This window comes from Epinephelus lanceolatus, chromosome 19, assembly GCF_041903045.1.
Source record: "Epinephelus lanceolatus isolate andai-2023 chromosome 19, ASM4190304v1, whole genome shotgun sequence".
NCBI classification, from domain to species: Eukaryota; Metazoa; Chordata; class Actinopteri; order Perciformes; family Serranidae; genus Epinephelus; species Epinephelus lanceolatus.
The window spans coordinates 16,147,678-16,283,838 of NC_135752.1; the positions used below are offsets into that span (position 1 = coordinate 16,147,678).

At 40.9% G+C, this 136,161-nt stretch overlaps 1 protein-coding gene across 2 annotated transcripts; it reads right to left on the reverse strand.

The window, feature by feature from the left end:
• Positions 1–5,651: 5,651 nt before the first annotated feature.
• On the reverse strand, positions 5,652–63,590 carry znf462 (zinc finger protein 462). 2 transcript variants are annotated; one of them, XM_033647716.2, is made up of 13 exons: positions 63,170–63,590; positions 35,468–35,718; positions 30,001–35,234; positions 29,182–29,316; positions 25,615–26,069; positions 23,409–23,527; positions 20,763–20,960; positions 16,028–16,283; positions 15,735–15,874; positions 14,304–14,527; positions 10,282–10,630; positions 6,689–6,830; positions 5,652–6,302 (listed from the first exon to the last, which is right to left on the reverse strand). In XM_033647716.2, exons 2-13 carry the CDS (start codon positions 35,676–35,678, stop codon positions 6,083–6,085), a joined length of 7,683 nt encoding a protein of 2,560 aa, XP_033503607.2. In that variant the 5' UTR covers positions 35,679–35,718; positions 63,170–63,590; the 3' UTR covers positions 5,652–6,082. The 2 variants fall into 2 exon arrangements, with proteins under 2 accessions (XP_033503607.2, XP_033503609.2); XM_033647718.2 differs by lacking the exon at positions 63,170–63,590 and adding an exon at positions 62,065–62,117.
• Positions 63,591–136,161: the final 72,571 nt, after the last annotated feature.

The window sequence follows — 136,161 nt, forward strand, 5'->3', positions numbered from 1 at the left end:
GAGAGTTTTGTTTCAGAAGGCGAACCTTTTTTGTGGCTGAATTTCTTTGCCAGGCCTGGGATAGAAGGCAGAGTACTCTGTTTCTGGACTGAGTAGTTAAATATCATGTATTTTTTTAATTGCTGCAACGTCATTGTAATGGTGTCTTGTAAACCCATGAGGTTCGGGCACAAGTGTGCATGACACAAATAAAAATCAATCAATCAATCAATATTGTCTGGAGCCACAAAACATATTTGAATAACGGTAACAGCCTATTAACTCTAAATTAGCCCATCAAAATTACAAATAGGTCTAAATGAGCATTCATTAATGTGATTTACTACGAGGTGGCTACTCTGCAATAGGCTATTTATAATTATTTTGTATTTAAACTTTGCAGCCTTGGTGGTGAAAGCAAGTGAATCTGTCCACACACTATTGAATCCTTCATTTTCCTCCAAGACTTTTCTTTTTTTGGATTTGAACTCCACAGATAGCCTCCAGGCTAGCCACCGCTACTAAGTTCAGCGGAATGTTGTAGGCGTATGATGCACATTTCAGGTGATGAAACATTAAAAGATTTTTAAATTTGATGTAAAGGCTGCAAATTTTTACAGTTGTAGAATGCAATAATCACTTCAGGCCTACAACAATGACAAATGAAAATCTGAATGGTACATATAATTTTATGTCAAATGGAGCCAGTGGAGAGGGTCTAAAAAGCCACATGCAACCCTGGAGCTGCAGGTTGCCCACCCCTGGGAAAGACAGACAAACAACCTGACAACATAATGCCTCTGGCCACGGCTGTCACCTGCAAGGAGGCATAATTAGACTGATAGTGTACAGTCATGCTACTCTCTCTCTGGGAAGTTGTACTTAGGCAGAGGCGATATGAGCTAAATGCTAACGTCAGCATACTCAAAACAACAATGTAAACATGCTGTTGTTAAGTAGGTGTAATTTTAACCATGCTCACCATCTTAGTTTGGCATGTCTGACATTTGCCAATTAGCACTGAACACAAAGTACAGCTGAGGCTGATGGCAGTGACATCAGGTATTCCATCATACACCAAAATATTTGACCTGATGATGGTGCTAGATGAAAAAGCCAGGGGGATCACCATATCACTAAATTCATCCTGACAGAACATGAATGTCTACCAAATTTCATGTTAATCTCCCTACATGAATGGTTTCCAACATTACCTACAAGTAATGACAAGTGCTTGCTATTTGATCTGATGTGATAGTGATTATTTCTTAAGAAAGAAGGTATTAAAGGTGCTCTGATGAAAAGAATAACACTTGTCCGATGGTACTTGTATTTTCCTGACTAGTTCCTTTGGCATCACTTCACCCTTGACGGTGAAGCACTTCACTTACACTTAATTCTCAAGTTGCTATTCAGGAAGCTTGCTTTTCAGGGAATTTAAACAGTTTGACATGTGCGCTGATGTGCATAATTCACTGATTTAGAGGGCAGCGGATGAAATATATCAGGCATGAGGAATTGATATGCATGATCTCGAGTTTATCAAGTTTGCAACAAATATAAAAGAGTTATTTACGAGGTAAAAGTGCGGCTTGGTCTCACAATTCTATATTTGAGTGATCGCATAGTTCGGACTTAACATATCAGTGTCAAAGGTTCCATTTTAAAGGCCTGGTTGAATATATATGATGAATCTGTACAAAGAGGAGGTAAACACAATAAACCGTTATCTGATAACTTTATTATCAAGTTAAAAAAAGACAATGAATTACAATATTTACAGAATATCCAGAGATAAATGGAATAAAATTGTAAACAATCATTCTAGGCAACATCACAACCCACCATCAGGTAATCAGATTTATATGGGAAGAAAGGCAAGAAGGAGAGATTCTAGTGTCAAACTATGGAGACAACAGTCCGAAAAGAGAAATGCATCGGAAACAAACTAAACATATATACAAGTATCCAGTGTGTTGTCAGCAGGGGCTTAACTTTGGGTAAACTGGGAATATCACAGTCCAGGGACTGCACACAGTGAGGGATTCATAGTCATTTTCTATTAAAATGATCACAGAACAACAAACAATTTTGGGTTGACAGCTTCATTACCCAGATTGTCCCAATTCATCGTGTGGTTTACACTGGGCTTTCTAGCTGGGCAACGAGCTGCCTTACAAAGCTTATTTCTACAACAACAGCTTTCAAACAGTTTTACTTTCAAAAAGCTACAAGCTGGTCCTGAAGAACAGAAAAAGGGCTTCGAGATTCAGCACCAACTCAACCGATTTCTCAAGGTATTACAAGGACTGAGGAGCATCGTGGGGCTGCTACATTCCCACCTCTTGTTGACTGGGTAGACTATGGGCAGCTGATGCCCTTACTGGTCATGGATAGAAAATACTGGAGTGTCAGGTGTTGGATTGGACATGAGTGAGCTAGATCTCAGAGGGATCTATAGGTCGGTGGCCAAGCCCAAAAAAGGACCAAGCAGTTTAGGTAAATGCCCCCAAAGGAACAATTTTCTGTCTTTGCCATGTTTTTCTTCTTCACAATAAAAGCCCTGGCCATTAATTAGTAGAGAACTGCGTCATTTTCCTTCACGTGTTAAAATATTGTACAACCACACTGCTCTTCCTATCTGCTCATTCCCATTACAGTACAAAAAAGGAAATATTTTTCATTGTAACCAGACATTGTACAACAGCGTAATAATGTTGGATTGGGGACTCAAAAAGCCCCTAAGGGTTAGCTATCATCTTTAGATTTTTTTTTTTCGTCTTTTTTTAAAATGAGAACACCTAAAGGAAAAAAGGGTTAAAGTATCCTTTCTGAAACACCACGGGTCAAACACTTAACGAGTAGTTTTTGTTTTCTATACATGGCTGCAAACATGTGGTTCACCTGGGTTCTGAACCCAAATTTTCCCATTTCCATCAATGGTTCAATGCTCAGGAAGGACAATCACAGCAGCAAACACAGCGGGCTGGGTAAATATTTTGGTACCAAGAACACAATTACATGAATTGTGCTCCTCTACAAATTGCAGTAATCAGCCATTTTATCTCAGATTGTTTAACGTTGCTTATTGGTCTTATAGGAATTGGGACATAAATTTGATTTAATTGCTATTTCATTATCTTATAAGGCTTTCGGGCATTCAAGCAGCAACTTCCAACAAATACAATCTCTGCCTTTTGTCAGTATCAACAATAACATCACAGCATTGTCTAAAAAGAAGCACACATATGCAGGCTATGACAGGTGTGTCAGTACGGAATTTAAAGGGGTTTACGTTCGGGAATTTGACACCCTTAAAAAGTCAATCTTCTACATACAGTCCCAGTGGCAAATATACTCTGATTACGTGGAAACAAATGGTTTTAGGGCTTTCCGACTTGGTTACACTTGTCTTTTCAGTATATCCCATCACGTCAAAACTGGACCACAAACTGTAGGAAAACATGTCTGTGGCATCAGCCATAAGTTTCTGAAGGGACGTCTCGAAGCCAAGGTTTGAGTTTAATGCTTCATGCCAGCCTGTCAGTCATTTGGAGCCTAAAAATCCAAATTTGGCCGATGTGGAGAGACCTGGATGAAGTTGAGGTAATCACTAGGGCTGACTGTGAAAGGCAGAGACATCTGTCAATCAAGCAAACATGGCTCCACTTATATGCAGCTTAGCATGGAATTTCATCTGTGGTGGTCACAGCCTTAAAAAAAACACACTTAGCAGCATTTCTTTCCATAAAGAGCATCACCCTTTCACTCCAGATAACATAGAGCACTCAGCAAACACAGTTTTCATAGAGACTATTATCTGGTTGATAGAGGTCCAAATGAAAACTGCTCATTTTTCTTAAAATGCTGTGAGAAGAACCGATTAAATTCCACCCGCTTCTATTGGATCAGCAGAAATCTCCGAAACAGATATCTATAAACCTTGGCAAATAAACCAAAGATATCTACAAGGCTAAACACCACCAGAGGTTGATGAGAATGTATTTATATACCTTTTAAAATCTAGTTGAAATACAGTCCAATTACAGGAATAAAATTTTGGCGTTGTACTTTTCTGCAAACCATGGATATGACACGTTGGTATGTTTTATACATGTGTCGTAGATCAGTTTACATGTATATGAGCTAAGAGCAGCAGATATCAGCAGACTACTGTTCAAGACCTACAAAAGCAAGTGTTTGTTGATGAGAGTGACCATGTCGGGTATTTTACGACAAAAAGAAAGGATGTTTTCCTCGCCCTAACCAAGTGGTTTTTGGGCCTAAACTTACAGGTAACCACGTGTACCAGCGTTGTCACAACATAAAACTGAAAACTGAAATGGAAAGAAATGAAAAGTTTCAACATTTCTGCTACATATTAAAGATATAAATTTAGCATAATCTTGGTTTGCGGAAATGTACAACGTCAACATTTATGTTGGTGACTGGGTTGTGGACTGACGGCTCTATTAATGACATTTGGAACAACTAAATGTTGCACTAGAGAAAAAGCACCTCAGACCACAACAAATGGGCGCATCGGCCACACCTCCTGTGCCTTTGCGTACGGTCTCATGAACACCTGCGAATGCCTTTATGTTCACAGCAAGGTGTTGTGAAACACCTGAACACACAATGAGATAAGTAACGGAATAAACTTTATATTTCAAGAGAGAGATTGGGGATGATTTCCAAGTTACTTCAAATCAGCTGATGTTTTTCTTTCAAAGCAATTAAAGCCATCTAGTGGCCATTAGAGGAACTGCATTTTTTAAAGTTTTTTTTTTTTTTTTTTTGGGGGGGGGGGGCATTTCTGCTTTATTTGATAAAATAGGCAGGGGAAAGAGGGGATGACATGCACACTGCCGTAAGGACTCAGCCTTAATGGTACGTGCTCTACCCAGTAAGCTACAGGGGCGCCCAAGAGGAACTGCATTTTAAGGCACTTACGCACTAGCTGCAACACTCATCCATGTGGGTCAGCCTCCTCCAAACTTTGCATTTAATTGTTATTTGTGGACGCACATACGGTGTTGAAAAAAGCCGGATTCTGGCACGTCTCATTAATAGTTTTGCACTGAAAAGACAAGTGTAATCTCCTTCTTTTGGTGATGACAAATATTACGCCACTGTTGTTAAATCCTGTAGTTGCGTTCTTGCTGTGCTCAGCTTAACGGATACCTATATCACATGGATACAGTCATGACACTTCGAACATATCTCATTGTTATATTGATCTGCTGAGTGCACAGGTTAACTGTGATATAGTTTAACCTGGACTACAAACATGATATCTTACAGGGGGGGCGGGAGATTTAAACCAATCCCATTATTTCCATGGTTTCATCAGTGAAATTACTGGACAATAAAATAGTACAGTCAGAATGCAAAGGGTGCCACAGGCTGAAGGCTTATACGTAGTATAATATTATTAAAGGACCTAAAATATAGCAATTTGCTACAAACATCGGGGGAAATTTTCAGTATTTCTATGAATGAAGAAAACATGATTTGTGGTTTTACTAAAATAGATAAGGTGCGACTCTTCTGAAGGAATACTTCTACACATTTAACACAAGGCTAAGATGAAAAAAGTCTCAAATTTCAACAAGAAACGAGAAAATGTAGCTCTACAGTGGGCCACGGTTTTTAAATGCTTTCATATCCTATTTGTTCTTTTGGGTAAATTCACAGTACCCCTGTTTTGGGGGGAGTGTAAAAGGTGCTTCAAATAATAAAATACTAATTTAGTTATTCATTTTGGACATTATTCTTTATAAATAGCTTCGTTTCATCTAGGTGGGATCTTTCACGGTAGATTTGACCAGAATGTCAGCAATAAAGAGTTCTGTTCACTATTGGTTACCAATATATTAAGATCTGTCCTAGGGGACTGCCCATTTAGAGAGCTCAGCCGTTTTATGCAGCACAATCTAATACTTAAATATGTAACACCTAATATCTAGTAATGCGCCAACTCATAAGAAGTCACTTTTTTTCAGTTTCTTTTTGTTTTCTTTGACGTCCTATTTAAACTCAGTGCTGATCCTACCCAATGTTAACAGTTTCTGGCACAACATCTCAAGAGGCCACAATCAGTTCAGCCAAACTGTTGATCCTTTTTGGTGTCGAGCATTTCTTTGTCTTCCACATACTGGCTGGGACTTCTCAGTGATAGATCAGCGGGGTTCCCCTCCTCGTTGCTGTGGCTGGACAGGTCCAATCCTGTGTCCATCAAGACAGAGGAGCCAGTGGAAGATGAAGCTGAGGCCTCTATTGCGGAGGTGGTGCTGGTGTCCATTCGGCTGTTGTTAACCATCCTAATAACGAAGGAGGAGGCAGAAATAAGTGCTTATAATGTGGAAAAATGTGAACAAACATGAGACTAAAGGGCAGAGGGGGCAAGATTTTAAATCTGTAGGGATACACTAAAAGTCTACACCCATGCCTTATGGCTGTGAAGCTGCACATAGGCACAGCTGTGCTCTGAGCTAAATGCTAACTCACAATGACAGTGTTTACATGCTGGTGTTTACAGGTATGTTTACCATGTTCACCTTCTATGTTTAGCATGCTGATGTTTGCTAATTAGCACTAAACACAAAGTAAAGCTGGGAAGACAAACAGGACCGTGGTGGCTTATGTGATAAGGCAAGTATAAAAGTGCACACACAAAATTAGAGGAGAAATAGGAAGAAATACTGACATGCCATGTCGAAGAACATGACGTTCCCACTCGAGGCTGTTGGTGAAGCAGCGGCCGCAGAACTCACAGGGAAGACGCTTCTCTGTACCGCTCGGCGCAGAGCTGCTGCTGTTGCTGCTGCAGATGGGAGATGCAAGGACCTCTGGGAAATAGAGTTCAAATGATTGGTGAGCCTCAGAGTACAGTAATTACACAAGTGTTCATTTTCTATTTGCCACATTATTTGAAAACATTAAATATTTATTGCTATGGTTTATTTATTGTCAGGCAATCAGTATTCAACACAAAATTACTCAGGGTGTCGACAGGTGTCAGGCAATTAAATGTAATACTTTTTTAAAACCTTTTAAAGAAAAACTTTAACCAGTTTTGTCTTTTATTTACTTTGAGCTACTCAAGCAGTGTATGTACGTGTAAAGTAAGTATAGAAATATACAGCTGCATGTACAAGTTTGGGTATCCCTGTATAAAACCTTTCCGGCTGCAAAGGAAAATTGCCTTGAGGCAAAAGTTTCAGCACCCTGCACGGTCAGTCGTTAGTAGCACCCCCTTTGGCAAGTATCACAGCTTCTAAACACTTTGTGTAACCAGTCTTTCAGTTTTTGTTTGGGGGATGTTCACCCACGCTTCCTGCAAAAGGCTTGCACTGCTCTTTTGAGGTCTATCCACAGATTGTCAATGATGTTTAGGTCAGGGGACTGCGAAGGCCATGGCAAAACCTTCAACCTTCAACGTCTCTTGATGTGGTCCGTTGTGGATTTTAAGGTGCGTTTAGGATCATTGTCTTGTTGTAGAAGCCATCCTCTCTTTATCTTCAGCTTTTTTTTTACAGATGGTGTGATGTTTGCCTCCAGAATTTGCTGGAATTTAACTGAATTCATTCTTCCCTCCACCTGTGAAATTTTCCCTGTGCTACTGGCTGCAACACAAGCCAAAAGCATGATCGATCCACCCCCGTGTTTAACAGTTGGACAGGTGTTCCTTTCGTGAAATTCTGCACCTTTTTTTTCAAACATGGTTTTGCTCAATGCATCCAATCAGTCCACTTGGACTTACAAAAAGCATCCAGCTTTTTTTAACATTGCTTTGCAAACGTCTGGTGGAGACACAGGAAAGATTCTCTTCTGATGAAGGTCATATTTGTGCAGGTGTTGCTGCACAGTAGAACATCTGCAAAATCTTCCTGCAGGTCTTTTGCAGTCAAATGATGTTTTTTATTGGCCTTTCTAACAATCCTATGAGCAGCTCTCTCAGAAAGTTTTCTTGGTCTTCCAGACCTCAGCTTGACCTCCATAGTCCCTGTTAACTGCCATTTCTTAATTACATTATGAACTGAGGAAACAGCGACCTGAAAACACTTTGCTATCTTCTTACAGGCTTCTCCTGCTTTGTGGGCATCAGTTAATTTTATTTTCAGAGGGCTAGGCAACTGTTTAGAGGAGCCCATGGCTGCTGATTGTTTGGACAAGGTTTCAGGAGTCAGAATATTTATAAAGCTTTGAAATTTGCATCACCTGGCCTTTCCTTACGATGACTGTGAAGCCAGAGCCCTAACAAGCTAATCATGGTCTGAGACCCTGTTTAAAGTTGTCTGAGAGCTCAAATGTCTTGGGGTGCCCAAACTTTTGCATGGTGCGCCTTTCCTTTTTACACTTTAAAATTGTACAAAACATAAATAATACACTAATCTTGCTTAAAATGTTAAAAAGCACATTTCATCTTTAACGTCATGCCTTTTGGAAATCAGTTCATCTTCTACTCACTTAACTATTTGCAGTAAATTTTGACCAGCCGTGCTCAAACTCTTGCATGTCACTGTAAATGTTGTCGGTAGATTTTATGTACAGTAGGAATATAGTTATTAGAGCGAGTTAGGTTAACAGGTAAGTGCAATTAATAAAAAAAGACAGTTTTAGTTCAGTGGTAGGTTGAAATATTTGTAACATCAGAAATTTGGACTACAGAGAAGAGCTTGACTCATTTTGACAACAAAAAAAGAAAAGAAATTAAAAGATGGAACAGTGAAATTAGATATAAATGTGTGTTGGTAATTATCCCTGTGAAACCTGAGCATATTGACTTGTTTCTTTTAAAAACGTGGGAAGATGGCAATGACAGAAGAAATGAGCCAATTTTTTTTAAGAAATTAGTGAAAAGAGAAAATTGAAAACAAGGAAATTAGTAAAAAAAAAAAAAAAAGAAATAAATAAATAACGTTAAAAAAACAACAACAACACACAAACAAGAAAATAACCTGGCAAAAGTGCTTAAAAATCATAATAATTTGGTAAAATAATTTTAAAATCTAATAATAATTATAAATATAGTTTTCCCTGGCATTTTTCTCTTTTCCCTATTTTTTAAAAATAATTTTCTCAATCTATTTTTTTTTTTTTTTTTTTTTTTTTTTTTTTGCAATTTGTGGGACATTTCTTACCAAGTTGCTTTATGCCTTTTTTCCCATGACTTGAAAGAAATCGCACCAATTTGCTCAGAGTTCAATGGGTTAAAACCTCACTGATTTAAATTTTTATTTTATTTTATGACTTTTAAATGTCCAGTGTGTAAGATTTAGGGGAAATATATAGGCAGAAATTAAATGTAATATAATCAGTGAGCTGTTTATATCTACACACACAGCAGGCCCTCTTTCATGGAGGCCGCCATGTTGTTCTACAGTAGCTCAGAATGGACAAATCAAACCCTGACTCCAAATAGGGCTATTTGCATTCGTGTCAGCCATCGTATTTCGTCCACATGCTTAACACATGGGAGAAGTTTCAGTTGATTGCAATCTGCAATCTCACTACTAGATGCCACTTAATTCTTCACACTAGACCTTTAAGACCTAATATTTATGATATTAAAGACATTTTAAAACTTTTTATAAAGACCTGCAGACATCCTGATAACACATCTGTCACAAAGTAAAAATGTTTAATGTGTTAGAAATGAACAGCTCCTCTGTGGACCAGGGATGATCAGTATATATTTTGGTAGAAAACCTACTTTTTTGTTCTGTGAGCAGCCAATACCAGTCAAGTACACTCAGTGAATAATACGCTAGAAGAATGAAGTGCAAAAATCAATTGAGAATTACAAGACTGTGGCTATTTTGGAAGAAATACACTGCTCATGAAGAATAGCTAAAACACATTATAAAAGCTTATGTATGCTATGGGACTTCCAATACTGTGGCAGTATGATTGTTTTCTTACTTATGGGCCCATTTGTTTGGCTTAAAAGGAGACACGGGAGATTTTTTACACATATCACAATTTGATATAAAATTACTGCGAGTGCGACAGAAAATGGCTTTTCAGCAGACACTCATTTATAGTGTAATCCCAAAAGGTTTTGTAAAGAAATTTGTTGTGCAATAGGCTCATATGCAGCAGTTAAAGAGTATTCAGTGGAGTTGAGGTGGTGTGTGAGGTATATATTTGTTCTTTCAGCAAACATCAGTGGTTGTTTTCGACAGTGTGAAGCAAACCTTTTGAACATGGACGCTGTCTGTCAGCAGAGCGAGGATGAATACGAGACGATCATATGTAACACAGGAGAGCAAGAGAGATTAAGTCATCTGTATTTACCTTGTAGGACAGGCTTCTCCTCCTCCACCGCCCTGACTACCTCTTCATCCTCTTCCTCCTCCTCCTCGTCCTCCTCCTCCTCCTCCTCTTTGATGTTGTCCTCTATCTCTTCATCATCCATCTCCCTCTGCTCCTCCACCATGTTCTCCATAATCTCCATTCCTTCATCTTCATCCTCCTCTTCCCCCTCCTCCTCCTCCTCCTCCTCCTCGTCTGCAGCTACTTTTCCATCTACAACCATCTCCATGAGTTGTCTTTCTTCGTCCTCGTCTGCGCTGCTCTCATGTTCCTTTATCATCTCCAGCTGGTCCAGGTTGACGCGGCCCATCAGCTCGAAGTTCCGGATAACCTGATTGCAAACAAGAGGTTTTAATCAGTTTGGTATAGTGTGCTCTGAGCTGTAATTATCTCCCTTTTTAATGTTGGTCTTTTCTTGTTTTACCACAATTTGTTAAAGCTTGCAAAATTAGCAGTAAGCAGCATCACATTTAGGTGTGTTTAAGTGTTAATTTTTCCTTTTTTTATTAAGTGAATTGAAACTAGAAAGTTATTACATGAGTTTTAGGCTGACTGTTCTTATTTGCAATTTTTATATTTAACATTAATCGGAAAGCTCAAGAATCTCGCTTATTAAAACAGTATTATAAATTCTGAAACCTCTTAATGCAGATTTTACAGTAGAGCTGATGTTGGGTTTTTTGGTACACCTAACTCCAGATTAATTTATTGTTACACAAATCCACAGCCTGCCTATACACAAAATCTAAACCTTAGTAAAAATTAGACTTTTAGCAGTTTTGAGGATGGCTGAAATGTACTAGTAACCCAAAGTACAAGTTTAAAAGTGGAGAGCCTGTAGTGAGATCGTAAATATAAAACTGAACTTCTCTCGAGTCAGAGGTGTACTTGTACACTGTACAATGATATAAGATGGAAAGATTTTGATGACAGAACCATCTCTTCCTTGCTTGTTTTGTTGCAAATGATGTCACTCTTTTGGAGCTATTCCCTCCTCCCATGCTCCCCGAGGACTCAGCTGTAGCCCTGCAACATCCTTCCCACGAGACAACGTCTGTTCTTCCACTCCTCCTACAATGAAGAAGCTTTAGCTCTGAGCCCTGCTCACTCAATCTTCCTTTCAGCTGTCAACAATGGACATTCAAGTTTTTTGCAAGACTACGCATATATTTGCACAACCCTGAAGACAAATATATATATTTTTGCATAGCCTTCATTGCTTCCTGCACCTTTTTTGTCCTTCAGCTACACGTGAATGATTAAAAAACTCCTGTATGCTGCCAATCTATCATTCTCACTTCAATATCACCACCAAGGATTTTTTTTCAGTTTGTTTGTTTGTTTGCTTGCAGGATAACGAAAAAACGACCAGCCTGATTTTCATGTAACTTGGTGGAAGGGTGTAGCATGAGCAAAGAAAGAACCCATTGCATTTTGGAGTGGATCTGAATCACAGGGTGGATACACAAATTATTTTTAATTTCCGTTGACATTGCGGGAGAGAGCATTTGGCCTTGGTGGAGGTCTGCGCTTTCAGAGTGCCCTTCTAGTCTATGAAGTGTTGTTCCGCAGACCTTCATCAAATGCATTTCACATAGACAAACAGCACCAGTACCATATACAGGTATGTAAACACAGCCAAGGAAAGAGGGTGCCAGCATGGTTCACATGAGCTGTCTGTCTATATGAATTTAACCTGATGAGGGTCTGATGGATTTGCTACCTTTGACATTTTCTCTATATATAGGAACAAATTATCTTTATTATCTGTATATGTACTATGTTAATTATCTATTCATCCATTATTCATACCTGCTTATTCCTATTTTAGGAAACAGGAGGGCTGGACCTTATCCCAGCATGCATTAGGTGAAATCAGGGATCTATGTAAAGAATTGAAAAACAATAACCGGTTGCCCTTTTAAGTTTAATGTACTCTAAACTTCTAAAATGCCACCTGCCGTCTCACGTTATCTCATGAATTATCCTCATTAAGACTCAGAGATGAAACCTTTTCTCTCCTGGATGGGGTGAGAACGCACTGAAGCTCTAGAAATCTAATATGTGTGGTCATATTATTCCACTGAGTGGTCATTTCACTAATATCTTATCTCCTTATCATCTGCAGCACAGAGTTTAATTTTGGCTTCATAAGCTTATGTAGCAATGTTATGTTATTGTTTTAATAAATCACCTCCGTATGTTAATATTCACTTTTAAAGACTCTAAAACTTTGAATGGGATAAAAAAGACAAGGAAGAACAGAGGTGTTTTGTGGGCCAGTTTACATACTTTCATACTCCTGATTGACTTTACGACCCGCTGTAATTGGAATCCTCTAATAATTTCTCATCTAATAAAGTTTTATTGCGCATGTTCACAAAATTACACCACACACAAAATAAATGATAGCGAAGGAATCATTAAGCGGGTTTCCCTGCCTAAGTTTAAAGTGGGCTGGAGTGTAGCTTATTTACATTTTAACTAATGTTGGTTAAGATGCTCTTAAAAACACTTTTGGCTCCTTCTTGTCATTTGATCTGTAGACAAGCTAGACAAAGACTTTCCAACATTTACTCAAGTTTAGGTGGGCCTAAAATCACCAAGTAAACAAATCCTTTTCATTTGCTGTTGCTACACTTTAAATCAGTGGTTCCCAACAGGTGGGTTGTGGTCCAAAAGTGGGTCACGGATCCATTCTGAATGGACCGCAATTGACTCACAGTGTTAGTTCAGGCAGGACACGATGTCACGCTCAGTTCACATCCCAGCTACATCAGTTGATCTCAAACAGCCCAATCAACTGATGGAGCAGCTGACTGATGGAAGGGAGTCAGCTGATAGATCACATGATTCCTTTCTATGCAACCAATTGGCGAATCTCATTCAGGGTGCCCTATTTAAAGTGCTCTGGTCTGCCTACTGTTGCTGCTTCCTCTGCAAGTCGCTTTGTAACCCACCTCCACCTCCACCCCAGCTCCTCCTTTTCATGCTGTATCTGACTTATCAATGTCATTTCTGTTTGTCATTGATGCTGCTCTGTTCTGTTCCTGGGGGGTCTTTGCTACTGCTCTCCCTGCCTTAGGCTTTCCATGTAGACGCATGGAAGGGCGGGGAGGTGTGCCCTCTCTGCCTTAGGCTTTCCACGTAGGCATGCAGAAGCACGGAGAGGTGTGCTCTTTCTCCACATAGGCGCAATATAATACTGCGCCAAATATAATACTGCAAATGAAAATAAAGTTTTCTGTGACAAAAGTGTTCCTGACTGAAACACACTTTATTTTTAAGTACAGGGAATTTCCGGTAGAGAGCTTTTATTTTGAAGTGCTGTTTCCTGATGTAGAGTGAGTGACTAATGGACAACTGCCAGACAGAGACAGCAAACTAACTCGACGACATGGCCAAACACAAGTATGACGCTGAATGTATTAAACTGTGGGACCTTGAACTAATGACAAAGGAGAAATCTGGAGCCCGTGGCTGATCCAGTTGGGAACCACTGCTTGAGTGGGTATCAATTGTTGCTGTTTACTTGCCTGATTATAGAGATAATTTATTTTAAAAACTGCATTCGCTTTTCTTAAATGTTCTGGGTATCTGGGACTCCAATAATTTCAGGATATGAGCTCTGCTTTTCTCACTCCTTCAGCAGCTGACTGCTGAGGATATGTTCAATTTGGGAGTTGTAAATTGAATTTGGCACAATATCTTGACTCTGTGGGAATATAGACGGTTGATTGGCAGCGGCCTCACGATTACCTCCCATAAAACAGGCAGAGGCCATAAATGAACAGTTTGTGTTGAGTGTTTAAGCTGTAAACGCCTCATGTTACAGCCATTAAACGGACTGATTATTAAAACATGTTCTTAAGCCATGTTCAATAAGACTCTCCATCAGAGATAAGCAAGAAAGTCTCTAATTTTATTGTAGAAATGAATTAATGTAAGATATATCAATTCAAATTTTGTTACACAAACGTCATGATATACGGAGTCCCACTGACCTTGTGCTCAATGCGTAGATGCTCCTCTAGCTGGCTCCGCTGACTGCTGTCGTAATAGCAGAGCTGGCACTGGTAGGGTTTGATCTCAGCGTGCTTCTGCAGGTGCAGCTGCAGAGCCTGGTCACTGGAGCATGTGAAGGTGCACTTGTGGCAACGGAACACAAGGCCCTGCAGGTGGCGTGACAGCTTGGAGCGGCTGACCTCCAGTGGAGCCACGCGCTCCTCTGGTGGAGGAAGAGGAGAGAAGTGGAAGTGGATTATTAGGTTGGAGGAAGAGAGAGAAGAGCAGCGAGAGGTGACGACAGAAGGGAAGAGGAGATGCGGGGGCGCAGGAGAGATATCAAATTTGTCACTTACACACCAGTGATCCCAGTGGCTGTTACTGTTTGGTGGTTTTGTCAATTTCAACATAAACAGCTCCTCCAGATAGTCTAATATAAAACTATCTACATGCCCCCCAAAAAGTTTTATCAACTTCAGTTTCATCACTCCGTGCTTGCATCTAAATCTTATTTTGTTTCAGTTCTCATGAATGTTCTCTATGCAATGCCTTAATTATTCCATTAACTAACAGCTCCAACTCACAGTTTATATGACTCGTTTACTGTGTTTGAATTATGTTTACATTTCTTATAATGGATTACAAGGTGTATATGAATGTCTCTGCTGCTTGTGGTGCTCAAAGTGCCAACAAACATACATTTGAAAAACTCAAAAGCAATGTCTCCTTCCAGAAATCGTGGCCTGGTTACACAAGATAATCCACAGACCTTGAAGTTGAGCAGTATCTTTCTACCAAACTACACCCGCCAATCAAATCATGAACAGAAGGAAGTGTGCATCTACTCATGGACAGGCTCACGTTCGTGACAGTGTAAGATGTCAACATTACTGGAGTTCTCCTAAGCTGAGCTGTAACTTTAGGTAGCTCAGAGGTGCTAGGTGAGCTAGCAGTAGACCCAAACTTCCTTCTGTACAGTGATACAGTTGGCAGGTGTAGTTTGGTAGAAAGAAAATAGTTCTTACATGAAACTGCTCACAACAAGGTCTGTGGATTATCTTGAGTAACTGTGTCTTGATTTCTGGAAAGAGACATTGCTGTTGAGTTTTTTAAGTGTATTTTTTGCTGCCTTGAGCACCACAAGCTGAGTGCCATCTTGTTCTATTATATATGAGAGAAGGCAGACATCTCTACTTCTGAAATCTCCAAAACTCTGCAACTCACACCAAAACTATCTAGATCGATGATTAGCACTACAGGTAAGAGGAAAAATATGTATTTTGGATATGGTGGTGAACTGACTTGAAGCTGAGCTCAATCTCTTCATCTAACTCTTGGCAAGAAAGCAAATTAGCACATTATCTTCCAAAATGTTGAACTGTTTCTTTAAAAATAAACTTTAATATGGTTGCATTTAGCATGATGTGTACCTCTGTGCAGGACAATGTGGTCAATCATATTGCTCTTGTGTTTGGTGTGGTAGAGACAGAGAGGGCAGCGCAGGTCTTTCGGGACGTCATCAGGTACGTTGTTGTTGTGACCGGCCTCCACATGCATGGTGAAGGTATTCCTGAGACAGATTCAGAGGGAGAGAGAAGGTTCATTAAATCACTGGGGGGATTTATCCAGCGGTTGTCTCTCTGGTATCAGTACAGTTGGATACTCCTTGAAATATATGTTACTCATAGTCATTGTCCTAGTTTTCTCTGCTGTCTGTCCTTACTTGTAGCAGGTGAAAAAGGAACAGTCTTTGCACTTGAAGAGCTTCTTGCCACCGTGGCGGTCCCTGTAGTGTCGACGCAGGCTCTGCATGTATCCAGAGCTGAACTCACAGAACTCACAAGTGAGGATGCTGTCTGGTCGATTATCAGCCACTGTTGAGCCGCCAGGTGTTGAGCCGGAAGACATTTGACTGCGGGAGGCCAGCTGGTAATGACTGAGCTGCTGACGAACATCCGCTGGCTCCAGGTATGAAGGATCTTAGAGAGGGGCAGAGAATTTGCTCTTTATTATACTGTAACATACACTTCGGATTCAAGTGAAAATGGATTCGCTTATAAAATACTTCACATTTAAAGACTGTCCAACTTTTTTGGCTCGTGGCCTCCGACATTAACGCAGAGTATTTGGGGCTCCTATTTTTGCCTGGATGTGTGCACCTTGTCTGTAGTCGGGGCTCCTTGCCACATCTCAGATGTTTATAAATTGTTAGCAGTTCCCCCAAAGAGACATTTCCCCTCTAAACCTCTCAGATGGTTTCATTTAAATAACTGTTCGAGGCCAGAAGAGGTAAAGTCTCCAATATATCACAAAAAAGCAAGGATTAGAGAAAAATCCAAAAAGTTAATGCAGATTTATGGAGCAGAACTTTCTTCTTTCTTCTTATGTTATCCATTAATCATATCATGACCCCTCAGATTTATCTTGTCATCCATTGGAGGGGGCCCAACCCCTGTGTTGAGAAGCACTGGACTAAACTACCTAACTGTACATTAAGTAGTAAAACCAGCTCCACTTCTGCCAGCTACAACAGTGAATACTACTTTCACATAGACGTATCAGTATCAACAAACTAATAACGTCATATATAATAATATATACCAGTCGCAGAGGCATCTTCCAGCAGAAAGAGTACTCTTGATACTTTAATTATATTTAATTGACAAACCTTTGCACTTGTACTTAAGTCCTTTTTCAATTTCCTTGTTATGGAGTATTTGGTAGTTTTATTTAAAGGTCCAGTGTGTAGGGTTTATGGGGCTGTACTGGCAGACATGGAATATAATAGGTATATTTTTTTTAGTATATGACCAAATGTACATAGGAATTGTGTGTTTGTTAAAATGAGCTGTTTATATTTACACAGGGAGTGGGTCCTCGTCAATAGAGTCTGCCATGTTTCTACAGTAGCCCAGGGTGGACATACCAAACACTGGCTCTAAATAGGGTGATTCATGTTTTTGCATGGACGACTCTAATTAGCAGCTCCTCTATGACAAGAGCAGGTTTAAATCACCGGGTGCGTTTGTCTGTTTGAGAGGAAGACACCTCTGCAAATAATTCGGCTCCTGGTAAAAACCTCTTGAATGTCTGCATCTTAAGTTATCAGAGTATCAGTCATAGTATAAGGTGAGCGCACATTTGCAGGTGCTGGACTAGCAGCCAGCCTTGGAGAAACTGCTTTATTCACTGCTTTACCAGTTCTAATAACCTGGTCCTTTTGTTTTGGAGAGGAAGATATATCTGTGCCCTGTTTCAGAAAGCTGGTTTAGTGTAAACTCTGAGTAGGTTAACCCTGAGATGAGGGAAAGTCTGGGTTTTCCCTTTCGGAAAGAAGGGTCACTTAAACTCTGAGTTAGTTTTCTTCAACAAATCCTGAGTTTCTCTCTGTCTCCTCCCTCTGCAGAGCCAGGCATGCTGTTTCATGTCCTCACTGGTTCAGTCCGTATCAAAGTGAGTACTGAAGTGCATTAATTAGCTGAGGTTTACTGTCTGTCAGAATCAAACCCCTGTTTGGACGTTAGTTTGATACTCAGGACAATATAAAGTTACTGCTTTTATATGCAGTTGTTTCTTCAAAGAGTGGTTTTTGCCCTCACATTGAAATATCACACAGCATGAAGTCAGCCCTAATCTCTATACACAGATATCTGCATATGTATCGCTGTCAGATGACAGACGATGGGTTCCGAGATTGAGTCACCACAGCTGGGAGTCAAACCTCTGCATAGCTGTCTTATTGCGAGTGGAAGTTCTTTTCTTTTCTTTTTTAGATAAATGTGCGCAGTCTCTACATACATGCATCAAAACCTCTGCATCCACTGGATTAAAATGGAGGCTTTTTATTTACCAGTTGCCATGGTGAATTGCAGTATCTGAGCTCCATTGATGATCAGATTGACTAAACTGGTTCTGATCAGCTGTTGCGAAACTGAAAAAACTTAAAGTTATCCATCTCAGGTTTCGTCAACTCAGAGTTCAGGGTTAGACTCAGAGGCCCCTGTAGATTATTTGGCTCCTGATAAAAAAAAAAAACCTGAACAATGAACACTGAAGGAATTCAAACCGGGAGAAGTTTCAGATAGCTGTAACCTGCAGCTCTCACCACTAGATGCCACTATTCACCCTAAATCTTACACACTGCTCCTTAAAGTATGATATCCGCGTATGTTATCTGGCTCTAGTCTGGAGATATTTTTGGAGAAGAAATGTTTTAGCATAGCACAAGATATGTGTACAGGCTACCAGCATATTCCTCTTTCAAGATTATTTTCTGACATGGACAGGAAGTAACCACTCTGACAAGAACACATCATCAAAATCTCTGCTGCTTTCAAGAGGATTTGGGCACCAGTTTCCAACCCACATGAGTCACTGTACATCTAAGACTCATGTTATTCCAATGGACATTTTTGCACAGCAGGATGGAGTTTAACCTACTTTACTTACCGTCTCTTTCATCTGCCTCTTCTAATCTATTTATGAGGGATGTCTGATTATTTCTTCAAAAAGAAAATGCATATACTATTATTTAATAAAAGGCAATCAGCAGACGGCAGTTGATCTTTTTCCTCTCTAACAGAGATGGGACTATCTGGAATTTAGCTGTGCTCTCACCAAATGCCCCCCACTCTCAGATACAGAAGTATAACTATGACTGTCATCATTTGTCCCCTACCTCTTTCCCTCCTCATTCCCTTTCTCAAGAGTCTATAATATCAGCGAGCAAGCTCATCTTCTCGCCCTACTTTGAGCCTCCAACACATCAATAAATAAACCACAGTGACACTAATAGAATATCTATCCGTGTGAAAAATGCTTCATTCAGCACTCAGAGTATGAAGAAGCATGGAAGAAAAAAAAAAACTTTTCTTTTTAAACTTTTGCTTTATAAAATGCTTGAGATCCAATTTCTCACTTCTGCCGAAGAGGCAGAGGAATTCACACGAATCAAACAATGCCACAGTTGATTCATGCTTTTAATATCCTCTCTGTATTGTGGAGATGTATGAAGATGAGATAGCAGATGGAGAGCAAATTCTGTTGTGAGGTGGTGATGTGTCTTTTTGAATAGATTAAGGGCCAAAACTGTCTATTACATTTTATAAATGAGAGGTGGAATACTTCTGTGAGGAGTTGGAGAAGACAGGGGAGGAGGAGAACACCTCAAATATATATTAAGGGTGACCTTAAAGCAGCCAGGACAGGGCTGGAGTTCAAAGAAGTTGGATCTTATTCATAGTTTCACAGCCAATCAAATCTTAATCTTTTCAAAACAAACCCTCTTTTGCACTTCAAATATCAGAATTCAAGACATTCGACTGAAGGTAGCTCGTTTGACACGGCGGAGAGACATTCAATATGTCAGCTCTGCTCTCTCTCAATGCTTCACTTGTCTTGGTAGGGCACAGCTGACGGTGGTGGTTGGTGCAATGAGGAATGCTGCCCTGCTTCAGCTCCAGGAAAGATTCCACAGCTCCAGCAGCAAGGTGACAGCTGCTGCCAAGAACAGTCTGCGAGCTACAGCAGCGGCTGCACAGCCACTAAAACACCTAAAACTTGGCATCACATCTAGGAGATCGCTGCTGCACCAACCTACGGCGCAGGTGCCTCTTTGATAAGGAATATTCTGAAAAGAAAGGTGCCATCATCGACATTAAAGGAGGTTTGGGTCGTCAAACCTTAGCAGTCAAACTCATATGACACAGAACTGGTCATGCTAACCGCTAATTTTCCGTATTTTTCCGTATTCAAATGTGTTGCATAAACAATATATAAAAAATAAAACCACCTTAGATAAAAAGCCCACTTGAACATGTATATTTAGTAATAATTTTACTTTTGAGCTTTAGATTGTGAATGAATTAGCTCTTAAGTTTTATTTGATTACATTTCTAATGCTACTTTATTTTATTTCCAAGGGCAGGATTTATATTATATAGATTATACAGTCATTAAACAGGCAATGAATCTATAACTATTCAGATGATGGACAAAAATGTTGAACATTTAATGGCTCCAGCTTCTCACATGTGAGGATTTGATGCCTTCTTTTGTCATATAATGATAGATAATTGAATCTCTGGGTTTTAAACAGTTGGACAATTTAAACAAATATTTGAATGCATCTCCTCTGTTGTGGGAAACTATTTTCTATTCTTAAAATATATATTTAAAATTCTTCTTTAATATCACTATTGTCAAATATTTCATAAATCAGTCGGTTTTATAGATTGAAAGAAAATCATGTTCATAATAATCACAAAATAAAATAAAATAAAATAAAATAAAATAAAATAAAACAGCTCCAACACTAAAAAAACCCTCAGTTTTAAGGAATTCAGCATAGCAGTAGATTGTGCTTTGATGCTCAATTGAGATTTTCCAAATCCAGCCTGACAGGCCTATCATATCATCCTATGTCTATTGAAATAAATAAATTATGCAGGATCTCATACCATCCGGGGCCAAGGGAGTCTGCTCTGTGTTACTGGCCAGCCGTGAGGGCCTGAGGGCGCCATGAGCAGCCTGGGTAGCAGCCCGGAGTTTGGGGAGGGTCAGTGCCTCACCGTGGTCTCTCAGAGAGTGCTCCTTCAGCTGGCTGATGGTCATGGAGGAGAAGGGGCACGACAAGCATTTGTATGTGTGCTGCTCACCTGGAGGACAATCAAGAGATTTGAGTCAAAACTTGGACTGTTGTATGGAGTTTACTGTATAAAGGCAGCATTTGATGAGGATTTGCAGTGCATGGCATACGATTCAGAGTAATAATAAACACATCCTCCACCACAAACAAAGCTATTCTCCTCCAATCTGGAACAAACATGTCACTTTGTGCTCCTCTCGGACTAATTAGTCTAATTTTGATAGAAAAAAATGTTGAGCTGCAGTGTTTATTAGAAATGTCTTCATGCATCACAAATAAACATGACAACTAACTCCTCAACATACACTTTTCTTGTAGGCAATTTGGAAGTTACAACTTTGATTTTGTATTAATTCTACAAAGATACAACGGCTCTAATTGTAAACATGGATGTACCGCAGTCTCACACTGACAGAGGGAGGCAATTCTGAAGGGAAGGCAAAATGTTACTGAGGATTTTTTTCCATACTTAGCTTGAAGCTTGTTGCCTTAAAGGGACAGTTCACCCCAAAATCAGATATACAGATTTTCCCCTCTTACCTGTAGTGCTGTTAGTCAGTCTAGAAAGTTTTGTTGGAGACATTGGCCGTAGAGATGTCTGTCTTCTCTCCAAAATAATGGAACAAGACAGCACTCAGCTTGTGGTGCTCAAAGTGCCAAAAAATACATTTGAAAAAGCAGTGTCTCTTTCCAGAAATCATGACCTGGTTACTCAAGATAATCCACAGACTTTGTTGTGAGCAGTTTCACATAGGAACTATTTTCTTTCTACCACCCTACAACCGCCCAACTGTATCAGCGCACAGAAGAAAGCACACATCTACTGCTAACTCACCTAGCAGCACCGAGCTAGCTAACGTTACAGCTCAGCCGAGGAGGACACCATTAATGTTTACATCTTGTTCTGTCGTGAGCACGAGCCTCTCATCCGTGAGTAGAGCCAAGCTTCCGTCTGTGGAGTGATACAGTTGGTGGGTGTAGAACGAAAATAGTTCCTACATGAAGCTGCTCACAACGAGGTCTGTGGATTATCTTGAGTGACCGGGCCATGATTTCTGGAAAGAGACATTGCTGTTGAGTTTTTCATATGTATTTTTTTTGGCACTTCGAGCACCACAGTCCCATCTAGTTCCATTATATTTGAGAGAAAGCAGACATCTCTACAGCCGATATCTCCAACACTCTGAAACTCAAACTTAAACAATCTAGACTGATGAATAGCACTATAGGTAAGAGGAAAAATATGTATATTTACTTTGGGGGTGAACTGTCCCTTTAAATGAAGTTTTGTAGCGGTATCTGAGCCATTCACAAAAGGACAGCATCTCATATACTGCCCACAGCTACTCTCTTACTCACGAATTAGAGTCATATATACTGACCAATTTATTTGATTTATACTGCCACAGTATACGACTGTGCTGGTGCTGCTTTAGCTACTGTGTGTGTTTCTGGCAGCAATGGTGGAGTTTCGAATGTACCCATGGGGGGATTTATAGCCTCTTGCTTCCTGTAGCTGTTGAATATATTTGCTTAACAACCCTAATGCAAGCAGCATCCTGAGGAGTGGTGCCATTAGAGCCAAATCTGATCTGACAGTAACATATTCTTACCAGAAGTGGTTTTAATAAGGAAACAACTTCCTGATTGTGCTATTTCGGGAGAGAACATGTTAGCTCCTGAATGTGGATGCATCAATCCAAAATATCTCGTTGGACAGAAAGCGAGGACACGGAGGAGAAGAACTGAGCCGCAGTGATGAAGATTTAACGCTGATTGTTTTCACAAAGTCTGCAAAATCACCAAACTCCACTTTTTGAATGTAACTGCAACTCAAAATTGCTTTGTGTCAATTATCCACAGCAGCTGTTAACTCTTGGTGCTGTTTCTTGGTCTCTCCAATCAGACAGTTGAGAGCACTCAAATGCCTTTTGAAAATTGGCCTTTCTGGTTTGCTAGTTTTAAGATTGTTTCTTTTGCTCATGTATTGATCTCTCAGGTGGAGCGTTTTTTTTTTGTTTTTTTTTTTACATTGGCTTGAATGTCTGTGTCTTTGTCTGCCGTCTGGCTCACTCAGCAACAAAGAAACGATTACAGGAGATGAATCACGTCTAACTGAAGACACCTGTCGGCATTCACCTTTGAAACATGCTGAGGATTTCATCCACATATTCCCAAATAAACATAATTCACAATAAATTCATTGGGGCTATTTGTGCTAAAATCATGATTCTTTTGGATGTGCTTAATGAGGTGTATCTAATGTACTCAGTGGATGGCGGAGCTGCTCCTCCAGCTAATCCACTGGTTACTCCGTGCAGGATCAGCTAAATCAAGCACAGCACTTTTATGTGGATGATGCTAAACAGGAGGCTGCTATGCTGGCCCGGGAATACCTTGTTTGTCATGGATACAGCTGTGAGATGTGATTTAATGTATGCATTGTGTCTGCTTTTACCTGTGTGTGCCTTGTGCAGGTGGCTCTTCAAGCGGCTCACGTAGGCAGATTTAAAGGGGCAGAGTTTGCACTTGAAGGGCTTGTGGTGCCCATGGTGAGACTGCACATGTCTGTCCAGACTGGCGATGACACAAAATATAAAAATAAAAAAACACAGAAGGGAGGATATGAGATAAGAGGATAAAAGACAGAGTAAAAAAATAGATGGAATGAGGACAAAAGGATAGCAGATAAAGAGAGAAAGTGACAAGAATAGAGTACAGGAAAGCAAGAGACAGAGAGAGAGCTCTACTCAACAGCATCCACTTTGATGATTTCAACAGCGGGGTTTTTTTCTGCAGCATCTAAAGCGCTCGATTCTGTTTACCTCACAAACAAGAGCCGCACATTGCCAATGACTACAGAACAAGGAGCCGTGGGGTGAACTCATCTACCCACAATCCCTCGGTGGGAGTGAGCATGTGAGCGCCTGTGGGGACGGTGGCTGTGTTTTTAATGCCAGCCTCCTAGGTGGCATGGGAATGCGGCTTCTTTCTGGGTCAGGGCACATACAGTACAGAGGGATTACACCTGGGAGCTCAGAGGAGATGAGGACTCTCTCTTCCTCTCTCGCTCTGTGTCTCTGTGATGGATAAAACAAATCACACTACCAAAATGTCTGTCTCGCTGTAATGTTTGTCTTACTCTCCTAGGAGGCGGGAAATCTTACAGAAGATTGAGGATTCAAAGGGATTGTGATAGGGTAAACAGAATAGGGTGTAAAATTGGGTTCTGTACAAAGTGAGTTTAACATCCAGTTGATTTGCACAACAGTTGGTGTAAGACTGGTGAAGAATGTACGGGTGGGAGCTTAAAATATACTGCTACCAGGGCTGTACTATTGAATGTACAGCTGCAGGTTTATACTCTAAGACTGAGGAATCAAACGAATTGGTTTCTAACAACTATGAAAATGATATATCCCAGATAAAATAATTATAATGCCACATTCCATTTCACAATGACGCTCTTGCTTTGTCTTTTGTCATTAATCCAGTCACCCATTTCCTTTACAGCGGTGCACTCAGTGTTGCCAATTTGGCAATTTTCTTGCTAGATTTAGCAACTTTTCAGACCCTTTTAGTGACTTTCTTTCTAAAAAAGTGACTAGCGACAAATTTAGTGACTTAATCAGACCATTACAGAAAAAGTGGAAGTATATTTAAATCTAATATACTGTAATTTATTCCCATGCATGCTGCTCAGAGTAACTGCGGCATACATCTCTTATGCCAAGAGTGCAGGGTCTCTCACTCTCCTCTTGGTTTATATTCATAGATTTTATTTAATTTCTGTTATTTATTTTGTTTTGTTTTTTAGTTTAAATATACTTTAAAGTCAAGAAAATACACTGTTAAAAATACAAAATTTAAAATAAATCAATAAATGCATGTTTCCAAAGTCAATGAGTAATAATGTTAAAAAACTGTGATCTTATATTGACCATAGTTATCATGATTATGATTTTTGCCATAATCTAGCAGCCCTTATATAACTGCCTCAAACTAAAGTTGTTTGTGGCGGAGTCCGCCATCACTGCACTGGATTTAAATTGCCTTGGAAATGATTCGTGCATGTAATCCAGAGTCATTGTTTGTTATTTTATCTCATTAATATCAGCCTTACTGTTTCCTGTTCCTTTTTCCAAAGCCATATTACAGCTATGTTAAGCTACTGCTGATGCACACTAAGTATTTCCTACTGATGCTGTTTCACATTAAAAGCAGTCAACTGGCAAACCATGGGGTGGCTTTTATTGTGAAGGTGATACAGGACCAAGGTTAGAGATTATTCATAAAATTTGAATCTAGAGAACAAATTTTTCCAGAATTCTTGGTCAGCAGATCACCCTCTATGTGTTTGCTGTAGTGTTCAACTGTACTTGCTGTTACCATCGGTAACCAAGGGTTTCATCAGATCAATCAAGACTGAACTAACTTCACTGAAAAACATGAATGAAAGAAGAAGACGACAGTCAGAATAGAACAATGTTCAACAGAGGATCAACACATCAACACATTAATACTGGTAAAAATCTAACATTCAGGTAAATATGTGTTTACCTTGGACAAAGTTGCCCACTTTACTATTATTTACTCCTTATGAAGTACCATCCTATTCACAGTGTTAGAGGAGTCAGTCACAGATTCGGCTCCTTCCTACTTACTTGTGTCTGAAAGGTGAGACGAACTGGCAGTACTGGCAGCTGTATTTGTCTTCTCTGCTGAACAGCGCCATGGCTGAGTGGCTCCTCTCATGGGACCTCAGTCCCTGCATGGACATGAAGACTCGGTCGCACTGAGCGCACGGGTGACCCCCTGCAGCTAATCTCTGCTTCAGTTCGCCCTCTGACACCGCGGCCCTCGCTGCAGCCACGAGAGCCGCTGCCCTTCCTTCAACGGCATGTGTTTCTGGTTCCAGTGTCTCCGTGGCAACGGCAACACCACCACCACCACCACCACCTCCACCTCCACCACCAGACACTGTGGAAACCAAGGGTGGACCCATCATTGTAGCTGCGGGTCTCTCGAGGCTGTCACCTTCAGCTGCTTCATCCCCCTCGAGGTCGCCATTAGTCAGGCTCTCTGAAGGCAGGGTCAGGGGGATGTCGCTGACTTCCTGCTGCAAAACAAAGAGGAGAAGTCTCAGATGTTTCAGCAACCTTTCTGTTGATTCTGTCTGTCACAGCCATTTTTTATGCAGATGCACAGAGCTGCAATAAAGGGAGAGAGATTAAGGGTGACAATTTATTTGGATGGTCCAATGTTGACACTCAATCAGCTACCGGATGACAAAAATAGCTGTTCACTGAAGTATCACTTAGAGTCTGGCACCTCTAAACGTTTTTCCTAAATCAGGCAAATCATGTTAACAGCACATAAGCAACAGTTAAGCATCTGTCTAACACCTCTGGTTCTGTCTGTGCTGTATCGGCGCAATCAGTGTTAGTTACAGCTCTCTCACTCACCCTCTGTTTTGTCAATTGGATACATTTGTGCTGGAGATCAACATGTAGGTGTGTCATTGACCTGACAGCCTTTCTATGCAAGACATTTTCCTGAAACAGCCAAAGCACCTGAGCAAAATACTTCAAGCTGCAGTGTGAGCCTGTGAATGAAATGTTTCTGCACCAACAACAAATGACTGAAAAACATGACTGGGTCAAGTCCTGCAGAGCCAATCCTCATCAGTAACCTTAGACCAACTCCAGCCCTGACCTGAAACTCTGTAGTGTGCTGGTATTTACTGACGCACCATACTTAGTTGAAATTGAGTTGATTGCACTATCCAAATGGAATGTCACATGAAAATTCGAGTCAAACCCTCGACTCTGTCCAGCAGCTTTGTTACATATAATTCCCTTCTCTTAACCATGTAACTATAGAATAAGAGTAAAAAATCTCCTTCACAAAGTCAATCAAAATATCCACCCAGTCCTATTCATGGCCCCACTACCTCTCTGACACAGGAGCAAGACACACAGGACACAAGACTTGATGGTGGTTATGCATCTTTCCGTAGTCATTATGCATCTTGTAATGGTTTTTTGTGTCTTTAAGGTCATTTTCTACCTTACTGAAGTCATTTTGTGTCTTTCTGTAGTCATTTTGTGTCTCCTTGTGGTTGTTTTTTATCTATCTGTAGTGGCTTTGTGCCGTGTTCTGGTTGTTCTCCCTGTTTTTATCGTTATTTTGTGTCTCTTTGCAGTTTCTTTGCATCCCTTTGTGGTCTTTTTGTGTCTCTTTGTGGTCACTTTGAGTCTCCTCCTGTCCCGTACGTGTTTGTTTGAGTGACAATTTGCAGGTGAAGGCCAGGGGGGCCCTGACACTTTTGGCCCTGGGGCTGTGCCCAGTAGGCCCGTTCAGTGATCCATCCACGGTTCCATCTTTATATCAAACCATAAATAAACTTCATTACTAGCTGCTGCTGATGCTAAATCACTCAGGAGAGAAACAGAAGGATACAAAACTAGTCACGCAACAGAACAGATAAGAAGAAGACCTTGCACATTCGGACATCTCCCAACAACAACACACACAAAAAAAAACTCTGTCTATTTTCTCTTGCTTCATCTGCTGGAGTGCAGTCTGGTTTCTGTAGTCGTCACAAGTGGACAGACAATCACCATGACTTTTTTAATGCCCCGAGGAAGCTCATTCTTTCTGTGGAAGGACCTGACCCTGCACTTCATGCAGCCATAAATAAGATGTGGCATCCACAGGCCCAACCTTGCCATCGAGTCTGCCCTGACTGCACCGTCAGCCTGTTCCTCATCCAACTGGATCAGAAACCATTGCAGTTCTAGAGTTGGGACTGTATTCATGATACTATAGAGAAGCATCTTTCATTTATACCTTCTGCAATGTGTAAAACATGCAGTATATTCCATCTGGTAGGGATGCTGTGGGAAATGAATGCACGCAGTTAACCCATAACCCTGGCACGTGCCATCAGCTTCACAGGCTAACATTTTCTGCCAACGCAAGACACACTCATTTTTTTGCAGTAGACCTTATTTGCCAAAGTGAATATAGTAAATCTTAAATACATACAAGACAGACTGGGTGTCTGACAGAAGAACCAGGCCTCCTTATGGGTAAGGCGTTGGATCCTTAGGCCTGTTCCCCTTACTGGCAGCCTCAGTGGAATACTAATGTTCGAATGGTTACCCACCGCTGCCCTAAAAGTTATGGCTCACCACTCTGTCCTCTGCTTCCCCCCCTCCACTGCAATGGGACAGCGTTGCTTGTTTTCTCTAGGGGAAGCTGACAGACTGTCTACCCAGAAGCCACCGTCAGTAATAAACAAAATGGGAAACAGAACCCAAGTCCAGTAAAACAGATCACTGCAGAGCCAGGAGGACGAGGAGTTTACGAGACAGAAACACCGGGGACAGCCAAAGTTAGTCTCTCACGTATATGGTTAAACAAAATATAATGCGGATATCAACTAACAATGCATATTATACATTTGCGTGATCTCGGAAGTCGTAGCTGCACAATTTGTTGACATTTTGGGGAACATGTTTATTCGTCTTTATGCCGAGATTGACACCACTTTTAAATCTGTACACCTGATATGAAGCTACGGCTAGCGTAGCATAGGGCAAAACAGTTAGTTTGGCTCTAAAGATTACTAGTTTTCCCATGTTTTCAGTCTTAATGCTAAGCTAAGCTAACAGCCTGCTGGCTGTGGCTTTATATTTATGAGATGAATCAAACCCCTGGTAAGAAAGTACATATCCCAAAATACCAAGTTTTAACATTGACATGTGTGTATTTAATATGAAAATAGTTCAGACTTAAAGATATACTATGCAGGATTGTTTTTGCAAATATAATTGCCAGTGAAAGTTTAAGTAAAAGCCAACTCCAGAATCACTCTCATTCTGCGTTTTGCCTGCTGCTTATGCTCTGACACCTGGTGGCTACCTTTTTATAAAGCCCCGACCTTACTTGGGTACTGTGGGGCTACACACTCACAAACATCCCGAGCATAGAAAAAGAGTCGGAATTAAGGAAATACAGGCAAAGAGCAGAGTCTCTGCGGAAAAATACACTGCCACACACCTCTAGTGCATCACAAGTGATGACTGAGGGGGAATACTTCTGTATGAGTTCTGGTTTTTCGAAAAATCCTGCACAGTACATCTTTAATGTAACAAATCAGAGGTAAAATAAGACAAATGTAACAGCATTAAAAAGATTTTGGAAATAAATCCAACTCCATTTACCTTGACGTGTCCCTCTTTGACCTCTCCATACTGGACGTGCTTCCTAAGGTGGTTGCAGATGGCTCGGAGGGTGGGGTGCATTTCTATGCAGAAGTTACACCTGAATCCTATGGGAGCTTTATTTACAGGACTTTCCTGTTCACAGAGCAAAAAAAGGAAAAAAACTATTTATTTACTGTTATTGGTTTTTTTAAATGCATTTGGAAAATATTTGTGATAACACATTTATTATAAATTATATTATTTTAACTTTTCAAGGACAATAGGAGTGTGTAATCTAAACCAGCTGATGTATGTGCTGTGAGATGATACTCCTACATCTTCTCTTTGAGATTTACCTTTTTCCCATGAAGTTAAAGACTCCACTGTTCTCAAACATACATTTAATGAGATCAATTGTATTTTTAATGAACTTATTATGGAACTAATTATCACACCTCATTATCACTGTTATATATTCCTGGTGACAGTAAAGGGGCAATTTAAGACACATAATTATCTCTTTAATGCCGTTTTGGCAGAATATGACTACTTTGGGTACAACTGCAATGATTGTGGGTTTATAAAGTCATGTTATGATAAATTAACAATACGCTCAGTGATAAATTATATCTCTATAAGCTGTTTTCCAAAACCATGAGAGTCCATGACTCCAAGGAGTATAGAAACAGCTGTAGTATGATATGATGATAGTAGTAGCTTACAGCATCAGAAGATTTATTGTATGCTCTCAGATATTAATGGTAAGAGGAAAATTAAATTATGCAGGTTTTATTCTTTCATTTACAAGCTTTAAGGGAGACTCGTATCTCCGCTCACCTTCTCAGGTTTGGTCTCAGGTAGTTCTGAGGCTTTCTGTTTGCTGAGCAGCTGCCTCCTCCTCTCCTGCCTCATGGCCCTCTTCTGGAACTCCTCATTGTGGTTGAATAGATGTTTCGCCAGAACTGGGAGAGCAAGGAACTTCAGCTCACAGTGAGAACACTGGTACATCTCGGACTCCTCATCCCCGGGACCGGGCGACACCACAAAGTCCCTCTTCAAGTCATTGCTGTGGTGGTCGTTGTAGTGCATAGAGAGCAGCGCGCCTGTGCTGAAGGACAACCGGAAGCATTTCAGACACTTGAACGGCAGCCACTCAACCTCTCTGTCCTCCTCGGATTCAAGCTGAACCTCCAGTACATCCTTGTCATCCTCTGCCAGTGCGCTGACTGCTATCTTCTCGGGTTCTTTGGCATAGATAACGGTAAAGTAGCGACCAAGCTTGCTAGCGTGCTGCTTCTTGGGGAAGACACCTGGGTGGCGTTTAATGTAGTGTGAGACAATGCTCTTCCTGCTGAAGGCCTGGAAGGCGCAAAGAGAGCACCTTCGTCTCTCCACTGCCAAGCGCAAGTCTTCGCTCATTTCTGAACTGTCCCCTTCTGACGGCGGTTGTGCTATCACTTTGCTAGGCTTTTCGGTCATTGTCTTGGAAGCAGCCAGACAATGGGTGTAATAGGCGTCAATATCATGCCGCTTCTGGTAATGTGCTGCCAGACCTTTGCGTATAGGGTTCGTGTATGAACACAGAGCACACTTGAAGACATTGTTTTTACCCTCTGGCTGAGCACGGACGTTGTTGTGCTTGATACGGTAGTGACGAGCGATGCCTTTCCTTGTGGAGCAGAAGTATTTGCAGAGCTGACACTTGAATATAGCATGTTTCTCTGCCTTATTGATGGGTAACTGTGAGAGGGCAAGGTCCAATTCACTGACCTCCTGGACTTTTGCTGCACTTGATATATTACCAGCGCTGCATTCGGCTACTGGCTCTGTGTCTTTAGCGGGAGAGAAGTGTGTCAGAGAGGGGGCGAACATGTCAGAGGCCGACTGATTGTGATACTTCTCATAATGGATTTTGAGTTTCTCCAGTGTCCCGTGCGTGTACGGGCACATTTTACATCTGTATGCGCCATAGCCTTGCCTTTGAGTTTTGCACTTGTCGTCTGTTTCGTTTATGTCGGTGATATGCTCTATATCATCTGCAAAGTCTTCTGCAGTGACTTTCACTAATGGGTGTCTCTTCTGATAGTGAGTCAGGACGCCGTGGATTCGGGAGTTTACATATGGACAGTGACGACATTTATACACAGAACTGGGGTTGATGTCTGCCTCCTGTGCAAAATCTGCAGCTTTTACTTTCATGCCCGGGTGTTTCTTTCCATAGTGAGTGAGGAGGCCATGGAGGCTGTTGTACTCCGACAGACATACAGTGCACTGATAAGGGTTGTTAGAGATGGAAAGACGTGGGTGGGTAGGATGGGGATTGCTCTCTTGAGGTGGGGTGACAATGACCAGCGCTCCATCATCTTCGACAGACTGGCAATTCAAAGACACGTGTTCTTTGGCAACCTGCTGTTGGATCTTTTCAGCTGAGCCATTTCCTTTGATTATATCCAAAAGCACAGATTCATCCCCTTTAATGGCCCAAGGGTGGACTGCCTGATAGTGACTAGTGATGTCCCATATTGTGCAGGCCTCAAAGGCACAGTCTCTGCATTTGTAATGTTTCGTTTCCATATTGCCCCCTTGTTGGGTGGTCTCTGGACCAGCCCACAGTTTGCTGGCCATGTATGTGTAATCCACATTGTGCTCAGGATGGCGTCTTTGGTAATGGAGCAGCAGGCCCTGGGGTTCAGCGTGGGAGTAAATGCACCACTCACAGTGGTAGCCAGCCTCCAAAATGCCATCTTGGTAAGCCCAGTGTAAAATGGTCATGGCTGTGGCTTTCACAGTTGGGTGCTCTTTCTTCAAATGCTTCTTTAGGGCATAGACGTAGGGGGATGTGTAGGAACAGTGTTTGCACTTCAGGGAGCGCAGGGGTGTAGTGTTTTCAGGGTCTGGAGGGGCCGGGGTCAAGGCAGAAGAGACGCTACTCAACTGAACCATCTGTGCACGCTCACGCTGGCTCCGGACAACTGCAGTGTGACGGCGCACAAGGTCAGCGTTGGCCTTGGTTTCCCTGTGCTTCTTCTGGTAATGAATGAGCACTCCTTTTACAGTGCGGTTGCCATAATCACAGTGCTGACAGAAGAACAGCTCATCCTCACCTTTCTCACCACTGCCTGGTTTAGGGCTCGTGCTGTTAGATCCATCGTGACCGTTATTTTGAAACTGCTTCAAGAACTGTTTCGGAGCTGCAATTTGTAATTCATCCATTAATTTCATCAAACCAGGGGTGGGGGCACCATGTTTGATATATTTTGCTGTCACTTTTACCTCTGGGTGTCTCTTTTGATAATGGACCAACACACCAACAACAGATCTGTTGCTGTACACACAATGTTTACAGTAGTACATTTCTTCATCTGATCCATACAGTGCCGCGCTTGGTTGTTTTGGAGGAGTTGCCATGCTAAGGTTGAATGAGGAGTTTGCAACAGGCTGCGACTGATCCATAGAGATGACCTTCATGGTTTTCTGTATACGGAAATAAGACGCCTTTTGCTCTGGGTGTTTCTTCTGATAGTGGACCAAAACAGAGTGCATGTTGGGACTAGCAAAAGAACACACATCACAATCATAGACGACAACATTGCCACCCATGGATTCTTTGAGAGAGTCTGTCTCAGAGCTGGCTTCAGGGGTCTTGGAGACCGGTTTCAGCACTGGGCTGGAGGAGGACCTGGGGGTTGATGTGGCTGAGTTCAAATTCTTGGGGCCAGAGTTTAATATTTCCCTCAGGGTCTGCGACTCCCCCGATTTGTGGGACTGCTCAACCACATAGCTGGAGAAGATCATCGCATTGTTGATTTTCACTGTAGGATGCATTCTCTGGTAATGGGGCATCAGGCTCCTGACGTTGGGGCTCGTGTACGAACAAAAGCGGCACATGTAAACCAGATTCGGTTGGTTAAAGTTGAGCACATTGCTTGCTTCAGGGTGATGATCCATGTAGTGTTGGTGTAGATCATTATAATTTGTGTATTCGATGTAGCACTCTAAGCAGCGGAAGACTGCACTCTGGTCCTCTGGGTCCAGGATGTACTTAAAGCTGAACTTGATGTAAGGGTGCATCCTCTGGTAATGGGTGCTGACGCTACGAGCTGACTTGTTGTGGTAATCACAGTGTTTACAGTAAAAACGTGTAGTTCCTGGCTCCTCTGAATAATCTGCGTTCTCTTGGACAGCATTATCACTGGGGTCAGCAGAGATGTTTTCACTGTCATCTGAGAGAGTCAGGGATATAGGAATGTTTCTAGGTTTTGACTTAGGGTTGCTTTTTCTTTTCCCTATTCTGCCTCCCTCGTGAGAGATCACTGATTCTCTCGCATGAAGCTGTTGTGTATTATAAGTAAAGACAGGGTTTTTATTGTCATGGTTTCTACCCTCTGTATCAGCACTGGCATGATTTTCTCCTGCATCTTCATCATCCATGTCATCTAGGTTTATGATCATATCCTGTTGGCTTTGGCTTATCTTACTTTGAAGGTTACTGGCAATTTCATCAATTCTAGTTCTCTTCTTAACCGAGGACAAATCCAAAGGTAAGTCGTTAATGGACTTCCTGGCTCTTTTCCCTGTTACTGAGGGCTTTTTGGTGGCAAGTCCTAAAATGGAGGTCTGGGTTTTTTGTAGAAAGATTGGAGAAGTGTCCACTTCAGAATCCGGCTGGTCAGTCAGCTGGCTTTCAAAGACAGTGGGATCTAGGTCATCACAGTAGGAATGCTTATGCTGCTGGTGAACCCTCAGACCTTTCAGAGTGGTGGTAGAGAAGCTGCAGAGCGTGCAGCGATGAGGGTTCTGCTGGTCGTTCGGTGTGCTGGTTGTCTTTTTTCCATTGACTTTGGAACTTACACTACCCCCATTCACTGGCTCTGCAGCATTGTCACTGTGAGGATCTGGACTATCGCTTGTTAGGTCCAGGGTGTCTAAATCTGAGGATATGTGGCTCTGTTTGTGCGTGCCTAGTTTAAGAGGGCTGGTGCAAATAAATGGGCATTCATCACATTTATACACTGTGGTTTTACCAGAGAGGTGAATGTTTTCAATGTGGCGGGAGATGCTCCGCCTGTGCATGGTGAGAAAGGAGCAGAACGGGCACTGAAAACGGTTCATGTACTTTCTGAACGGTATTCCTTTAGTCTCCAGTAATTTATTATCCTCATCAGTTAAAAGCTGCTTTGCATCTGCTGACAGTGTCCCAGTATAGCTGGGATCATCTATATCGCCCAACTCTTCTTCATCATCATCCTCTAAGCTGCTCCTAGAGTCCTCCTCATTGAGTAGCTTGGCGTCCATATCTACGACGCTCTTGGAGACGTCAGATGAAGTGAACCTCTTGGACAAAATGGAGGTACCTGTGCTGTTGGGTGTGACTGCACTCATCTGTGCATACTGAAAGGATGAGAGCTCTGGGATTGACTTCTCCGACGTGTTTTCTGCTGTTTTTCCTACTGGCTCTTCCTTCCCTTGAACCTCAGTGAAAGTCGTCTTTGATCTAGTTGGGCTTTGGGAGGCGGAGGGAGAATCTATATTGGGTGAGCTTGCACTTGCCTCCCCTTCCAGCTCTGCAATGCAGGAAACTATCTTGACCTTGTCACTGTGTTCCTTCACCACGTGATTAGTCCAGCTGTCCTTCTGGTCAGTCTGATAGTCACACCACTCGCAGGCAAATGTTCCCTTCATGAGTCCACTGGCTGAGCCCGATTGCTCTCCGGTCTCTGCGTATTCTGAAGGATCTCCAGTGCCGTCTGAGGGACCCTTGTTATGATACATTAGTTGGTGTTTCATTATCCTTGCTTTGCGTGGAGACTTGTATGTGCAATACTGACAGGAGTAGACTTTTGAATGGTCATTGTGCATTATAACGGTGTAGCTGGGCTGCTTCGCTGTCTGCGAGGAGATGCTTGCATCTGAATCTTCCTCAATGACGTTATGCACTTTTTTGGTGTGGTTTCTCAAGAATGACTTCGATCTGAAGTAACGGACACAGAACTTGCACTGGTAAAACGGCAGGTGGGTTTCATCTGTCTGCTTTTGTGGTGTTTGGCTGGAATTGTCAGCAGAGTTGGGGCCTAAAAAAAAACAAGAAAGCATGTGAGCTGGAAGACAGTAAATGTGTAACATTTTGCAAGTATTAAAACTTTTTTTTTTCAGTCAATAAAACCAGCACCAACTCATAAATGTTATGTTCCCCAATAAAATGTATAATCATCCTACTATGAAGAGTTATTTGAAACAAAAAAAGAAGTGTTTCCTGATCCTCAACAAATTAACTGTAACATCTGATTTATTTTGGTCGACATACTCATTCCAGCTTTAGGAGGCGTGTAATCCTTGTCATCCTTGTCGTCATATTCCTCCTCCTCCTCCTCATCCTCATCCTCCTCCTTCAGAGAGTCAGACTCATCTGCATCTGCAGGCTGCAGGAAAGCTGTGTGCACTTCCTGAATGTGGGTCTTCAAGTCATCATATGACTCGGCACGGAAGTCACAGCCGTCACACTGCAATACCTCCATCACTGAAAAGAGGGAGCACTCCCTGGAAAATCAGGGAAACCTGCAAAGAAAAAGAAAGAGAAAAAAAACACATGAGGACATGCAGCATTTTCCCAATGAGTCCACGTCGGAACACGTGTCTAATTAAGTGAGTGTGATTGAAAATAAAAGTGATTTATGAGAATCATGTTTAAATATTCATAGGAGCCATTCACAGAACAAGTTAAGGGGTATTTACTATAGCATGGAGACTCGTATGTACAGAGCTATTACAGAGCGTGAATAACATTATCCTGTAATGCTTCAATATTCAATGTAGTGAGCATGCCCTTCAATAAGAATGAGCTTGGTGATGATCTACCATGATTACCAATGTCAATTCCTGCTGTGAACCAAGAATAATCAAATGCAGGATGGATGACGCACGGTTTCTACGGAACAAATAAGACAATAGACAGCAAAAGATATAACGCTTTAAAATGATCATGATTATGTGTTAAGATATCCTTTGTCAGAAGAGTCTCATCTGCTAGCATTATAGAGCCTCTTAAAGTTGCATTTGCAGGAATTTGCAACAGAATGAAGCATGCTGAAAATTTGACACTGGAGGGAAACATGATGTTTGGACTGAAAACTAATGTGAATTAATACAAATTAAGGCACAACATATTGTGTGTTTATGTTGCTATGATTGCTTTGATGTTGAACAATATGTGGGAGTGATGAATAAAATAAAAGCCTAAGTTTGCCAACATTTTAATAAAATCAAAAATCCATTTTGAGATCACGTCACTGAAATACATCCCAAACAAACAAATCAAGCAAAATTAAAACGACGAGAGATTTGTAAATGCAAAAAGTAATATATTCAAAGAAGGCACGTTTGTTTATTTATGCAAAACTAACACAAATTCCTGTTGTCTTATTATGAAGACAAAACCACACACATAAAGCGCACCAAATTCATATAAAAGGGATTATTTTCAATCTCTATAACGACTGCAGCTGTCCACAAACTCTGATGGAAAGCCTAACCAAACATGACAAAGAGCAGAATTCAGCAGATGCTGATGTTACTCAGAATACTAAGAAGGTCCCATTTTTTAGCATAGCATCATTCTAAGAACAATGGAGGGACTGAGGAGGGATTATGGGCTGATTTGTCCCATTTTTATTACCTTGGGATAAGCAACAGCTGGAGAGCAGCTCCACAGCTCAGTATTTAGAGCAGACTATTCCATCAGATTGTATCAACTGCTCTGAAATAAGATTGAATGAATCAACGGAGAGATGAAGGCTTTATGTCTTTGGGGTTCTCTGCAGTTTGGACTTGGCCAGAGAAATGGAAGCTGATGATGTGGCCATCATTTCACAGCTCTTTCATCATTGCTTTCTAATCAATTGTCATTTGGCCTCGCAAAACCGCATAATATATCACACATAGCATTTGTAGCTCACACTGGATCTGAGGTGGGTAGTTAAAGAGCAGAGTTTACAACCTTGGCTCTCAAATGAAAACCTAATCAATAGAGGATTTTCTCACACTTAAAAAGCACAAAGTTACTAATTTCTGTGAGACATGCACATGTTTGAAAAAAGGTTCATACTGTGGTGCACGCCATTATTTTGGAAGACAAAAATCAAACATGTTGTATTAGAGATGGGTTTTTTTAGACAGTGACCCCAACACCGCATGAGTTTAACTTGTAAATGCAGTAATAATATTGTGAGTGAATCGTATTACTGTTGCATTTCTGCTGTAAATGTATGTGTCAAGAAATCAAAAAAGGCACTATATGTGACATTCAGAACATATCTATAATTCAGAGTCTGAGCCAGGATTGTCTGCATATGGCTCTCAACATGGAGGTGGCTAATTCAGCAGTAAGCAGCAAACGGTGCTAACTGCACAGTGCTAACAACGCTGACAGTGCTGACACAGCTAAACGTGGTATTGTGGGGGGAGGACCTGAGGGTGGGCATTACCAGTGGACTCACAAGGACTACCACAACAAAAAACAGAGAAGCTCATATTACAACAAACACAGAGGGAGCGTGACTTCATTCTCTGCTCAGGACCATGTCTGTGTAAGGTTAACTGGATACAGCGCTGGTGGCAGTGACCCGTTCATTCCTATTAAAGTTGCTCAGTGGCACATAAAGCCAAAAAAGCTTGATTTCCGCTGTATGAAATTACCCTGAACTTCCACATCATGGGGCCCATAGAGCAAGTGCACTAGATACTTCCAGTGGCCAAGCGACCAACTTTAGGTTGATTTGAATGGGGATAAAATTTAATGATTTAATCATGCAGGTCTTCTAGACTTAAGAAATGCTATCACATAACCATAGACAATCACATTTGCTTGTCTGGAACCAGTTTTTGTCTTATAAAAGGACTAAACATGTCATAGGAGCTGGACACTGTACTGAACTTATCTGCTTTTGGATGCGCGCTCCATGCTTAAGTATTATTATGAATACTTATTTTTCAATGGACTACAATTGTAACATACAGATGAAGGGAGTGGGTTCTTGCTTCTTTTGCTTTGGCTGTGCCATTGGGACCTTTTTGTCTGTTTGTTTGTTCCCAGGCTTGATAGGTCACCTGATGACTCCTGTAAGGACTGGTGCTGTGCTGATGGACTTTTGAATCATTAATGTTCTCAACACTGCCGAGATGATGCTGTGCTTTTGTTTAGTCTGTGCTGTTTGTGTTTATGTATTTGTTTTTTTGTGTTGATGTTCTTAAAATAGAAAAACTTCAACAAAAAAAATTAAATAACAAAAAACAAATGCTTCCAGACCAAATGGATCAAATCCTGATAGTAAAATGAGTCATTTCACTGAGATTGCAACACAAAAAAAAATGTTTCCATTGACTTAGGGACATTTAACAATGTAAGTCCATGAAAGAAGTCTTTCTGGGCCCCATGGCATAATGTTAGAAGTTGTAATTCCATGTTTGGCCACTATGGACTCCATTACTCCACTAGCCTACATCTTTACATATCAAATAGTGGTTTGCTGCTATATTAATGCTCTGAACGCCATACACAGCACCTTTAAAGAACTGTAAACTTAATAGGAAGTGAATCAGCACCTCTCTGATTCACTCTGTACGAGAACTGTGCATGAGTTTACAGAGCTGATATTTATAAAAAGGCTTCCATTCATATCCAAACTGCTCATATCCACGGCCCATGCTCAAATATGCAACTAACATGAAGGACCTATAATGGTATGAGTATGGCTATGAAATGGGATTCATTAGGTCTGTTGATCGCTCTCTATAGATACATTATGGCCTACCAGCATGAGACCATTTTACAGGCCCAGGTGCACCCTGTGGTACAAATACATGTTTCCACATTTCAGGATGATTACATCCCCAAACCACTAAGTAAGTTTAATAGTGGTGTCATGGGCACTATGGACACCTCCCAGGTCTGAACATATTTGAACCTACTCTCAGCTACGCCTTCAAGATGGATAAAAGCTCTTCTGAATGCACAGGTGGCCTTTCTCCTCATTACTCTCCTTGATATATTAGTGGGTGTTTTCTATATTTTGCCCGGCCCTGCATGGCAATGTCAGACGGAGAAACTTGAAATACAAGACTAAAACAACAATGAAGTGAACACCAGGGTATCTAAACATGTGAACCGTGTACACTGCATGTCAGTTTGTAAATGTTAAAAATGACCAGGACAGAAGCCACAGCAACGACTTTTGTATGCGTTCCTCTTTTTTGACGACATAATAAACATTTTGGTATTTTAAGACATGTCTTGCCTTTACTGTACACATTATGGTCAATCATTACATCCTAGAAAGACAACTTTAATTTAAATCAAATTAAATGTAATATACCACTAAGAAATGATAAAACTGCGACAGACACTTCCAGAACTAAAGCACACATTTTGTTGAAAGCTGAGAGCCACTTTTCTATGAACTATTCATTTAAAGCAAGTATTTATTTGTATATTCTATTAGGCAAAGACAGAAATATTTTGCATGTATTCAAAGAGGATTAATGGTTCACACTGCGAACATGACCCTTTGTTGATGCATTGGTCTTAATGAAAAAACTCTACATCACAATATGATGTGGTTTGTGTGTATAATCCAACTAAATCCAATCATACTATAAGCATCAGTTCTCCTTATTTTCTTGCTGAAATGCCAGATGTTGAAGATGTTTCATCAGTGGCTGTGTAATAATATCTAAAGAAGTAAAAACTTACGAAATCAACGATCAGTGTCATTCTATAAAACTATCATAATCAACACTTACTGCTCTTACAAATAAGGGGAATAATCATATTAATTAAATTATATTCATACAACAGCAGCATTATTAAGTTGCTTCAGAGCAAGAGTAGCATAAATACAGCACCACTGTGTTTTTCACGAGGGCACTGAGCTTTAGAGATATGATGTTTAACACAGGCAACTCCTTTTTTAATTTCAGTGTTCGATATTAAGTAATTCTTTCATATCAATATATATAAAGTCAAAAAGCAGGTCAATATAGTATGCAAATATGTAAAATGTTGTGATTTAATAGGACATACAGCACACCATTTCCTTTGGCCCTATAGATTTTTTTCACCGTGTCCATGAAAGAGATTTTTTTAAAGCTAATGTGACGCTCACGCTGACACGGCCATTTCAAACTTAAGGTGGAACTGAGCTGATTTTACACATCAAAGTTTGTTTACAGGTCTTGGGGAGCACTATGTGAAAAAAATGTTGTATGAAGTCTTTTGCGGCTCCAGAGGAAGTTACACAAAGTGGGTGATGTAGGTGCGGTGCTTTGACAAGGAAGAAGAATACGTGGGGATAAAAAAGACAATGTCTCTGGTTCTGCTGCATCGATTTGGATCTTTCTGATTTTGAAATCGTTTTACAGGAGCGCAAAGCTAGATAGGTGCAGCATTCTTTTAATGTTTTCAATTGTGGCTTATGGCTCAAGAAAGGAGAGATTTAAATATTTGCCCTTGCAGTGCTCCAAGTGTTGCTGCACATGGGCTGTTTTTGAACTGGCACAGGTTCATTACTGAAGTGTACTAACTTAAAAGAGACATGAATACACCATGTTAGCTTGAAACAAAAGCGCTCCTGTATTTGACATGAAATTCCCAAATTATAGACAACTTGTTAGGACATAATTGAAAAGTAGCTCCAAATGTAAGGTGTTGACTTATTAAAATTTCAGCCATTAGTTTGAAGAGTTTAATTTTGATTTAACAAATACTGGTTTTAAAATATTAAAGGAATACTACACCCCCCAAATGATCATTTGTGTATCAACAACTCATCTCGTGTTACATTGAATTTGAAAACAAAACTTTGTCTTTCTTGCATGTCTCCATGGCGAACAGAGTCCAAAAACTCTGAAAATCTTGATGAAATTGAGCAAAAGGGGGCCGTGTTACACATCAGCAAAATTCTATCAAACTCTCACATAACTCATGCAGTATAATCTGAGTCTCATTTATCCAGCCATATGCTCCGTACTTCCCAAACAGACAGCCCTTGCCTCTTCAAAACCAGACTCCATTGACAAAATCACTAATTTTACCTCACTGAACACGGGAGCTGCTGGTCTACCACTGCCTCGATAGGTAGTCTGTCTGTGTTACTGTCTGAATCCCAACTAACCCTTTAAATCACCAAAGTCACAAAGTTGAGTTCAAAATGTTAATGGAAGCTGGCTTTGAAGAGAGCATAGGTAAGTTCCCCGGTGAAAAGGGCTGTCTGTTTGTTAAGTGCTGAGCATATGTCTAGATAACTTACACTTGGATTATACTACACGAGTACCAACATCAATTGATTGATTTTGGATTCTTCGTTCACCTGAGGCATGCAAGAAAAACAAAGTTTTCCTCATCAATTCAGCATAACAAGAGGTGAGTGTCTGATATACAAATGGTCATTTTGTGGGTGAATTATTCCTTTAAATTGAGCAAGAAAACATTTCACAGTTTCAATGTTATTTATTTTCACTAGAAAATCCAATGAAATAAATTATGCAATAGAGAAAAAAATACAAAAAATCAGCTTTGATTTTAACAGAGATATAGTGAGATACAGCTTCAGTACCAGGATCAAATTCACTCCACTGATCTGGATACTGCAAAGAAGAAAATTTCAAGTGAGATCCAGCCAGAGACAGTTGGGAATCCCGCCCTGCTTCCCACACCCAACTGGCCAGCCATTGGAGAGCTCCATGTGAGCCGGCCAAGCTGCCAGTATGTCCCTGAGCAACCAGGGGATCCATTGTTGTTCAGGGTCAGGTTACAGCCTCACCACGGGGCCCCACCCTGCTCTCTTGGCAGTTCACTGCTGTTTTGAACAAAGTTGCCTCCTAATGCCAGGTTCCTTGACATGGATATCAAGAGAATCCTTTCGGAGAGAAAGGGAGAGGAATGCCCGGGGAGGAGGAAAAAAAAAACCTCCTACACAACCACCATCTGCCTTAGAGTTGGCTGTGTCTTTTCAGCCAGTCAGTCCCTACGCCACACCAAGTTAATGGGTGAGATTGTGTAACCGCTTTCATCTAGTCAGCTGGGGCTCTAGCAGGCAGCGACTGAGCTGCTCAGATCCTCCTCTGAGCCGAGCTTCAAGGGCAGCCATTTTAGGAGCTGACTATGTGCGCTTAGGTGTTCAGCCAGCACACAACATGGACCCACAGATCTGATCCTCTTCCTCAAAGGCAGGCAGCCCGACACTGGAGAGCTGCTGACAGAAATCTATCTGCCAGATGTACGCTACTGTACCCAAGCCCTCTGCCCACACAGCTCAGCAGAAAACATCTCACACTCTTGCCAGGCTGACTTTGCCTGGTCCTTTCATATCATAGGGACATTATCTCTCACATGAAGGGATTTCCAGAGAAACGCTAGAATCCCCGCTCCAAAGAGAGACAGAATAGGTCAGAGCAAGCGGCATGCATGGACACTTTGTAGAGGGAAACTGCCAACTGCGTTCCACGAGGGGGTCTAAAAATGTGAGGCATGTCTGAACTTCTTTATCTCAGCGCTCTGAAACCCTGAGGAGAAGGGGGCAGAGAGAGGCAGAAGGAGAGAGCAGGCCTGAAGGAGAAGGGTGGGAGGAGAAGGGAGGCGGCGAGAGAGCATGACAGAGCCACCTGGAATACCTTCGGTGGTGAGCAACTGAGGACAAAGCCATCGGACTGGGCTCCCCAGATTCCAAAGTCTACTGACATTTGTTAATCACCAACCGGTCTCTCTGCATCGGCGAGCTCTGCCAGCAGTCACACCCTCTACTCAAACTGGCTGACAGCAGCTGCTCTGTCTGAAAGAGGGCCTTTGAATAAGCCAGCATTAAGCTGATTAGGAGTACAGAGGTTTTGTCCTTAACTGTTGGTTAGCGCTACCATCTCATGCCGTCAGGGAGAGAAAATATGCTGTGTATTATTATATGGCGAGCATCCTGGCTCCAGATAATTCATCTGGCAAACAAGACGGGATGTGCATCTTGTCAACCTGCGCACCCTCAATAATTAATGACCCATTGATTGAAAATGACAGTCTGCTTTTTAAAGGAAAATACAGTGGCAATAATAGCAGGTAGCCTGAGCCATGGAAATTGATTTCTTGCAGAGATGAGATGACAACATCAGAGAAAAATCAATACATTTTTAGTTTCAAGAAAGTTATTCAAAAAGAGAGAGAGAAAGGAGAACAAAGGTAAATGTAAAGTGCTTCAGATTCTGATCTTTACATCTCCACATTCTTTTCCAGGTTTAGAAGAGACAGCAGAGAAAGATCTCAGTGTCTAGCAGAGGAGCAGAGAACGTTACGTCACGTTACGTCCCAGTGAGAATTTGGCCTCTTGCACAAACAGGAGATAGGGAGCTGGAGATCAAGATGGCTACTCCCATCCTCTGATGTCATAAGCCCAGGAGAACTCAACACACCGGATCTGATAGTGTGCTTAACAGTTGCTCATACAACACACTGCCTAAAATAATACAATAAACCACAAACGAGGGCCTCAGAATGAGTTGAAACAGCACCACTCTAACAGTGAGTCTGAGTCTTGACAAAAGTAGCAGGATGTTTGCAAGGCCATTGTACTGGATTGATATTTGCTCAGGTGTTTGTCTGTCCACATGGTCCATATGGGGCAATGTGATACTAAAAGGAACACATATATGATGATCTTTCACACTCTGGCTATACCCAGTCCTACATATTTAGCCCACATGGTGATCACATTCATTTAGAATGCTGCATAAACTAAACGCAGAAAACAAAACTTCTGATTATTACTTCCACTTTGGCTCAGGAACACCTCACAAAATCATCTCTATTCAACAGACACATGTACCAAAACTAACTACAACAGTAAATGTTAAGGTAACATCCAAAGTGTCTTAAAACTTGGCTTCAAGATTACGTATAAGATCCAGAAAGCAGTGCACCTCACCTGGCACGAGTAAGACTTGCATTCAGCTTTTGCGGCTCTTTACTGTAATTTTTTATCATACATTTATAGCAGACACAAAAGACAAAAAAATATATATTCAGACAACCTCATCAATGCCAAAATCAGCGCCTTTCCTTCTTTTCCGTAATTCCCCACAGTAATAATGCACACCTGTCATTTGTGCACATTATTCCATTTTAAAGCACTTCCTGCTAATATGCCAACTTGAGACAGAATGTTGCAATAGAAGAATTTATTCAAGGATATAATACATCTGGTCAAAAGAAGAGAGCACGGCAATGAGCAATTAAATGCATAATGTATACGTTTTATATTAACAGAAACTAGCTCTTAAAGAGCTTACAGCGTCGGGTAGTGCATTTGTATCAAAATGGATGGAACTGAAAAACTTGAAATAGGTACAATAGTGGGAGCAATGAGAGGCTTTTACTGTGAAGCAGCTGCAGGCATGTCACGTACACTGAAGCAGGGCTGCAGCTAACAAGTGTTTTCTTTTTGGACCAATCTGTTGATGATTTTGTCAGTTTACTATCAGTTGGTGGGGCCATCAATTATATGTAAATTATTTTACAACTTAAAGAGACTAATCTGATGATGAAATTAGTTGCTGATAATTTCTTTGTTGATTAATTGATTAATCGTTCCTGAGCTACATTGACACATACAGTCCAATCATGTATACACGTCACCTTTGTGTCATCAGACCAAGCAGAAGCAAGGGTGTAAGCAACATCACATGATCTGTTTTATTTATCCATAGTGGGGAGGTCAGTTTTAATTAATTTGGCTTTCGACAGCTCATCACCCACTGATGCAAAATGGCGTGAAATACAAGAGGGTGCTCTGCACTGAGCACCACCTAGGTTGGGTGGGCGGAGATTACTGCTGGTCCTGCCATGGGGACAGCGTTTCTCAACGTACAGACCAGATGTCTAACTAGTCAACAATATTCTCTGCAGATAACTCATTAAGGGTTATCCACTGAAATCACTAATGCCTAGTAATATTGATCTCATGGCTCAAAAATAAATAACACCTTACCTATCGTAAAACTTCAATTAAAAGCCTTGTCCCAATTTAACGCCTGGCCTCTTTGACTGGCCCGGTGTAGCAACACATTTTGACAAATAAAGGCCTGTCTCAATTATAAGCCTGGTCTAGTTGTCAAGCAGTTCATTTTTATTTGGATGTACTAAACAGGTTGTTGACGACCTACCTGAGGTAACGTTAGTTAGTTGTTTAGATCGCACATACAAATATAAATGGTTCGACTTGCGTCACTATGGAGATGCTGCATATCGTTAACTAGGTTTATTTCATTTTACTAAAACCAGAGAAGACCAAACTTCATTAAGATTTACGGGCAGGGGGGGAAAAACAAAGGGTTACTCCCTACCGCTTTCCTAAAGTCAGACTATGTGTCCATTCCTCGATTACCTGTTAAGTTATTTATATTTCTTTAGTCCATGAGGGTTTTTCATAAAAATGACTTATGAATATTGTGTTAGCAGAATAAAGTGGTATTGTGTTGATATGCCGGGTACCGTATAACAAGTGTCATAACATAACACATAATTGATATTCAAAGTGTAATTTTTATACAATTAATATTCATACTTGTTCAAAAAACAATTTGATTGTATTTCCTATCACTGCTGAGCAACAGTTTTGTGTGAAAGGAATTAAAGGCCTGTCCCATATAGACACCTGTCCCTAATAGAGGTCTGTTGATTTGAGCGATTTAAATAATAATAGCCCGGGCTACTAACTGAAGTTTTACAGTATTTACCTTAATGTTCTAAACAACATGGAACATTCTTGAAGCTCAGGTCATTTTTTTAAGTTTTTATTTTTACTTGTTTATTGTACACCTTTGCTTTTAGTTTTAATTCTACTCTATGCTCAGAGACACACCACAACAAAGCACAATTGTAATATATTTAAAATATGAGGTAATTCAATAAGACCTTCATGAAGATGTTGTCAACAAGCACATGTGCAAAGTCTGTTGTTCAATGCAATTTAATTTGTGTAATGGTCAGTTCATCCCTTAATATCAAATTGTCAATGCACATTAATTTCACCGGATCACCTACTGAGACACTGTCTTCCTACGCTGTGTGCAGCCTGCCCACCCACCCTTGTTATCACACTTATTGTTGTGAGTTTAGTAAACATTTACTGCACAACCTGTTTTTCCCGAAAGTGCAAAAAAAAAGCCTTTGTGTCTGAATCTTCGCATTGTTCCTTTACACCAACTAATATTCAGTCAAAATAATGAGGCTCTAAAAATGTATCTGTAATTCAGACTATGAATAAAAAAACATTTTCAAATTACACTAATTTAAAATATGCTTTCCATTGTAATTTTATTATTACATTAACATTTTAGATCGCATTGTTCATTAGTAATCAAAGGTTTTTAAAGGTCAGTGATTTTCTAACCAAACTAAACAACCCTTGTGAAGACGGTAGAGGTGAACAGTGAAGCGAGTGCTTTATGAAAGGATATTTTAGTCAAACTCCTCAAATATTACAGGAATGATACATCTTCTGTTGCTTTATAAAAAGATTCCATTGCTCCTGATGCATTTACATCAAATATGACTACTCAAAGACCTCTTGTCTGTTCTTAAACAATACCTGTCTTCATCACTGTATGACAGCCTTTCAGTAGCTTTGTATCTGAAGGCTCAAATCATCATCATGAAACCCAACATCTGCTGATGCAAGTATGGGCCAAGTCAAGCAGCAGCAAGAAATATTTATTTTGGCACCAAACCTTTAATCATTCTCTTTACCAGATACAACTGAGGGACTGTGAAACCAGAAAAACTGAGGTAAAGCTTCGGTTTCAAAGTCAAAGTTTTTTTGTTTTTTTTTTTTACTCATCCGACACCTGGTGACTGCATCATTAGGTGTGAGATTCAGAGCGATGATTAGAGACTGTCGATCGGATCATTAACAACTGTGATGGCTTAAATTTAACTTGCAATATTACAGTTACAATGTTATAATATTACAGCGTTTTGTAGAGTAACAGTAATTTGGCACAAAAATAAAAAGAAATGGATACCTAATCAATGAAGTGCAGCAGTTTTCAAATCATAAAACACATTCAAATGGACAGAATTTGGTGCCTTATATGGAACAGTTTAAGATTAACAGTTTTATGAAGACCTGAATCTGGCCAGCTGATTATTCAATTAATCGACTGACAGAAAACTAATTGGCAAGTGCCATTATAAGCAAAAATACTTAACATTATCTAGTTTTAGCTTTTCAATTTTGAGAATTTTCTGCTACTTTGTCTTATGTGATGGTAGAGCTGCAACGATTAATCGTCTCATCAATTAGTCAACTATTAAACTAATTGCCAATTAATTTGATAATCAGTTTTATCGGTATTGCTAGTTTATTGAGAAAAAAAGTAAAAATTCTCTGATTCCAGCTTCTTAAATATGAATATTTTCTGGTTTTTTTACTCCTCTTTGACAGATAACCAAATATCTTTGGGTTGTGGACAAATTAAGACATTTGAGGATGTTATCTTCAACTTTGGGAAACACTGACTGACATTTTTCCAACAATTTTCTGAGATTTCATAGACCAAACAACAAATCGATTAATCTAGAAAATAATGAATAGATTAACTGACAATGAAAATAACTGTTAGTTGCAGTCATATGTGATAGCCGAATAAATATTTTGAGGTTTAGGACTGCTGGTTAAGCAAAAAAAGCAAATAGGAGACATTAACTCTGGCTTTAGAAAATTGTGATGGACATTCTTTACTATTCTGTGACATTTTATAGACCAACAATTAATCGAGAGTATAATTGTTGGTGAAAAACAGTATTGTTTGCTGCAGCTCTAGACCAAACTACTGATTTGTGTGTTCTCTGCTTGAAAACATACACAAAGGTACAACAGTACTTTAAAAGTAGTTTCTTCCATGTGCAGCACCTACAGCATCACAGAAAATACTTTTTTTTTTGTCTTTTTTAGAATTTTAGTACCATTTTCCTCTTAAGTTTTCCCTCTAACTATAAAAGATGCAGACATTATGTGCAAGCTGCATTTAAGTTTTTGAGAAAACACAATGAGTAAAATCAAGAAAATTCCACCATGCTGAAGGGAGCGCTAAGTGTATTCAAAGCGGACAATATGTGTGCTTAGACCTGACAGGGTTCTAACTATATTAACTCCTGGAAACAGCCTGAGAACAGGCTCACTCAGATGGAACCCTGAAACAGTTCAGATGTACTGAGTGCCCGAACGTCCCCGCTGTAAATACAGCCACCAGAGACACTGACTACTAGAGGGTCAGGACAACTGAGTCACTCCTTCCACATCTGTGGGAAATCTTAACACGCCATTCCTGTTTGAGCTGTAGCAAACTCACTTAACCTCAGCATCCTTTTTGACCACAAAAAAAGGTTTGATCTGCAGTGACTGCACATTCACTTTTATCACAGGTCAGTCTATAAAAAAGTTTAACGGCACTATTACTGAAGTTAAGCTGTAGGCATAAAACAACACAACACATCAATATAAAGTTGTTCCCATCTATTATTTGTTTTGTCTTTAAAATGTCAAAAAATGGTGCCTATCATAACATCCCAGAGCCCACTGGCATTTTAAAATGTGTTGTCTCATCTGACCACTGATATAAAACTCAGTTTACTATCATATATGACGAAGAAAAGCAGCTAATCCACATATTTGAAAAGCTAAAACAACAGCCAGACAAAATGTTAATAAATACATTTTTTTTAAATAAAATGACAATATTAACAGTGTGAACAGGCACATTTATGGCATAGTCTTTGGCACAATCCTGCTGTATTATTTATGGTGAACGGACATGGAGCTGCTGCAGGTGCTGAAACCACAGCCAAAGGATAACTGGGAAGCATAATTAACGTTTCGACTGCCGTACTGTCCGGCTAACATGCAACCATATGTTCATGTGCCCACATATGCACAGCATTCATAAGAGGATGCAAATACACACAAATGCAGTGAACCAGCAACATCACCACCTCAAATACACACAAAGGTCTGAATTCTAACATCACCTTGTGTTGGGTTTTTCATAGCTTTGCCTCACCTGAATGTCTCAAAACACACATTAAAGCCATGAATACGTCACAGAACATTATTTCCTGAAAAGGATCTCCCAAAATTTTCTTAATACATGCTTTGGAAGTTATTTTAGTTCAGATTAGGAACGGTGCCCTCAGATGCAAGCCAGCCAAAATAACAGCGTCTGGTTTGCAGCGATTCTTTGGCCTGCGTGCAGCTCACACTCTCGTTGGCTCACAGTTGGCTTTTATCTGTCGGCGCTGTAGCAGATAACAATACTGGTTCAAAAGAGAAAAGCTGGTCCGACCTGAATGACCTTCATATTCCAATACTGTGCCGCTGCCTAATCCCTACACAGAAGAATAACGTATTGACAGATTCAACCACAACACTGCACTGGTGTCTATTATTGTGTTAGTAAGCATGTAAAGTGGAGACACTGCAGGTAAGCGCTGTGCTTTTTGCTCATCGCTTTCGGGTTTTTACAGATTTTCATGAAAAGCAGATCGATTCAAATTCACACTTGTTTTGTCCCCCTGCACCCAAAACTGTTTGGCTTCCTGCTACAAGAAGATGCCAGAGTTTACAGTAAACAAGTCTTCATGCAGAAAGGAAAGCTCAGACAATGGAGAGAAGGGAAGAAAAATGAACAAGGGAAGAAAAACATAGGAAATGACAATGAGGTGCAGATTTTGCACAAGAGTAGGGCTGCAGCTTTTCTCTATAAACAGATATCTACATATGCATGCAGAATCTTTAGGCAACAGGACATTTTGGTATCCTAGGTGCTCTGATATTCATTTGTAGTCCATTTATTGCTTGAGAAGGATCAACTAATCACATCTGAATGGGAAGCTAACCGTCTGTTAAGATGATGGTTGCATGGGTTCCAAGATGCAATCTCGGAACCCATTGGCTATTGTCTGACGGTAATTTGGCTTTATATTATCTTATTTATTATTTATATGCAGATATCTGTTTATAGAGATTAGCTGGAATGACCGGCACACAAAAGAGGAAGTCTTGGCACAGATATCCGCTGGCTACGCCGTATCGTTGCCCCCAGAGGCCTATTGTCGTCAGACCAATAGCCAATGGGTTGCAGGATTGGGCTACAAGAGTTTCATTTTTAGTCCGTTTATTAATTCTCTAAAATGTTAAGAAAAAGGGACAAATGTAAGTGTCAGTTTCCAAAAATCCAATGTGAGGTCTTCAAATTGCATGTTTTGATCAATCTATACTCCAAAATCCAAGGATTTTATTTTCACAGCAATATAAAAAGAAAATAAGCAAATTCTAACATCTGAGGAGCTGTAACTGGCAAATATTTGGCATTTTTGCCGTAGTCTATCCATCACTTTGGTCCAGACTGCAATATCTGAACAACTATTGGGTGGGTTGCCATGAAATTTGGTGCAGATATCTATGGTACCCAGAGGATGAGCCCCAATCACTGACTTTTATCTAGCTCCATCATCAGGTCAAAATGTATTTTGGTTTTGTGCTACCTAGCAAATGCTAACATGCTAATCTAAGATGGACAACATGGTAAACACAAGCAGCAACCTTCAAGGCTAAAAAACTGCAGTTCATCAAATGGCCACTAGAGGCTGGCTCCAAAACAGAGTGGGGGGTGGGGGGTGGGGTGGTTGTTATATAACTTTTTATATAACTCGCCCGTTTCCATTTTATTAAAGCTTAAAATTATGCATATTTGTGGGCGGGGGTGTTTGAGTGACGCGCCATCTGCGAGGTGTCGCCAGTTGAACCTTTCATCGGCTCTGAGCGTCGCAACAGTCTATGAGTCAGATCCACCCTTCCCTCCTCCACAGCTTCACCCTCTCATCCAAATATGGTCACTTCTGGCTCAAAAAAAAGAAAAGAAAATGGTGACAGTCAAAATGCTGCACTCGAGACGGGAGTCCACATAACAATGGGTGACATCACGGTAGCTACATCCATTAGTTTATGCAGTCATTGAGATGACATAATACCTGCTAAATCAGCATGTCGGTATTGACACTGTGAACATGTTAGCATGCAGATTAGAGCACCACTTTACCTGTACAGCCTCACATAGCAGTGTGATTATAGACTCTTGTTGCTTGATAAGAAGTTTCTAATGAGAAATTGATTATTAAAGTAGTTGTCAGTTAATTTTCTGTCAATCAACTAATCAGTTAATCGAAAGTTTCAGCACTACAGCAATTTAAAGTAAGATAAATAATGACCATATGATTTTCAATGATTTTTCATAATCAGATTGCCACATTTTTACAATGTATTTACCGTAAGTAAACTCTAGTCTTAACCCCACCATACTTTAACTAGAAGTGTAGGCTATCAGTGAAAGCCTGCCACTCTGGCCTCTCATACCTTGATTATTGATTATTGTAAATGCAGGTAAACATGTAATAATAACCCACTTTAACGTAATGGGGTTTGACATTGGAATTAATTTACAGCATCACAATCTAACCACCTGAATGTGACAGATAGATATCTTGTTACTGTAGTCTTGATGAGCCTATCTGTTACATTACAACAGCCTTTCAGTGATAAGAACAACAGTGAGCTGGACAGTGACCTCACTCCTCTCTGCCTGTGATCAGAGCGGAGAGCTTCCTTAAATGATGTGATCACATGGCGCTGCTTATTTGAGAAAGTCGGAATACACAGAGATGAGACATCGATCCCACCTGCCCGATCAATGGAGCAGGCCTTTTCAGAGGAGATGTGAGGAATCAATAATGTTCGGTATAAACGTTTTGTCATAACATTCATCAGACATCTGCTGGAATGGAATGAAAGGGACGGGAATGGCATGAAATACAACAGAAAGAAAACAGCAGGATAAAGCTGGAAATATACCAGTAACGCCATCACGTGCCCCTGCAAACTGTTGGCATACATTTTGACTTATAATGTAGTGATTTTAAATAACATCCAAACTTCAGGCTTCTTTCCAATGCTGATGATATTTTTATAGAGTCTGTATTAGCTGTTATCCTCTGAGATCAATATTCTAAATAAAATTTTCACATTGAGCAGAAACATTAAGCTAAATCATCAGCAACAGATCTGGATCCTAAAACTGAAACCATGTTAACAATAAATCAACCAAGCATGGATGGGCCTAAAGTCACTGAGAGTAGCCAAAATCATCAACATTGTCATTCAGTTTCATCAGCCACCTGACTAAAAACACTATTGGTAATCTGACCACAAATCTGCTTCAGGAAGCATATGGCACCAAAAAAAGTAGGTCAACCATTAAACAGCTAACACGGCCTTGACCAGAAACATTCTTCTAGCTCTGCTGCTTCATCTCGAGGCCATCTGAAATGTCTGATGTTAAGCATAAGTATTTTGCATTAAAGCTCTTACTAATTTAAAGGTGGGGTCTTACTGCTGCAGCCTTTCTTGGAATGGTATGACTAGTAGCTTGTGGTGGCTAATGTTAGCTAACGTTAGCAGACAGATATTAATCTGACCTCTTCTATACTTGTGCTACTGTTAAAGGGGAACACCAGCTAAATTAAGAATCCAACATGTTTCCATGGCCGATAAGTTCAGTCAATATGTGAGAACATGAGCTCCTCTCTGTCAAAACCAGAAACCAGAGAAGTAAGTCTTAAACTTGTGATGTCATCAAGTACAAAGTCTGGAGCTGCTCTATAGCAGTAAATGGGAGCCTGATTTCGGACCATAAGAATGACATGTATGAATTTTGAAAATAGGCATAGCTGCCCTTTTCAATCATCCTGTAATTGCCATGTGTTGCAGCTGTTCAACATTGGATCGCTTTAAATGGAGCTGAAGGTCTGTCCATGATAGAGGACTGCTATGTTTGAATGCACTGGTTCCTTTTTTGAAGACAGGAAGTGGTTTCCCCCTCAAGCATTTAAGGTATTAACTCACTAAAACTAATCTTTTGTATTAAATATTTTGTTTTCATTTGATAGATTTTTTAGAAATTGTCTACGGTATATTTTTCCCAGGAGAAAATGACTTTCAGATCTGGTGTTAGAAACTTTTCGGCTGTTACATTACCTGCATATGTGGGTTTAGGATATTTCCTCTCAGCAACAATAAAATACCTTTGTTTTACAAGGGAGAACATTTCTCAGAAAAGAACCTCAGTGTCTCAAACTGTTCTCTTCCCTTCTGGCTTACACAACTGTGTGGTATTATGGGCCACCAGCTTGCGTTAAAGTAGCCACTGTTTGATCTGTACCTGATGTGCCAGTGCCATTGCTCTATATTTTGGAGGTAAGATCAAAACAGTCTACCTTGGTTTTGTCAGATCACAAGTTCCATTTCCCGTCATGGGAATGAACCACATGCTTGCAAAATTAACACGTGGTTTTTGGTGAGAAGCAGCCCTACCCCTCAGCTCAGAAGTGTTAAGAACACATGAAACTCCCGCTAACTGTGGACAGACTCTGCTATAAAGTCTTTCGGTTATTTTTAGCTTGCTGTTGGCCTCTTGGTAGTTTTTCCTTTAGAGCTTCCTCTTTACATGACCATCCATCATAGCAGCATGACCTGATCTAGATAAGGTCCTCATGGTGCCATAATTCCTCCAAGTTTGTCTTCACTATGTTCCAGAAAAAAAATTAAAGGGTCTTAAATATGATTTTATGTCTGAGTCTTTCTGCAGCAACATCTCAGAAATGTTGGCTCCTTGCTGCCCATGCTCATCTCTGAAAATCTAGTTTTATATGATCTAATTACATTCAATTAAGCACAAGTAGCTCACTTCTTAATTTCCAATACAACTAATTGACTCTTAATACAATTCTAACCTTGAGTTAATGAGGTATGTGCATACTTGCACAAAGGGACTACAAACAGTAGCATTTTGTGTTCAACTTTCTTTTACTGGATACTTCAACTGAATGAATGAGGAAAAAAAGCTGGACGTTCTTGGTGAATTTTCAGAAAAACAGCTCAGTAATCCCAGGTTGTCTCGGAGGACTGGTAAATACAGGTGCAGAGCCTTTTACACGCTGCAATGTAGTGAGCGTTGCCGATCTGTCTGCAGCCTGACCTTCACAGGTGACACACTCAGAGGGTGTTACAAAGAAACGCCTCACCACTGCAGGTCCGGGTGACCCTTGACGATTGTGTGTAAAGGAAAAGATCATGTACGCTTACCACCATCCTATAAAAGTGACTGAATGTTTAATGGAACAAAATAAAGCAGTGGATGCAGAAATTAATCCTTTGTTTTATGGGTGTTTACATAATATTACAGCCCTCAGAACTGGTTTATTTTTCAAAATTATACTCAGGACATCATCTGATTCAACACCAAAATGAAAGCATTGTGTGATGTCACCTCAGTAATAAAGGACAACGACCAGAGTCTAAAGGACTGAGGCATTTTGATCTCTGGACCTTGAAGTATTCTGCTGACTGAGGCCTTCAAGCAAGACCTCGCATCAAAAAGGCAGACACAGAGGGGCTGAAAGAGCGACAGAGGAATGCCGTAAGTATGGCTCCCAGTCTGCAACACTATGCTAATCCCAGGAAGAGATGATAGTTTTCTATTTTATGTCTGCCTCGTCCATACTGCAAGGTCAGACGGCGCATGTGTCAGCCTGTCCCTCTCTGACAGATGGTTACCTGACATCACCCACCCAGTCAGACGGCCTTTAATACTTAATATCGCTGCGCTCACTCTCCTCTTTATATCCTGTCTTTGCAAACCAAGACAGTTCCTTTCTCAATCAAAGACATCCGACTTGCTAATTTGTGACATGCCTCTCTGTAAAATTGCACCCAAAAAAAAGGGAAAAAAGAAAGAAAAAAGAAGCTGGCCATCATGGTACAAGTAACCTTGCTCCAAGGGTAGGCTTTGTGTTTAGCAGAGGGCTCAGATTGTTCCTTCTGAAAAGGGGGACGGGTACAACACAGAGCACTCAGTAGCAACATTTGCCCTCTTTTGCACAGAAGATAATGACCGAGCAGATTAAGGAGGAGACAAGAATTAATGGCCGTCTTCCTTGTGGCGACTGTCTTCACGTTGTCATGGTGAAAACTCACCTTAAAATAACAACAATTAAAAAAAACTACTACTCCATTCAAAAGGTAGCCGCTTACAGTCTTTTACATCTCCTGCATTCACGCTTTAATCACGAGCTTTCAGAGATATTTATGTGACCTTCAAGCCTGAAATTTTCACAAAGCAACAAAAACAGAGGGCTGGTAAATCCCTCTGCTAAAGCCTGCTGGGTGTGAAGGTTAGATTATGAAAACCCTTACATAGTCGCTCCCTTTATTCCTCCTAACAAAACCAAAAATTAATCTTTTCATCTAAGTTGAAATTTTTTTTTTAGCCACCACGTGTTAAATGCAAAAAAAGCACCAAAAGGGAATTTGTTTTTAGATAACAGCAGAAGTCAGAACCTGGGAAACCAAGTAGAGTTGAGTAAGGATAAGAGGTGGACGCAGGCAGACGTGCATGGTTTGAGTTCTCTGGAAGCTCAACCTTCTTTTAGTACAGTCACCTCACTTGGCTTGCTCTAACATCTCTCTGTCTCTGTGTGTCTCTCTCTCTCTCTCGGGGCTGACAGAATTATCTTCTGCATCAGAGCTGAGGCTGGGCCAACGCTCCACACAGAGGACTCCATTTCATGCAGCCAGCCCCACTGTGGCCAAGGAGACACTGCCAATCATGCTGGAGTATCAGTAGCATGGCCATCCACCATTTTGTGCTCCTCAAGGTCTTTGACTGTCCTGCTCAGCTGAGTGGAGCAGCCTCTGCTCGCTCTGCTATCTCGTTACACAGATGGAAGTGTTTAACTTTAAGAGCACAGACCTGAGCAAGCAGCAGCTTCCCCTCCTGTCTGTTCCTCTGCTGACTGTCATGGCAGTCAGCAAAAGCAGAAGTGAGATGTGTGGGGGTTTTTTTTTTGTTCGCTGCAAAAGATGGCCACCTAGAGTGCGGCTCTGCTGTTCTTCACAAGCTGAAGACAACATCCAAGAGAGATCTGAGGACAGCGCCTCTAAATATGTAGCTTTCAATCACCCTGTCACCAAAAACTTTAAGAAAATATGTGTTGTCTTCTGTAGATGACATCAAATACAGGTGACCTGACAGGTTCTGAACATGTTTCGGTGCTTCTATGAGAGAGGTGCAAATCCTTTTTTTCTAGACTGAAAAGCATAAAAGATAAAACTTGGGGCAACCCTCAGCAACATGATTAAATATTCCATCCAAAAATGATTAAGTGCACAATTTAATTAATAGCCTTAGGCGTGCTTATTTTTACAATTTTATATTGGAAGGAATAGGTAGATATATTTGGTTTTCTCAAGAGGTTTCTTCCCTCGAGCTTGAACAGAAATTCTCAGAAAACGAATTCTATCAAGTACTGTACACAAGTAGGCTATGGCAAAGGAAACTCATTTATTTGCTGCTCTGCACACAATACATATAGGCCTATGAGGCTAAAAAACTCCATTCAGACCTCTTCAAGCTGAAACACACAAAGTTCACGGACTAAATAAAACACTGCTGAAGAGTCGGACAAGTGAAGGATGTCCAAGGACAGATCTTGGAGAGAAACCAGGAAGTGTTTTTCCACAAAGACAATTACTTCAGGAAATCTTACATTCCACGCAGCCTTGAAGTCCATCTCTCCTAGGAAACCATTTCCTGACATAAATCAATCTGCTGCTGTCTCAAATAAAGTTGGTTATCATCTTAGAAAACAAGAACTCCAATCAAGTGAGGAATGTTATTTGCATGACAGTGATGAGATCACCTCTTTCTCGCTGTGAGCAAAACCATCTACCGTTTACCTCATCCCAATCACAAGTCTTAACCTTGATTTCAGTCCTGTTTTATCTATCAAAATGCCTTCAGCAGGATCCAATTCCACCAATTCACCCAAAGAAAAGAGACTACAAGAAAAGACTGTGAGATGCACTGAAGGGTTTCTTGTAAGTGGTGCTCAGTGGACAACTGCCAGAAAACACTGCAATGCTGACTTCCTTGTAAGCCTGACATGGCAGTTACTACAGTTACAGGGAGTGGGTGAGGTTACAAGCTAGTCAGGATGGAGGATTTTAGAGTGACCAAAAGAGGACACAGGAAGCAATAAAAAATGAGAAGAAACGTCAAACCCTTTGTGGTTTGTTCTCAGAAACGTTGGATGAAAGACTTTTCCTTTTTGGACAGCTTTTTCTTTTAAAGCTGCTGGTAAGTTTATCTAAGAAGAGAAGAGGTGAGGGTTCCTCTCCAGGTTCACCAAAACCGACCTCTTGAGGCAGCTCAACAAGTTTGAGAAGGGAAAGATGAGAGACCCATCAATATTAACTTACCACTGAGACCTCCTTTCCAAGCTCTTAAATATTTAATCGTCCTTGGACAGCTCTGTTGCTTCGTAGGCCGAGCCAGTGTGGATCCCTTCTACAAGACCACTCCTGTTCCTGCTCAATGAAGGCCTTGTCCGGTGGCACCACACTGCCCAAGGAACGGGCGTCTCCAAAGAATTCAGGATTTTTTTTTTTCCACCACAGGCAGCTCGAGGCTGACAGAGTTGGTTCACTGTGTCTTATAAGAGAAGGGCATAAATCCTGAATTCAGGCTGGAAACCTGAGTAAGCCGCGTAGATGGCTTAATTTATCTCAACGGACAAACTGCCTCATCAGCACGGCCACTTTATACCTGAAGTCGTCTTTTCTATGAAACTACCCCCCCCCCCCCCCCCACCCCATATAAACTAGCAAAGATAGACAGCTATACTGAGCTACAAGCTTGTTTTTTCCAGGAGGGGAAAGGTGACGTTGAACTGTTGATGTTCTGATGGAAAGCAGAGAGGAGGAACCAGTTCTGCAGCAGTGTAACGTGGCAACTGACAACAGAAACTGAATTGACACCTCAAGCAAGCCACGTCCTTGTTCCATTTAAACCCAGACATGATGTTGCTTTTTAGTGTTTCAAATAGGCCTATACCTAGTAACACAGCACTGAATTATTCAAAGGATCCTGGCTGTTTTTTTTTACTCTAACAATGCCGTGCTTTCATATCTAAACCAAATATCTAAATCATGAAAGAAATTTGTTTACGGGGTGAAAGAGGTTGGTCAAAAGCAAGCGGAAAGTAGAGAGTTTTTTTTTTTGCTGTGCTGTAATGACTATAGTGTTTTGGATCTGGGGCCTGTGTGTTTCAGCACACTTACAAGTGTAGCAGCGGGGCCCGGCTGCATCTCATGAGCCATGCATCATGTCAAGAAAGCACTCACTGGAGCATTTCAATTTGCTTTTGTGCGTCTCCCTGGCCTTCTTCACTGCCCCAGGTAGAGAAGAATGGAGGAGTGCATCACCCAATGTGAGTGAGTGAATGAGGGGAGAGGGAGGGAGGGAGGGAGGGCAGGAGGGAGGGGGGTGCATCTGTGTGTGTGTGTGTGTGTGTGTGTGTGTGTGTGTGTGTGTGTGTGTGCGCGTGTGTGCACGCAAGAGACACCGAAAGAGTATCAGAGTGAGTGATGAGCTTCACAACCACTTCCTTCCAGCGTTCAAACCATCACAGAAGTCTCTCTTGTTTAATCCTCTGTCCTCTCTGTCGAGCTTTTTAAGCGTAATCCTGAAATACCTTGCAAAAATCCAGTTATGTAATTTTTTTTTTTCTAAAAGTATCTCCCATACATAGTTCAGTTCTGCCCTGTCACCTTAAAGTTGAACTGCAGTAAAGAATAGGAATGAAACAGCTTGTGCAGAGGTAAAACTCAACCAGTCTGATTTGGGTAACCTTTGTTGCCCTCCAAATACAATACAAATACTTAGCCAGGCAAAAAGTTGGACCATAAAATTAAAATTAAAGCTCCTATACAAAGGTAAAAGTAAAAAAAAAAGACAGTATCTTATAGCATGTTGCAAGATACTATGTTAAACATATAATAAATCAAGGCTGTGTAAATATATTTCACATAGAGCATGTTTAAAGGTAGAAATCTTAAGCTACTGTTTGTACAGTCTCTGCAGATACATACACCACCACACACTTCTGGCGGGTCATGAGTGATGATTGAGGGACTAGGCCTACTTACTTTTGCGTGAGTCTATACATTTTTAGTGTAATCCTGCAGAGTATACCTTTAACAAATTACGGCACTTTACTGTAGAAATACGATGATGTTTGAGGAAGAGCTGGATAAACAACACGTTTTGCCTAAAGTTCAAGAAACCAACCTGTATTTCGACTCTGGAGAAGCGAGCTCCAGGCTGACTGTGTGTCAGTTAGTTTCAACTGATTAAACACATGTAGGGCTGACCTGAAGGCTTTGAAGCTTCTGTGGTTGCCATGGTAATTGAGGTCCAAATTGGTAGTCAAATGCTCTATTTATTTACATATAAATTACTCACCAATTCCCAAATAGCCCAGAAATGATGAAAGTATCCAACATTATTCATTATGCATCAACAACAATTATTATTAGTTATAAACTTAGCGATGGTTTTGTGACTCTGATTCGCTCTCATTTATCGTCAGTCACCAGCAGTCAAGCAACAGTTTGACTACATGTGAAAGTTGAGTGCCAGAAACGCCAAAGGACACTGGCATCACAAATCCACAACAAGTTCGGCAAATCACCATGCTATTATTTAATGTTACTGCGACCTTTGCACTATTTGGTTAAAGATATACATCATGCAAGCAGAATATCAACTAAATTTACTTTAAATTTAGTAGGGCTGCAGCTTACGTTGATTTTATCACTTATCTTTTTGTCAATTTTCCAAAGCCCATGGCCAAATATTCATATGTCTTGTTTTGTCTGATTGACAGTCTAAAATAAAAAAATATTCAATTTACCAATACATTATATAACAAAGAAAAGCAACGGTTTGTAATTATATCAGTTTACAGTTATATAAAACAAATTGTTAACTGATTATTCAACTAATGATTTCAACTATAGGGCTGGCATGGTACCAGATTTTCACTACATGATAATCAGGCCCAAAAAAATCACAATATTGATATCAATAGAGAATTTGGAGAAAAAAATAATTTTACTGAGAGTCATCTTTAACTTTGTTTATATGTTTTGTCTCATTTTTGGTAAACGAATAGCACTCAAAATATGATTGCAGGTAGTTGGGGAGGGAGACAAAGTGAAATCATTCAAGAGGCTCTGAAAAATGTACAATATATAATCATGCATGTATGATTAAAATGATATCAGTATTTTCTTTTTTAAATATCATGGTTATTGTCAAAACCAATATATCATGACATCTGTAGTTTCAACTTTACAGTATAGACAAAGGCTCGCTACAGGATGGGGCCTCAAGATGAGGTCAAAAGTCAGGAGCCACCTTGGGGCTCTGTGCTTTCCAGGTTTTAATTTACTTTAGTGGTGAGTATTACCAGAAAGAAAAAAATAATTAATCAAATGACAACAAAGTAATTGCCACAAAGAGAACCTGGGGATTTCAGGGGCCTCTGAGAACCTGGGGCCCCTGTTCACTTCCTTACTATACCCATGTCAGTAATCCAGCCTTGGTTTATTGTAACACTACAACACTATAGAAGTACCAGAAATGCCATCTCTGCTGCAGCAAAAGCAAACACCCCCGACCTTCATGACCTTAGCTGGTGAGTTGAAGTGAAAACCTGAGCACACAGATTAGCTTCCAGTGTCGCACGAATAAGCTTTACAATCGAGAAAGAGTCAAGAATGTGTTGAAGGCTTGTGAAAGTTACTACAGGAGCTCTGAGTGCGCAGAGACACAGCAGACAGACAGTATCCCAGAGAGAAACATCACAATCACATCCAGAGTTAAATCACTGGGCTCATTTGCAGAACATCCACCATCCACCAGACTACATATCCATTGCACCCGTCTGTGAGACAAATGTGTCGACCGCAGCAGATTCCTGCTCGGCCGTCCTCTGTCGGCTCCTCCTTGAGAACCTGTTTGCCCTGCCACGCCAGGGAGAAGGAGCATCGCCACCATTTTGATTGCTCTTCTCAGCCCCAGCATTGTCGCAGCACAGTGTGTCAAGCTCACAGTCTCCTTGTCAGCAAGATTTCACACAGTGGCCAGGGGAACTGCAGAGCGTAGCACAGCCACACACACACACATACACACACAGTAACTGCCACAGGAACACACTACAGCTTGCAAAACACGCCTCCTTCGCTCTCCTGACAGGCTGGTCAACAGACACCTTTAGGATATAATGTGTGAAAAGTCACCTAAGGCTGTACAGTGGACACAGGGTGCATTGCAACATGGGTCATAAATGGACCTAATCCATTTGTCTGAATAACTTTTAAAGTATTTAGGCAACCTCACAATAACAAACACACGTTTGCCAGCCAATAAACAGCAGGCTCCACTAACTCCTGTGTAAACAATTAGTTTACAAATTACGAGTAGCACCATAAACACTTTACTTTTCGATTTAAAGCCTTCAACAACAGCTGACGCACAAAAAGTCATCCAAAACACAAAAAGAGAATCATCTTGAGAACTTCCTTTAAGAAACTGCAGCCATTACTTCACTCCCTCACACACGCACACACACAGAGGAGACAGAGAGTGTGTGTGTGTGTTGAGACTACTTTGTTGAACATTAACTACCTGCATGGCCAAAACACTGCATTATTCAGCATTAAAATTCCTATCTCATCCACGTGTCCCTCGGCCATCATAATCACAAACACGTCCTGTCCAAAAGTGTCATCTGCAAGCCACACAGGGGACAAAAATATAATCCCACATATTCACAAGCCAAATTGTGTTTAATCATGCAAAAATGAAAGCAGCAAGTTAGTCCATGGAGTTAACCTTCAAAGGATCTAACCTCACTTTTCAGAGTTCTTCTGCTTCCTGTAGCAGACTCAACTTCCGAGGTGAAAAAAGCAGAAAAAAGAAGAAGAAGTAGAAGGAGGAGAAGAAGAAGAAGGTTGTGGCCGATCATTTATGAACACAACCTTTGTTCTGGCGTGAGGGATACTGCCTGTCTGACTCCAGGGCTCTCCTTGGAGACTCATCTGCTTTCCTCCATTTTATGGTGAAGCCCTACTAGTATGACATACCTGACTTGAGACCAGTGACAGCAAATAAGCATCCAAACAGTGCAGAGAGGAGAGGGGGGGACAGGGACAGGCGGGTTAACAACGTAGCCTAGCAATGAGAGCAAAAACAAAACAGTAGAATAAAATATATATAAAGCCACCACCATGAAGAGACATCTAGCTCCAACCCTGTGGACTCACAATCGCCACCAGATAAGCTTTCTTTTTTAAAAAGCTGAGAGGAGCTGCTTCCTCACACTGGACATGGCTTTCATAGTGTGTGTGTGAGTGTGTGAGTGTGTGTGACTGGACCAGCGGCTATGCCAGCTCCTCTGTGTCGCTAATGGAGGCTGGTTGGGAGAGGAGAGCAATCCGTGCAATGGCTTCTCCATGAAGCTAACGCGCAACAACACGCACGGCCGGAGAGGGGACGCACAGCCGGGGCCAACAATTCCCCTGACCAGACATGTCAGAATAACAAAACACTCCGCTCCGGTGCTGCTGAAACACGCAGGCGACCCCTCTTTACACCGCCGCGTCCATTTCCTTGTGTCACTTTGACAACAGACCGAAAGGCGACATAGCGAGGACGCGGTAGGTTGGTTAGGATATTAACTGGGAAGCGAGAAGACCCACTTGACTTTGGCTGCATGGGTGCCAGCCGGAGCGCCCACCGACTAAAATCTCGCCCCGGCTTCCTCTCCCAAGTCGGCTGGACCTGGACTAAAAGGAGAAAAGGTGGTGGAGGCGGGGGGGATCAGCTCTTTCCAGGTCATTCACGAGGCGCTCTCCAAATTATATCCCATGATCTACCATACCGACGTTCTCGCAGACCTTGAAAGCCCAGCCGAAATCTTGGCGAAACTGGAAATATAGTGCAAGAGGAAAAAACTCACTGGTACAATCTTCTCCTCAAGCGATCCTCCCAAAAGTTGTCCTCGTATTTCATGCGTGCGCCCGGTCGGTCTAATGGATGATCGCCATCTTTCCTGCTTCTCCTTTGCTGCAGCTGCAGATGACCTGAGATCCGTCTGTCTCTGAATAATGAGCAACCACACAGACAAGGAAGACAATCTGCAAAGCAGGCTACACAAAGAAGTTTGGGAGACTAGCAAGCACCAGAGGGTGCACAAGAGTTTACGATGAGACGAGGGAGCATCAGCAGGATGGACAACGTCTATGTCTGAGAAGCTCATCCTTCATCTAGACTGAAGTCAGATCGCCCTGCAAAGCCTTATCAGCGGCTCAGACCACCACCAGATACATGCGGGGCTCTGTGAATTTTATATAGGCTTTCCATAGTGTGTCTGCCACGTCATGGGGTTATCTGCAGTTCACTTTGGTGATGATGATGATGCTGCTTCACACTTCAGCCAGACAGAAAACAAGACAGACAGACAGCATGGATAGATAGATAGATAGATAGATACAGAATTTAAACCACCACAATGAATTAAAAATAAATATTTAAACACATTCATAATAAAATATAGAAATATATGTTTAAAAACACACACAGCCTCCATCTAATTATCACCACTCTCTCCCCTTTATCATCTTTATTCAAATAAAACCCCAACAATACATTTTGCATAATTAATCCTGCACCTCATTCACACATAAACATGGCCGATATGTTGCAGCATGTTGTCATTACACTGTTATTGTAAAGTGTACATGCTACTGCTGCTGCTGCAGGCTGCTGCTCTGTCCACCAGCTGCTAACAAAGAGGGAGCCCAAGACAAAAGGTGCAGGGTCCTGCTCAGATGTATGTCAGTGTAAGGGTGGGTGGATGGATGGTGGTGGGAGGGGGTTGAGCGGCAGTAAGGGGGCACACACACACACACACACACACGCACACACATGGGAGGGTGGGTAGTGAGGAGAAGAGTCTACCTTGCATGATTGAGCGACTATAATGTCATCTGAGAGCGTTTAGGTGCCTTGTTGAAAATAATTTGTGTTAATGTGCTTAATAAAATGTATTTTTTGTGTGTCACATTGCAGCACTGTAAGATATTTTTGATATTGTGGAGTTTTTTTGTATCTTAAAACTGAAGATTTGAATGTATTGCATGATGCAAATTGACCTTAGTTGATCTTTTTTGCAGCTGAAATCCACAATAAAGCTTAATTTCATTAAAGTTACACTCTGCCTCGGTTGTGTTTATTTCTCTTGCAGAATTATGGGAAAATATAATGAAACACACACTAATACACAACATTATCTAAATGCCAGTATGTTTATTTTGAATACTTGCTCATAGTAATTACTGTGATCTGTACTGTGCACGCCGCTCTCTGTCTTTTGTAGACAGTAGATGGCAATAACAACATCTGCCCTCATTATAACAGAAGCATAAGCACTGCTCTGCACACTCTTCACTCTTTTTCAATTAAACAGCAAGTTTTTATTCATTCATTAAAAAAAAGTTGTTTGAATCCCAGGAACTGTTTTATTTATTTATTTATTTTTACCCGATAATCCTATCTGTGTCACCTGAAAAACCTCCGCCACAAATCTTGCGAGCGGGCTCACCAGTGATTGTTCGCTGATTTACAGGCAGAGACACAGAGAGGAATTAAATTTGTGTAAGATACAGACGTAGTTAATCATGTTTGACAAGTGTTGGTGTTGCCTCTTGCGAGATTCGTTTATGAATTATGGATTGTGGAATACATTTTTTTTTGTGTGGAATTTAATAGAAAGCTTCAGATAAGAAATGATATTCAGTCAGTCTTTGTATCACCAACCTCCTATCTGTGTCACCAGTGCTAATGCAAGGGCGAGATTCTCCACAATGCTGTTAAACGGTGTGATACAAACAGTGTCTAAAATATGTGACACCTTGGGATGTGAATCATGTGAGGATATGAAATATATAATGTGTTGTTAAGCATAAGGTGACAGATGGGTACAGGAATGAGGCTTTTTTTAAGTGCAGGTCCATAGTGCCAGTTTTCCTGTTGCAGTGTGACGTAAATAGCCCCATGTATTTCCAAAACAGTGTGGCAAATCATCACTTGGCCCCAAAATGACTTCCTCCTCCTTCAGGGTTACCTCTGATGCCCTTTTCTTCACTCATGCATTTTTCTTTTACTCAGGGCATCCTCAAGAATAATTAAAAACAGACAAAGCCTCACGCCAATGACATGTTTGACATCTCAACAGATCTTTGAGGGAATGTCTCCAGAGGAACGATGTGTGAAATACACACACCCATGCAGACACACATACACACACTGTGTTGACAGTGCGTCCTGTGGGTGCCAGGTAGCAGCCGGGGTTTATCATGCTGCTTGGACATATGGCTGCTGCAGCAAATCTGATTAATATGGGATGGCCAGGAGTCCAGCGTACAGCAGAGGACAGACTGCACCAGGACATCCCCACTGGTCCGGCCTCCCCCGCACACCGTGCCAGGCCTCCATCCAGCATGGCTAAAAACAGACCAGTCGTCAGGGATTCAGATGGTCTGAGCGGTGGGAGAGCGCGAGGAGTGGGGGTGCTGTACAGATTTAGAAGGTGCCCACTGACTTTTTTGGGTACATTAATATTCATGTATCACCATTTCACTGGGAAAATCTTATTCTTAATTAAGCTTCAGTTAATTATTTCTTCAGTTTTTTGCAAATAAAAAATGATTAAATGAGTGCCACCTGAGAGGTGAATTAAAATTTGGACCTTCTTGTGCTGCAAACTTTCCTATCTGCACGGGTGGATTAGGAGACAATGCACAGATATGTAAAAGACCCCACCAGCTCTCCATCTTTGTAGTCGTTACCCATCTTGGTTTTGTGTAGACATTTGTGTCTCTTTGAGGTAATTTTGTGTCACTTTGAGATAATTTTGTGTCTCTTTGTGGTTGTTTTGGTTGTTTTTGTAGTCATTTTGTTTGTCTTTGAGGTGATTTTGTGTCTCTGTGGTCATTTTGTGTCTCTTTGTTGTCATTTTGTGTCTCTTTGTGGTTGTTTTGCCTCTTTTTGTAGTCATTTTGTGTTTCTTTGAGGTGAATTTGTGTCTCTTTGTGGTTATTTTGGGTCTCTGAGGTAAATTTGTGTGTCTTTGTGGTTGTTTTGCCTCTTTTTGTAGTCATTTGTGTGTCTTTGAGGTGATTTTGTGTCTCTTTGTGGTTATTTTGGGTCTCTGAGGTAAATTTGTGTCTCTTTGTGATTGTTTTGCTTGTTTTTATAGTCATTTTGTGTGTCTTTGAGGTGATTTTGTGTCTCTTTGTGGTAATTCTGTGTCACTTTGAGGTTGTTTTGCCTCTTTGTAGTCATTTGATGTGTCTTTGAGGGGATTTTGTGTCTCTTTGTGGTTATTTTGGGTCTCTGAGGTAAATTTGTGTCTCTTTGTGATTGTTTTGCTTGTTTTTGTAGTCATTTTGTGTGTCTTTGAGGTGATTTTGTGTCTCTTTGTGGTAATTCTGTGTCACTTTGAGGTTGTTTTGCCTCTTTTTGTAGTCATTTTGTGTTTCTTTGAGGTGAATTTGTGTCTCTTTGTGGTTATTTTGGGTCTCTGAGGTAAATTTATGTGTCTTTGTGGTTGTTTTGCCTCTTTTTGTAGTCATTTGTGTGTCTTTGAGGTCATTTTGTGTCTCTTTGTGATTGTTTTGCCTCTTTGTTGTCATTTGATGTGTCTTTGAGGGGATTTTGGTGTCTGTGGTAATTTTGTTTCTCTTTGTGGTCATTCTGTGTCTCTTTGTGATTGCTTTGCCTCTTTTTGTAGTCATCTTGTGTGTCTTTGAGGTGATTATGTGTCTCTTTGTGGCAATTTTGAGTCTCTTTGAGGTCATTTTGTTTCTCTTTGAGATAATTTTATGTCTCTTTATTGTAATTATGTGTCTCTGTGATTGTTTTGCCTCTTTTTGTAGTCATTTTGTGTCTCTTTGTAGTCATTTTGTGTCTCTTTGAGGTGATTTTGTGTCTCTTTGCTGTTATTTCCATCTTTCCGTCATCATTTTGAGTCTCTTCCCAGTTGGTATAAGTTAATTTGAGTGACATTTCGCAGGTGAAGGCCAGGGGGGACACTGACACTTTCGGGCCCCTGGGCCTGTACCCATTAGGCCCATTCAGCAATCCATCCATGCCTATATGCTGGTGAGAATTCAAATGCACCTCCTTGAAAAGTTCCCAAGACTGGAATTGAGACACAGCAGAGTCCTGTAGGGGTCAGCGAACATTACGAGAGGTGCGTTGTGTGCCAGCGGAGAGGGTACAGAGGAGATACAAGGAGATAAAATGATTGTTGCCCTGATAGTGTGGGTTTTCATGGACAACTATCTACAACTACAAATCCGATTGTGCTGCATGTTGTGTGTTTTTTTTCTTTGACTTTTCTCCCACATATACCACAGCAACCTCATACATACGCTATGAACACATAACCATACATATGAACTGTGTGTGTCAGTTCAATTGAAATGTCTTTTTTACACTATCAAGTAAGACAGACAGCAGCATGAAGGGATTCCTCCAATAGTTGGACAGATTTTGACATGTCTTCTTAACTGAAATGGATTTTTCTATGAGATTATGATGAAAGAAATGGCAACACATATTATTGTTTCTTTCATCAGTATCTACACCATCTCCCCAGAATTGCCTTTTCTCCAAAAATTACACAGCAGCTACTGTATGAGAGATTGCTTGAATTACAAAAGTATAACAATGTGCATAAAAATGGAAATAAAACCATCAGCTGCTGCCTGCGAGGGCTTTCGGACGGAGATGTTACATCCAGCAAATTGTCATGGCATGTGCCTAAATGGAGAAATGATCATGAATTATTAATGCTTCAATTACTATTTCATTTAGATAAGCCCTTTAACTCGTCAGAAATGCTTCATAAATGTCTTCAGGATTACCAGAAATGGTTGCTTCTGTTCTGTAGAACAAACCTGGATCTGTACTGGTGTGTGTGAAATTTGCATGTTTGCATGTTCTCTGTGTGTTCAACTGTTTTACAGCAGTTTAAAGATGCAAATCAGGTGAATTTGAGGCCTTCAGTCGCCCAAAGGTGTGTCTGTGTAACTTTTCCCCTTCAGACTGGTGACCTGTCTCGCTTGTTTCCTTGACGTCTTCACAGTTCATGCTGGGCCCAGCTCCCCACGAGTCTGAACAGGACTATGCAAATACGGACAATGAAAAGAATGAGAATCTGTAAAGATGTTCCACAAAAAGTAATGACAAGACACATTCGAGTCTGGGTTGTCTAGAAAGAAAACCCTATTCAGTCATTCAGGTGTCTCTGAGCCTTTATTTAGTTGGATGTTTGTACCTCATGTAGTGTGGCGTGAAATTTTCCTCCAAATCAAAAGAGAACAGGCAGTACAATCATTATGATGCACTTACAGTACATGTCAAAATAGCACAATGAACAATACATATAGGCTACCTGCTGTGTAATCTGAATGCGATTTTCGGCAATCTAAACTTAAAATGCTCCTTTGAATGAGAGCACTTTATATATTTTGTGGGACACAACAATTTGTGGCGGCACACAAAACAAGGGACTGAGAGTGAGCATTTCATTTTTACTTTCGAGATTTAAAAATGCTGCTGTTTGCCCTGAAAATATGAATACTCAAAATGTTCCTGCTCATCATGTTTATGGAGCATTTTTAGTTATTAAGAGCAAATTGTTAATATTGTTTCAGCAAAAGACAACTAAAAGAACATTTTATGACATTACAATGCTTTTCCGCTGACCTTCAGCAAAAAGCAGTTGACAAATATGCATTTTCACTTCCTTCAATCAGCACCTAACAAATTCAAAGCCATTCGTTCACACACACACACACCAAGGCAGATAAAAGTCATTTTCACATTTGAACCTTTGATGCGGTCTTGTAGTTTCTGAGAAATTCTCTGATGTCAAAGGAATGGCCCAATCATGAGAGAAGCAGCGTGGCTTTAGGTTGCCAGTAAACTGCTGCCCAGTGATTTGCATAGCAGTCCACAACTCATTTAGATATATTCTAATCTGTAGATGTTGTCACTAGGTGTATCACCTTTCTAAGGACTGAGGGATTGCTCTGCCACTCCTGCTTATATCTCTCATTTCCCTCATGGCTGACTGGCTGTGACTGCTGCTCTGGTGCTGATGGTACTGATGGTGTGTAGGAGCGATCTGTGCACTTTGAATGTATGCGGATAAATAGGTACGTCTGGATACGATACTTTTTATTTTTCTCAGATCATCGACAAGCCAACTCTTCATATTTCAAATTTAGGATCAAATAAAAGACAGTAATAAGAGGTAATGTTAGTGCTAACTCATTGTTCACTCTGACTCTCATAATTAAATCACTTAAGGGCATACTCTCCCACATCATGCTGAAATACCTTAATGCTCATTTTAACAAGACTAAGACTCTAAAGCCATGCTAGCGGCTCTGTGAGGCTGTACTTGAGGCTGAGTTTGAGCTGATGCTAACACCAACATGGCAACATGCCCATAATGACAATGGTAGCATGCTGATGTTTTTTAAGCTAGGTATGATATAATTTTTACCATCTTAACAATATTAGCATGCTGACATTTTCTAATCAAAATTAAACACAAGGCACATCTGAGGCTGATAGGAGTGTCATCAGTTTTGAAAGTATTCGCTCATAAACCAAAGTATTGGACAAATTCAGGACCTGGTGATTGTGCTAGACGGTAAGTTAAAGGGTAACTTCAGTATTTTTCAACATGGACTCTATTTTCACATGTTTTTTTTGTCTAAGCGACTGATGGAAATAACAGTTTTGAAACTGGTCCAGTACTGAGCTAGAGAACAGTGGCAAAACTGGCTGCAGTGTAACCACTTAGGGCATTTGTGCACTGTCAGTTTACGCCCACTAAAAGTGCTTGTTTTTGCCACTGACAGGCTCAGAATATTATTTCTAAGTGTTACAGCATTATGGAAAGGATCCACACAGAGACAAACCTTTTGTTGAAGAGAAAGATCCTTTTCTTTAACCATAAGCAGTCCTGAAAATGCTATTTCCAAACTCATTAGACTTCATTAAAAAAAAAAGAAGTAATTTTAGCATTAATATAGCCAACATATTGTCACATCTACCTGGGTGACCTAAGCTTTTAATTCAGCCAAACCAGAGTTGGTGATTTTTGGAATGATGGAAAGACAAACCAAGCCAATTCTTGCGAGTTTTATTTTGTTTCTGTTGACTTTGAATAAAGTATGTTTTCAGTGATAAAATTACTGTTTATTTAAATGTAGTCTGGTGGTTTTGGCGATAGAGATTTTGGGGCTGTTTCTGGTTCAAAAGAATCTTACTCTTGAACAAAGAGGTATATCTCTGCAGAGATCCTTTTCATTATGTTGTCGGACACAATACACAATAATCTGAAGCTTTTAGTGGCAAAAACAAAGTTAGTGGACCTATATTGACCTTGTACAATTTCCCATTAACAGTACAGTTCAGCCTGTTTAGCCAGTAGTGACCAACACATTCTTTCTCCGACCTTGTCACTGTTTGGTCATGGACTTTCCACGTTCAGATACGACGTACAAGGTACTACGGGTGTTGGTTGTTGAAGTTCTGGGACACCGTGTCAAATTCTGCCTGTCACATGCATTGTCTTCTTTCAAAATACATGTCTGTTTTCATAGGAAATTAACAGTTTACATACAGTCTCTTTCAAAATAAATGTACCGCATTGGTATAACACCATGAATTGACGTTTTTTCCTGCAACAACAAAAGCACATGGTTAAGTTTAGGAAAAAAGAACAGGGTTTGGCTTTATAATCCCACTGGACGCAAACATCGTTCTCTTGGGTGAAGGTCGGTGTTTGCTGAACCTATGCACCACCGCTCCCACCTGCCCCCCTCGGACTTTCACTGCTTTATTTTCGTTCTTGTCCCATCACGTTTCTTCCTGACGCCACCAGGCAATCGGCTGCATATCATGCCAAAATTAAAGGTTTTTTTTTTTCATCAGTGTCTGATGCCGCAAGTCACCGCCCAAGCGCCAGATTTTGACAACTTCGGAGTGAGACCGGGTTGCAACTACAGCGCTCTTGCTCAATACTGTACCAATCTCAAAATACCGAAATTACCTTTTAATGGAACACCAAAGTTATTACATTTTATCAAGAGGGAGACATGAATGTCTTATCCAAATTTCATGGCAATTTATTCAATAGTTGTCAAGATGTTAAATTCAAAAACTCAAATGTCAACCTCATGGTGGCCACATGAAATCATCAGCATTCAACGTCTGGGAATTCTGAATATCTGTTCAAAACCATGTGCCAATGCATCCTGAGATATTTCACTGGATAAGTGAAAGCTTTTACCTGTGGATGATGCTAGATAAAATATAGGACCTTATCATACAGGACAAGCATTACAAGGTGACCTCATGTGATTTAGAAATGACCACCCCCATGTCTGTGTATCATGCAGCGCATTTGCACAGGATAAGCAAAGTCTGTATTATATTTGAATTTATTGACATTATTCTTTGTATATGACTCACACAATCACTTTTACTCCATTCTACACAACACAGAAATACTACTCAGTGGTGATGTCCAGTTGTTTCCTTCTTTGTTAAAAATGTGTGTTAAACAAACGAAACCGATTCTGCCACACACTGTCACATATCATCCATCTCATCATGTTTCGAGGTTTTACCTTCCTGATGAATTTGGGCTTGCTTTTTCTGTGAATGGGTGTCCATGCTGTGTAGTGAGATGAGCCTCCTCCTGCCAAAGTGCTGTCAAAACTTTCTTTATGATTGCCAGCACAGCCTCCATAACTCAAGACTGTGAGGGAGAGAAGTGGCACAGAGAAAACAAAAAAAATTAATTTGACCCCATATCACTGAGATGCTGATTTGCATAAGACTAATATTATCACATGACCTCTGTGTTTGGTGAAATGTGGTAGGCAATATGCAGTGGAATTTCTACTTGACAATTTACGGACATTACTGACCAACGTTGCTCCAAAAGAGCCATGCTAGCAGCATAAATAAAAATGAATAGCACTGCTAGTGTTGTATTTATGTCTTTTATCTGCTGTATTCATTTTTCTGCAGTTAATAATATATGTGCAACATGTAAAGACACTGTTCACTGCAGATTTAATTCACAATAAAATGCTTTGCCATACGTTTTTTGCACAATAGAAATGACACTGTGTGCATGTGTGTGTGTATTTCTGTGTGTGCGCTGGCGGATAATTTCTCATCGTGGGGAATTTTATTGCTTTCAAGTCCTCATTCCCTGACCTCAGCGAAGTGATTGCCTCTGATAATGCCATTAACCACTGCCCTGCAATTCTCTGGGGCGCAGTAAAAAGACTGAGAATAGAAAATACTTTTATTTCTGAGAGAGGTGCGGATGTTTCTCCACCCTGATTTATCAAAGGGCAAAAACTGACCACATTTTATTTGCTTCTAACTAACTGAATCATACATCGATCGCTCCTCACCTACTAAGCCTTTCATTTGTATGCCAACAAGTGAGATAGAGAAAGATGGTCAAATGGATGGGTAGTGACAAATAGCTCTCCTTTGTTAAAAAGCTCAGGCCTTCTAGTCTATGTTTATTGTTGTAAACAGCACTGGAATAAAGCATGATAATGATCTGAGCCCTTTGTGTTTGGTGTGAAAGAAAGAAGAGATGATGTTAAGATACAAGTTTCTCAAACTGCATTTTATCATTTTATTATTTGATACTGTGTTCAGAGTTCTAACTATTTTGCCACTTATATACAAAGTGGTAATACAGTTTGTTTAGTCTGTGTGCAAACCATTTATTCAGTTTAAATGTTTTAACCCTTTTAACTATGCTCCCATCTATGGCAATGTCAGTCCACCACTTTGGTCCAGACACCACACCCACTGGATGGATTGCCATGAAATTTGGTACTGACATTCATGTTTTCCTCAGGATGAAGTACAGTAGCTTTGGTGATCCCCTGACTATCGCCACCATTAGATCAAATTTTCAAAAACTAATGACATTTCCATCAGCCTCAGCTTCACTTTTTTAGTGCCAAATAGCAAATGTGGCATGCCAAGACACAAAACTATAATGGTAAAGATTATACCAACTCAGCATCAACATGTTAGCACTATCATGGTGAACCTTTAGCATTTAGCTCAAGATACCTTTGTGCTTAAGCACAGCCTTATAATCTCACCAGCATGGCTGTAGACTCATGAGGTCCAGACACACCAAACTGACATCAAAGAACTAGTGGCGATGAAGGGTGACTGTTGCGTCACCTTATGTCACCTGTGTCTCAAGCACGGTCTCACTCTGAAAGTTGTCAAAACCCTAACCCTAACCATCCGGTAAGATTCTACAACCAGACCTGTTGTTTTTGACCACATGCTTTTGTTGCCTAAACCTAACCATGTGTGTTTGTTGCTGAAGGAAAAAAAACCACGTCAATTTGCGGTGTTGTACCAACGTAGTGCGCTTATGTTGAATGAAACTGTATATAAATGTTACATTTCCTGTGAAGACAGAAGTGTATCTTGAAAGAAGACAATGCATGTAACTGGCAGAACTTGACACAGTGTCCCAGAACGTCAACAGCCAACGCACCCAGGGTACCTCACACATCGTATGTGAACGTGGAAAGTCCATGACAAAAACATCAATAAGTGACGAGGTTGGAGTGAAAATGTGTTGGTGTCCCAGCCAAAGTGTTGCACTTGAACACACTGCAAAGACTACAGCCATAAGCTAACTAGAATGGACGTCTTGCACCCGCGAGAGAGGAAATAACTCCACACCAGCAGATGGCAGTAGTCTATATTCATCACTCAAAAATGGAAACCAGGAGACTGACAAGATGGATTCAAGATACTAGTTAACACATTAACAAGACAACCCGATGTAAAAGAACAAACGATAATCACTGTGCACTAGTGAACAAAAACACGATTACCAACCGTTTATTTCAATCTCACGCCTTCTTGAATTTAGTTGTTTGCTTTCCTCACTTTTGTTGTTTCTCTCTTACTCACTGAGACAAACTGCCAATCAGAGTGATTTCACTCACCGACGGGCCCCCGACATGGTGATTCAACATGCTGAATTGGCTGAAAAACAGCCAACAAGGGCTGACAAGGTGGAACAGTGCGGGACACACCGCAAAGACAAGAGCAACAGACGTGTCAGACATTGACCAACGGTTGACTGTTGACTTGATGGTTTTCTGCAGAGAACTTTGAGCTATATTTTATGAATAAAAGATATTAAGCATGTCAAGCTTGAATTTGTATCCCATAGTTCCTACTGACCCATCTGATTCTCCTCTTTCTCTGTTTCTCCCTCCGTTCCCTTTATCTACATTTCTGTCTACAGGCGGTGTCCAAGGTGCCCGGTCTTTATCCCCATCTATGTAACAATAAATCTGCTCTGCCACAGGAACTAAAAAGTCCCCAGGTGAGAGCTGTGCAAGGAGGCCCTCCTATCAGGGAACAGCCAAGCATACAGTGGACAGTGGCATCTCTGGGATTAAAAACTGCTGCATCCACTGTTCCCCTGGCCCATTGACGGATGGATAAAGCCTTGGACTTCACCTTATTGAAAGAAGGAGAGAGCGCCCGGGGAGCCATGAAATCCATAGACCCTTCTTTAAATGGGTTTGTAAGAGGCTTCCGCCTAGCAAACCACGGCTGAAAGAGCCCATTAAATAAAGCCCAGCATCTCAGCAAGGAGCTGGGGCAGATTCATCAGAGAAGAGAAGGCAAAGATAATGATAGCTCATGGCCAGATGTGAGACGTTGGCTCCGCTCGCATGTCATGTGGGACCATGTCAATAACAACAGGCAAACAGTCTTTTCTCACTTTCTTCTGCCATCTCTCTGTGGGGTTTGTGTCTTGCAAAAGCAACTACATATGGAGAGACACATGAACAAGTAGTGTACACACATGTCTGGGAAAGAAAACATGGCTGGATTCGCCCTCAGCATGGACTATTGTCCGACACTCTTTTATTAATTCTCTTTAGTTTATTTCAGCACAGATCTTAGGGCTAGTGAGCTAGATGTTAGTGCGGCGGAGCACCATCTGCAGTGTATGCTCTGTCATTTTTATAAGTCTAACTGTGGATTAAGAATCAGGGTGGGGACATTAGCCCACCTTCTTTCTCCCTTGGTTGTTTGGCGAGACCTTCACAGCGAGAGAAGGTGGAATGCAGCCTGGGCAGATTTGAATATCAATGTGGTCAGATAGGATGGGAAGGTGCTGGAAGGAGGGAGGAAGGAAGGCTGAGGAGGGCCTCTGGCAGGACAGTGGGCGAGATGGAGAGAGAGAGGGAGAGAGAGATTCAGGGAGGGACGGAGAGAGAGAGAGATTTGTCATTTGCTCTCCGTTCCACCTGCTCCCCTGTCATGCATCCTGCCGGGGGGGAAATACACCCTGATGTCTGAGGGAGACAGAGGGAAAAGGATGAGTGAGGTGGCAGGGTGGAGGGGTGGGGGAAAGCAAATAGAGGAGGGGAAAAGATGGACAGGATTGAGAAGGAGACAAAGGAAGGCGAGATAGGAAAAGAGAGAGCCACAGTTAAAGAAAAAAGGAAGAAAATATATGCATACCGTTGCGTATTTGAGGTGCCAAGTCCTGAAATGCAGGAGCTAACTACAGGGGCTGGCAGGTATGCAAATAGGAGGATGTACCAGTGCGCCACCAGATTACTTTTCCTGCATTTGCTATTCATATATTTGCAAGGTGACTCACTTCAGACAAAGCAGGTGATCAAGAGCTCTTTCCTTTTCCCCTCTCGCTTCTCTCCTTCTCTCTTCCTCCACATCTGAATAGCAAGGAGAAGAGGAGAGCAGGCAAGGCATGATGGATCCACAGCCTCAGCAGAAGTCATAAGCCTTGCAAATGCCGCAGCCCACAATTGCATGCCCGCAGATTTGATATGTATTCCGTCAGCAAACCCCATTTAATCCATTTTGCTGTCAGCCCCCCTTAAAAGCATCTCCACTAATACAGGAAGAGTTTGGAGTGCAGGAGAGAGACAAACAAGACACCAACATGCATAGCTAACAATCACACCTGAACCACTGAGAAACATTTTCAAATTTATGCTTTTCACTTTGCTTCTCCTGACCAATTCTCTTCAAATCGCTCTCTCTTGCTGTTTCTATCTATCAGAGATTCATGCTAAAAGGGCTGACTTTCCCTAAAGCATCTAAGTACTGACATCTCCATTGACTGATTTCACAGAGTTTGAATTCTGACTAAAATGCTTTTGGCAACCAAAGCCCAGGTTGCTAATGGATGTACTCGACTTTGGGAACATACTTGAAAATGTTGACCTACCTCCTGCTGTTCCCCTAATGAACATCTAGTGAAGCAGAGCTCAGCAGCCTCTGCATACAAATATTAGAAACCCCCAAAGATGATATTTATATTAGAAATATTATATGTCTTTCCAAAGGTTGGTTTTGTGCTAGTAGTTTGAGGGTTTTGCACTGTATTTTATCTGTTTCTAGACCTTCCCTTTTTCTTGACAGTGACTTTGAAAGTTGTTCCTTAATTCTATTGAAACCATCATCCCAACATTAAGGTCCTGGCCACAAGCACTCCCACCATCAATGGGACCACTTTGGTCTTTCCACATCGTCTCCAGTTCCTGTCTCAGCCCCTATTATTTCTCCAGCTTCTCATATGTCTTCTTCCTGATGCCACTTGGGACCACTACAAGTATTTCCACTGCTGTATTTCCTCCATGTTCATTACCGCACTGAATGGTTCTATGGCCACTACTCATTCGTCTTACCAAAGCAGGAAGTCCCAGAGGATCCAAGCTATGCTATTCTCAACCCTTTGAGGTGTCTCTCTCCTGACACCCTTTCAGATGCAGTCACAAGGGCACGCCATATTACTCTGGTTGTATAACGTGTTAGTGTTAAAAGAGGTCTGACTTCAAGTTTGTCTTCTGACACAACTGTCTATTTCTGTCGCAATGATTTTTTTCATCATGAGATGATGGTGTTCGAGCATGACAAAGTGTCTGCAAACACACTAGAGGCTCTGGAAGGCTGCACTTTGGCACAGTGGTGCTTTGAGCTAAATGCTAATGCTAACATGCTCTTAATGACTTTGCTAAAATGTTAACTATCTGCCTAATATACACCAAACGACATTAAAAAGAGAATTATAAGAGCATTAAAAGGATTTTCCAAAGACTGGGAATCCTGCAGGGCCACTATTTGCAAGACTACAACTAGATTACTTCAGAGATTATTGCCCATCCTGCTCCTTGTGGAAAATACTACACCAAACTCCCTTTAAGAAATCGGACATATTAATAATTCCTTAAGTGTTCACAAATAACTCTAAAAAAAACTCCAGAACACAAGATAAAAGGCATCATATGTCAACAGTGTTCTGTCAAGTTGACATCAATATAATCCATACAGATAAATCTTGTTTGCGTACAAACTTTACATTATTTTTGGATTTTGTCACCTCAACTCGCTACCAGCCTCTGTTGGTTGGTGGGGAAATACCACTGGAATGTGAAGCAAACCATTCCAAATTTTATTCCTCACCAAAATAAGTGCTGGTTGGTGGATTGGATACATGCTGAATTAAACACGGACCCTTGTTAACTCCACAACTCCACCAGTTTTTCCTCCTTTTCCACAGTCCAACAGACTCGTTCATGTTCTTTAGCTTCCCTCAGGTCCCCTCCAGGTTCACTTTCTACCCATTTGTTTGCTGTTTCCTGTTTTGGTGCTGTTAGTCTGACTCATGTAGACTAGACTGTGGTTATAAGCCTGAGATTGACGCACTTTTCGCTTCCCTTTCTGCTATCTGCGTGCTACCATTTTTGTAAGGGCACCGTTGCTGCATCCTGGACTTACCCAAAAAGAGTATGATTAGTTTAGAGACATTCAAACAACTAAGAGCGTACCCTCCCACCCCCCCTCATATCTGAATGATAATGGGTGCTTCCAGACCTTTCTAGAGTGCCAACACAGCACTGTGGAGATGGGTCTGGCTATGTGAGACTGGGTGTTAGAGAGAGCACTTCTATTGGTTGTTGACGATGTTCATGTCATTGAACTTCACTATTTCCATGCACAAAGACTAAAAGGTTATGCTAATATATAACATGTTCAATTTCATTGGAATGTGAAGACTTGAACTAAATTTTATGACCCGCTTACACCAAATGATCAAGATAACGGGAGCTCACCACAACTCTAGCAAAACTCTGACACTGGAAATTTGTCTGTGATAGTGAAATCACTTAAAAAGTGGTTTGGTGTGAGGCTGGCATTAGTTTTTGCATATAAGATATTTACCTAAAAACCACAAATTCCAACCTCATGATGGTGCTAGAGGGAAATTCAGGAGAATACCAAACTTATACATCTACACCAACCAACAAACCAACATACAGCAGAAATATTCAGCGCTCAAATACCAAATGTAATGGTCAGAAAAGTCAGTTGCTGATTTTTTGATGGGGGATCAGTAAAGGCACAGGCAGTCATCTCATGGGAGTTGGTCTGAAGCAGATATATGTCTCCGGGTATAGATTGATATATATATGTATATTCAGCATATTGATCAGGATGACAGGTTTACTATTCTACCAGGCTCTCGACAAGCCTCTGCGGGCTTTGTCTTGGTGAGATCTGAGATGAGCTCTTCCCTCCTGTTCTATTTGATTCAAGCTTTGTAAGCTCTCAGTAAACACAAGGGAAAGTACTGCGGGAATAACATTTCCTTTATAAACTCATAAATTCATAACATTCGAGCATCATATTAGGATGGCTACAGTACATAAACAGGATATCTGCGATGCACCCACAGCGCTACAAGGTGCCACACTCTCTCCAAGGTCACACTTCATCTCTCCACCAAGGCTGTCATGCAATCATGAGAAATAAATGAAAAGCATGCCACATCCTGAGGGGGGAAACCACAACAAACACTGGGCTTCTGTGGGCTTCTGAAATCATACAAAGGGAATTTTGAAAACCTTCCATAAGGTCTCAGAAATCATAATACTTTTTAAATTATTCTTCTATTATATATTATTTTTATTTCTTCTTCTGGCAAGAAAACTGCCAGTCATCTTTGGAAATGTCCATGCCTGTTCAATATGACAATAATATAATATGTGAATTTCATCTTGGGGTGAATTTTTCCTTGAGGTCAAATCTCAGAAATCAAATCCAGCACTGCAGGCAACACAGTGACCCATATTTCTTTGAGTGACCAGTTCTCTCACATGACTTGGTTGTTTCACTTCACCCAGTTCTGGGTAATGCTCTTTTTTCCTGGTCTCTAATGCTGTTTCGGATGTTGCAATAGGGTGAAGTCAGGTAACTTAAGACATCAGGTAAAATGGGGCATGTAAGGTTTTACATCTGGGGCTTGTTAAATGTTAGCAGCCAGATCACTGCGATACATAATACTGCATTGTTTCTGCAAATGTCCTTTACAAAGAGTAAAAAGGAGGAAAAAAGATATTGGTCCCGGAACTTGAAAGATAAGCCATATGGCATGTTTATTTTCTCTTTTTGGTGATATGACCATTGCAGCTTAATCAATGAGGGTATAATGCCAACAATGGTATGAAGGATGCACAGTGTTGTGTTTCATTAACTGTTTAATTCATAATCAGAATAGGATCTTAAATTCAATACCTTTAGACCGAGCATGAAATTCTATAAAGCAGAATCATGTTGCCATCTTATGTCTGTTGCTTCTCACAAAGACACATTATTTTAGCCAAGCAAAGGACGGTATGTTATCACTTAAAAGTACCTTTATATATAAGGTACAGAGTTTCTATTATCAGCGGTTGAGAGGTAAGGATTCCTTGCCAAGGATGAAGTTTGTTGTTAATGGGCAGGTTTTTGTTAGATATCCTTGACAAGTGAAAAGGAGAATAAACGTTTTTATATCATTTCTAAACACAGCTGTCTGTAACACTTAAAGCAGCTCTATATGATATTTAGAGTGTATCTATGATTCTGAGGTTGACTGCACACAGCTCTCAACACTGAGGTGACTGATTTGGTGGCTAGCAGATAATGGTGCTAATAGTGCAAACAGTGCTAACACAACAACAGTGCTAAAAGAGCTAATGGTGTTAACCGGGGTAACTGGAGGTTAGGCATTAGCTTTTGCAACACCTTCACTGTTTTTAGCAGTAACCACTGTGTGAGTGCAGTGATTAGCTAGCCAGTGAGATACACACACAGGACAAAGCGGGATTTATACTTTTGCACTGAAGTGACACCATATGCCGTACCCTACGCGGTAGCCTGATGTGCACCTCCCTAGAAATGTAACTACATGTTGCAGTGACACAGACCTCAAAGCTATTGGAAGGTGAAAACCATTTCCCTCAGTGGAAACAAAGCTTTATTTACTTTAATTTCCCAGACAAGAAACAATAAATTGTGAAGGCAATAAAGCCTCCACAAAAATAGCATTTTAAGTCTTGTATGTGATTTATCCTGGCTTGGTATGAGTAGAGGAAATCTCTGCTTGTCACCAGGCAAAACAATGTAAAATGCTATAGGGTTGTGCTAACAACATTAGCATGTTGTATTTGTTTGGAAAACATATTTAGTAAGACAGTTGTTTTGTCGGTGAACCTTGTGAGCTGTAATGGAACCCAATATTGTAATGTTTATCTTTGTTAAATGTTGCTGTTGGCTTGTGCTAATAATAGCATGTTGTATTTGTGGGGAAAATGTCTCCAGCAAAAGACAAGTGCTTTGTTTGTGAATCTGGCTTGTCATGATGATGCAGATTTGTGTACTTGTGTTTGAAATTGTCTCTATCAAGCCATGTTTAATGTGTGTTTTGTGTGTTTTGGATCAGCTCAACTTTACAGCACTTCACGGAAACCCCACCGCCTACCAGTGTTTTGGAGGTGTAACGGCAGAGTGACACAGACACACAACTGCACAAGCTACGGCATGAGCTCTGCGTAGAGCTGATACACAAGTATAAATCATCCATGTGTGGCTAGACTGTCTACCAGAGCAAAGAATAGAGAAGCTACATCACTCCCAGAAGGAATGTGACTTCATTTTCTGCTCAGGATGCCATTACTCCACTGTATCTTTACAAAGCAAATAGTTATTTGCAGTGATATTAATGCTCTGAATGTTGTATACACCTCCTTACTGTTTAAGGCATCCAGAATGTGTGACAGATTAAGTTTCCTCTCAAAAATGAACAGCCTTAATGGATATTTGAAAAATCCAATTTACTGTCTATTTACATCAGGATATTTAAAAGGCTCTCCACAAAAATGAGGGATAACCACCTGCAAAATCAAAGTCTGTGAAAGGACACTTTGTTGTGTTGTCTTTTTCCTTGTTTCCTTTAACCCGGCTCTAGTAAGGTCAAAGTTGTCAATAAAAAAAATGCAAGAAACAGGTATGAAATATTAAAGCCAGGGTGTGACTCCAGGAAGCACAGAAGAAGTTGTCGGCATTTAATTTCACTTCTTTGTTGAGATTTCTTCCTGAGACAGTTGGCGGCGTCAGCAGATTCTCGCCGCTGGCACAAAATTCATGGGACAAGTGTCCATGTCAGCACTTTCTCCCCCCTCAGCCGGTGTATAAAAGGACATCACACTTGTCAGCGGCGGTGAGCCCAAATTATAAGGACAAATAAAACGGTGTGTCTGTGAGTGGGGCTTTTCAAAGAGGATGTCCTTTTGGCTGAACAATATGATAACTTGTACAGGGTTCTCACATGGGATGACAGATTGTGTAGCTCCCCTCTATGTGTGTGTGTGTGTGTGTGTGTGCATGTGAGCCAGAGGGTAGATGTTTGTGTGTGCATGCTGGCCTGTGTTTGTGTCTGCTGGTTTGCGCTGGTAGCAGGCAGGAGTGTATTTGTGTGATCTCCACATGCTTGTTGAACTGAATTCAAAGTCTCCTCACTTTTTGTGTGAGGAAATATGAACCATAGTGATACTGCAGCTGTTGTGTACTCCATTTTTCATAAGAGGATAAAACTACTGTGGGACATATTTGTGGAAACAGCATCTGTAGGAGATCAACTTCTGTGCACTATCGACTGGAGCACATCACACTAAGTTCATGACATTTCAACACCTGCCAAGTCATCTTGCACACTGTATAAAAAGGAAGGGGTTCTAACCGTCTCTCTTACATGGGTCTGCTTAAAGAAACAGGCCCTGTGACCACAGAACACCGTTACACTGAGATACATAGGGGAAAGTTAGATCAATAAATTGCCAGGGCCACTATTAAACAGTATTAGCTTATTGCAGATATACTGGTATGAGTATATGTCAGTTGATAAGTAACAAGAACTGCAATGCAGAAATGCCAAACTAGGTTTGATGTCAGTTAAAGGGATAGTACACCCAAAAATGAAAATTTAGCCATTATCTACTCACCCATATGCCGAGGGAGGCTCAGGTGAAGTTTTAGAGTCCTCACAACACTTGCGGAGATCCCAGGGGAGAGGGGGTAGCAACACAACTCCACCTAATGGAGACTGATGGCGCCCCAGATTCAAACGTCCAAAAAGACATAATTGAAACCACAAAATATCTCCATACGTGTGCATGCTTGCGCGAGATCGTGATACATAGGCACCGCTTTCATGTGTGCTCACGTACTTTTGCTGGTCTTGCACGCACACGTAAGCGCGGTGCACAGAGAGGCAGTGAGAGCTGCAGGCTACAATGAGGCTAAAAACAGAGTTCAAATGATGTTTTCCAAACAACTTTTTATGTCGGGGCTTCAGGACACTTGGATCACTACGGATGAGCAGTATGGAGATATTTTGTGGTTTCAATTATGTGTTTTTGGATGTTTGAATCTGGGACGCTGTAAGCCTCCATTAGGTGAAGTTGTGCTGCTACCCACTCTCCCCTTGGATCTCCGCAAGTGATGTGAGAAATCTTAAACTCACCTGAGCCTCCCTCGGCATATGGGTGAGTAGATAATGGCTGAATTTTCCTTTTTGGGTGCACTACGCCTTTAAAATCGTGTCACCATTGAAGGGAACCTATTATGTTCTTCCTTATTTTCAGTTGATGTCGGATGTTCATGTTAAATGCCAAAGGCCAAAGGTCTCAAATAAACGTATGTAAAAGTAATCTCTGTGAGCAAACCTCAGGCTTCACACCATTCTGAATACTCTGTTTCCAACATTCTTTTTCTCCTTTCAAGGCAAACTGATGGCAGCTCGTGACAGATTTCTTTGTATGGTTATCTGCCCCAAGCACACTACTGCAAGTGTTTACATTTCATAGCCTACAGTGCTACATGTAGCTACATGCTGACATCAGGGAAACATGTAATTGTGATTGCTGATTTAATTAATTTCTCCTTAGTGTAGGATCATATTCCTGCTGGAACATGTCCGGTTGTGAAGATTTTGGTTGTGAAGCTCTTACTGATGAATTTTTATGGTAGAAAGTGCTATACTGCTATACTCTATTACAGTAATTCCCTGGCCACACGCACACTGCTACATGTAGCTACATGCTAATGTCAGGGAAACAATAAAGTGCTGTAGGGATGACATTTTTTTGTGGACCAACACTGAAGTAAGCTTCACTTTGGTTGCCTCGTCAAAAAGCCAACGGGATACTTCCACTGTTTTTTGGATTATTGCAGAAAGTAAGCTCTGTGGCAAACAGATGCTTTCAAGTTTTGCTCGGCAACATAATCCTCACAAATGAACACCCCTTTCTATGATTTTTGAAGCGTAATACAATCACCACGAGTAAAAAGCTAATGTTAGGCGATAAACAAACTACACTACAGATGCATTACTTAATGTCACCACTACAACAAGGCTGTAAATTCGTATTTAGCATCATGACGTTGTGTAGTCTCATTTAGCCACTCAATAGCAACCATCTTCTTTTATTTGCGGAAAGGCTTAAAAATTGCCAAGTGGGATATTAACTGACCTATATTATGTTGTAGAGCAAGACAGGAAAAGCTTGTGTTAACCACAGAGCTTGTTTCAGGCATCAGAGCAAAAACCCATTCACAAAACCCACTGATCTGAAACAGGGGAACTGAGAGTGCTAAAATCCTAACTCATATCCGGGTCTAGGACTCATTTCTGATGCACTTTATGACAGTGCAGAGAAGCTGAGAGCAAAGATGCAGAAGACGCTTTTTTTTTTAAAGAAACAGGCGCTAAAATGAAGTGTTTCAGACAGTGGGTGAATTCAGATGTTTCAGCATAGACGATATGAGAAGAATTAAGTGTTTTTTATTAACGTTAAAGCATGTAAACAGGTTATAATAGAAACCCATATACAAGCATGGACCTGAAAATGATTGTAACAGGTCACTAACAAGGTAACTACACTGTCAAATGTTTCATTTAGTATCTTGACTACAATAAAAAAAATCTAAGGGATCTGTACCAAGATCATTTTTATATTATGTGTTTGTATTTTAAAAAGCCAATATATCGTTATCAGCCTCAAAACCCCAGTATTGGTCAGACTACAGTTGAGAGTGCTGATATCATAAATAACAGCTCTCAACGTCGGCCCCTCAGCTAGAATTAAAGTGGTATTATGAACTCTTTAGTGCAGTATTGCACCAATCGAATTACCGCCCAACATTGTCAGTCAGTACCACAAACTCTTGCCTCCTGGAGAGCAGTAATGTGGGGGGCACTATCTCTGCTGGAAAATAATACCATTAAAACGTCTTCTTTTTGCTCATGAAAATGTTAATTAGTAAATACATAAGTAAAAACCAAGGACATAAATTATATATACAGATGTTACAGTTTGACCTTAATACCGTTCACCTTCCATGAACCAGTGTCATGCTGCCATCGACACACTCATACTGAGTGCTACTTTGTAAGTGAGTGTGAGGTGAGTCAGGTTAGGCATTAGTAGCTGGTAGGTGTGGATTAAGGTTTCTGCTCATTAGACAGAGGTAGCAGAGCTATAATCCACATCCTCCCTCACAGCGTACACACACACACACACACACACACACACACACAAGCCTATATACAGTACGCAAACAGAAACAAACACCCTGCTCAATTCATTACAAAAAAAAAGTTTACATTCATTAATTTTGCATGACCAAATGGCAGGAGCTTCTCAGCCTTTCAGGTTTTTACACATAGAGCTGCTGATGTAACTGGGTGGAAATGACAGCAGGGCTGCAGCAGGTATATAGGTTGAGATTTTATCTGAGAAAACTGTGGGAATGGCTGTAGTGTTGCAGCGCCTGAATCTGGATTATGGCTGCAGTCTTTTTCTGTGGCTTCTGAATCAGTGAGATGGAGCTGAAGCAGAGGTCTGCAAAAGTCTAATCCTCCCCAGTTCTATCAAAAATCCTCACAGGGCATCATTATGAAGTTATTGATCTGACAACCGTCCGTGCTGAATGTCACAGCAAAGATAGAGGTAATTTTCTTGGTATCTGAAGGTATCACAATTGAAAGTACTGTCGTGTTGCAGACGAAATACAGTCAGGAGGTGCGTGGTATAACGAGGTGTAATTGCCAGGAAGTGATATGACATAGGAAGTAACACTTCCTGTGAGAGGAGGTCATAGCAAGGGCAAAACTGAGATCTTTGAGCAGTCTTTGAAAGACAGTTGTTGCATCACTCTGAAAACAAGTTCTTGTTACCACAGCTGATAGATCTTATTGAGTCAGACCATAGGAATGAGGAGGCTTTTGTAGGTCACCAACAGTTTGAATGATTGTAAGAACAGTCCATACTTTACTTTAAAGCCTCACCCTTACATGAAAGACTTAATCTATAAATTTTTTTCCTGACTGGAGTCATGTAGCAATAAATGGAGTGGCCAAATAACAATATTCAAACTTTTGCTCATTCTCTTTCTATCAGTTTTGTTGTCAAGTCCACCTAAACTGTGACGAAGTCATCATGAACAAGACTGCAATGTATCACAACCGAGACAAGACCAAGACTTTAAAGGGATGAGACAAAGTCAAGACCAGACCAGTGTGACTCCTACAATGAATGACACATCTAAGATAAACTGTGAAACAATCAAACCATAGACACTTCTCAAACTGATCTAAAAAATCCACACTCTGTCTCAATAAAATAATCAAAGGGCATCACAAAGGTGAATTTTATATGTGGGAATATTTCTGTGTTTGAGCAACCAAATTCAAGCAAACACTAAGAAACTAAAATCAACTTAACTGTCTTTAACTTTACTCTCCTTTTTTGCACAGGCATTTATGCCCAATTTCCATTGCACAAAAAAAAACCCTGCCAACACCTGGCTTTTTAATATAATGGAAAAGTTTACAATTGGCATTCGCATTGATGGAAACACAACACCCAGATGAAGGTGCTAATTTTAGCCCCTTAGCCAGACAGATGCAATGACGCGCCACCACAAAATGTTGTCTGTCTCTGCTCAGGCAGTGCTCAAACACTGATCCAAATTATTAATTAATCTGTACAGAGTTTGAAAGTGAAATTGAGATTAAATAAGAAAGAAATATATGTTTTTTTATGGGCCTTCATGCTGCTATCTACTGTTTACTAACCTGTTTTCAGGCTTGCCCGTGATGGCAAATGTCACACACCAAAAAAACAAACAAAAAAAAACCAAAACAAAACAAAAAAAATGACTGGCAATAGGAAAGGAGTGTATATCCTATTTTTAGCAGGTTGACCTGTATAAATTAACCTGCATACACATGCTAATCTTGATGGGAAAACGGCGTTACTGATATCCCGTCAGTTGTGGTCTTGATTAGTCCCGAAATAAAATCCAGAGTCCTCTTTGTCTGAGACCAAGACAAAGCTGAATAAAACTTTGGCTGAGATGATACATTCATAAAGTGGTCTGGAAACCGGTCTCGAGTATGACAACACTACTTTATATTAATATATACATTTATATCTGTTTTACACTGATGTATCACAGCATGGCATATTTTTTAAGGATTATTTTTTTGGCCATTTGCATTTATTTGATAAGACAGCTTAAGAGTGACAAGAAAGGGAAAGAGAGATGAAGGATGACATGCAGCAAGGGGCCACAGGTTGGGATTGAGCCCCGTCTGCTGTGGTAGGGACACAGCCTCAGCACATGGGGCACCTACTCTACCAGGTGAGCTACTCAGTGCCCAGGCAACACTTCTTTTTTTCTTTTTTCCTTTTTTTTTTTACACTTTTCCCAAACCTTTCAGGCCCGTTCATACTCAATTTCTATTCAATTCCATAGAAAATAACTCCAGTGACATCTAATTTATGGTAAAGCTGATCCATGAATCTATCTGCAAAGCTGCATCAAACTCCTCTCCTTTCCTCCATGGTATTGGTTTATATGAAAGCCCAGCAAAGAAAATGCTATATAAATAAAATATGCTTAAAAAGGGCACATATTGTGAAATATGCTTAAAAAGGGCACATATTGTGAAGTGAATTAAAATAGAATATAAATTAATTAGTTGCTATGTCATAATGATTTCTGGACATTGTAGTTGTGCACCTAATGGTGGATGATCGTAGAAAGGAACATTGCCACAGTGAACAGCATGTTTCAGTTCCTACAAACTGTTATGAAGATAAGGTGTGATTGTATGTGTTGCAGTGTTGCTATGCTATTGATTTTAAAGGCTTGAGTGGAGACGGCCTTTATTGTAGTTCTCCTTAATGATCTGTTTCATAAAATGTGTGGAGTAAAACTTTAAACTACTTTAAATTCCTGAAAGTCAATACAATATATATTCTATCACCACTTATTCCGTAGCTGTATAGAAAATGTTGAAAGTAATAGGCGAGAAGTATTTGAAGCATACAATAATTAGCTTTTCTTTTTTTGCATGGAATAAGATGTCAACAACAGTGCAGCAGGAGTAAAAAAACATCTTAATGATCCAGTTGGTTTGTGAACTAATTGGTGTACATCAACAATGACAGCTGAAAGGTTCTGGAGCTGCGAGGTAATCATATTTGCTTTAAATAAGCAAAAACTTCAGCAGTGTAGGTGGGTACGCCTCAGTGGGAAGTGCACAGTATGTGTCTGCATTTGTTAACATTTTTATTTGTGCTGTTGATGGACATTCTTCCTACGTGTGTGTGCATTAACAGTCACGTTTCAGCCTCATGATAATTTTCATGACCAAAATGTTTTAACTGAGTGAATCTTCCAGGTTTGTCACCATGTCTGAGTTTTGCTTGTTGCTGCTCTGCTCTTCACACTCCCCTCTCCTATGCATATAATCACGTAGGAGGGCACAGCAGATCCAAAAGCCAGCACCTTTGTAAAAGAAAAAACTGCATCTGAAGGAGCTCCACCTTATCTGAGAAACACTGGAGGCAGACTTGTCAGGCTTGTGATGTTTTATATTCAGGGGTAATATCCGGATTCAGATGAACAGAGGAACCCAGGTGTATCTGGCCACTGTCTGTGCAGAATTCAATCAAACCAAGCCAGATCTGCTCCATCTCCCTCTCCTCCCTCACTATTTCTCTTAATTTCACATCAATTCACAGTGCTGTGCTGGCATGAATGATAGATGAGTGGTGTTGCCACGGCATCTGACAATAAACATTTGTCTTTTTTGACCATTTGCATCTGTGTATTCTATACATACACTATACTATATATTGATGCACTCAGCAACCGCTGCTCTTTGTGTTGCATCTCCATTTCCATCTTTATCTCCTCCCGTCAGGTAACATAACTTTTGACAGGATATCATGATTTAGTTCGCTTCCACCGCCATGCAGATAGTTTTGGTCTTGTTTGCCCCAGTTTTTCTGTTTTTGAGATTTCTGCACTGGAACAAGTTTCTGCAGAAGAATATGGAAACTGTTTACAGTGTTATTAGTAGTATATTAGGGAGAGAAGCTGACATGCTGGTTTGGGAAGACACTATGAATTTTGTGTAATGAAATACAGCAATCTAAGATGAAAGGAGCAGTGTGTAGGGTTTAGTGGCATCTAGTGGTGAGGTTGCAGATTGCAACCAACTGAATACTACAATGGGTGACAAGGGCAAATGCGCTACAGCGACCCGAAATATGTCCAATAGGAAAAATGTGCTGTTGCTTCAGAAATGATGCCAATCTAGTCATACATATGACAATGTGTCAGAAATGTGCTGCAAACGTGCTGCAGAGAGCCAAACAAAGTCTTGGTCATTCATGTTTAATCTGCTTCCTGTTTTATTTTGCAGATTCTCTCCTCATGTGTCATGTTTGGTTTGACTTCCTGTCTGTGTGTTTTCCCGCCTGTTTTCTGTCACACCTGTCTCATTAGTCCTTGCCTGTTCCCAGAGTCTTCCCTTCACATTTGTTCTGAACTAGTCTTGTTTGCTCCACCCTAATGTTCCCCACCACACCCTTGCTGTTAGCCAATCCCCTCCTTTTGCCCGTGCCTTCCTACTCCTGCTGTTTCTTGTTCTTGTGATTAGTTTTCTGTGTTTAAATACCTGTGTGTTTCCCTCTGTTCCCTGTCAGTTCGTCAGTGTTCATTCCAGTGTTCATGGTGTCGTTTCTTCCTGGTCTCCTGTGTTCCGTTTTGGATTTCTTCCCCAGTTCTTCCCTGTGTTCATCGAGCTTCCCTGGATTGTATCAGTTTAGTTTTGGTGCTCCTTTCTTATTGTGTTTTGTTGCCTGCCTGTTTCAATTTTTTTATCAGCATGAAAGCTTGCTTTTTGTTTAACCTTTGGCCTGCCTCCTGCTCTGCATTTGGGTCCTTCCTGAACTGGTTGTGACAACATGCTGCAAATACGGAAATAATACACACAAAAATAATACACAGTCAAAAACATGCACACCCCAAAAACAAATGCAACAGAAAAATGCTGCAAATCCAGTCAAAACAACGGAAGTTCTCCAGGCCTCGAGGGGAACGCTAAGTGGAACAGCTTGATTTCCGAACCCAAGAGAAGCTTGAAGCTTGGTGCTTCTCAAAGTCCAGGAAGGATCCTTAAATGGCTGAATTTAAAGGAGGCTACATCATTGAATCCCACTGAAGGACTGTTCCAGTGTCAATGATCCTTTAAAATCTAAGAGGACCAAGTCCTTCCTTCAGAGAATTTTAGGATACATGTGTTTATCTTGAGTGGGCATGAATCACCCACAATTCTTTGTGCACAATTTGCTGAAATTGAAGGTGGGGCCTCTTCAATGATGCACCCCTGGGCACTTGCTAACCTGTTCCAATGTGTGTTCACCGAGTCTTGCTTAGCCTCTGTAGGACCCAATTTGGACGGACCTGTCCTACCAAGGAACCATCCTTGACTTTGAGAAGCACCAAGTGCATTTGTTTTTGAAGCAGGAAGAAAAATGAAATAAAGAGGTGACATAAAAAGGTACATATTCTTTCAACATGGCGGTGCAACATGGAGGACCTTTTACTACCCAGTCTGTACTGGAAACCCAATCTGTTCATGCCCTATCCCCTGGCCAATTGGCTGTCCTTAACCTAACAATCTGAGATCAGTGGATAACCCCAACCATCTTTGCACATCCGCATAACAAGTCAGGTTTCCATTACAAATCAGGCACATACTCCCCATGTAGTTATATCAAGGACTAATTCTAAGCAAACAAAAACAACACTTCTTAGTTTCAGGTGATGATACTGAAAACCTCTGAATATTCTATTCTATTCCTGCCAAAAGATCACCCTTAATTTTACACACTGCTCCTTTAAAGATCTACATACTAGTTTTTCAGAGCTTTCAGGTGTATCTCATGGTTTCAATTCTGTTAGCACCAAAATAACATTTTATTTACCTCCATTTCATTGAAGTGGAGGTCGAAAACTCATCTCAGCCCTCTGCATGGTTGGATACATTGTGACAGTTACCTAGATACTGTACTTAAGTACACTTTTTAGGTAAGCTACTTGTACTTTACTCACAGGGAAATATGCCGCATTCGTTTGGCAATCCAGGCCGGTCATTCCTTGTCGGATTTATATGACCGTATGACACGTCTGATCTGAATGTGTTTCATTGCAACAGTTCGGAAAACATGGCGGCACGACATAAGTTTGTTTTTGTTTGCATGGTTGCTGAGCAACGGAGACTTTGCTGGTTCAAACGACTTTAGGCTACAACGGGCTGGCACAGACTTTTTTACCAACACAAATCAACAGTGGAAATAGAAATGCCATTGCAAAGTACTTGTATGTTTTTTTACAACACAAACGCTTAATTAAACAGCATTTATGAGGACAAATTGAGGACAAATAACTTTGTTTACCATTCACAATGTGCGCAGCCATCTTCGTCGTGACGTCAATTCTACCGGCTCGGTCTACCTGGACCTTGCCCGAGTTTGATGACGAGACCTCCGGGTAGAACGGGTGTTCTTTTGTACCTTTCCGGACCGGAAAGGTAGAATGCAGCAATACTGTACTTTTTACTCCACCACATGTAATAGCTGTGGTTGCTAGTGACTTTATACATTACAACTTAACTTAAAAAAATGCGACAGGCTTAAATAGTATAATTGACTGCTGAACATTAATCCAGTGGTTCCCAATAACTGATTGTAAACACCACCCAGGCAGCACACTGACTGACCTAAATCAAACACACCCATCAGGTGCATGCTGGATCTAGCTTAATGCTAATATGCCCATGGATCCTCCAGTGGTGCTTTCTACATTTCCCCAGGAACTTCTACCTTCAGTGAGGTGCGTGAGGCTTTTCTCCTGGTTTTGACAATAATCCCTGTGTGCAGACGCCGTGCAGGCTCTTTTTGCTGTAATGTGTGTGTGTTAGAGGGCTGTAGCTGCTGTGTGTTCTGTTGTTAATGTCTTTACATCTCTGCGGTGTCTGTCTAGGCGATGCTTTACTTAACTGTTAAAGTGGCAGGTTGTTTAATTTATGTGTCTTAATAATGCTTGTTGCAGCCGCTGAGGTGTCTGCAGCTCTTTTTATTGTTTTGTTGGTCATATTTGTAAAACTGTCTGAGTTTTGTCATCTTTCCTGGTTAATTCTAGTGAGGCTACACTTAGGAAGGAAAAGGGGATTTATTTGTGGATTGGTCATGAAGGCTCTGTTATGTTATGTCGTCCCACTAGTGTTCTCTTTTTATACTTTCAAGTGCATCCTGATGATCCCTCAGTATTTTGACATAAAGCAGGGACAGGCAGTTTTAATTGCTTCCTCTGCAAAGCAACCCAAACAAGCAAAATGGAGTCAGTATTGGCGAAGCAAGAAAACATTGCTAATAGTTTAGCTGTCTGCTAACCAGAGCATAAGACTTTATGTTCACATGTAGCTAACATTAAATAGAGCCTCAGATCACAGTGTGTCCTCTTTCCCACTTCCTGCTGCTAAAGACCAGAGTGGGTAGCATCTCCAGGGTAAAGATAAACTCTGGAGATGGACCCCCAGTCAGCAGCTGCAGCACTCATACCCAGTCAGCACACTAGGGGACCAGACAGCCCTGACTCCCATCCGGATCACCTAACAGGTTAGCTACACTGCCCACTGCCCTGCTGTGACACCTGGCACTGTGCATGTGGGCAACACATTCTCACTCCAACCTTGCCAATATATTGACATTTGGTCATGGGCTTTCCACGTCTAGATACAATGTGCTACGTACCCTGGGTGCATTGGTTGATGACGTTCTGCAAATTGATGTCTTTTTTCCTTCAACAACAAACACACATGGTTAGGTTTAGGAAAAAAGAACATGGTTTGTCTGTACAATCTTACAGGAAGCAAACACCGTCCCCCTGGGTGAAGGTCCTGGGTGAAGGTCGGTGGTTGCTGGACCCATCCACCTACCCCTCCTGCCAACCCTACACGAACTTTCACTGCCTTAACTTTCATTGTTGTTCTGCCGCGTTTCCCCCTTACGCTGCCGGGCACCATTTAACATTATCAGCGACTGGCCATGTATCATGGCAACGTGAAAGGACGTCTTTTTTTGTTGGTGTCTGACGCCGGAAGTCACTGCCCAAGCGACAGATTCCGACGACTTTGGAGTGAGTGTGTGGGTTAGTGTGGGGGGTTGTGCGGGCCAAATTTGAGCCAACACAACCCCGCCAGTTTGGCTAAAGTCCGTCTTCGGAATTGCTGCCTGCTTTTCTCCCTGCAAAGCAGTTTTCAGTAGCAAGGAGTGAGGCGGAGGGACTGTGGGGTGGCTTGCTACCTATTTCTTGTCTCATTTATGGTATAATAAACAGAGACAGAAAGAGTGGGGCAAGGAGAGGCTGAGCGCTGTGTGCAACTCTACAATAAAATAAGATAAATCAATGTATGAGAAACACTGGGTTATTGTATGAAGTGCATGCATATGCCTGTGGTTGTCTGGTGGGAAACGCTTAGGACAAAGAGGGGAGAGCTTTGTTTTTTGGGTTTGTTTTTTTTTTTTGCCTTTTCCAGATTTCTGCTCACCCTGGCTTCAGGTGGGGTTTTTCATTGTTCCAATTAAGTGATATGAATACTTCATCTACAACTGTCTAGTGAGAGGGTTTATTTTAGCAATTTGTATGAACCATTCCTCTAAGCAGCACAAGTTGCTGGGCTGAAAGAGGGGAAGCTCCTCACCCTGCCATGCTCTGTGGTGCACATTTGCTTGTGTGTGTTTGTGATCACACTTTGTTGAGAAGGGATTGGATTTTCTCTCTCCATTTGGGCCACCAGTGATTAGATGAGTCTATGTCTGAGAGTTTAATCCTTGTTGGAAGGAGCACCAAGTTGCATGTGGCACGCACACGCACATGCGCGTGCGCACACACACGCGTGCACACACACACACACACACACACACACACACACATTCACACGCCTGCACTTGTAATTTGAGATCCAGATGTATCTTCTTTTTTTTTTTTTTTTTTTTTTCAAAGTGGAACTGCATCTGCAGGGAGGCATGCGGCCCTCATGGCACAGACCCAAGCTGCTTATTGATGGGCAGATTTAGCCATTCATTTCACTCAGACATTCCTTTGTCAGACCCCTCACCCTCGCTTTCTCTCTCTCTCACAAAACACACACACACACACACACACACACAAACACACACACCATGTGTTAGATGATGCCAGCAGGGGATGGAGACTTTGTGCAACAGGCCAGAACATAAAGAAATGATAATGTCTTTTAAAAACACCCTGTAACATAATCCGGTATTTAGTTTTCTCCTGTCTGCTCTCCCCCTAATCAAGAAAATAAATAAAAGTTTATGGACTAAACTGACAGTGAACTGTACATCAGTGCATTGTGATAGTAAATCTGCCTCAGCCAGAAGGACAGGGTGGTTTTAGCATAATAATGCTGCTTCTCTACTGTACATTAATATTCATATTTACAAACTCTACTGCTGCTCTGACAACTTGGCCCCTCTTGCACCTGCCAGACATCTGTGTCACAGCAACAGCCAGACTTTGCACATCCGTTCATAAATAACAGTAACACTAACTTGTACCTTTACCTGTAACACAAATGCCCTGTGGATGAGAGCACCCCGTGTGTGACCTGAATGTTTATTTTAAGTCAGATCAGGAGGTTATGGTGAAAATAAGTGAAAACATTTCACTGGTGCTATTATACCTTTCATCCACCCACCTTCCTCCAGTCCTGGTAACATTGCCTCCATCTGTTGCCTAGACAATTTAGATCTGTGATTGATTTAATGACTCCTTAAAAAACATTTGAAGCACTTGAGAGAAAGACTTCAGAAGTGGTTTGGGGTTCTTTGCAATAAATAATTGTTCATAAAAAATGGTTAATCCCTTCTGTGTAGGAGCAGGAGACACAGACTGAAAGAGACAAATACGTCTCTGTTGATCGTCTTGCCTTTGTGATAGTTTTGTCTCTTTGTAGTTCTTTTGCATTTCTTTACAGTCAATGTGTGGTTGTTTTGTGTCTCTTGAATCCTTTTTGCATCACTTTGTTGTCATTTTTCATGTCTTTGTAGTCTTTTCCATCTCGACTGCGACTGTGAGATAGAGCGGGTCGTCCACTAATGGAAAGGTTGATGGTCTGGCTCCATAACGAAGTATCCTTGGGCAGATACTGAACCCCAAATTGCTCCCGATGGCTGTTCCATTGGCGTGTGACAGTGTGTGAATGGTTACTTACTAGCAGGTGGCACCATGGTAGCCTCAGCCACTGTGTGTGTGAAACCATGAATGTGACATGTAGTGTACGTAAAAGTGCTTTGAGTGACTGGAAGACTAGAGAAGTGCTATGCAAGTGCTGCCATGCAAGGTGCCACCTGCTAATCAGTTTTTAACTCACTCACACACCAATGGAAGCATCATTGGGAGCAATTTGGGGTTTAGTATCTTGCTCAAAGATACTTCGACATGCAGACTGGAGGAGCTTGGGACCATGTACCTTTCGAATAGTGGACAACGAGCTCTATCTCACAGTCGCCCTGAGAGATGCAGCCGCTGATCTTCCAACTGGTGGATGACCCACTCTGCCTCTGAGCCACAGCTGCCCCTTAAAGGCCATTTACCCATCTTGCAGCTCTTTCCAGTTGTTAATTTTCTTTTGATGGTGTGTAGATGAGGAACATCAGAAATGAGGAACACGTGGTTATGAGTTAAATAATTATACAAGCTAGTCAGGAGTTGAACCTAGAATCTTCTGATCCGTAGTCAGACACATTATCCATTGCGCCACTAGCCCTGCTTTGCATCTCTTCGCAGCCATCTTACATCACCTTGTGATTGTAAACTTAGAGGAATATATATGTTCAAAAAAATAAAAGCTAGGGACTAATATTAAATGTATGTCCATCTCTATAAAGGGGGTGAATTTATGGAACAATCTTGAGGATGAATTGAAATTATGTGAGACATTTCAAAGATTTAGAAGTCTCCTCAGAGGAAAGATGATTGATACATACAAGCAAAATGTTTGGGAATTAGGTATTTTAAGTGTTGTTTGTTTGTTGCTGTGGAAAATTGTTGACTGGTGATGTGTAATCGGTTGGTATTGTTGCCTTTGCATTTCAACTGGAATAGGAAATGGTGTAAATTATGAATCTTCACAAAATATATTAATAATAATTTTTTTTCTGCTAGTTGTAAGTAGGTGAGAAGGGTAGGCGTCATAAGCTCATCGCTTCAGCCTACACCTTTTTCGGTTAAAATCATAGAGATACTACGTTGTGCTGCATTGTACTTTTTGTTGAATGACCGAAATAAACATAAACATCACACTGTGGTTGTTAAGCTTAACTTGGTTATTTTGCATTACTGTGTGGTCATTTTCTCATCTTTGCAGTTGTTTTATGTCACTTTGTGGTCATTTTGTTTATTTTGTGGTTATTTTACATCTCCCTTGTGGTCATGTTCCATCACTTTGCGGTTGTTGTGCTTCACTTTGAGGTCATTTTGCATCTCTTTGTCGTCATTTTACATCACTTTGTGGTGGATGTGCCTCACTTTGTGGTTATTTTTACATTACCTTGTGGTCATTTTGCATTTCTTTATCAACATTTCACAAAACTTTGCTGTCATTTGGCATCAATTTGTGATGCATTTTGCCTCTCTTTGTGTTACTTTTTATGTGACTCATTTTGAAGTCACTTTGTGCACTTTAATAAAAATCTAGCGTACCGAAATAATAAATTAACCACCTTGTTCTAAAGCTTTTGATGTCAGGTCACCATTATTGCAGGGACTTAGAGGCCTGCAGTTAATTTCATGTGTTGACAAACCTTCTAATGGATTTTAGCACTTTTGCGACAAATCACAGTCAGTTACAGTCATTAAGTTCAGTGCAGCCTAAAACTAAAACATTAAAAATAAGTGGGCTACACTGGCACACAGCACGCATTCATTTAATTTTGTCTCTCATTGACCCATCTCATATACAATGAACGGGTCAAAAGAGTACCACATTTAAAGGTAATGTTGAAGTTTTTATTTTTATAGTAAAAAGTTGATTTTGTTTTTGAAAATTATATAATAATTAAACAGAGAGTGAGGCAGCTAAGACAGTGTTCTCTTGAGAAATGTTCTGTAATTTCTTTTCTCTGGTGAATTGAATAGAAATGCATATGTGAATTTGTTGAATGGTATATAATGAACTGTTATGTGTCCATCTTAAATATTCCTGGATTTGGATGTCGTTGTTAAGTGTATTGTAAGTCCATCTAGGCTGGGCACTATGTGATGCAAGATGCTAAAATCAACCAGTCAAATAAGAGAAATATAGCAGCATGTTGATATGAGGAAATGATCCATGGCAAGTGTATTTAAAAAAAGGAGAAAGCATTTTTTTTAGTGGCCTGGGTTTTACTTTTTGAGGTTTCTTTGTATGCAAGTCTGTGATCGTGCCACAGCAGCTGCCATTTCCTCTGTCCTCCAGTGCGACTCATGCATCCTCTGGCTCCAACACACATCATCATGTTACTCATACCATCCTAAACCACACACACAAACACAGACACACAGCATCTTACTCATTTCATCCTAAATACAAGGCCTGCTCAGACCATATTTCATCACACACACGCCATCTATGAAATGGGCAACAAAACAAGGTTACTGAAGCTTTTCATTTCTTTTTTTTTTTTTTTTTTTTACATTTCTGTGAGCGTCCCATTCTCCTTGAGAATTCCCCCCATGCATATAATGAAAAGGCCTGTAGATGTAATACAGACATGAGATGCAGCCTCTCCATCTCTGCAGAGGTCTTATCGATAACACAGAATCTGTTTTGTGCATTCTAATGTGATTTTGTCTCAGTTATTTTAAATGTCTGCACCTCTACCAAATCCTTTTATTTAAGTGGTAAAACTGTGCATGTGTGTGCTAGAGAGACATCTGGTACCTGGGTGAGCCCCTCTCCCCACAACAGTAATGTTTTTACATGTCACTCCGGCATTTCATTATTTGTGATCATCTTTTCTCTCAGGCAGGAAATAACATATCTTACTGCTCGACAACAGGAGCGTGAAGGTTGAGAGATGCATCAGAGGAATCTGATATCTTTCAGGGGAGAAAACAAGAGGCTTGTTTTTGTCATTTAATTGAGAGACAAAAGCAAAGGTGATTGAGGTGGAATTAGAATTGGGAAGGGGGAGAAGCAGCAGTTGGGGTGCAGGATATCACTCATGGCCGAGAGGAACAAAAAGTGGGTTTGCAGATGAAGACAGCTCATGTTTATATTGCCATGTAGATTTTTTGTCCCCAAACAATCGCATTTTGTTCGTGTTTTGATCTACAGCAGTTCTCCACGGATGACGCTGAATCTTAGGTATTCGGCAACCTGTCTTGGGTGACACTTTTTATTGCGACACAGACAGTGAAAAATAGTTGGTTCCTTGCACAGACATCTGGCTTGTTCTCTGAGGTGAGCACCTCGCAATTAGTATGCAACAAAGACACCTCAATGTGGCCGCAATCTGAATAGAGAAAATGAAAGTTGTGGAAAATATGATGTGTTTTCAGAGCCTTGGGAGAAAGGAGCTAATATGCATGTCAGTCAAGCCCACTGGCGGCAGATAAAGCCGAGCGACCGTTTTATGCCTGAGAGTGACTAAGATATTGGTGTGAACTAACTGACCGGATGCTGTTTTCAGAGTCAGTGACCTCCAAACAGAGATTTATGCAGAGCAGGGGAGTGAGGGAGAAGGGAACAGTGATTCTCATTTGTCCGAGACGTCATTCAAATCGGGAATGGAGTGACACTTCAATTAACTCCCCGTCCTCAACAAAGTTTACCTTGGTCTTCAGAAAGGCGCAGTATTTCATTTCATCCTGCAGGATTAGCCAATCATATTTCCAATCTCAGACCTGTCACCATGGTGTCGCTGTGCGGCAGCTGGTAGTCATAATGACAATCTATTCTTCTGGAAGTGAAGAGCTGTTTTTTCCCTCAATTTTCCCAACCAAAGGGGGACATTGTGTTTTTACTCCTTCATAGCTCCCTCTCGTATTTTCTTCATTATGATAAACACCGTTTTTGTCAGTCTTTCCTCTGTTTATCCATCTGTCTGTCTGTCTACCTACCTTGACTTGTTGCATGTCTGTTTATCTGTCCATCTGTCCCTCCATATGTCCGTTATTCATTCTTTCTGTCTGGCTTTTTCTCAGTTTGGAAATTTAAACAGGTTATTTTTACATGTTTCCTGAGATGATACATTTTCCCCAGACTCTAAATACAGAAGAGAATTGGTCAATTAGAAAAACAGAAAAGGTCATTTACTCTTTTCCAGCATTCCACCTCTGGGCTGGGTCACACCAGAGGTCTGTGTACATCACAGACAATGTTGGCCCTGGTCAGCAAGCAGCAGAAATACCCCTGGCTCAAGTCCAAAGCTTTGTGTCCACGAGCCCTCCTCCACAGCTTGGAGAAGTTTTCTGAAGTCCAACACCTTTCACTCTCACAGAGAAGAAAACTCCATCATAGCGTTAAAGAATCAGGAATAGGTCTGAAGAAACAAGCCGGGGAATCTCAGTGAAGGATTTCAGTGAAGCAGCAGATACGGACCTGACATTGTTCCAGATGTTGTAGCAGGACGGCTCTGGCCAGCGTCACCTCCCTCTGCTTCTTGGAATAAAGCACCGAGAGACAACTGAGGAATGCGAGCAGATGTTTAGCATTACTGTACGTAGGCCCGCTTTGGCTTGCCTGTCCCATTATGGATGTCATGATGGCTGAAAAAGAGTGACACTGCCTCTGCTGCAACCCAAGGCCGTCTGCTGTGATGCAGTGCATTCTCTGCTGCTGTAAAAAAGACATACATCACAAAAACCCTACTGCTGCCAGAACATTACTATAAAGTACAGCAGAGATCAGGATAAGTAGGCCATCATGCGACCTTTAGCAGATGATTCTGGAAGAGGTTTACGTTTCTTAAAGGGGCACTACACCAGTTTTATATGTTTAAGTCAATTCATCAGTACTATACTGCTCAGCCTGTGAGTAATACCCTGAGCTTTGTCAATACTGAAAAGGTGACGACTACACACTTTAGAGAAAGCCTGCATTAAAACCTGGGGTCATAAAGTGTTTACTAGGTTGGGAGAGTCTTACTAAAAGATGCTTGACTGAATTGTTGTATGGGAAGTGCAGGATGCAATATTCTTTGGAATTTGAACCATACAACAGACCCATAAAGTAGGCTAAATGTTGGATGTGAACATGGGAGATCACTATTCGTTTCCTCTCTCCATCCAGCAGTATGTGCATTCCTAGCCACCTGTTTTTAGATGTGTTTTCAATTTGCCCATAAATAGACTGAGTAGAAATGCTGGAAATTTGGAGAAAGTCCAAAAATGGAAAAAATGTTTTAATGCTTGGATGAGGTGGAAAATGTGGTGTCGATAAAAACAAATGTGTTAAAGTGCAATAGAAACAGACTTCATGAATCAATCATGACGGGCATAAATCATCTTACTTGAATGCCAGAGACAAACATTGTGGACGACAAAGAGACTGTGGCGTTCCTCAGATTATCCAGTGATATAAATAAAATACTCCCTTTATGTTTTCCACATGGTTTTTGTTCATTTGAGGCTTGCCGCTCTGTTAATGATGTCATCTTGTGCCCTGTTGTTCTGCAGTTGTTTAGTGGCACCTGACCGGAGAATTAGCACCTGCGACTGCTAGCATTAGCCTAATGTGACCAATATTCATGTAACTAATAAGCATGTAATGGTAGTGGATAGAAATTCGCATTAATTATTTTGCATTGTTAATTTCCCAGAAATTTTGTTAAAATTTACATTACATTTGGATGGAAACTTGTCTTGACTTGACTAAGTTCTTTTAAGCATGACAGTGAGCCTGTTTTCACCTAGCATTAGTGGACGGCTGAGACACATCGCTGTTCACATCTGTATCTATCATGCATCTCCAGCTGACCACTGCTCAGTTTTGTTACTGCCTTCATCACTTACGCTAGAAGGTCAAAGCATGCTCGCTAACGTGCTTGCTAGTCATGTTAGCAGTTGTAAATCCAACACATCTCCTTCCATAGGGACAGACAATGGACTATTATGAAACATTTCAGCCAACTTGTCATAAAATGACAAAAAGTTGTAGAGCGTGAGTGCGCTGTCACTGAAACAACCACCATGTCTTGCATTGAGGACGGGTTTAAGTAGGGCTGCCACCTACCAGTCAACCATACGTTAACTGACCAGTAAGGTCATTAGTTGGCAAGATTTCATTGGTCACTTAGTCACAGCCATTAGGAGTCATAATTAATCAAAACCTATATGACTGGACCATGTGGGAATTTAATTTGAAAGGACAGACACAGGAAGTGGCCACGCTCAGCAGTCAGACAGGCATCACGTTAATTTACAGGGCTGGTACCTGTGATTATTACACAGGCTGGTTAATAGCATGTCGGGCAGGAAATCCAAAGTGTGGGATCATTTTGAGAAGGTGAAGGACGAACCCAAGGTGATATGTAAACTCGTCTTTATTGGTTGACTGCAAACATGACGTATCATCTGAAACATGGAAGTAGCTACATGCCCATTAGCTGACAGCATCATTAACAGGCAGCTCGCTCAGTGTGTGACATGCACTTGTAGCACAGTGTTAACAATGTTACTGATATTATTCTTTCTCACACCTTGAACTCAAACCATTGTGTTGCCCCGCCCAAAATATATAATTTAATACTTAAATTAATATCATAAGCATGCAGTGACTAGTCGACTAATGGCCCTAAATGACGACTATTGGTCGACTAGGAAAATTCTTAGTCGGTGCCAAGCCTAGGTTTAAGTGATCGGATCACAACATGTCTTGGTAGTTTACACTTCTGTTAAGAGCTGTCCACAGCGTGGTTGTTGTTACAACCATGACAACGAAGGCCTAACCTAAATGAAGTAATTATTTTAACCATGATCTTTACTTAAATCTAACCAAATGTTTTTTTGTGTCTAAACCTAACCAATCCCTAACCACAGCGTGGCCACATTATCCAACACATTTATTCTTCAGCAGTGGTTTGTAATGTATATTGTCATTTAATGAGGACGACCTGTTGGCTTGAGCTGGTGGTGGAAAAGGAAAGGAAATCTAAATAAGTAGGTTAGAGTATGCCTGAACACAGTCAATTAGCTTCATCACATGAAACATTATTTGCAGTCATTATACAGCATTCAGAAGTGGTTGTTCAAGGTTAAAATGTTGATTCGCTCATTTCTTAGAAAATGCCCTCACCCTCTACACTGTGAGTATCACCGCAGAGAACAGATGTATGTTGACAATGGCTTTTCTTTCCCACCACCATCAGCTATTTGTCCCTCATTTCTGCAAAAATTAGAATGACTGCTGTGTTATTATCTCATTTGTACCCTCTCTGTTGGTGGTATCTTTTCATTGCTCTAAAACATATGACCCCTTTTATTTTCTTTTTGTACATTCAGATTGGTGACTGCACAATGAGGCTTTTAGTGTGAGAACTTAATGTTGCGTTGTAATGACTTGCATTTTGTATACTGAATGACAAAACATGAGATCAAGAGTCAGCTAAAGTCTAAAGCTTTTGATGTTTTGCTCATGCAACCAGTGTTGGTATAGTGGCAATTGTGTGAAAAATGTAATATTCAAGATGTAACGTCAGAGTCAGTTGAGCAGAGAATTACTTGTATTCCCTGATTTAATAACTGGCTGTCATAAACAAGACAAACTTGAAGTCTTACATTTCCTCATGTCTCATCTTCTCCCCCCTTTGTCTTCTCTCCTCTATTCAGTCGCATTGTGATCCTTCCTCTCAGCTAACAAGTGGCGCTAATTGAAGTCACACATAGCATTATATAAACATAATAGTGTATACTCATTACTCCAAGATCCTGCTGCAACAGGTTTTGTTCTCCTTCAACCGCTTCACCTTCAACATCCAGTATTCATCACTGAACATCTATCCTACATAAGATCTGCGTCACCAGATGATCAAAAAACACCGTGAGTCACACACAAATCCAATATTTTTTTTCCTGCATCCGAGTCAAGGTGTCATCCTGAACGCGCAACACAGGCTCATTCCAGCTGATGCAAACATAACAAATATTATTCCGTCCGTCGACTCGTGTGGTAGGACATGGCTCCTCTATCATTACACACCTTAGAATGTGCATCTGTGGTCATGAATATAAATTCGATGCTCCATAAAGAAATGGGTCTCAACAACAGCATCTAATAAGAATATTCATACTGTACGGCGAGATGTGCATGAGTAAATATAATTGAGCGGCGTGGTGCAAAAGAGAGGAAATGACAGACAGGATGAATACTGTAAGGAGACGGAGAGATGGAGGCGTCAAGAACTGTGAGCTGAATACTGAGCTTGATGGCTGAAAAGGAAAGAAAGAAGAAAGTATATCATACAACAGTTGTTTTCTGTTGCAGTGCATGACCCTGAGACGTATACCTTAAAGATTTCTACAGTATAAATCTTTTCTTTTCCATACCTACTTTTTTTCGTTGTGTTGTCTTTAACTGTCAGTGTGGCAACTTGCATCAAAATAACTTTTTATAATTGGTTAACTGTCACAGCACAGATAGAAATGTTTAAATTATTCACCTTTAGTTGTAGAAGATTTCTGGAACAGTGACTAACAGTCAGCCAGTTTTAGTTAATTTAGGTTCAAGGGTGGCTCCATAGTATGTCTCCAAGTGGGGGGTCATGATACAATTGTGGAACCCCTACTGGCCCCCCTCGGCAAAACTAATTGGAGGCCAATATTACTGTCTTTAAGATGCTTTGGCATGTGTTTTAAGCTAGTGCAAAGATTGTGGTATCTCATGAAACTAGACAACCAAAGGCATCCATTGGTACCAACCATGTCAGCATAGCTTGTTGGCAAAGAGGCTAAATAATGCTCCAAATTTATGCTAAATTTTGGCAAGGGAGCAACTGGCATGGCCATTCAAAAGGTGTCCCTTTAATGCCAGGTTCACACTACATGGCATTTTTGTCCATTCTGACCATCACCATGTCAGATTAGGCGATTGTGGAGTCAAAAAATCTTGCTGTGACTTGGCCGACAGGCATGACAGCCTACACACCGGTCCATGACCAATCATCACTGGTTGCCTTTCACAATGTGCATGACGTCATTGAGTTATTCTTGTCCTATTTTTATTATTATTACTATTATTTCAGTCACTATGGCTGTTAATGTGGCAGCTGAAACGTTATTGTAGTAACATAAGAAGTGCCACCGGATGGTTTAAACAGCTACAGGAATTGTTGAGTTAAAACGATGGATTATCGTGCACAACACAGCACGACAACATGACACAGTATGACGCTGCAATGGGCTATAATCGGGTTGATATTGTGTAGTATGAACCCAGCATAACTCTCACCTCAACCTATCGGAATAAAATGTCAATTCATCTGAATTAAAGTGTCAAAGTGCTATTTTCTCAAGTCCTTCAAAAAGTGTTTCCCACGTGACCTGACATAAGTGTCCCCATGATGATTATAAACTGCAGAGCCTGCCTTTAATGTGCCTCTTCCTTGCTGAGCCAAGCCGTCTTTGAGAGCTGAGTTATTAATCTTCTACATCCCAAACTCTGATCTCCCAGTGTCATGGATGCTAGGCAGTGTATTGCTGTGGATGCTACGTTAGTTTGGATCCAAAAGTCACACAATGAATCAAACAAACCAACCGATCAAGGCGGCGATAGATTAACAACTCCTATGTTCTGTGAGGTACAATCACTGTTTCTGTTGAAGGAGTCTGTTGGCTTTGGATATGTGATATAACTGCTTTAGTTACCTTTTGGAAAGAGCTGTTAGACGATAAGGTAAATTGTAATAATATAACACTGAGAATGAATGAGTACCTAATGCAACCCCACCTTAAGATATCCAAACTAACCCTTTCAGTTATTGTTATTCTTATTGACGACTGAAACTAAACCAAAATAAGTTATTGTCAATCAAGGTCATATTATATATTAGGTAAGACCTGCCTTTTTGAAAATTGACATCCAATCAAAAGATTGACATCCAATCAAAATTAGCAGTGTGTGACGACCTGTGGCCATGACACACAACAAAAGTAGGTTAATTACTGGATGCATTAATTTCCTTACAGTTCAGCTGCATCATTGGTGACTGCTATAAACAACTCCAAAGCCTCCACATCCACACTTTAAAACAAATTCTGTATTTAACATGTGTAGAAATACAAAATAAGGCATTATAGTTAAACCCAGTCCACATTTGGGGGTATTTACTGACCATCAGCATCTATTGTAACTTTAGCCCCATTTGTTACCTCAGCACGTCTTAACTTTGGGAAAAACTTTCTCATTTTTTTCATCTGTTATTCAACAAGAGTTTGTGTCCTAAAAGTTTTTTATGATCTTACAGATGTATGCTGTCTTGTCAGAATGGTATAACATTTGCACAGGGTGAAACCAACATTTAAAATCCAATATCTCCATGGACTGTACTGCAATGTCTTTTTCTTCACAGACACCGCCTGTTAAATCTGCCAGCGCAGTCGGTAGAAGTACTGGATTCAACTTTTGGTTTCCCCTCGGTCAAACATTTTATCCTTTCAGGCAAACAGAAGACATCTGAGGTTTTCGAAAAATCCTTTGAAGATATGAAGAACATATATAAAAAAAGACTTTTCCCTGTAAAGTTTGTATGGGGAACGCTACGTGACTGAATCACGGTGAATCACCCAGATGACTGCTGAGTGACGGTTTACCAGTGGTTAACGTCAGCAAGCCAGCTAAGATGACTTGAAGTTACAAGGAATTATTTTTCTTTTGTTTTTGTTAACTGCCTTCCCTCATCACTGGCGCCGAACATGACCCAGACTAGGCCAAAGTGATATCTGCCTCCACCAAACTGCTGTTAAGACTGCACAAGCCAACCCCCAAGTTGTTAATGTAACAAAGCATTTCCAGGATTAGTAACCCTAATTACTGAATTTTTAAACCCTTACACTACTTGTGACTGAAAAAAGTTCACATTACTATAACACACTACTGAGTAATTCGTCCAACACTGACAGTGCCACTCATGTGCCAAATGATGCCACCACTGAGTAGAATAACCTGTTCTCTAAATAACATCTGGCACGCTTGGCTGGGACATGTAGTGACACAAGCCTTGACATAAAGCAAGAAGTAAAACAGCCTCAAGGAGTCAACAAATAGTCTTGGCTCATGGTTAAATTCTAATGAATAAATAAAACCTCAAATCTCGTTTTGTTTTATTGTTTATCTTTATTGCAGGAGTTGATAACAAAGTTATAGTGGTTTCATAAAGTTTTTTCTTCACACAGACAAGCCTGCTTCTCTCACACATGTTTACAGATGTAGACAAATTCACATTTTGACACAGTTTGATTTATCGCATTTTCACACGTTGGCTGCCTGCACTATTTCCTTTCCAGCTAATCTTGAGATATGAAACATAGATTCACAGTTGTGTTTCCTGGAAAGGTTACAAGGTCAACAACAGAAGCTCAGTTCAGTTTAAAAAGCAGCATTCAAATGATTGATAAACTAGTGTAGATGTAGATATAGAATAGATTTAATGACATTTTCAAGTTTTTTTTTCAATGTGTTTTATATATCATAGCAGGTATGAATTGATTAAATGAATGAATTATTCTATTTTTTTTTTAAATGTATTAATATGAAGCTCCAGCTGTCATCTTGTTTTGATACTATTTTTGGACTGCAATTGTCTGCAATGGCCATTCAGTACATTTACATGCAGTAATTTCCCCACTGTTTTGTAGTTTTCATTGTTGGTGGCGGAGTCCGCCATTCCCATATTGAATTAAAGTTGCGGTCACATGCACGAGGGATTCACAGGAAACAATACGTGTATGTAATTGAGTGTAATTTCAGTTATTTGATAACAGCCTCCCTGTTTACTGTTCACGCTCTTTATTATTTATTCATTCATTTTCTGTAACTGCTTATCATGTAAGGAGTTGTGGGGGGGCTGGAGCCTATCCCAGCTGACACTGGGCGAGTGGCAGGGTACGCCCTGGACAGGTCACCAGACTATCACAGGGTTGACGCATAGAGACAGACAACCATTCACACTCACATTCACACCTACGATCAATTTAGAGTCACCAATTAACCTGCATGTCTTTGGACTGTGGGAGGAAGCCAGAGTACCATGAGAAAACCCACGCTAACACAGGGAGAACATGCCACTCCACATAGAAGGACTTCCCCACCCCGGGTTCAAACCAGTAAAGCATTCAACTGGTCAAACAAGGGATGGCCTTTATTTCAAAGTAGTCACAGGAAACAAGCACAAGTAGTATTAAAGCTATAGTTGGTAACTTTTATGAAACTGAGAAAGTGTATGACCTGGCCGCCATGTTGGAAATAGTCAACCAAAGTACCAAGCATCACTCGAACTTTCTCATTTTACAACTAAAAAGTACATAAAATACTGAATGATTCTGAAAACATTTGAGGCGAGAAGTAAGCAATGCAGTCACAGAATGTTGATTCATATTTAATCAGTGCTGCCTAGTTTGACATTGTGACTGCAGTTTGGGAGCAGTGACTAATGGCAGCGTCAGGGTCATTAAAAGCACTACAAGGTAATAGAGTAGACAGAGTAATATTATTATTAGTAGTATCACATTTTTAGACAGTTTCAGCAAATAGAAGTTACCAGTTACAGCTTTAAAGTGCATTTGCTGTTACCATGGCAACAGGTGTCACTACATCACCCAGGACTAAAATCTTGAGGATTTTTTGCTTGTGCTATTTCTCCGGTAAAGAATGAGCCAACAAGCTCAACACATAAACACTAAATAGCGAGGGGGTTATATTACAGTGTTACCTTTGTGTCTGTCATGTTATTGGTGATAGCTACACCAGAGCTATTTCGCGCGGGGGCTCAGACGAGTCACGTCTTTTCGCTGGTTATCAGTCTTCATCAAGTTTAAATGCATAAGCTTAACACCGTTGACCTTCCCACAGCTAATGACCCTTGTTATCACACAGGCACCACACCAGCACTTTTACACCAGGGAGACAGTATAAACAACAGCCTCGGTTGACCGATCTTCAGTCACAGCTCCATAATGGCAGTTACCTTGGCACGGTGATATCCGTCATCATCACCCGGCATTAATTTATCATAAGGGATGAGGCATTAGAAACTGCAGAGGGACAAAGCACAGCAGAGCAGTGACAGGGGCTCCCTCTGGTGTGATGAAAAAACACTGGAAGCTCCATGCTGTGATGGGCAAAATAGTATGTATGTCACAGATGTGACAAATTATGTTTGGGGAAATTGAACAGTGTTTCAAAGAAGATTGCGAGAAAATGATAGTAATTTGAGACTTTGTGAAAGTTGTGTTGGTACTCGGTGAACTATATCTGTATGTTTGTTTGTTTGTCTTACTATCTATGCATTTTTCTGTTTCTGTGATTCTTTGGCACACACTGGTACACATCTAATCATCAGGATCTTGCATAGAGCCCAAATAAATGATGCAAAAATATACAGAAAACAATCAGAGCTGTATAATATTTTACTCTGGGAACTTGCACCTTAACACATTTTTTAGGCTCATTACAGTCATTTTAGACTAAATATGACTACTTTTAGGCCAACAAAATAAACAATGGATTCGGTATTTCTGCACCCGAATTTGATTCCTGAGATTTTTGAGACTTTTTATCAGACGTTAGGTAACATCTTGCATGAAGCAACCTTTGAAATAAAAAAAAAAAAATGCATATTCACATAACAGAATGGAACTTAAGTAAGAGCAGAGAAGCCATGTTGCAGGCGGAGGAGTATAATGATCAAACTGAAAAGGGACATGATTCCCAAGCACTGCAGAACATGAACAACCTGCAGAGGCTTTTCACAGTCACTGCGAGACTCTGCAAACAGGCTTGGGTTTACAGTAAGCAGCAAGTTAACAGTAACCATGGTAGGTCTGCAGACTGTTCCATAGGAGGCTGTGATGAAGAGGCACTGTATCCCACAGGAAGGGTTTCAGAGCAGATGGTTGCCTGGGTGTGCAGGCTCGGTGGCAATCCTTCCTGCCCCTTCTTTTTTTTTTGTGTGTGTCACCCTGGCGCCACGCAGCTCCTTCGTGGAGGGCAGCTGACAGCCATTCACCCACTCATCAGCACAGACACCATGTTGAAGTGTGTCCTTGGTGTAGGAGGAGGCAGATTAGAACCAGATTGTGGTGGAGGATTTGAGGATGTTTTCAATCACTGATTTGTAAAAAATGGAGCAGGACTGGATGGGTGAGGGGAATGCTGGATTTTCCCAGATGATGTATGAAGATTGCAAGAGATTTCTGTTATAGTGTAGCAATCACCATACAAGAACGCTGTAGGGTTACAGTTACACAACTAAAACACTTAGTTAAGGTTGGGGTGAAAGTCAATAAAATGCAAGCATTAACTGCAGGTCTGTGATGGATGTGTTACACACCCCTCCAACAGTCCATCCTGCGAAACATCCCATTATATTCCATTGACAAAGTTTGTTTGCATCCAACACTGTCTGCTACATATGCATATGGCAACTAGCGTGGTTAATGTTTGGGAAAGGTTGTTGTTATAGCAAATAAGCAATGCACTCTGGTCTCATTTCTGAAAATTAGACATCCTACACATCCATCCACCATCCCAACTTCCACACCAAATGTGAGGTGTAAAATTGTTCACTATGGACAAAATTCTTTGAGGCACTGGGCTGACTTTAGCCAGATGTTAACTCTGGCAGCTATTTTAGATTTGGTCTTAGTCTGTAGACAAATTTTTTTGCCACATTTTAGTTATGTTTTTCCTTTACAGTTTTAGTCCTCTAGTTGACGATATCTTAAAACATTTTAGTCCGGTTTTAGTCGATCAATTTTTTTTCACTCCTTAAATTAATTCAATTAGGCTAACACAGGTAACGGAAATTGGATCAAGGTGACAGATTGTATCAAGTTTTAAAATTTCATTTAGACTACAACTACAAATAATTTCTACATACTTACAAGCCTACATTTCTCCAGCAGAGGTTTTGACAGGTTTAAAGGATTTTTGCTACAAGCTCATACCACTCATACACTGTTGGAAAATAATTGCAAGCACGGCCATCCTTGGCTTCCTAGCTTAAAACATTTTTCTAATACGTTTCATAAATTACTTTTTCATTTTGAATGTGTGACAGCCCAACCCCGGCCTTTTTTGATACTGTCTCTTCTTGTCAATGAAAACAAAGCATACATTTCATCATAGTTTTTGTTATCAAACTTCTTTTTTGAACCTCATCAATGTCTTGTCTTCATCAGGGGAAAAAAAGTTTGTTGGCAAACATTTTTTGTCACAGTCTTCGGCAAAGAATTTAACACTGGTGTAGCCAGACATCTGTCCTGTCAAGCTCAGAAAAGTTTGGTCAAAGTCTGTTCAAAACTATCAGGAAAATTATTAATTATTGATTCTGTTGAAACCATTTGTTTAAGGGCCCATCTCCAGAAACTGCGACTCATGCTGGTTTTTGGTAAGATTCAAACACATTCTTTATTGATTTTGTGATTTTGGTGGTTTTAAGTATCCACCCTATTCTAACTTACTCTTGGCTGTCATTCTTCAGACTCCTGAGTTTTACAAAGCTGACGTCTGGCTACTCCTTTAGGAATTCAAGCTATTCAACTTATTTGGGATTCAGCCACTAATGATCAAGGGTTATTGACCAGACCGATGGATTTATAGGAAATAATCCAACAATCTCAGCAGATTTGATCATTATCTCCATGTTGCTGGCAGAGTCGAGTCGGCGCTACACATGTAGATCTGTCTCGATCACATTGTGCCGCCACCTGTTTCCTTGTCCTCTCCAGACATTTCCTTTGTGTCGTGTCATACTTCCTCTTCCTGTTCTTATCATCCTTCCAAATCCAGTCCTTACTCGTCATCATTATCTTTTAACTCCCTCTGCAACCCCTCTGAAGACACCACATGCCTGAACACTTAGAAAAACCATAGACAGTCACACACACACCAATGTACAATCAACTTGACCTGTGCAGCAGTTACACAGCTCACTCTGGATGCCTGTGTAAAAGACATTATTAGCTCAGCCAGTGTTGATGTTTGCTGTTACTACAACATGAAAAACTCTCTCTACTTCTGTCTCGCTCTGTTTTCCTCTCTCTTCCTTGCTGGTTTCTAATGTATTCTACCCCTTTGGTGGCCTCTAGCCAGCCTCGCTCTTATGTTCTTTAACAATGGAGAGGGAGGAGGTCACTTGATGCCTCTCCTAAGCTCGACTCTGCTCCCTTTTGCTCTCCTCATATTCCCTAAAATGCTGTTTTCCCATTTCTCCTTTCTTCTGCTTTTCTCTCCTCTTTTCTGTCTGCTCCCCTCCCCTTTCGTCTTCTCCCCAGCCCTCTGGGTGAGGTTGTCCTACCAGGATGTAACTAAGCTCTCTCTTTCTCTTTCACTGTCTCTCTTTCTCTCTCTGGAGAAAAAAAAAGAGCTGATACGAGGCACATTGCAGCGGGCAGGTTCTTCAGAGGACGATGTGACTCTTGAACATAGGGAAAAATGTCGGGAATGTTCTGTCCGTTAAGGGCGTTGAGGGTTACAAGTACATATGTAGTGCTATACAAATAATACACAAAGAGAACAACTACACTACATGACCAAAGGCATGTGGACACACAGATATTACATCCATATGTGATTGCTGAGGATCTCATTCCAAAACCATGAAATAACTGCTGAAATATCCTCCAATCTTCTGTGAAGGCTTTCCACAAGATTTTGGAACCTGGCTGCAGGGATTAGTTCCCATCCAGCCACAAGAGCATTAGTGAGGTTGGACGCTGATGTTGGGTGATAAGGCCTGGCTCGTATTTGTTGTGTGAAAGGGGTTAGGTTAGAGCTCTGTGCAGGACAGCCAAGTTCTTCACAGTCCAGTATCCTTAGGAATTATGTTCATTCTGGGTGATTCTGCATGTAATGATTAATGTGTAATGCCAACATCCAGTGCCAGCACAGGAAGTAGTAGCCATCTATGTAGAGAGGTTGAAAGTAAAGGTGGGTTATGATTAGGGGTGTAAATCACTAGTTTCATCATGATACAATATCATATCGATGCTTTGGATACAATATATGCCAATATTACAAAGTCTGCCATGATACGACTTTGAATCGATGCTATTTAGGGGCCTATATGCCCATTTAACACAGTCTGTTACAGAAGAAGCTGTCACCCCTTTCTTTTTTACATTTGGCCATAAAAGATAAAACCAACACATAAAAAATATAAATAACTGCAACTGTAAGTAAAATTTACTCTAAACTGACACCACTAACACATGTAAAACAGCATATGGGATTAGTAAGCCTTCAGGGCTTTCTGCCAGAGACCTGTCTGGAATAAATGTTTTCATTTTTACCCAAACCAATATCTTTTTCATAAAACTTCAGGTGGCTCAAAGCCCTGAAAGCTAACTTCTCCAATCAGCCACAAAACATGGATTAACAACAATGTAATTTCCCAAAAGTATCAAATTCAGTTTAGTAATCACTGTCAAGGTTCAGAGACAAGACAATTGTTTTTTGACCCATTATTAGCTTAAGCATGTTGACATTGCGTAAATTAGCCTAGCAGCTAACTGACTTTTTTTCTTCTACTCAAAGCTTAACAAATTACATGCTACGTTATTATTTTTCTTCACTGTTGATTAAAGTTACTGCATCTCCTGACAGAACAGCTGGGTTGCATTTCAGCCTGCATACACATTTTTTCAGCCGACCATTGTTGAAACAGAGCAGCTAATGTTGCTGTAGTGAGAAGTTAGCGGAGTGAGATGCTCGTCCAGGCAGGTAACATTACATGCATGTTTAATCTCATAACAGTATTGTTTCCATTGCATGTCTGTTGACTTGTAATTTCTCCGTAATCCAAAATATTTCCACACTGCAAATTTTTTCCCTAAGTAAATGTCGTAATCTTCATCGTCTTTCTCTCGGCTATTTGCCATCTGCCTGCTGCTGTTTGACGGTGACACAGACTTTCAAAATAAAAGCATATTCTAAAGATGACAATAAGGATTGATGTTTTCACTTTGCATTGGTGATACTGGATCGTCGATCACTGAATCGATGTAATGATCCATATCGATGGATCGTTACACCCTTTGTTATGATAGAAAAAAGAAGTTTGTACAACCTCTTTGGAAGGTTAAATTGTGTATACCTGTTCAGAATGACCACACTCAAAGGCAGGGTGAAAAACTGGCTATCATAGAGACAAGACTTGATAATTTTTAGATATGAGGATAATGTGGCACATTTCAAACAGTCTCTCCTGGAAGACATTCATAGTGTTGGACTATATTCATGAAACGTATCCCCACATCTAACGAATTAGCGCCTCACGGATGACGCTATGTGTTTAGTGTAAAGTTACTTTGGTTAGTTTTAGGAAATGAAACATGGTGACCACATACCTTAAAATAACATTGGTCTCTTGGGGGAAGTTCTGTGTTGTTTGACCCATCCACAACCCCAGCCTGCCTCCTTACAGCGGTCACTTCTTTACTTCCCTCAGTGCATTAGCCATGTGATCACAGCCTTCTTTAATACATGTCAAAAACATATTGCTGCCTCATTATTACGTGTTTTGATATGTACACATTTTGGTGCATTACTTTTCATAGGAAAACATACCAACGGTGCAATAGAACAGCCTGAAGTGAATCATAATGAACAAAGTTGTGTAACAAATAAAAAAAAGAGAGCCAGAGAGAGAAGTTCAAACCCAGCTTACTTTCTCCACACAGTTGGCCAATTGCTTTGTAAAGTGGGTGTTAATGTTGGATTTTTGGTTTCTAGAAAGTTACAGATATTGTCGAATGTTGGAAAGGTGGAGGACACACTGTTTCCGAAGCTTTTCAACCAGCCGGCAAACAATTCTGATGCAGCATACCGGCCCCTTAAGGGTGTGGAGGTTGCAGGCAGGTAGGGACAGGCATGTAGGACTAACCAGGTTCCCTAATTGTAGAGAGGTTTATTTGCCAAAACCACAGTCTTCATCCAACTAATGCTGTAGAAAAAAAAGAATTTAAAAAAAAAAAAAGCCAAACTCAGAAAACCATTACTTTATGGACTTTGCTTTGGGCACGAGGGCATTGTAATGTTGGAACATCAAAAGGCCCACAAGGTCTGAAACACTCTGTTGTCTAGAATATCATTGTATGCATTAAGATTTACCTTAGTTGAATCGAAAGTCAAGGCACACACTTTGAAAAGCAGTCTTTCAAGGAGTTGAATAAATTTAAATATTTCATTCTACCTGTAAGTAAAGTTTTTAGTTAATCCTGATCAGAATTTTTGCTGCTCAGCCTCCCTTCCACCTCTCTTTATAAGATCCATGGGAGTGGCATCAGGAGCCAGCAGCTACTGCAGCCTCATACGCTGTATGTGGAGTCAGCAGAGGAACTTGCCATCAGGTCCTGATCGACCTCCCCTCAACCCCTCCGCCCCTCCATCCCTCCATCCCAGTCCTGGACCCTGCTGCTGGCCATGATGAATGATTCATCCTCCCAGCAAAAACAGCTGACTCATCGCTGCATTTCAGCTCCATATTTCCAAAGTGGGCAGGAGCTAAATGGCTTTACCAATAGCCTTGCCTTCTCACCAGCTACAGCTACCTTCTTGTTCTGCTGCTGATCATGCAAAAGAAGGAAATACTGTATTGAAATGTAGTGCTGCACTTTGAGTAGAAGCCATAAAGGCCTATTTACCTCTCTGGGCTGCAGCTAATTACAGTGTAGTGTATCCAGTGGCGGACTCAAGCTGTCTGAGGGGCAGGGGTGAAAAAAATAGAAAGGACACGAGCTGCATGCAGTGGGGCACCTATGTGCAGACTGTTTCATAGTTTTGTAGCATATACATGTAGGGCCGCTTGTATGGCACACCGTATTATGTTTTTTTTTTTGTTTTTTTTTTTGTAATATGAAGGCCATCCTTGAGGACACTGCATTGCATATCCTCCATTTAAGGGCAAACATTAGTGCATTGCATCTTGTTTTCTTCACAGGAAGGGGACGCTAGAGGACACGTCATCCAACCTGATGTCACAGAAAGACATGAAATGACCACGACCTCTTAACATCACATTATGTGGTGGTAGCACGTAATGTGTTAAATTATGTGGGGACAGCTCGGTTGGGTCAAGGCACCAAAACTACTTGGTACGGTTTAGAAAAGATTTTAATTGTGGTTAAAAGAAGATGCATTCCTTACGTATGAGATGTGATGTAAGTTATATACATACGTAGGCTGTGGCTCAGAAGGTACAGTGGGTTTTCCACAAATCAGAAGATCAGCAGTTTGATCCCTGGCTCCTCCAGTTCGCATGTCTAAGTATCCTTGATCAAAATACTGAACCCCAAATTGCTCCTGATGGCTGTTCCATCACTGTGTGAGTGTGTTAAAAATTGAGTAGCAGTGGGGCGTCAGTGGCTTAATGGACAACAACAACAACTGAGTAGCAGGTGGCACCTTGTATGGTAGCCTTGGCCACCAGTGTATGCATGTTTGTGAGAACGGGTGAATGTGACTCATGGTGTAAAAAGTGCTTCGAGTGGATGGCAGACTAGAAAGGCACTACAAGTGCACGTCCATGGAGTATATAAATTTAAATAACTTCACGCTGACTTTTGGTTTCACACAGAACACCAATTCTGGTCGCCTGGGTGAAAGTCCTGTGTTTATTTGACCGATCCAGCACCCCAACCTTTCTCCTTATGCATACTTTTCTTGCACTTTATATTACCTTTGGGGTATAATATTGATTTCCGCCTATTGCATGACTTTGTCGAAGTAGAGAATTTGTGTGTCTATCACGACAAAGGTTCCTAAATGACTTTCCATTGGCATTGTTTCCATGGTGCCGACATATAACTTAACCCATCACTTACCATCACCATGTAATGTGGTGTTAAAGGTCCAGTGTGTAGGATTTAGTGGCATCTAGTGGTCAGGTTGCAGAACTGAAACTTTTCTTATTCAGGAGACATACATGGCCAACACAAAAACACAAATGGCTCTATCTAGAGGCATTGTTCGGTTTGTCTGTTCTGGGCTACTGTAGAACAACATAGCAGACTCTATGGAAGAAGACCCGCTCCATATGTAGTGTGGATATAAATGGCTCATAAAACACAATGATTCTTATTTTCAGGTGATTATGAAATAATGAAAACATAGTTATCAATACTGTGTACCATTTCTGCCAGTAAATGCTCCTAACTTTTACACACTGGACCTTTAAGAGATGGTGGTCATTTCATTTCTGAGGGACCAGGCTTCCTTATCATATTTTCTTCTCTGGAAGGGCACCCTAAGAGGCACTTTATCATGTTTTATCTGCCACCATTTATTAAATGGTCATCTTAAAAGCCACAGTCGCTAAATCGTCAAAAATCTGACTGGAGTCGATGTCTGTGTCTTTGAAGATATTGGATTTGAGGAGTTGGTGCACACAAATATTCACAAACAGTCACAGTGTGACATTCTGAGATGAAGGACATTTTAGTTCTGCTCTGCTGCAGTGAGCTAATGGTCAATAACAGATTCATTTTCATCACACTACAGTACGTGAATGCAGTGTGTGTGTGTGTGTGTGTGTGTGTGTGTTTGGGCTGCGCGTTTGTGTGTGTCCTTCACTTCCTTCTCCGGCAGTTATTATGGACATTTGAAATTCTGTACCAGCTTCTAGATCGAGCGGGGGGATTACTCATCTGCCTCAGATATTGTGCTCCTTGGTGGTGCTTGGCTTTGCAGCTGACTTAATGAGAGTGGAAGGCTTTGTTGTTGTGAATTTCTCTATTCATCCAAAAGAGGAGGAAAGGTGCTCCACTGAGGAGAAAGGGAAAAAAAAAATAAGGTAGCTACTCTCAGCTGCTTTTCTCGGTGAAAAGGAATGACAACTAATACCTGAGGGCACTTCCTTATCTCCAGCCTGTCAACACAGACAGGCCATATCATTCAACGGGAGCTTTACTCAATGGGAAAAAGCCATCCACCAATGGGAATAAGCCCTTTCTTGAAAACAGTGGTGCTCTATCTCTTACTGTGACTCAGTAACCTTTATCATACAGTGTTTATGGAAGAATGGTTCCTCACTCTGCCAAATACTGAGACTTTCTTTCATTTCCTGATTTCAAAGCAAGGCTGTGATGTTCTCGGCTTAGAGGAAACAGGATGAGGTGAGGAGGCAGGAAGTGCATTGTGGGACAAAGATGAGATTATGGGGCGAGGAGAGAAGATCAGGTTGAGATTCAAAAGATGTGCTGACCGCAGGTGGTGTTATTAATGTGCGAATGTCTGTGAGAACGTTGCTCTCTCAGACATTTTTCTTGAGCCGTGTTCAAGGATCACAATTTAAACGATGACGCAATTTTAAATCTCTGCTCTGATTTCCTGGTGTTTTTGTACAAAGGTGGAAAACTGGAGGAACATCATCACTGGATGAGATGAAAGAAGCTTAAAAAAATACATGTGAGACAGATGCATGATGCCACAAGGCTCAGATGGTAACATACTGTCTTGTGAAAATGTAGGTTACAAAAAGTGACAATCTTGAAGGTTTTGGTTCCAGTTCATTTGGCGACACCTGCAGTTACCAGTAGTGACAGCAAATGCAGTTTAATAATACGGGTCACAGGGTTGTGGAGAGAGCAAAACAAGCTGTTGTCGGTTTAATAAATAAGTAAAAAAATAAATTTTTACATTATTATTTGAGCAACTGGGATCATGTTTCTGCACACAGCATGAGCCTGTGGAAACCAGGGCACAGTAAAAGGAGTTGGTTGCCTCGCTATTGGAGAGGTGCAGCCTGTTGTCTGCAGTTCTTTATCTAACAGCTCGCTGTGGCTGCTTCTTCTATTGCATGACTGCCTGCAATATTTCAGACTGATTCGCTGTCAATTAAAACCAAAAATGACCATTGTCTTGTTTTGTTTATATATTTTTCATGAATGATAGCCAGATGTATTAAGCTCACTGAAACACACATTGCATTTTCCTGGGACTACTTAATGAAATTCAGTGAGCATTTGTATATCAATTATGCACCCATTTTTGCATTAAAATTGTGAAGAAGCCATTATTTTTCTCACATTCCTCTGGTGATCGAAGAATTCAAAAATGCAGAAAATCCTTGATGAATTGAAGTCATAGGCGACCGTGTTTAACAACAGCAAAACTAAATCAAATCATCCATTTACAAACTGTCACAACTTGTGCAGTATAATCCAAGTCTCATTTAGTCAGTCATATGCTCAGTACTTCCCAAACAGACGGATGTGGAACTAAACTTAGAGTGAAACTTACCTCTTCAAAGCCAGACTCCATTGACAAAAACAGTAAATTTACCTCACTGAACACTGGAGCTGCTGGTCTACTACTGCCTTGATCAGTTTGTTTGATTGTGTTATTGTGTGACTTTGGTGTTTTAAAGGGTTAGTTTAGACTCACCAAACTCACACAATAACACAAACTACCAATCTAGGCAGCAGTAGACCAGCAGCTCCTGTGTTCAGCGAGGTAAAATTACTGTTTTTGTCAATGAAGTCTGGCTTTGAAGAGAGCGTAGATAATTCTCACTTTCCATTCAGTTCCCAGCCAGAAAGCATGAGCATATGACTTGATAAATGAGACTTGAATTGTACTGCACAAGTTGTGTGAGAGTTTGTATACAGATAATTTGATCTAGTTTTGCTGCTGTTAAACACAGTCACCTCAACAGGAATTTTCTTACGTTTTTAAATTTGCTAACCAGAGACATGTGAGAAAAACAGTTTCCTTCATGAATTCAACATAACACAGGGTGAGTAATTGATATACAAATGGTCACTTGAGGGGTGAAGGCATTTATTTGAATTAAACTTCTCAAAATTAGTATTTCTAAGGAAGGAAATGATGCGACAACCAAATGCAAATTGTAATTTTCTCTGAAGAGACTGGGTAAAGAAAACATTTCGTGCAACACCAGAACTAAACCACCAAAACCAGATCCTGCTCATACCCACTGAAACCACATCCATCTAAGCTCTAGAGAAAAGTTCTTCACATGCACTGGGGGAATTGACATATATGAAACTCACTCAAAATAGACATGTTGTTTGGAGACCCACCTTTAAAGAAACAGCGCCCAGTGCTGCTGAGCTCTGGCAATTTCCTGATGAAAGACAACCGTCCAGAGACACCCCCACCCCTCACACACACACACACACACACACACTCACACAAAAGTGTCTCTCAAGAAGAAATCGATGACCTTCTGTGGGAGGTGGCGATATGCCACAATCGACTACACAGCCCACTAAATAAGCAGCCACTGGCAGATGATGTTAAATGAGGGTGGGAGGAGATAACACATTTGGTCACAGCGTTGCTCTGGTCCCTGGAGAGTGCAGGAAATGATTCAAAGATATGAGGTGAAAAACCAAACAGTCATAAGTCCTTCTTCTAGTGGACAGAATTTTGCCCAAAAAAAAAGGTCTTTAATATTCATGACTGACTGAGAAAAACTTTTGCAGCAAAACACTTCTGTTTGTTGTTTGTATATTAATATTTTCAAATATTAATATTTCACGTTTGAAGCTTTGTGCTGTATAGAATTAAAAAAACAAATACCATGCAAAAATCTCAGACACTCAGACTATATAAATTTTATGTTCCGCACACACACGGAGATACCTTTACCGTTTTACCTTTCCCCTCTGATACATTCATTCTCATTTCTCCCCAGTAACACCGAGTCTTGTGGTCTATATGTCTGATAATGACAGTGATGATGAAGTATTGAGGACCTGTAGTCTCCAGAGCTCTGAGTGGCTCACATCCACTTCCATCTCTCTCTGATGTGATTGGTCGCTGAGTTAATTGTGGAGGTCACGGATGGCTGGGGAATTGAACCTCTTCCTTGGAGACCACAAAAACTAGATCACTCAGAAGGAGATGGCATTATTAAAAGTAAACTATTGCTATAATAATTGCGACCATTTCTTTGTTCTTTGCAGACGATCATACAGTGATTAAAATTTCAATGAGTGATATTAACCTGAATTCAGTGATTGGAAGGTGGAAAGGAGTGCCGGTATTGTAGGTATTCCTAAGTTTTGTCAGCTTCATCAATAAGTGATCCCCACAGCGAAGACTAACCTCTTATAGCATATACGTGCCTTAAAGGAGTAAATGCAGATTTGTTCTCACAAATTGTATGGATGGTCGTGTACTTGAACACAGCTGTATTGTTGTTATTAGCTGTCATTTGTGCTTGTTTGGAACACTCTTTTATTAATATTATCTGTGGTCATGTGAACCATTTATAGATATTATTGATAGTTCTGTGTGATAAATTTGGTGGTTTTGTGTCAAGATCAGCTGCTTTTGTTTTATTTATTTATTTATTTCCATTGGGTCCATCTTTCATGCTTGTAATAATGTTATATCTGAACTTCTTTAATGCGTAGATCACAGGAAGATGGAAGCTAATGGGGATACAATAAAAAAACAAATACACCCAAAGTGATAATAAAGCAAACATTCCAGTTCTTATTAATGGCATAATTTAGAGAAGAAAGCAATGAGGATTTTATTGTGAGCCACGAGGTCCTAAATGATTACAAAAAGTTATAAGACTTTTGTTTTATTTACATGAAAGAGTCTGCGTATTTTAGGTTTTAAGTAGCCTGGGCACAGATTATGTCATGTGCTTCAATCACCAATCAGGAATTAGGAGCATTTGAACAAAAATGTAATGAAAGGGTTCATGAATATTAAAGGTATACTATGCAAGATGTTCCCAAAAGACAACATATAGAAGCAATCCCTCTCAATGATCACTTAGGGTGCCTTCAGACCTAGAGTTGTCTTGCTTGGGTCCGAATCAGGGACTAATTTTGTTACAAAGTTGCATAATTACCTAGAGTTGGTTCATGTTCTCATGGCAGCATTTACAAGCGGACCAGATCAAATGCCTTGTGTGTGAAAGCTGCTCTTGATTGGCCAGAATTTCCATGCGGGAAAATCCAGGAAGTAAACAAAACTTAGAGTACACTTGCAAGATAAAATTAAAACAACAAAGGTCGACGGGATTGATTGGCCTGTAGGGTCAACAGGATGTACCTCGTTGCTAAACTTCGTCGTTTGTGAATGTGTTTTTTTGTTTTATGTTTGGTAATTTAAAAGCCCTTCTAGGGACGGGCATTGGAAATTAGCAGTAGCTACAAATGCTGTGATACATTGCATTGGATAATTGCTATGCACTTCTCTATGTTAATGTATTTGTCCCTATCATCCCCTATCGTCCCTGCTCATCGTGTTCTATATTGCTGTCATTGTTCATTTTAGGCAAATCATACAGTTTGAAACAATGTTTTGATGCATTGGATGCGCCGAATGTGCATATTAAGGCAGTACAGGAGGAGGTGAACATTAATAATCCTCCAGGACTGTAACATGCTCATGTTTAACCCAAACAATGCACGCGCAGTGTTCACACCTGTCCAAACGAACCACACTTAGGGGGCGAACGAACATCAGTTTGATTGAACTGAACCAAACAGGGCAGGTGTGAAAGCACCCTTAAAATCCAATGGAGGTGTAGTGGTGTATTTATCTGCGGAGGCCCTACACTTCCTGGGCACAGCGTGCAGGTAAGGTTGGGACTTTATACAAACGTAGCAACTAGGTGCCAGATCGTAAGTAGCATGCCAAACAAGATTGGGGAAAACAAAAACAACAACAATGGATCTGGCGTTGGTGGCTAAGAAACTTGGTTGTGGGGGTTTATGTGGCAGTTTCCTTAGCCTAGCAAGTGGCCCTGCCCTGCATCCCCGCTTCTGCTTCCACTCCCTTCACCGTCTGCGCTGCCTTCTGGGCCCAACATTAATCGAGGGAGGTTTTGCTATGTCCAGTGGTATGTTTTGTGTTTGCTGGAAGTCACCTGTAATGTCGATGAATCATTGTGATCCAATCTTGACCAGGTCTGCATGGCTGTAGACAAATTTTGCTTGGTAGCACATACTAACACAAACTACACAGACTACTAACACTAGCAGTAAGCACTGAGTCAAAGAGCCAAGAGCAGCTGTGTCTGTGCAAGCCACCACCATCATCACCTCGCCATCTTCATCAGTCTGGGGTTGGCTTTCACTTTTGTTGGCAAAAGTATTTGCAAACAGTAGCTGACAATTCATGCTTAGTTCTCCTTTAAATGTTGTAAATACTTGGATATGAAACCAAATTTACCCCTTGGTGCCACAGTGACAACTTTAAGAACCACTGAAGTCAGACAGTCCGTGATGACAAGATACATAAATACTCTTAACTCCCTGCTGAAAAGGAACAACAGACAGCATGTTACTATTCTACTGACTTGATGTGAACATATACATTGCATTTGAGATGAGTTAAAATCACTTAAATATGTACATGCCACTGTAAAGTCTCTCCACCTGACCAGATACTTTTTAAACACTGGTTAAGGATTCATTTCATGTCATTGACTTCCTTTATTTGATCCTACCCAGACAGACTGGGTTTAATGCAGTTTCTGCCTGCATATCTGCCTCTATACTGATGCCAGGGAGAGCACCAAGATGAAGAGTTCCTCCAGACACACGAGCACAAAACTGTTCCCGAGATAGTCAAGATTAATGATTGAAAACAAGTGGGCGAAACTGAGAAATAACAACTATAAATACTGATGCTTTAGAGAGCTGGGATCAGGCTGGAGCCTTGCACATCAATAAGAGCTGCTATGCTCTACCTTTACCTCATTGTCTATGCAGTGAAAAGGAAAGTGAACATTTTTTGCACTGCTTTGAGACTATGAATGTGAGTCATTGTGAAGGTGAAATTTAAAGGTTACAGCACCTGACATTTGTCCAAGTGGTAATTTTTAATTCGAAGCACATCAGATATTTATTGAGGGCTGTAAGGCTTAATATGAAGTGCTGACCTCCGTTCCTTTACGGACATTCAAAGGACAAGCTGTCGATCCATTTAGCACTTCACAACAATGGTTTTAACCACCAGGCCATTCTGTTCATTATGTATGATTTCCCAGTGGAAAAAAACCTCTTTCATTTTAAGGAAGGTCTTTCCTTTTTTGCACCTAGAATAGAGATGTCTGATAAGATTAAATTTGACCTGAGGATCTCAGGTTTCTGTGTCCTCTGAGGCTGGAGACGTTGGAGGCTTCCCAGCTGAGTGTTGGGTGTCTGGAGCTCCATCACTGTGAGTCTGAGTGCTTGTCTTTAGACTCACAGTGATGTCTGTGCAACATCTTTCTTACCCTGACAGCATTCAGTACATGCCAGCACACATTCCTGGTGGATTACTTTATAACGTCAAAGCCGAATTTCTACTATTTATCTTGCAATCGTTGTGACAGAGACCTTTGCATTCTTTTAATGCAGGGCTGTGTTCAGTCAGAAAACCCACTAAGGTAAGAAATAGTCTCAATGCGCCGTCCTTGGTCAAGCTCAACTAAATCTGGATTTATGGTCGGCACAAGGGATTGAAGGTAGCCCCACCGCAGATACCTGAGGTTTTTATTTATAGTTCAACATCAGATTGCAGCACCAGAGAGATAGGCGGATGCACCATACACAATCTGGCCATTTTGTCCTTTTTTTTATAATCCCCATGGTAACTGTATTTCCATTCTTTAATTACTCTGTGATATAAGCAAAGGGAAGAAGATCCACCCTGTTTCCTTACTGAATATAAGACTATTCTGCGATAGAGAGCAGGGGTCGCTGTGAGCGGAAGGTTTGTAGTGAAAATGACTTTGCAAGATGTCTGTTACTGAAAAGAAGAAGATAACTGAGCCTTTTTTTAAACTCTCCTCATGTTGTTTTTACTCTCAACAATCTACACAACATCAGAAACTTCAGATATTAAAGACAAGCAGCGCATGATAAACAATTACGGTTTGTGCATCAACCATGTGGAAGCTGCTAGATATGGAGCCCTGAGCATGTCACTCCTGTAGCAACATATTCTCACCCCAGCCATGTCACATATTGACGTCTTGGTCATGGACTTTCAATGTCCACATACAACGTGCAAGGTACCCTGGGTGCGTTGGTTGTTGATGTTCTGGGACACTGTGTCAAGTTCTGCCTGTTACATGCATTGTCTTCTTTCAAGATACACTTCCGTTTTCACAGGAAATAAATGGTTTCTGATGCCACAAGCACCAGATTTCAATGACTTCGGAGTGAGACCGGGCTCGCTGTAGATATGACATAACACCTTAAAGGAATACTTAACCCCCAAAATGACCATTTGTATATCAATTACTCACCTTATGTTACGTTGAATTCATGTAGAAATGGTAATGGTTTCCTAATCCATACTCTTTAAACTCATTAGTTTGTTATTGACACAGGTTACTTTCATTTATGGTCAGCCATATGTAAACAATTAGCATTACAGTGTTAGTCTGATTTAGAATCTGTTCATTTGCTTTTAACCTTACATTGTCTATTTTACAGTACACATTTTAGTATTGTAGGGTAACACAGGCAGATTGATATTAATTATCTGTTTCTTTGTCTCTGAGTTACTATGGTTATTTGGGCAGGTGCCTTCCTAGTGGAGCAAAAGCTGTGGCTGAGGGCTGAGGACTCTTAAATCCTGGAGCCAACTCAGTGGACCAAACCATGTGCTACCATGTCATGGGGGGATTTGGGTTTAGTTAGTTTTGTTTGTATTTAGTTGTAGTTTCCGTTAGGGCTGCACGATTCTGGAAAAAATGAGAATCACGATTTTTTGGCTTATAATTGAGATCATGATTCTCTCACAATTTTTTTCAACATAAAGATATATTGTGCTTATTTCCTGATACAAAAGGAAAAGTAACAAAAATTATAAATAAATAATAAAAAAATATCATTAAATAACAAAGCCTATGATTGTGCCTGATACAAGAGACACAAGGCACATAAACTCTGGTCAGCAGAGAGGGAACACTCCTGTTTTAGCATTAGTCTCTTGTCTTCTCTTACAGCTTTTGAACAATTTTAACAATAATATCAATGTTGAACAACATTTTTCTGAGGTAGGTATTCCAGGCCTGGAATTAAGTCAAAATTAAACGTTTCAACACCATGCATTTGACAGGAGTATTCACCTAACATAGCCTACATATCTTTAATTATATAATTATTTATATGTCTCTATGTATATTTTTACATAAATCCCCAATATTTTATTTGCCTTTAAAAAATCCTCTTCCTTCATTTAATTTGACAATGTTTATCGTATTGCATTATATGTATCAATTCTCTACAGGATCTTGTATGTTCTTTAATGTATGTTCAATTTATTAAAAGAAAAAAAACAAAAAGACGTTTTGGTGAACCCTGCAGCAAAGTGAACCCTCGTCCTCAGAGAGGATCTTTGCCTCCCACTTTGTTCCTGGCGGCAGAACAGAGTGATCCGTCTTTCTTCTCAGAGGATCTTTGTCCCATGAGAGCAGGTAGCTGTTCTCCGTGTCCGCAGTGTAAACATCTTTCGCTGCCGATTTGACAGTCACTAAAAGCACATTATGACCCTTTGTAAAAGTTTCTGGTGGTACCTGTGTTGTACATGAGCTAACGTTAGCGGCTAAGGACTGAGAGGCTGTCCGGTATGTGTGTGTGTGTTTGTCTGAGGAGTGTCAGTACGTTAACTTGCCGTAGCCTTGCTTTTTGTCATGTTAATGTTACTGTCGGCAGCCCTGAATAGCTTGTAAAGCTTTAGCATAGTTAGTTAACACATTTGTTATCGGCCCATGTGTTTACACTACAGAAAAATAATAAATCTTTGGTTTATTTGCACAACGTCGCGAGTGATCGAGATCACAATTTTATTACGATTAATCATGCAGCCCTAGTTTCCATCCATTTTGATTACCCCTTGTGTGTTATTTGGTTTGGCCAAACCACTATATATATGCTCCCTCGTGTGTCAATTTGAGAGGTCAGTGTGTTCAGTTAACATCTTGTTTAGTTATTATATTGAGTATAGTTATGTTATGTTGACCTCTTTTATAGGCCTAGTTGTTCATTTCTTGGTTTGCAATTTTTCATGTATTTTTTGGGGTAAATAAAAACCCACAGTTTTGTCAACAACTCTTGCATCCTTGTTGCCTCACTGCTTGGTCCCTAACAAAGTCATAGAGGTCCACGTTTAACAACTGCAAAACTATACCAAAACATCCATTCACAAACTCTCACACAACTAATGCAGCATAATCCAAGTCTCATTTCACCAGTTATATGCTCAATACTTCCTTAATACACGCATTTTCACTAAACCCTTAGTTTTTGAAAGTGAAACTTATCTATGTGCTCTTTAAAGCCAGACTCCATTGACAAATTTTTTTATTTTACCCCAGTGAACACTAGAGCTGCTGCTCTACCACTTCCTCAATCAGTTAGTTTGTTTGTGTTATTGTGTGATTTTGGTTGATCTGAACAAACCCTTAAAACACCAAAGTGACACAACAACATGGACTACACAAACGAGTCAAGACAATGGTAGACCAAGAGCTCCCATGTTCAGCGAGGTAAAATTACTGTTTTCGTCAATGGAGTTTGGTTTTGAAGAAAGTATAGGTAAGTGTCACTCTTAGTTCACTTTTGTGTTAGAAATATACAGTACAGGCCAAAAGTTTGGACACACCTTCTCATTCAATGCGTTTTCTTTATTTTCATGACTATTTACATTGTAGATTCACACTGAAGGCATCAAAACTATGAATGAACACGTGGAGTTATGTACTTAACAAAAAAAGGTGAAATAACTGAAAACATGTTTTATATTCTAGTTTCTTCAAAATAGCCACCCTTTGCTCTGATTACTGCTTTGCACACTCTTGGCATTCTCTCGATGAGCTTCAAGAGGTAGTCACCTGAAATGGTTTCCACTTCACAGGTGTGCCTTATCAGGGTTAATTAGTGGAATTTCTTGCTTTATCAATGGGGTTGGGACCATCAGTTGTGTTGTGCAGAAGTCAGGTTAATACACAGCCGACAGCCCTATTGTACAACTGTTAAAATTCATATTATGGCAAGAACCAATCAGCTAACTAAAGAAAAACGAGTGGCCATCATTACTTTAAGAAATGAAGGTCAGTCAGTCCGGAAAATTGCAAAAACTTTAAATGTGTCCCCAGGTGGAGTCGCAAAAACCATCAAGCGCTACAATGAAACTGGCACACATGAGGACCGACCCAGGAAAGGAAGACCAAGAGTCACCTCTGCTTCTGAGGATAAGTTCATCCGAGTGACCAGCCTCAGAAATGGCAAGTTAACAGCAGCTCAGATCAGAGACCAGATGAATGCCACACAGAGTTCTAGCAGCAGACCCATCTCTAGAACAACTGTTAAGAGGAGACTGCGCAAATCAGGCCTTCATGGTCAAATAGCTGCTAGGAAACCACTGCTAAGGAGAGGCAACAAGCAGAAGAGATTTGTTTGGGCCAAGAAACACAAGGAATGGACATTAGACCAGTGGAAATCTGTGCTTTGGTCTGATGAGTCCAAATTTGAGATCTTTGGTTCCAACTGTCGTGTCTTTGTGAGACGCAGAAAAGGTGAACAGATGGATTCCACATGCCTGGTTCCCACTGTGAAGCATGGAGGAGGAGGTGTGATGGTGTGGGGGTGTTTTGCTGGTGACACTGTTGGGGATTTATTCAAAATTGAAGGCACACTGAACCAGCATGGCTACCACAGCATCCTGCAGCGACATGCCATCCCATCCGGTTTGCGTTTAGTTGGACGATCATTTATTTTTCAACAGGACAATGACCCCAAACACACCTCCAGGCTGTGTAAGGGCTATTTGACCAAGAAGGAGAGTGATGGAGTGCTGCGGCAGATGACCTGGCCTCCACAGTCACCGGACCTGAACCCAATCGAGATGGTTTGGGGTGAGCTGGACCGCAGAGTGAAGGCAAAGGGGCCAACAAGTGCTAAACACCTCTGGGAACTCCTTCAAGACTGTTGGAAAACCATTTCAGGTGACTACCTCTTGAAGCTCATGGAGAGAATGCCAAGAGTGTGCAAAGCAGTAATCAGAGCAAAGGGTGGCTATTTTGAAGAAACTAGAATATAAAACATGTTTTCAGTTATTTCACCTTTTTTTGTTAAGTACATAACTCCACATGTGTTCATTCATAGTTTTGATGCCTTCAGTGAGAATCTACAATGTAAATAGTCATGAAAATAAAGAAAACGCATTGAATGAGAAGGTGTGTCCAAACTTTTGGCCTGTACTGTATGTTTGGGAAGTATTGAGTGTACGACTGGATAAATGAGTTGTGTGAGAGTTTGCAAACCGATGTTATAAGGTAGTTTTGCTGTTGTTAAATGTGGACCCCCATGACATCAATTCATCAAGAATTTTCTCCCTTTTTGGATTCTTTGTTCACCAGAGGCATAAAAGAAAAACGGTTTTCTTAATGAATTCAACATAGCGCCATGTGAGTATTTATATAGAAATGATCATCTGGAGGCTGAAGTATTCATTTAATGCAGAAGTATAAAGAAAGCTTAAGTTGCCAACAAACCTGTCTCACTTATTAGCTGAGTTAGCATGGAGCACATTGCTCTGCAGTTGTGATACTAATCCATTTTTATCACTGCACTTCCTCCAGGAAATGCTTAAAATGCTACTCTGCTGCCTGATATGTATTGAAAGATCTTGCCAAGCCACCACACCCCATCTTGATCCTAAAATCCAACCACAACTGCAGTTGTTTCTTTCACACTTGTCACTCCTCAACTCTGTAACATCCTCCCACAGAGTCTCAGAGAAGTGAAATTACCACACATCTTTTAAAGGCCTATTTGTTGTCTTTGGCTTTCACTTGGATTTTAAACTTCTATTTTGCCCCTTGAGGAAGAAAAAAGCCAGAAAGAATGATGAGTTATTGTTTGCTGCATGAGCGTCTGCAGTGGGTGGTCACACAGGATATCGGTAGATAATCGTGCCTGTTTTCAAGAGTTGGTAGAGGCCCAAAGAGTAACTGGTAAAAAACAAGCAGCACGTTGACATGACTGTACTGGATTCTCAAGTGAAGCGTTCATTTCCCTCCACCTGTCACAGTGAAAACAGGTTCTGCCAGATCTTCATCTTGTGCTGGCAGCATAACCACAGTGTGGAGGTCTGGTCTTGAAATGCAAGACTATGCAACAAATACAATAAACTGAAGTTAGCTAAAATCAAAACATCTGGTGGTTATATGCAACTGTAGATATATGCAGCAGCAGTGACCTTGGATAGGTAGATGTTGTAGGTCAGTCCTATGACTTGGTGTTGGGCCTTTCTCTGCAGCCTTTCTCATAGTAGGACTTGTGCATTCCTTTCCAGAGGCAGGTTGGTCTCAGTGCCAGGGTAAGCTGGAGTAACAGATGGTTGCTGGAGCAAGTCTGGCCTTTCCCCTTGTCTCTCTCTCTCCCTCTCTGTCTTTCTCCTCCTCACTCTCTCCTTCCTCACAATAACCCCACTGCTGTTCTCATGGTAACACTATCTGCCAGCTCTGAAGGATTGGATTTTTACAGGACACATGAGCTCAGCACTGTACCAGCGGTGGACACTCTGCTCCCACTGTCTCTCTCCTTCCCTCCTGCACCTTCATCTTTCTTTCTGCCTCTATTGAATGTTTCATTTCTTCCTCCCCACTGGCCCAGGATCCCTTTGTCTCCTTTATCTGTCTCCACCTCTCCTCGGCTCATCTGTCATCGCTGCTTGTTGAGTCGACGGCCGCTACTCTTCCTCTTCCTGGTTTTTCTTTCATCATCCAGAAATCCCAACCATGACTGGGCTTTATCAGTTAGTGTGTATAAATCTAACTCCAATCTAATCTCTTGCATCTGCTGCGCCATTGTTCCTATTTTCTTTGTTTCACTGTATCTTCTAACAGCTTGCCTCCACTGTATCGTGTTCTCCAGACTGCGCTGATAGTCTTATCACAAGACTGATGGTTTCATCTTTGGATTTGATCTCTCACCTTAAAAGAATGGCTGCCATTTTGGTGTAAGGTTCTTGGCTTGGTTGTTTGTTGGTGCTGTTTTTTTTAAAGGGGTGTGGGGGGTTAATCAGTGACAGACACATGCACAGACCCATACAAACACAGTTATTAAGGATATTAGATTTAAACAGGCACAGCATGGTGTAGGAAAGACAGCCAGCTGCTCTTTGGACCAACTTAGATTTCTGAAACAGTGGCCATCTGTGGCACACCGATTGAGGGGGTGACCACTCTGAATTCAAAACATCTACAAATCAAATGCAAGACCACACACACACAAGCGCATTCGCCCAACCCCTGCTCCATCAAAGAAGAAATTCAAATCACGACAGTTAAGAAGGGGAAGCTGGCTTTCTACGTGTCTTGCCATCTTTCCATCCACAAGGTGAGCTCGCCTTGCTCTCTCTACCTCCTCTTCCCCTCTTTCTTCCTCTGACGGTATTGTAAATGGAATGAGTCTGGTTGCATTGCTGTATTACGGTGGGATAAAGTATCAGTGCTGGTAATCTTCCGTGGATTAATGGCTTCTTCTTTATCTGCTGCGGCTGCTCCGCTCAGATGTCTGGCCGGGCCAGGAGCCTCCTGCTGGAATACTAATGACAGACAGACAGACAGCTCCAGCTCTCCCTGTCCCCAGCCCAGCCCACGGGAGCTCTGTGTGTGTGTGTGTGTGTGTGTGTGTGTTTGAGTGAAAGAAAGGGAGCGCATATGTGTGAAGTGCATGTTCATGTAGATAGAGAGGGCGCACAGCAGAGACAGAGGAGACTGCACGTGTTAAGAGTGTGTGTGTGTGTGTGTGTGTGTGTGTGTGTGTATGTGTGTTTTCGCCCCCAAGACCCTGTCGCCTCCTTTGTGAGGTAGTCGCTGTCCTCCTTGTCCTGGCTGACACCTGCTTTGCATACAGGAGGGGCCAAGCGGAGAGGAGGGGAGGGGCAATGATGGTGAAATGAGGGTCCCCCAGGATGTGAGGGAGAGGGACACAGAGGGGACGAAGGGAGGGAGGGAGGGAGGGCGGGAGAGAGGAGGAGATACAGCAGATTAGTAGAAGAAAATAAAGCAGGCTGATGGAGCGAAAGAAGGAACCACGGAGAAAATTGAGAAATGAACAATGGGAAATATGAACAGATCCCAGCAGCTGGACTACACAACATTGTCCGTTCCCTATGAGATACTGATAGAGATCCACTCTGTGGTAAATACTCTGCTGTAGGGTGTAGTCATTGTGGCGTGGTAGCTCCACTTCCATTCCCTCAGCAAGGTCACATTTAGCCTATACAGACCCAGGGCTAAGAATATCTAGTAGGTCCTTTATGAAAAGGAAAAGAACCAACACTAAACGCCATCTGCTTCCTCGGTGAAAGAAGAAAAGAAGAGGAGGAGAAAAGGACGAGGAGGGGGAGTGACAGAAGCACACCATGTACCAACTACTGGCCATGCCTATGTGAACAGAAATACAGAGGAGAACAAAAGAAGACTGTACGCCCTGAGCTTAACTCATTTCAAAGGTGGAACAGGAACCAATGTGAGCGCAGAAGCAATAGCAGAACATCCAACCAGAGTTAAAAAATGAAATACCAACATCTGAAACTTCACAAACTGCTCTTCAGAAATGTGGCCCTATTTCCATAACTTTATGAAGCCGACAAAATGCCAGAGAAGCAAATGCATGAAACTAACTGGGGAGTATCACAATCATTTCCTCTTTGCTGTTTTACTGTGTTGTGTCAGCTGTAAAAGCCCTTAGTTTATTCAAACCTGCAACTCGCATTACTCCTCATTTAAACATCTTAAAACTGTGACCATAAAAAATCAAAGTCTCAAGGAAACATAGTGACACACAGTCTGCAATGAAAACTTGGTATTTGGCAGAGCTTCTATCCAAAGACCTTGCATGTTTTAAAGGTCACTCATGCACACACATTCATAAGGAGCACATACTGCTTCCACACTTACCCATGGACTGCACATAAAGATGGATGACACATCTCCACTTTCTCCCACCGTACAAAAATGAAGCCAAAATACCCTGGATACGAATGCTGCCATCTTGTGCTGGTGATGTCATTTGGAGCCATAGTCTACACACTAGTGATCTCCACAGGATCAAGGTTCCACGCATACACCTGACTAACCAATCGCCAGCAGCACCACCGATTACGAGCACATCAAATGGCACACACAGTTGTCAATCATGACATTAAACCCTCTTTTTATAGCATCAAATAACTAATTAATACCAAACTAGTCAGAAAAATGAACACATGAACATACATCAACGTGATAAAAAAACTACCTTAAATGACAGAAACCATCTTTGGGAAATATTTATTTGACGTGCACTTTGAGTTTTTAGTTTGGCCCATGTTCCACCTGCTAACATGGAGGGGACGGGGTTTATGACCTAAACTAAAGCCAGCCGCCAGAGGGCAATCAAGATGTTTTGGCTTCACTTTTGGGGAGCTGTCATGGACAAACAACAAGTTGCAATGCTAGCTAACAAAATACATGTTAATAATGTTTGTTGACAGATTTTGGACAATTGTATGTGAGTCAGTTGCTATATAGCTTGTTTTAAAAAAGGTTAATGACGTTTATGCCCCCTGTAAACTGGTACAAGTTGCAATAAATGATTTCTTTGGGCCAATATGGGCCAGTTGAAACAAGTTGTGAGCACAGCATTGACATATCATCACCTTTTAAGTTGATGTGATGTATTTGTTATTTACACATCCAGTAGACACAAAGCAAAATTGTCATTCATTTATTTGGAGTCATGGTTGTGGCCACCTGCTGAATGTAAGTCCCATATTTACTCAGTTTTAGCGCCATTTTTGGTCTCTACCATCTCCTGAGGGAAACATCTTGCTCTGCTGCTAAATGCTCCTCTGTGTTCACCAGCTAGGCTCTAACTGTGATTGTCTGCTGGTTTGTGCTGAGCAGGTATGTGCATTTGGATTTTAGTGACTTTTCCACTGCAAACAGTTGCTTGATGCAGCTGTAAATGTCCCTATGAGAGTGGTGAGAGTGAACCAGTACAAAAGCAGCAGGCCAGACAGTTAAATAATGAGCTGAAACTCCCTATAAAGCTCTGTAAAGCTGGGGAGAGCTGCAGCTTCTGATGATATTTCACTGCTAGCTCATCACTGCAAGCGACTTTCACATCGTCACAGTGTACCCATATTGTCATTTTCAGTAATAGCTGCCATAAAGGAATCCAAGAAAGGCAGATGATTTCTTTTCAAGAATGAAAGTTGGGTTTAGCCACACTAAATGTGAAGATCTGGCAGCGAATGCTAAGTATGTGTGTTAACATTTTGGAACTGAAACAAATGCCATATTTGATTTTAATTTGCCTTTATTACACTTGTGTACAGCAAACCATATTCCATGATGGTGAAACTATATTAAAACAACAAAAAAGTATCCAATAAATAACTGTAAAAGTTATGTTCTAAATTATTCCAAAGCTGGAGTGGGGGACTTTTACATATAAATGGACATCTGTTACATTCAAGCTCTTGCCAAAGAGTTTACACAAGGCTGATTAAGCCTATTGCTGCCGGGGAAAACCCTCTCTATTTCGCAGTATACCGCAGTTAGGGTTGTATGTGGCAACTTTCCTGCGCTGGCACACCAAACATGATGTGCTCTAAGTCAACTAAGAGCTAAAGAGGGCATGAAGTAGGGAGAGACCTTAGCAGCGGAGCCGCATCTAGGAGTATCGTGGAAGCTAAGGTGGAAAATCCAAAGAAGCTTTAAGAAAAGTTTCTTGAATGGATGCTTCAGGAAAAAAAAACATTCAAGATGCAGCAAACGTACCTGCAGGCATACATCATAAGCATGTTTCAACAATGTTTATGTTATTACTTTCACTGCCAGAGGGGGGAGATAAAAGTCACGCACTCCAACTTTAAGCAGTGAAAAAACACTACAAAAGCACTTAACAGATGAGCTCATGTACTGTCAGTTACAGTTGCTGTAAGTTTTCATGGCTGAAAGTTAAATAAGTTTTCATGGCTGAAAATGCAACATTTTTTGTCACTGTCATGACCAAAAGTAAAAAGACCAATTCATGGGTCCATAGTATGAACCGTTAGCGTCACAAGTTTTTCAGGTTCACCTGATCAATCCAGTAACACCCCTGCAATAAATCATATATAGGTGAAGCTTATCAGATTTTGTTGACACTGAGTCAGAGAGGTGTTTATATAAGTTCTCAGTATATTACTATTATTGTTATACTGTGAGTTTTTAATACTCTGTGCTCCTCATGAATGAAAATGGAGTTGGGAAACAACCTTTCAATATATTTCCTTTCACTGTAGTTAAGTTTTTTGGATACACACGTTCCCCTATATATTGTGAGTATAAAACGAAGTTATGGAGTAAAACAGTACTATTTGATGTGGCCTAAAATCTATGTAATGGCTTGCTACCTTCTAAGTTTGTTTTTCCATAAAACTCAATGAAAAACATGAACTGTTACTGTATTAAACCCAAGTACAACTTGTTAAAAGCAAACAAGGATCCTGTATCCTTCTAAAATCCAGTTTAACATGACATTCAGTGCATATGTCAGTGTAAAGTGATGTGCTAATTTAAGTGCCAAATAAGTGAAAAATCAATAGAAGCTAACCCTTTCATTCTCCAGTGTTTCTGTTTCTCACTCTCTCACACGCCAACACACACACACACACACACACACACACACACACACTGGGCCAGCTTGCCAGGCACATTATAGTAGCTCCATTTTTTGGCATTCTCCTCGCAGCTGTTCTTTACAAGTCAGATCTTGAATGGTGGTAGACATTGGCCGTTTGGTTTGGCGTTCAGTTGGAGCTCTCTGAAGAGACTGCTGTGTCTGTGTGCGAGTGTGAATGTGAGCGTGTGTCAGTGTGTGTGTGAGAAAGAGGAGAAAGAGAGATGTCATGCGTACAGCACCACATAAAACATCACAACCTCATCATGATGCCCTGACGTGACTTTTTCTTACTCTACTCCAGTTAGTTTATTTCTTTCTTGCCCTCTATCTGCCTTTCTCCTTCTGCCGAACTTCCCGAACTGACTCTTTTCCTGTGTGGTCCCAAGCAGTTCTCTCCGTACTTTCATCTCACTTGAAGAGATAATGAGTTTGATTGCATCACCCACAGAGTCATTTGACAAAACTTTGCTTTAAAAAACACTCACTTTGATCATTTATAAAAAATATATTTTTTAAAAATCCCAAAAGGAAGAAGTTGTCAGTGAAAAATAGTGATTGCTGTTACTGTATGAAACTTTTTTTTGCTCCATCAGTTTTTATCTTTTTAAGTGATACATCATCCATGGCAGACATCAGCTCAGAGGGGGCTATGGTCCCAATAGAGATCGTGTCACCGTGTGGTAAGGGGCCAAACATCGTACAGCCTGAGACGTCACGTTTAGACACCACTGAGACGGAGCAGGTGCACAGCCACAAGCCAGAACATTGCAGCTACTTTAACACTTTCATTTTCATGGAGTGACAGGAGCTCAGGTGGGGTAAAACATCAATGACATGTCCGAGACTGACTGGAATTTACCTCATCGTAGATGTATATTTTTGTCTTCCCACTACACTAAGAAATGGTTAAATAGCAACTGTATAAATCTGGACAAACATTAGCTGATGATGAACAAAGATGTAACGGCAGCAGAGGTGTGAATGTGTGTGTGGGGGTCATGTTTGTTTCTCAGGAGAAAGAGAGGAAAACAAAGGGTCTCGCTAGTAGTTGAAGGGATTTGGTGAGAGTATGTGTGGGCGCATGTGTGTTTGTAGGTGTGTGTGTGTGTGTGTGTGTGTGTGTGTGTGTGTGTGTGTGTGTGTGTGTGTGTGTGTGTGTGTGTGTGTGTGCCCCAGAGCTCTTTGTGC

Excerpts from the sequence above, each read along its gene's own strand:
- znf462 (XM_033647716.2), bottom strand. The coding sequence starts at position 35,678 with ATGGAGGTATTGCAGTGTGACGGCTGTGACTTCCGTGCCGAGTCATAT. Across the intron at positions 23,528-25,614 it reads GTCTCACCTTTCAGACACAA|TCTGGACAGACATGTGCAGT; the intron begins GTAAGTAGGAAG and ends TGTCATCGCCAG. Across the intron at positions 10,631-14,303 it reads ATCTACGCATTGAGCACAAG|GTTATCCGGAACTTCGAGCT; the intron begins GTCAGTGGGACT and ends GTTTGCAATCAG.